Source organism: Babylonia areolata, chromosome 12 (assembly GCF_041734735.1).
Source record: "Babylonia areolata isolate BAREFJ2019XMU chromosome 12, ASM4173473v1, whole genome shotgun sequence".
NCBI lineage: Eukaryota > Metazoa > Mollusca > Gastropoda > Neogastropoda > Buccinidae > Babylonia > Babylonia areolata.
In genome coordinates, this window is record NC_134887.1 from 13,120,705 (window position 1) to 13,252,197 (window position 131,493).

Consider the following 131,493-nt stretch of genomic DNA (forward strand, 5'->3'; position numbering starts at 1 on the left):
GAAAAAAGAAATCTTGCTTAATTACCTTATTTATAAAATGATATGAGACGTTACATGACAAAAAGATAAGGTGCGATGCATCAGTAAAGTTACGAAATTGCTCTCAGCGTGTATACTGATTAGCAAACAATGCTTTTGCATCGTGCTAAACTGCATGTGAAGTGGAGAAATCAAAGGATTATGTCGTTATGGAAAAAAAAAAAAAATTACTGCCCTTGGCCTAACAGAGGGAACATCCACCTTCACTCCCCTTACTGCCAATATTCGACGACTGACTGAGTAATATCCGTCCCTCTCCACACCACCCTCCTGTCTCTGTCTAATTCTTCATCACGATCAAAGTGTGATGTGTTCAGTCTTAAGGATAAAGTCCTGTCATGCACTGGATTGAATAATAAGTGACTTCAACACACACACACACACACACACACACACACACACACACACACACACACACACACACACACACACACACACACACACACACACGTGCGCGCACGCGCGTGCACCAAATAAATACATAGATATCTCTCTCCATTCCTCCCTCTCTCTCTCTCTCCACACACACACACACACACACACACTCACTCACTCACTCACACACACACACACCAAGAGAGGGGTGAGGGAGGCATGGAGATAGATTTATATTTGTTTATTTATGTGTGTGTGTCTTTTTAAGCCACTGATGATTAGATATGTTCAATTCCGTGCAGGATAAGACTCTATCCTAAAGACTGAGCAGATTATATTTTGATCTTGATGATTAATAAGACAGAGAAAGACAGGAAGGTGGGGTGGTGAGGGACAGATATGACTCAGTCGATTGTTGAATATTGGCACAAAGGGTAGTGAAGGTGGATGTTCCCTCTGTTAATCAAAGGGCAGTAATTTCCAACTAAACCCATTGGCTTTTTTACCCAAACGACATAATCCTTTGATTTCTCCACTTCACATGCAGCTTGACACGATGGTAAAGCATTGTTTGCTAATGAGTATACACGCTGAGAGCAGCTGAGAAACTTTAGTGATGTATCACACCTTATCTTTTTGTCATGTAACGTCTTGTGTTTGTAAGATAATTATGTAAGATTTGCTTTTGTAAAAGGGTGAAAAACCAAGAAAATATGGTAATCATGCCCTATCAAATTATGCAAGAACATTGTATGAAATGAATATAGGGCTTTAGTATCATTGGTAAGGCAGTAAAAACTCGGGAAATGTAAAGAATTGAAATATGAAATACGCTAAAATTTGCTAAAGTGGATACACCAGGACATTATGGGTATTTTAGTTTGGTTGGGTGGCATTGTAGCGGGTAAATGTTGGCAAAATTTAGTTCTGAGTTAGGGCGATCTCTGCGGGGATCACACCCTATAATTCTACTCCTCTGCTCTTTGGAGGAAAATGTGTGGTCTTTCTTCCTTCTTTTTTTTAAATTTTTTTATGTATGTCTGTGGGTGAATAGGTCAGATGGAAGATAAGCTAGGGGAGGTAGAGGACAGGGAGGATATAGAGATGGTGAAAGTAGGATGGGGTGGTGGGGGAGGGAGAGTGGTACAGTGTGGATGGAAGGAGGTAAAGTGGCAGTTGGAGAGTAGGGGAGTGTGTGTACAGATCTGTGAGTTTACCTGGAGCTTGTTCTCTAATTAGGGTTATACACACACTGATTTTTAGAAATAATAATAATAAATCGAAAGGAAATTGGTGTTAAACCTTCCTTCTCGCATGTGCCAACATGGGAGATGAATAAAGTTTAAACAAAGCTTCGACTTGGACCACACAGACTTGACAAAAAACGACTCGCCTCAAAATTGCAAGTTCAGTGTGCTCTCACATTGACGGTTAGTATTCAAATTATCTAAAACTTAACAAGGATGACCCTGTCCTTGATAACTTTAATGCAGGAGCACCATTTGAAATACCAGCTTGGAAAACAGAGAAACGGTATTATACATGGTATGTTTCCATCTTTACTGCAGAACTGGTCGCAGTATTGATGGCACTTGTATTTGTGTTTGTATTTCTCTTTTTTGTCACAACAAAGAAATCTGTTGTGATAAAAAGAAATACAAATACAAATTTCTCTGTGTGAAATTCAGGCTGCTCTCCCCAGGCAGAGCGTGTTGCTACAATGAGAGTGCCACCCAATTTTTTGTATTTTTTCCTGCGTGCAGTTTTATTTGTTTTTCTTATCGAAGTGGATTTTTCTACTGAATTTTGCCAGGGATAACCCTTTTGTTGCCGTGGGTTCTTTTACGTGCGCTAAGTGCATGCTGCCCACAGGACCTCGGTTTATCGTCTCATCCAAATGACTAGCGTCCAGACCACAACTCAAGGTCTAGTGGAGGGGGAGAAAATATTGATGACTGATCCGTGATTTGAATCAGCGCGCTCATATTCTCTCGCTTTCTAAGCGGGCGCGTTATCTCCAGGCCATCACTCCACTTAATCACATCATTTTCCTAGAAGTATATTCTAGGTCTTACTGTGGATTGATTCAAAGTCATTTTTATAAGCACTAAAATCTAAATTCAACAACAACAACAAAAAACTGAATGGAGATGATACTTGAAATCCACCACATTGTTCATTATTTGTCAGTGAAAGGAAAGAGTGTTAACCTCTGCTGGGTATCTTCTCATCGTGGGATAGCTTCAAATGAGTGCGTTGACCAGACTGTGAGAAGAGGGACATGTAAAAAGTACTACAAGTACAATACAATGCAATCAATACACAGCCAAAAATGGGAAAGGTGGACTTTCTGGAAACACTGTCACAACTGTCATGCACTCATGGCATACACCCAGATGACAAGTGTACACTTACACAGTCAACAAGTGGTAGAGGTATGCCACACAGCATTAGTTAATCTTGTAGATAACTGGTTCACCAATGTCAATAACAACAGATATTGTGTTGTTTTGTTTGCTGGTTTTATAAAAAGCATTTGATGTAATAAACTGATGAAAACCTCTTACCCAGAGAACTTTGACTAGATGGTCTGTCAGCCAGTAGTCTTAGTTTGCTTAATTAAATAATGTAACACAAACTGTCAACAAAGCATGACAATGAGTACATCAATCTCCGCATTAACAGTACTTGGCATTCTTCAGGGGTCTGTTTTAAGCCCTTTACCTTTCTCAATATACATGTATATTATAAGTATGCATCGCCCGCCTCTCCATGTAAAATCCGTGTACGAACCTAGTCTTTGCGGTTGACACAACAGTCCACACATATACTGACACTGGTGCTCTTGCAAAGTATGTACAAGAAAGCACTAGTGAATTTGCTAAGCCTGAATAGATCTACCTTAACCACGTCTCTTCACCCACAAAAAGATAAACCAAAATGCATGTTGATTACAACCTGACAAAAGATGAAAGAAACACTTTAGAAGAGTCGATTTCCTTCCTAGCCATCCAACCTGTAAGTGAACCTAATGAACATGGCAGAGATAATAAAGTTCTGGGAGTTGTAACTTGTTGACAACAATCTCACTTGGAATCCTCATGTAAATTCCCTGTTCAAAAAGACAGCCCAGAAATTAACTTCATCTGTCCAAAATCAAGCATTTCATTGACCTCCACTCACAAAAATTGTTTTTTTCAAGAACATATCTAGTCCTCAATAGATTATGTGTCAACACTGGGATTCTGCCAAGGAGACTGAATAAGCAAATATTACCCTATTAATCTGTAGGTTACATTATAACAACAGAATCAATTAATGCAGAAAAAATATGGCAGGCCAGAAATGCACCACCAACATAAATAGGCAAACATTCTGTTGATTCACCAAGGAACTCCCCAAAAGTCCATATTCTTGTCCCAAGGATTGACCTGTTTTTTTAATTTTTTTTATTATCAAATCTAGTTTGGTTTACTCAGGCACCACCCTATGGAAACAATTAATTAAACAAAACCATTGTCCAACCACCTTCAAAAAACAAGACCTATCCACCTTATGTCATAAAACATATAATCTTTGACGTATCGCTCATCTTGCTGATGCTGCTGTTACTTATTTTGTTCAGTTGCTGCCTATGAACCCCCTCAACCCCCCCCCCCCCCCCCCCCCCCCCCGGCGTATGTGTGTGTGTGTGTGTGTGTGTGTGTGTCTGTGTGTCTGTCTGTCTGTGTGCTTAATTTACTTCTTTTATACTTTGTTTTCTTTCTCTTTTTTTGTTGACAAACAATATATTAGTGCATCAGCTGTTGTTCGCTTTCTTGTATTTAAGACGTCTCTTTCTCAGTTATCACAGCAGAGCATGTACATGTATGTATGTGTATCAGTATGCGTGTAGAACCTACCCACCCCTGCCCTTCCTGAAAACAAGCAAACAAATAACGAAATTTGTTTAATCTTTCAGTTCTCATTGTATCAGTTTCTGTCTGCCTCCTCCTCGATCCTCTCCTCTTGCCCTCTCCCTCTCAGTCTAGCCTGCTAGTGACAGTTATTTCATTATATCTTTGTAATCATGCTTTCAACGGAAAAGTGCATTTGTTTTTCTTCCTGTGTTATCATGTGTATCTCTATCAGTATATTTGATAACATACAGTATACCTGTTTCATACATTTTTTTATGGCACGTGTTGATCAGCTGATATATCCATGCCCCTCATGCGTAAACAAACTTGACAAGCTTGACAAGGCCGAGCTAAACTACCCTTGCAACAGCGGTAGATACGCTATAGAAGATCTCCACATGACTTGGCATGTCCCTCTCCCCATCCCATCTTTTTACCTTTCTTCCCACCCTCTTCCCCTCCCTTCTGAGTCTGGCTGGTTTAAGGGTGTGGATGTTTGTTTCCAGTGATGTATTTTCGGTTTTGTTTTATGTGTTAAAGATCCCATATTGGAAGTTCAGTTTCGGGGAGACTGACTGGATGAAACTGGCTACACACAGTTGCCGCATATCTGTTAACCTCAAAATTGAAGAATTTTGTCTAGTCTAGTCTAGTCTAGTCTAGTCTAGTCTAGTCTAGTCTCTCTCTCTCTCTCTCTCTCTCTCTCTCTCTCTCTCTCTCTCTCTCTCTCTCGTTAGCAGTTATTAGCCATATTTGGGTAGTGCACGGCTGAAAGACACTTCCTGTACTTCCAAGATGGCAGCGTGATTTGCGAAGCTGTTGTTTGCATGTTAGCAAGTCAAACTACCTTTGGCGAACAAGAAAAACCAATGTTTTAAACAATGCAGTCGTCTCCACGCTCCAGCCCTCGCGAGAGGGGATCTCGATCACCAGCGTATGTCCCGAGGCAGGATTCTACGGGTACATTGAAAGCCACGATCAGTTTAATTCCGGGAAAAAATCCGTCTGTCACGCAGACAGGGACCTTTTACCTCATCAAAGATACCCCAGGTTTGTGTGTGTGTTTATTTTTGTTATGTTAATTTGGTTTACTGTTGATTTGTTTGATGTGTATGTGTGTGTGACAGAGAAAGCGTAATTAGTTCCGCCCCACTCTGCATGTTTCTCTTTCGATGTTTCGTTTGTTTGGTGTTGTGTACCGGTATTTGGTTTAGAATTCGTAAAAAAAAAATTCTTCAAATTAAACAGTTAATGAGTTATGCCAGGTTTTTACATGAATATGAAATCATAATGATAAAATAGATGTATTTGACAGGAAAAAAAACTACTGCCACAGCGTTTTCAACTGTCCAAATAATGAAAGGCCAGATTGTAATATGTCCAGTGTTGATGGAACCAACTCTTGTGCCAAACAGTATGTATCTTTTAGTTTTAGATCCGGCTGTGAGTCAATTCCTAGTCGTTTTGATTAAATCTAGAATGCTTTGAATTGAATACAACAAGCAAATAAACACACTTTGGATTAAAGACAACTGAACAACAACAAACAAGCAAGCAAAATGATTCACTCCTGTTCCCAGGAGTGTAGCAATATTCCTGGCCCAATGTGTGGATATTGTCTTTTTGATACGAAACACACACACACACACACACACACACACTGGTATACGCACATATACAGACATTTCCAACCCATACAGACATACCTACAGCAGCAGACGCACATACACAGGAATGCAAATGCACACACACACACAACCTGCGTGAAACAGCTATAGCAGCAGACACCTTGGACACCTTTAAGTCTAGGGTGCCCCCCAATCAGTAGTTAATTAGATAACAGGTCCCCTACCCCCCCACCCCCCTTCCTCCTCCCCACCCCCTCTCTTACCCTAGTATTTTTGGGTTTTTTTAATTTATTTTTGGGGCCCTGCTGTCTTAGATCAGCAAGGGACCGGCTAGCTCGGAAGGGCGAAAAGTGAAGTGATAGTAGCCTGCCGGAGAACCCACTTAGAGTAGGACTAAGTTTTCATCCTCACTAATAGGTCTGTCACTTTCTGTAGCTTGTTTTTCTTTCATCACAACCCAACAAAAACGGCGTAAAAATCAAATTGATGATTGTGGCCGTCAACACAGTGAAAGTGAAAGTGAACATACATATGCAAACACACACATGCACATACACACAAACACATGTACAATTGTACTTTCATTTGTATTTCTCTTTTTTTCACAACAGATTTCTCTTTTTGAAATTCGGTCTGCTCTCCCCGGGGAGAGCACGTTGCTATGCTGACACCACCACCCATTTTTTTGGTATTTTTTTCTGCCTGCAATTTTATTTGTTTTCCTGTTGAAGTAAATTTTACTACAGAATTTTGCCAGGGACAAACCATTTTTGGTGCCGCGGGTTCTTTTATGTGCGCTTAATGCATGAATGACTAATCACACACACACACACACACACACACACACACACACACACACACACACACACACATGCACAATCTCTCTGTCTGGCCACTTCTTAATCATCACTTTATGCAACAAAAACCTCAACTTTTTTTTTAGCTGAAATTGTGTGAACAGTTGATGCAACTTTTTGTGTGCTGAAACTGTGTCAACCAATCAGGGATCAGGTTGGGTTCAATAGACAATAGGTCATATGACCGGAAGAACATAAAATCAATAGGTCATTTTGAAAATCAATAGGTCAAATATCACCCGTCCCGGGCTTTTTCAAACTTTAATAATGCACAAATGAAAGGAAAATGTAATACATTGGCCATTCTGGTCATTCATTGACTAGAAAAAAAAAGAAGTTAAGAATGTCATTGATTTCTGACAAGAAAATGCAATGTTCTGGTCTTCTGAAGCTCGCGAAAGGCAGCGATAAAGATTCGTTTCGGATTTCGTTTCGTCACGGATCTGTATTTTAATAAACCAGTTTATAGTCATTTCCTGTAGGAGCAGACGACAAAGCGATCGCGATCGTTAAAGAGAGAGAGAGAGAGATGGTTACTTTGGTTGACCGACTGGTCATAAAAACAATGTCACATGACCTGGCAACTTGAAAAACAATAGGTCATTTCAAAATTAAATGCATCAATGACCGATGTCGAACCTGATCCCTGTTGGACCAATGATGCAGTAACAATACACTTGGTGGCTGCAGCTGGTATAAAGTTCTACAAGTGTTTTAGATCTGTGATCTATAGCCAAAGTATTAAACTCCATTACGAGCAGAAAATTATATTTTGTCTTATGCTAGATTTTACTACTTAAGGCTGTTCTTTCTTTTGGTGTATTTATGCAATATGTGCCATTAAAGAAAAAAAAGAAGTAAATATTGACCCCTAATATTATAATAATATTATCAATCTTACTAAAGTATGAAAGATTTGTGATTCTTGCACTGTTGTGTTATTGAGGTTTGTAAACATTTTTCGTCAGCTTCAGGAGGGCTTTGCCCCCCACCCCACCCCTCACCCCCTTTCCCCCAGTGAGCTGTCACCTTTCTATCACACCAGGGTTTTTGTAGCAGCCCCACCCTTCAGCTAAAGTATGTTTTTTTTTTTATTCAGTCCCTATTACATCCCTGTTATTAAAATGTTAATAAAAATTGATGTATGATATTCTAACCAAAAAAAACAACAACAAAAAACCTAACCAAATGAACATCTTTTTTGTGTTGCCAGAGGCCACAGATATTTCTGCCAGTATCAACTTGTTGGCACATTATGGTCTGGAGCACTCCTACAACAAATATTTTGGGAAGAAAGTGAAAGAGGAGCTGAGTTCGTTTCTTCCACATTTGCCAGGAAACATCGATACAGCAGGCATTCAGGATAATAGGTAATGTGTGACAAAATTAATTATCTTTGTGTTCATTTTTGTGTTATGAAAATAGAATTTACACCAAGCATGGTGGAAGAAATTCAGGATGTACATATACGTATACAGTTGTAACTTGTATACACTTCTACCTTCCATTACTGAGTAAAATCATGTCATGCAGTGCAACGTATGCATGTATTTGCACAGCTGCACATAAGTATTTATATGCTGTATTATCATCTACTTATATGTATAAAAAGTGAATGAAGCATTATTTCTGTGTAGCCGCATTTGTACTAGAGTACATCATTTATAAACTGTGTTATACTTCAAGTTCAGACTCATTGATTAATGATCATTTGCCACACTGTCCAAAATGTCAACAGCTTTTAAAATTTTTTATATTTATAATTAAAGGTTGGATTTTCCTTTTCCTTCTTTTTTTTTTTCTTTTTTCCCTTTTTTATTGTTTCATCTTCAGTTTATCTAGTCTGAATGAAATTAAATTCAATGAATATCACATGTGTGTACAAATTTATTAGCAAACAATGTCCTATTTATTGCTATCATTAACAAGTTAAGCTGTTATTTGCAGTTCTATGTAATCTCTCTCAGTCTCTCTGTTTCTCTGTCTGTCTGTCTGTCTGTCTCTGTGATGATGTACACATTTATGTGTGTGTGTGTGTGGTGTGAGTGTATGTGTGTGTGTGTGTGTGTATGAAATACCAGTGCAAAATTTTATAATCAGACAACAGTTGATACTGATAAACAATCAAATAAACTTTAATCAGTATGAGCTGTAATATAAATTTTAAAAGAATTTTTTTGTATATAAGTTTCAGTTTTAAGCCTAACATTTTTTTTTATAATAAATTATAATTGAGAACTATGTACTTCCCAGAACATGAGTGATATTGTCTTAACTTTTCCACTCTTTGTACACAGTTCACTGCGATCACTGATTGAGAAGGCGCCCATTACAGGCAAAGAGTTGACTCCCTTGTCAGGTTCTGCACTGTCTGGTTTCCGGCTTCATCCTGGACCTGTAAGTGTGTGTGTGTGTATGTGTGTCACTGTGTGTGTGTGTGTGTGTGTGTGTCACTGTGTGTGTGTGTGTGTGTGTATGTGTGTCACTGTGTGTGTGTGTGTGTGTGTATGTGTGTCACTGTGTGTGTGTGTGTGTGTGTACGCCACACAGGTATGTAGGTGTGTGTACTGTTTTAGAGGCTGCAGCCAAATGGTGAGTGGGAGAGAGACCATTTTGTTTGATACTTTGTCATGTGTGTGTCTGTATGTGAATGGATTCATGTAATATAATCAAATCAGTTAAATGTCCCTTTTTATGTGATGTAAACATGTACTGAGAGAGTGTACCAGTGCTTGAGTTATGATTGAATAGGTAATGATTTTGTCCAATGTGTACTAATTGAAGTTTTTCTTAAATACTATAGTGTGATCTTTTCATGAAACTGTCTATCTTGATTGGATTGAGGTTTCCATTCTTTTGTGTTAAGTTTATCATTGCAGATTGAAACACAAGGATTTTGGCTGCCTTTTTTATCATAACTGTTCTGTCAAAATGTGTGATACGATAAAAAGTGTTTTAAATGCTTGTGGCTAATGCTAGAAATATTATTAGTAAAATAGTGCCTTTAGTGTGTGTATTGTGATGCTGACAAGTGACATGCATGATGATGAATTGAGTCCATTTATATGTGTCTGCGTGTGTGTCTGCGTGTGCAGTTACCAGAACAGTACCAGATGATGGCACAGATGCCCCACAAGAAGAAGAAACACAAGAAGCGCTCACGAGAGCTGGATACCACCAAAGGCAACGCTCTCCAAGTCACGCAAGGTAACGCACTTCAAACATGTGGGTTGTGATAAGTCCTCCAAGCTAAACAGAGCTCTTTATGTTATGAGCTGTCATCATGCTATACAGGGGCACCTTCAAGACCCATTCTTGTATGTTTTTTGCACAAAGTTTTGTTACAGTGCACTGCATCTGCACTAGCTGAAGACACGCAGTTTCCAAGCCAATAAAACAGTGACCAACCTTTGCCACCAGACCAAGTTTGAAGTGAACAAGTGACGGGCACATTAGCCGAATGGTTAAAGTGTTGGACTTTCAATCTGAGGGTCCTGGGTGCAAATTTCAGTCACGGCGCCTAGTGAGTAAAGGGTGGATATTTTTACAATCTCCCAGGTCAATATGTGTGCAGACCTGCTTGTGCCTGAACCCCCTTTGTGTGTATATGCAAGCAGATCAGATACGCACATTAAAGATCCTGTAATCCATGTCAGAGTTCGGTGGGTTATGGAAACAAGAACATACCCAGCATGCACCCCCCCCGAAAAACGGAGTATGGCTGCCTACATGGTGGGATAAAAAACGGTCATACACGTAAAAGCCTACTCATGTACTTACAAGTGAACGTGGGAGTTGCAGCCCACGAACACAGAAGAAGAAGTGAACAAGTCCACTGTGCTGTTTTGACATGAACCTAATGGTGTGACTGAGAGTGTAGAGTCTTAAATATTTGGCGCTGGGGGTGTTTTTTCTGCACGGAAACCGTTAGTGAAAGAGTTTAAAGCTTTTGTGATTACAAATCTGTACGAACCCTTCAGTGAGCTGCTCACATGATTATTTGTGTTGTTGGATCAGCAGACATTTATTGTATATTTATTGGATTGTATTTTATTTCATTTTGTCACAACCGATATCCCTGTGTGAAATTGGGCTGTTCTCCTCAAAGAAAGAGCATCAGTACAGTGCCTGCAAATATATTTGTGTTTTCTTATCTGATTGGATTTTTTTATACCAACATTTTGCCAGGGACAACCTTTTGTTGCCGTTGGTTCTTTTTTCATGCACTAAGTGTGTACTACACTCCAGACGTGTTTTTATTGTTTCATTTGAATGAGTAGGTTTTGGAATGAAACACAGTCTGTGCACCATACCATACTAGGTAAGCAGAGATGGCAACTGTTACAATTTCGCTATATTTTGTTACACTCATTCGCAGTTTTTTCCAACGTTACGCCAAAGTGAATATTGTTCTGACAAGTTCATTTCCGACTACATAGCAGGGTGACACGCTTTGCTGTTGTAACTTTACCCAGATGCTCTAGACCTGTTGATCACCAGGCCAGGGCAGTCACTACTAACCTTGGTCTCATGTGATGATGCTCAGCTAATCACATGCATGTTTATATTGAAACAGCATTGAGTGAACCAATCAGCTTAATCGATTGCCCAAACAAGACAGAACGTGGCTAAATCAAGTTGTGTCTTGATTAACGGCATCTGTGCCCAGTGGAGTGCAAGGGAGCAGCTCGAAACAGAGAAGTCAGCCGTGGATTCCAGTTGTTAGAAACAAGATGAACAAAGACCAGGGAAGCGACGCAGTGCCACAGAGTGTCAGCTGTAAAGAAGCAATGGCAGGGACAGAATTTCGCCAAACGTACACTGAAAAATATCCGTGCATCATGCCCTCCATTTTGGGGAACTTGCATGTTTGTTGTGCTGTGTGTGAGTTGGACATTTCTATCAGGCCCAAGTGTTTGCATTCCTTGTAGATAAAATGTCCAACACTCGGCTTATATCACAGATTGACATAAGTTTACAGTTTACATTTGGGCCAACAGCAAAGTGAGAGCTGTATTATCAATGGCTTCTCCAGTCAATGGGAAACCATTTACAGCTTAGTCTTTTGTGAAGGACTATGACTCTCAAACTAGGAGGCAAAATTGCACTGGCTCTTTGTGCTGCAGCCTTGTGGGCTAGTTGGCCTTTGAGAACCATCCCAACACTGACTGTCCTAAAACCCTCTTGGCTGAGAGAGTGGGGATGTACTTGGACAAGACATTTTCCACTATAATCAAATTCTAGCCCAAATAGTCGGAACAGCAGTTGCCATCTCTGCTGTTCTGATGGTCATAGTTCGACACGACTGACTATCATAGATAAAATGTAAGTTTGCTGATGTGGCTTGGAGTCCAAGTGTTCCTACGAAATTCAAAATGTTCCTTCCAAATTTCCTGATTGTTCCTACAAACACTTGACCGGGGTTGGCATCGCTGGATAAGTGTCGATGAGCCTTTTGTTGCTTTTTTCAGCTCCAGACAGTGCCACTGACACTGAGTCCAAGAAGACAAAGAAGGTGAAGAAGGAGGAAGACACCACCAAGGAAAAGCGGAAGAAAAAGAAAGAGAAAAAGAAGAAAAAGGTAAGTGGTAGTGGCACTTTGTGTGATCCTAGCTCTAAGCATGTTTGAATTATTTTTCCTACATAGTTTGTTGTTTGTTCATGCATTGATATAGCTGGGTTTTTGTTGTTGTTGTTTTTTGTTTTTTTTTGTTCATGCATTGACGTATCTGTACCGAACCTGGAAAATGCAAGAGCACAAGTACGTGTATGCGCATATTTCTAGGTGGAGTTATTGCCTCCTTTAATGTCGTTTTCTCTTGTAGAGTTATTGGAACTTCTTGGGTAAGTTTATGGACCACAGAAATCTTGACCTTCCACTAGGTTGTTGGTGATCTTCTACTATTTCATATTTATTACACTTTTCTACATTTCACTTTTCATATAGCTGTTGATAAAAGTGATTTACCTCTTGTATAATGTCCTTGTTAGTGTTTCTTTAAGATGATGCCTTGTTTCTTTTTTTTCTTTTTTTTTTTTTTTAGGATTGATTTTGTTCTTTTGACTTGAAGCAGTACTTGAGGAACTTAATCATGCACATTTAAAAAAAAAAGAATAAGAAAAAGAAACAACAAACAAAATTTAAAGTAGAAACAAAAGCAAACAAAAAAGACGGTCACCTAAAACATCCTGACACAAATGTACAGTATTGTATCGAAGGATGATACAAATAAATCATTTGAATAGATTATGACATTCGCCTGTTTCAAAATAAGAGAAGCCTCCTTCAAGCTCAAAATGTGTCAGAATAGAAAATGCATCTTTTGCACTATTGTTTGCATTTGATAGTAATTCAACAACTCAGTTATGGTATTTATTGTTAAAGGAAAGTTAGGTAACCATATTCATTTTCTCTTAAACTTGTAAAGCTGTCTGTTGTTGTGCTATCGTTGCATTGTGCTGTTCTGTGTATTCAGTATTTTGTCTTGTGGTCAGGTTCCTTTCATAGGATGTTACATTTGGAAGGTGTCTATCTAACTGACAGTTGTATACACATACATCTTTCTTAGGAGGATTAGCAAATCAAGGACTGGGTCTGTGAGTATTTCATTATCAAATCCAAAATTGATTGTACATTTTTCATTAATAATTCGAGTTCACACAACTTGTACATTATCATTTTAGCAATTCTTATGAGATTGTCTAGAATTTTTTTTTTTTTTTTTTTTTAGTAATCACATCACCAGATTATATGATCGGTACAGTCTTTCATTTCCAAATAAGATATCACAGTCATTATCATTGGATATTCCCATTTCTTTCAAAACTACATTTGTTTCCACTGGTTCAGAGAAACTGTAATCACTTTTAATGTTGTGTCTTCTATTTTATTGATTTTTTAAATATTTTTATTTTATTTTGTTTTTTTTTTAATTTCCCAACACCTATTAGTTCATTGTTTCACAAACCAATTCTTGCAAGAGTTGGGAAGTTTATCATCTGATTTCGAACCATCATAGCATTGTTGTGAATCCTTAAATACTGTATATATATATATATATATATATATATATATATATTACTTTAATTGCCCTGGGTATGTCATGTACACTCTAACATGTTTGTGTGTTAAGATCCGCCTGTATATATCTGTTTCTTGATAGTATGAAAGCAACCACTGTACATTTGTTGGCCCGAAGAAGTGTACGCGTAGATCTGTTTCATACCTTCTGGTGAAATCATTTTGGGTGTTAAGACCTCTATAGTGACAGAAAAATGTGTAAGCTGAAGTTAATCCACTGTTATTTATTGTACAATTTCCATTCTTGAATTTGTTACTGTTGAATAGTGGTTTTGAATAACACTGTGCTCACTCACCTTGCACTTTGATAGCCTGCATGCTGATGTACTTCTGAAAGAGGGAAACATTCAGTGATCTTTTCGTTCTCATCTTGGGAATTCTTCTCACTTCTAAAACTTTGAAACCACACCTTCTATCTTCTTCTTTTCTATTATAGTTTGTACATTTTTGTTCATCACTTTTGCGCCTTTTTTTCTATGAAAATGTAGTGTATATTTTTCTATCATGAGTGTGGTTTCCTGTTTGTTCTTCTTGATTTCTTTTTCAGTGCAGAATATGCTGTGGTCTTGGAGTAAATTTTCATTGAAAAAAAAAATGTAAAGAAATTATGGTAATGTTGTGAGATCTATGTATATTCAGTGTATGTTCTGTCAAATTCCAATTGCATATTCTTATAATGAATTGTTGTGTATCTTGTGCTGTTATCTTTGATAACATTTTGAATTTCAGCGACATTTTTTTTAACCTTTTTGCGGTGAACAGTTCAAAAAGTAGATGGTTTTATTTTCTGTGTAGCTTTCTTGAACTTTGTAGTTGTACATGTGTGAGTGCATGCTCATGTGGATGCAGGCATATGTGTGTGTGTGTGTGTTTGTTTGTGCGCGTGCGTGCGTGTATGTGTGTGTGTGCACATTCCTGTCATCAGCAACTCTCCCCCACCCTCCCTCTTTTTCCGTTCCCACCTCAGCTTCTTCCTTCCTCTTCCTTCTCTGTTTCTTCCCTTCCTTTCTGAGTAATACAGTAAACACACATGAACAACAAGAGCAAAAATGAAAAATACAATAAACACACTCAACATACCAACAACAAATACAATAAATGTGCATTAAGAACAACAACAACAACAACACAATACAATAAACGTACATGATCAGCAACAACGACACAAGAAAAAAGGAAAGAAAAAAAAAAAGAAGAAAACTAGGACGTAACAAGCACACAATAGTGAAACAGGGGTGGAGAGAAAACTGTTCACATTAATAATGACCATCATCTTTCCAGACCTGTGCAGCCCCCATATTTTTCCGTATTTGTCCTGGGGGGTGGGGGGGAGAAATACAGAAATCTGATTACATAAACCAAAATCCAATTTCTCAGCAGTCTAAAATATGAAGAAGAAAAAAATCCAACAAGAAAATGGTTACGACATATTGCAAGTAAGCATTTTTTTCTTTTATAAGAGAGTGGGAGGGAGGAGGAGGGAGAGAGAGAGAGAGAGCAATGATCAATATTGATCAGATGTGATAAAATACTGAAAGTCCATAAAAAAAAAATACTGAAGACTGTCATGACAGTACTGAAAAGGGTAGTTGAGGGGTGCACAAGTACTGAAAAGCGTAGTTGAGGGGTGCACAGGGTAGTTGAGGGGTGCACAAGTACTGAAAAGGGTAGTTGAGGGGTGCACAAGTACTGAAAACCGTAGTTGAGGTGTGCACAGGGTAGTTCAGGGGTGCAGGGTAGTTGAGGGGTGCACAAGTACTGAAAAACATAGTTGAGGGGTGCACAGGATAGTTGAGGGGTGCACAAGTACTGGAAAGGGTAGTTGAGGGGTGCACAGGGTAGTTGAGGGGTGCACAAGTACTGAAAAGCGTAGTTGAGGGGTGCACAGGGTAGTTGAGGGGTGCACAAGTACTGGAAAGGGTAGTTGAGGGGTGCACAAGTACTGGAAAGGGTAGTTGAGGGGTGCACAGGGTAGTTGAGGGGTGCACAAGTACTGAAAAGCGTAGTTGAGGGGTGCACAAGTACTGGAAAGGGTAGCTGAGGGGTGCACAGGGTAGTTGAGGGATGCACAGGGTAGTTGAGGGGTGCACAAGTACTGAAAAGGGTAGCTGAGGGGTGCACAGGGTAGTTGAGGGGTGCACAAGTACTGAAAAGGGTAGTTGAGGGGTGCACAAGTACTGGAAAGGGTAGTTGAGGGGTGCACAGGTCTGCCTTTCTCTGGTGGGGTGGGATGCAGTGGACGGTACAGGGGGTTCTACATGATCTGTTCCTACATGATGCTGGTGGTGTATTGCATTTACTTATCGGTTGTTGTTGTTTTGTTTTTTGGTGTGTTTTTTTTATGCAGATGTTTTACACAAACATAGGATTAGCTCTCAAAACCCTGTTGGGTTTATGTGAAGATCAGGCATTTGCTGCTGGTTTGTTTGCTGTTGTTTTTTTTGCTTAAAAAAACAAACAAACAGAACAGCAGATGTGGTGTAGCATATATATATATATATATATATCTGTCCACTGATGTAATATCTATACTTGTTGTTTCTCTCATTCTCTGTCTCTCCTCGACTACTACAACTCTATTATCTGGTTTGTCTACGTCATCCCTCCAGTCCCTCCAGTGCATACAAAACTCTGCTGCCCGACTTGTCCTCAGAAAGAAAAGATCTGAGCACATCACTCATCTTTTACATCTCCATTGGCTCCCTGTCTCACACAGAATAAAGTACAAGATCTGTACTCTTTGTTATGAATGTATTCACAAATCTGCCCCTTCCTATCTCTGTGGCTGCCTTCGCATCTACACCCCATCTCGCTCTCTACGTTCGGCTTTGGATCCACTCTGTTTATGCCTACCCAGATTCAAACAATCCACTGTCGGCCGCCGCTCTTTCTCTGTCTCTGGACCTTGCATTTGGAATGAGTACCCCCCTTCGCTTCGTCAGGTTTCCGCACTCAGCTCTTTCTAGTCTGGCCTTAAAACCCACTTCTTCCCAAGATAGCCTCCCTTACCTGCCCCTTCGGGGTTTTTTTCAGGTTTTTTTTTTCAGTCTAGAGTTGTGCGTGTGACTGACTGGTGTGAAAGCGCTGTGATTTGTCTCCACACAAGATTTGGCGCTACATAAATACTAATTATTCTTATTATTATATAGATCAGTTCACACACTCTTGCTACCTCCTTGAAACTGAAATACTGAAATTTGTGTTGCAGCAAAAGCACAGCCCGGAACAGTCGAGCCAAGCACACACGGGAGGAGAGACCGCATCTTGAGAGAGGAGAAATTTTGCCTGCAGAGAAAGAGAGACAATGTGAATATATATGTTTTTGCATGGAGATACACAGTTATTGTGTGTGGATGTGCAGGGCAGAACAAAACAAGCCAGTTGTGCTCTGTTCGGAGTGAATAGCTAAAACAAATTCCTGTTTCATCTGTGAAAGGAGAGCACACGCGTCACTGATCAGTCACATGTCAAAAACAAGACTTTAAAAAAGACCCTGTGACAGTCAGTGGGTTTTTCCCAGTTTGGAGGAGTTTGGATTTGGACGTAGCCAGTTCTGGAGACTACTGGTTTTCTCTCAAATGTTTCCATTTTTAGCTGTTCTCAACGAGAAAATCAAACACTCAGAGAAAGATTGTTTTTATGGTCATTTGTGTGGTTGTCTTCATTGTTCGGACGATCTTTTATTGCAAAAAAGAGAGGGAGTGTGTATGTTTGTGTGTGCGTGTGTGCGTGTGTGTGTGTGTGTGTGATGACAGTGTAGAATGCATGCTGGTGTCTTAAAAAAAGCCTACAAGAATACCTCAACGTTCAGGTTTTACTTGTGGTGTTCTGCACGACAGTATTGGTAAAAGTGGCGTGCTGTTTGCCCAAGTTTTCCGCAGAGCTCTGTTTGTAGTGAGTGTGTCATGTCACCACGTTCGATGAGTGCCCTTCTTAATTTATGGTTGGTTTCAGGGTCTGTGCCTGTCCACTTGTCAAATATTATTGATATTGCGTCTCCATTTTCATCCCTTTTTTGATATTTGTGGTTGTGTGAATAGATTTTAGGAATGAAACACCGTGGAAAGGAAAAGAGATAGTGGGGAGACAACAGAGCAGTTAGTTTTATGAGAGGTTTTTTCTTTTTTTCTTTTTTCTCTTTTTTTCTGTTGTTGTTGTTGTTTACATCACTGTAAAGATCTTATTGATGAGCTTGTGTTTTCTGAAACCTGCTATTCTTACCTTGAAGGGGGGGGGGGGGGGGGAACTCTACTAAAGGAAGGAAGGAAGAAAAGAGAGAATGAAAAAGAATGAAGGAGAAACGGGTCTATGATCAGCCTCCAGAAGTGTACCCGGAAGAACTGGAATTCCTTGGTACTGTATTGATTCGTATTACTTTTTGTCACAATAGATTTCTCTGTGTCCAGTAGATTTGGCTGCTGTCCCCAAAGTGTGCTGCACCACAGAGCAACGCCACCCCCAACCCCTCACCCCACCCCTTTTTCCTGCTGTCAAGTGAATCAGTTTCACTATCAGAGGTAGTTTTTTTTTTTGCCAGGGACAACCTTTTTGGTGCCATGGGTTCTTTTACCTGCGCTGTGTACATGCTGCGCAAGGGACCTCAGTTTATCGTTTCGTCCAAATGACTTAGCGTCCAGAAGGCCACTCAAGGTCTAGTGGAAGGGGAGAAAATTCTGGCAAGTGTGGGATTCTATTCCCTACTGTCAGATTCAGATTCTCTTGCATCCTAGGCGGATGCGTAACCACTAGGCCACCCTTATGATAATGATAATTATGTACATTTATGTAGCGCCCTTTCTATCTAAGGGCTCAGGACTCTTTTCTCGAAAGCAAAAAATATACAAATTGCACGAATCATTCATGACCACTCTTTCTCAAAACCCCTCCCTCCCCCACCCCCCCTCCACTCTCCCTCTCTCATTCATCATGCATCCGAAGTGACCTGGTTTTGGATAAGGAAGCTGAGAGTGCTTAGAGGTAGATTTTAACCCTTTCACCGCCAGTCAATTTAGAGTGCAAAATTCCCTTGTGCTACAAACACAGAAAATATAGTGTCTAATAATAGCTGGGGATTCCCCCTGCGATGTGTAGAAAATATGGCCTGTCCTACCACAGAACATTAAGAGCAGTAGGTTCATGGATAACAGACCCATAATCTGATCACCCTTCAGTGACATGGGTCCTCTACCTAGCTGCTGCATAAATGCGACCTTGGCAGTGAAAGGGTTAAAAAGATGAGTTTTTAGTGAAGAGCGAAAGGCAGAGATAAGAATCAGATGTCTAACAGAAGTGGGTTGGATTGGGAAATGGTGCTTGCCTGGACTATGGTGGTGTGCCCAGTTCATTCAGAACCCTGTGTCCACTGATAAACTAAAAGTTTGAATATGTTTACCTGACTGAAATCGTTTCGAAGAGGTTTGAGGTTGGCTGCATTTTTAGTGTGTCACGTTTGTGAGGTTTTTGGTAAGTGTAATTCAAAAGTGTAGTGTGTGTGTGAGTGTGTGTGTGCGTGTGTGTGTGTGATTAAACAGAATCAGATGTTAACGTATATTTACTGCCTCTGAAGCAAGCATTCAGAATCTTAGCATGAAGCCACCGGAAAATTTTAATATGCTTCTTTTTCTGCGTTTGTTCAGTTATCTGCTTTTCATTAAGTTTCATGTCTCAGTCAGTTGTACCTGTCCCAAAATTTCTCTTTTTGTCTTGAAGTTAAATATCAAGTGGGTTACAGGCCACAAAGGATAAACTTCAAGTAAAAAAAAAAAAAAAATGATTGAAATGAATATCCTGCCATTTTGGTATGGAAGACTTGTAGTCATATCATTTTTCAACAGATATAGCTATCTGCAACCTTGCTCATCTTCTGAATGGTTGTACACATAAAAAAGATGGTTCAGACACCATCACCTTGACATCAGTGAATTTAATCAGTTGTTTCGATACAAAGTGATTGTCTCCCATCCCCCACCCCCCAACTTCTTACAGTTCATAGAGCACTAAATCAGCTTTCAGCTGTTGTGACTTGGAATTCACTCACTCACTCACTCATTCCCTCGACCGCTGGGATCGTTGGGGGGACATGAGGAAGATGTCATAGTCCGCCACGCCGTTCTGTTGGCAGCTGTCGTGAGGAGATCTGGCATCGTCATTTTGGTCCATTCCTTGACGTTGTCGGACCAGCTCTTTCTCTGCCGCCCCTGTCTGCGCCCTCCCTCTACAGTCCCTTGCAGGATGGTTTTGGAGAGGGTGTTAGGTTGTATGACGTGACCAAACCATGCCATCTTCCGTCGTTTGACAGTTGCCAGCAGTGGTTCTTGGGGCCCAACAAGGTTGCTGACCAGGTTCCGCACATAGTCATTGGTCTTGTGCTCCTTGTAGGAGATGGAATTACAGACACCCAAATATAAAAGAACTGGCAGGCAATTCACTTTTCAGTTAATTGCCTCCACCATGTACGCCCCTACGAGCTATCCTGTGTATGTATGCCTGTGGCCAAAACACATTAAACCATTTTGTCTTCTCTTGTCGTATCTTGTCTCCACTATGCTATTGTTGCAGGAGTGTCAGTGTAGTGTTAGATGGAGCCCTTCTGCAATGATTGTCCTTGTCAGCCGTATGTATCACCAAGGTGGGTGTGGATGTTAACTATCCACCCAACCCCCACCAATGTCTCAGTTTCACCTTCCCAGAAAACCCATTCCCCTTCCCCCAACATCCCCTATACACACATTCACATACCTTTTAACTCTTTCACCGCCATAGTCGCATTTCGGCACCAGCTAGGTAAAGCACCCATGTCATTGAAATGCAACCAGATGATGGGCCTTTTGTGCATTAACCTAATGCTCTTAATTTTCAGTGGTAGGATTGGCCATTTTTTCTACACATCACAGGGGAATCCCCAGCTATTCTTAGACACCATATTTTCTGTGGTTCCTGCACAAGGTTAATTTGCACTCTAAACTGACTGGCGGTGAAAGGGTTAAATGATAACATTCAGTTTCAAATGGGAAAATTAATACTTTAACAAAATGTCTACTATCACCAGTGTGCGAGTGTGATGGGACATGAAACAAAATTCCTCCTCTGCGCACATTCACACTGTGCACATTTAGTCATGTTTTTTGTGTGAATGTCTTAGTTTATTCAAGTGAAACCGTTGAAAAAGTATTGGTGTACATCTTAATGCGTATACTTGTTTGTTGGGAGGCTGGATGGTGTATCTTTGTAGTATGAGTATTTAGCAACCGGATGAATCCTGTGTTGTTATAATCTTATAGCATATTATTTTATAGCACTCTGTTTAAAGTTAGTGTAAGGCTTCTGATACATCGACCCCCACCCCCTGCCCCCTGTCTCACTATCCCTCTCTGTCTGTCCACTCTATCTCTCTGTCCATTGTAGAATGAAGAGAAGGGAGACCAACACTGCTCCCAAAGATGTACATACAAAGATGTATATATATATATATATATATATGATTGATGATTGCAGACACTAGTGGGCATATTTTGATCTGTGCCTGTTCAGCCCTCTCAGCTGTTTCGTCTCCCCCGTGGGGATGCCGGGGGTCTTTCAGTATAAAAAGCATCCCCACCTTCTGGAAATTCTGTGCTAGAAATTTCCTCTTTTCTGTCACTCTCTTTGTTTCTGCCTTTTTTTTTCCATCTTCACTGTTGTCTCCTTTTCCTGCCTTCCCAGTCCATTCCCCCTTTCTTTTTTCAAGCAAGCCTCGACACTTTTTTCATTTTTCCGCAGTCTATGATGTACTTATCTGTGCTGTTTTGCTCTGGCGATTAGGTAGTGAGATGTAAACACTGGGATGGGCACTAGCTTCCCATTCTGCAGTGTTATTTGCATATATGGCCTTTTTTATGTATTTTTTTGTTTGGATTTGAAGTATTGTTGTTTTTTTTTAGGGGAGGGTGGGGGGGGTTACGATCTTTGGTAATCTGGGGATGATAAATTAAGCGGAATGGCTGGCATCCTCAGTATGGCCTAGTCTTACTTGCCAGAAGGAGCTAAATGGTTGGGATACTGTGTCATGAACTGTGTTTTGTGGGTTTGTCTTAGTGGGTTTTTTTTGGGTTTTTTTTGTTGTAAATGTGAGTTTTGTGTTGACGCGGTTGAGCATTTGTATGGTTTGACAGTCCTGATATGGCCCTGTGCGGTCGGCTGGACTATAAGCACCAAGAATAAGAATAAGCTGTCTTGTCTCTGTGTAACGGTCCATCACCCATTGTTTTCACCTGTCTTTCCATTCCCCCACTTTCTTGGTTGCCTTTCTTTCCGTTTCTTCTTTCACCATTGTCATGAAAAAAAAAAGGGGACATAATAATACCACCTGTAGCAGTGATCGTTATGAAGAAGAGAACATAATCTCCCAAAATGAATCAAGCAACTCTTGACCGAGAGAAAGGCAGCACACACAAACAAAAAAGATGATGTTCTACGGTTATGGTTGATACTTGTAGAGTGAACTTGGATGCAGAGCTGAATGCGTTACAAGGATGCAAGTTTTGATGAGCATAAAAATTTTGTAAGTAGAATCTTGAGGACGTGTGTATGTGATCTGTGTGTTTCCGATTGTGTGTTCAAGAGGAAGAGAGAGAGAGAGCAGTGTAAGATTCATGTCTGTAGATACCGTTTCCATGAAGTGGTTGAATAAAGTTGATGTGCTGATACAGCAGAAAGGGTTTTAGAAATGGTTTTGTTCTGGAGAACATTTACTTTTCTTGCCGTCATTTTTCATTCCTGTGTTACAGTGTGTTTCCCACTGTGCCTATGCAGACTTGTTTTGTCCACAAATGTGTATTTGTGTTGATAAGTGTGTGTGTTGTCATCTTTGTGTGTGTGTGTGTGTTTATGTGTTTGTGTACATATACGTATGGTTAACTGAGCATTGATCAGGGATTTTGAAACACACACCCAACCTTACCCCCTACCCGCAGCACAAATCTGTTTTTCGGGTTGAATGTTAAACCAAGACTTCTTAAATTCCTCATCCTTAGGGAAAACAGTGACATCACTTTCTCTTTGTCTGTCTCTTTCTAATATATATATATATATAGAGAGAGAGAGAGAGAGAGACTCTCAGAGAAAGATATGATGATATGGATACCTATACAGCGCTTATCCCCAGGCAGAGACCATACTCCCAAGTGCTTTACAAATGAAGTCATTTGCATCAAAGGGCTGTCTGCTTCTGTAGAGCTTAGTGACAGCTGGCATTCGGCACTCATCATTCATTCCCTGTGACATTCAATCAGATTTCAGTCACGCACACATACGCACTCATACAGACATGTAACGTTTCATGCGTGTGACCGTTTTGTTTTATTTGCTCCGCCATGTAGGCAGCAATACTCTGCTCTCGGGGGGTGAGCATATACACTCATGCTCATGCGCACACAAAAAGTTGAACATTGATGTTGAAAACTTGAAATAACATTCAACAGAGCTGAATGTTTTACAACACATCCAGTCAGAATCCATTCTTGAACACCACCGTTGTAAGTCAGCATGCGTTATCACATCATAATTATGGTCACAAGAGAAAGGATTGTTTAGTTGTTACCTTCACTTTGTTTTCCTTCTCTATCATGTTGTACAAACTGCAAACAAATAAATCTGTATATATATATATACATACATACACTATCAAAGTTACTCAACAACAGTGCAGGGTCCACTCTGATGTGTGTCCTCCTGGCAATCTGACAGCAACAGTTCCCTTAGAACTGCCAGTGCTGAGACTCTGTAAGATGAACTCATATGTGGCTGTGTATGGGGCACTCAGAATCAGTGGTGTGGGAGTATTGTCACTGAAACAGGTCAGCTGATGGGACAGCAAACACACACACACACACACACACACACACACACACTCACTCACTCACTCACTCACACATACCTACACTGCAAAATAACAAACATTCAAAAACAAACACATCACAAGTTAACAGACACTCGACAAATCACACTCCCAGATTAGACATTCGACAAATCAACAAACGCACCAAGATTATAAAATAAAGCTTTTTTTAATGGATCATATGAAATGAACAATAAGTATCTTGACAAAATGAGTGTTTTTCAAACACAGATCGCCCATAGTAAAATTTTGTTTTCACAAACAGAGACAAATACATAATTCATGCATGTAATCATAAACACTGTTTGATACAAATCTTCTGAGAATACAAATTACAAACCAATGATGTTAATTTGCTGGATATTCACAGATGTATTGGCACATGTATTTCATTCTAAATCACGCATATAGTATGCAGAATTAAGTTATATACAGTCATGAAATACATGATTATCCTAGTTCTTGGCTATAAAGTATATGGCAATTATGGTAAGAAGTATGTGAAAACAAAGAATGTACTGTCTGTGAAAAACAGATGTTTGCCTTCAAGCATAATAACTAAACGGCAAAGGAATGTTTGGAATGCTAAATAAAAATTTAAAAAAAAAAAAAAACCACCAAAAAACCACAACTTGAGATAGGTGACGGGCATGGTGGCTGAATGGTTAGAACACTGGATTCTCACCCGAGTTACCTGAGTTCGATCACCGGTGCACCTGGTGGGTTAAGGGTGGAGATCCTTCCCATCTCCCAGGACAACATGATGTGCAGACCTGCGAGTGCCTGAACCCTTTTTGTGTGTACGTGCATCACTCATTCACTCACTCATTCCCTCGACCGCTGGGGTCGTTGGGGGGACATGAGGAAGATGTCATAGCTCGCCACGCTGTTCTGTTGGCAGCTGTCGTGAAGAGATCTGGCATCGTCATTTTGGTCCATTCCTTGACGTTGTCGGACCAGCTCTTTCTCTGCCGCCCCCGTCTGCGCCCTCCCTCTACAGTCCCTTGCAGGATGGTTTTGGAGAGGGTGTTATGTCGTATGACGTGACCAAACCATGCCATCTTCCGTCGTTTGACAGTCGCCAGCAGTGGTTCTTGGGGCCCAACAAGGTTGCTGACCAGGTTCCGCACATAGTCATTGGTCTTGTGCTCCTTGTAGGAGATGTGTAGTAGTCTCCTCAAGCACTTGGTTTCGAATGCTTGGATTCTTCTTTCTGTTTCTGCCATCAGTGTCCATGTTTCACATCCATATAAGAGGATGGAGACCACCAGTGACTTGTAGAGCAGGAATTTTGTGTGGAATCTGATGTTGCTCTTCCATACCCTGTTCAGTCTGGCCATCGCTGCCATTGCAGAATTAATCCTATTTCGGATTTCTGTGTACACGCATGCAGAAGATCAAACACTGGATTTTAAGATCCTGTAATCCATGTAGGTGTCTGGTGGTTTGTGGAAACAAAAAAACATACCCAGCATGCACACCCCCAAAACCAGAGTATGGCTGCCTAAATGGCAGAACAAAAAATCAGCAAATGTTAACACATACATGGTTTCGTGTGTGTGTGTGTGTGTGTGTGTGTGTGTGACTGAAACCTGACTGAATGACACAGGAAACGATTGATAAGCGACCAAAGGCAGCTCTCATTTGGCTGTACCTTCTTTCTTCTTCTGCGTTCATGGGCTGCAACTCCCACGTTCACTCGTATGCACACGAGTGGGATTTTATGTGTATGACCGTTTTTACCCCGCCATGTAGGCAGCCATACTCCGCTTTCGGAGGTGTGCATGCTGGGTATGTTCCTGTTTCCATAACCCACCGAACGCTGACATGGATCTTTAACATGCGTATTTGATCTTTTGCTTGCATATACACACGAAGGGGGTTCAGGCACTGGCAGGTCTGCACATATGTTGACCTGGGAGATCGTAAAAATCTCCACCCTTAACCCACCAGGCGCCGTCACCGTGATTCGAACCCGGGACCCTCAGACTGAAAGTCCAACGCTTTAACCACTCGGCTATTGTGCCCGTCATTTGGCTGTACCCAGGTAGGTTGTTATGCAAATGACTCTTTGGTCTCTGACTGAGGATAGGAGGAATATGAGTATCCATATCATCATTATCATTAATCATCACATTTTTGGCAAATTGCCTTTTTTATTTCAAGCCACCAAAGAAGCACTTCACAAAGACAAATTTACACTGTAAAAAAAATATTAATCTTTTTAAACTTGGAAAAAAAAAAAAAAAGACTTGCAGGAGTGTTCAGATCTGGCAAGTCATTACACAGTATGCTCCCACTCCCCCTATCACCTCCCCCTCCCCCCTATCACCTCCCCCTCCACCCCATCACCTCCCACTCCCCCCATCACCCCCCACTCCCCCTATCACCTCCCACTCCCCCTATCACCTCCCAATCCCCCTATCACCTCGCCCCACTCCCCCTATCACCTCCCCCCCCTCCCCTATCACCTCTCCACTCCCCCCTATCAACTCCCCTCCCCCCTATCACCTCCACTCCCCCCTATCACCTCCCACCTCCCCCTATCACCTCCCCCTCCCCCTATCACCTCCCACTCCCCCCCTACACCTCCCACATCCCCCTATCAACCTCCCCACCCCCTCCTATCACCTCCCCTCCCCCCTATCACCTCCCCCTCCCCCTATCACCTCCCACTCCCCCCTATCACCTCCCCCTCCACCTATCACCTCCCACTCCCCCCCTATCTCCTCCCCCTCCCCCCTATCACCTCCCACTCAGCCTCTCCACTCCCCTCCCCCCATATCACCTCCCTCCCCTCACCTATCATCCTCCCCCTCCCCCCTATCACCTCCCCCTCCCCCCTATCACCTCTCTCCTATCTCCCCCCTATCACCTCCCACCCCCTCCCTATCACCTCCCCCTCCCCCCTATCACCTCCCACTCCCCCCTATCACCTCCCACTCCCCCTATCACCTCCCCCTCCCCCTTCACCCAACCCAAAAGGGGCCAAGACATACAAAAATATGTTCACGACATAAAAATGACCATTTCCACTCATGAATGGCATGCATTCCTTCAATCACACCCACTCATTAAAAATCACATTAGAATGAAATCTGCTTGGAACACACACACACACACACACACACACACACACACACACACATACATATATATATATATATATATATATATATCGCATAGCTGACATGATTCAAGATACACTGGTGACAAGAATCAAAATCATGTCTCTAATGAACTGCTTGAAGCATGTATCACATAGGTGATGAGATTCGAAACACACACACACACACATACACAGCTGACAAGACTCAAAATACATAGCTGACGAGATTCTAAATACATATATGTGTATAGCTGACAAGATTCAAAATACATTGCTGAAAAGGTTCAAAAATACATAGCTGACAAGATTAAAAAATACATAGCTGTCAAGATTCAAGATACATTGCTGACAAGATTAAAAAAAAATACATTGCTGACAAGATTAAAAAATACATAGCTGACAAGATTAAAAAATACATAGCTGACAAGATTCAAGATACATTGCTGACAAGATTAAAAAAAATACATTCCTGACAAGATTAAAAAAAATACATAGCTGATAAGATTCAAGACATATCCTTGACAAGATTCAAAATCAAGTCCCTTCTTCATACTTTGTAATTTTCATTTTACCCCATCATGACGCCCGATGTGAAGGTGGTGTGGCTTGCCTTAGATGAGAATTAAGGCAACCACTGCAACATAATGCAGCAAAACTGATGCCAGAAACTTGCGCTGATATCGCAAAGCGGGGGTCAAGATCATCATTTGTTTGGGGCTGAACTGAAGCTGGCAAAACAATGTGTTCCGTGAAACATGACTTGTTTCAAAAGAGTTAAGCCATTGAAAATACGTTTAACATGTAATCCTTTTTTCAACAATATGTTCTATTTCTATTTGTATTTGTATTTCTTTTTATCACAACAGATTTCTCTGTGTGAAATTCGGGCTACACTACAGCACCACCCATTTTTTGTATTTTTTCCTGCGTGCAGTTTTATTTGTTTTTCCTATCGCAGTAGATTTTTCTACAGAATTTTGCCAGAAATAACCCTTTTATTGCCGTGGGTTCTTTTACGTGTGCTAAGTGCATGCTGCACACGGGACCTCAGTTTATCGTCTCATCTGAATGACTAGTGTCCAGACCACCACTCAAGGTCTAGTGGAAGGGGAGAAAATATCGGCGGCTGAGCCGTGATTTGAGCCAGCACGCTTAGATTCTCTCGCTTCCTAGGCGGACACGTTACCTCTAGGCCATCACTCTACAAGAACCTGTTTGCTTATGCAGATGAACTAAATCACTTACTGTCTTGTGATTTCTTACTGTTTGGAAACTGCAGCTGGCACACAAGAACTGAAGAAGACAGGCCCAATTAAGAATCTGAACACTGGAGATTACTTTACTGAATTCTGACTGACTTTGGAAGGTGACAACATGCTGTGGAACATACAGCGAGCAGTCTCCAGACGCAGTCTCCGCTCCAGTCTGCATGCTATGCAGTCAGCTATACACCAGCTCTCATGCACTGTTCATACAACCTCATTTAGCTGTGGGTATTTTGTCAAGCCCAATCCTTGGGCCCTGCCTTCCTATACAGAGGTAACGTGTCCGCCTAGGAAGCGAGAGAATTTGAGCGCGCTGGTTCGAATCACGGCTCAGCCGCCGATATTTTCTCCCCCTCCACTAGACCTTGAGTGGTGGTCTGGACGCTAGTCATTCGGATGACACGATAAACCGAGGTCCCGTGTGCAGCATGCACTTAGCGCACGTAAAAGAACCCATGGCAACAAAAGGGTTGTTCCTGGCAAAATTCTGTAGAAAAATCCACTGCGATAGGAAAAACAAATAAAACTGCACGCAGGAAAAAATACAAAAAAAAAAGAAAAAAAGGAGTGGCGCTGTAGTGTAGCGATGCGCTCTCCCTGGGGAGAGCAGCCCGAATTTCACACAGAGAAATCTGTTGTGATAAAAAGAAATACAAATACAAATACACTGTGGATGTGATTTCACTGCCCAGATGGCCGAAAAAGGCTTTGAGACCTTCCCAGTTAACTTGTCAACTTTTATTATCTCCAAAGAAAAATTCACATGTGGTCTTGTTTCTCATGCTCACGACACAAACATAAAAACATGCGTTTGAAGGACATTGTATGCATGTACATCCATGTACTTATACACTTCCACAACATATCAAACAGATAATGATGAAGTCAATTCAGAAATACCAAGCTTTGTAAAACAACACAACAAAAGTTGAGCAATTAAGGCAGAAAAAATATCAAATTACAGCAATATGAAATTAACATTCTTTTAAACCTACTTTGTCAAGTGACATGTTCAACAAAATGAAATATCTGGCGGTTCCAAAGAAGAGAAGGTGTAATACTTTTGTAGTGTGGTGATTGTGCAAAAATGATGGCATGACAGGGGCCTTAGAGTTCAGTTTTCAGTTTTCAGTAGCTCGAAGAGGCATCACTGCGTTCGGACAAATCCATATACGCTACACCACATCTGCCAAGCAGATGCCTGACCAGCAGCGTAACCCAACACGCTCAGTCAGGCCTTGAGATTCAATACAATACAATACAAACCAGCACATTACAGTACAATACAACACAGTGCATGTAACACACACTACACAAAAACAGCACAGTACAACGCACGGCAAAATAAAGCAGTAAAACACATTAACACAATACAACACAACAATACTGTACATTACAAAAGAATACAATACTATGCAATACATTGCATTCTGCAATGAAAGTCACAAGAACCTCAGAATATTTAAAAGACCACAATATATTTTCAACATCAATGTGTTTGGCAAGGAAAATGTAGTTTTTTTTAAAACTGAAGCTTACCAAACAACATTCAGCATCAACACCATGCATGGTGACACATATATTTGCAAAAGATAGTTAATTAAATTACATTGTAAAATGACTAGTATCAAACAATTTGGAATATTGTTTTTCTACCTCCTCCAAAAACTCATGCTCTTAAAAGCCTGCATCAAAATGAAGTATTTTCTTGATCAAAACCATCTTTTTCTAAATCATGTTACGATTGTCAGGTGTGTAAAAATGATTCAAGACAGGGTTGATCATGCAGCAGCCCACAGACACCAATGCTGGAACTGAAAAACATTAAGAGGATCCCCCACCCCCAGAATCGAAGTATGGCTGTCTGTGTGGCAGGGTTAAAAATGGCCATACATGTAAAAACCCATTCACAGATCTATATACGGGAACTGGAAGTTGCAGCCAATGAACACAGAAAGAAAGAAAGAAAGAAAAAAAAGAGTCCCAACAAGTCATTGTGAACAACAGCTGCACTCAATATCAAGGCCAGCGAATTGGTAACACTCCAAATAAAAATGGGGTGTTCCTGCAAGTGATCACTATTTTAGCATGGATTAATCTGAAAAGGTCCCCCCCCGAAAAAAAAAGCTAGGAGAAGTTACTTGTCCTTGTTGTCTAAGATGACAGACTATGTCCACAACCTGAAAGAGATTATAACTGACTGTGTCACACTTCTCTCAAGTTTGATTGATTGATTGATGTGGATACTTATATAGCGCCTATCCTCGGTCAGAGACCAAGCTCATACATGGGGACATTTGCACCACAGGCTGCCTACCTGGGTAGAGCCGACTGATGGCTGCCACTGGGCGCTCATCATTCGTTTCCTGTGTCGTTCAATCAGATTTCAGACACACACACATACACACTCAGACAGACATGTAACATTTTACGTGTATGACCGTTTTTTTTTAATTTATTTACCCCGCCATGTAGGCAGCCATACTCCGTTTTTCGGGGGTGTGCATGCTGGGTATATTCTTGTTTCCATAACCCACCGAACGCTGACATGGATTACAGGATCTTTAACGTGCGTATTTGATCTCCTGCGTGCGCATACACACGAAGGGGGTTCAGGCACTAGCAGGTCTGCACATATGTTGACCTGGGAGATCGGAAAAATCTCCACCCTTTACCCACCAGGTGCACCGAGATTCGAACCCAGGACCCTCAGATTGAAAGTCCAGCGCTTTAACCATTCGGCTATTGCGCCGGTCGTTCATGCATCTTGGGACCCTGCTCATATGTCTGTGGTGGGATTTCTTTTTCCCTGTTCGTAAATCAAGTAGGATTGGTGACGTGTGTATGTGTGGAGCCTTGCGGGAATGCGCTGTAAGGATAAGAAGGGAAAAAAAAATCCCTCCCTATGGAATATCACAAGCCCTGACAGTGTTCATATGCTTTCACAGTTTTCCATTAAACAAAGCGTGGAGAAAGAGAGTGAGCGAGAGAGAGAGAGAGAGAGAGAGAGTACCATGAAGAGAGAATATGGCTCTACCCAGGTAGGCAGCTTGCTATGCAAATTACCCATCAAATTTGTTACACGAAGTGCTTAGAGCTTGGTCTCCAACCGAGGATAGGCGCTATATATGTATCCATATCAAATCAAATCAGAGAGAGTATCATGAAGAGAGAATATAATGTGGAGAGAACAATAATCTTTAGCATGTTCATTAAGAATTTTTTTCTCTCGGAGGCACTGATTCCATTAATAGTAGAGTGTGTATCCATGCTTGCATGTACGGCTTGTGTGTGTGTGTGTGTGTGTGTGTGTGTGTGTGTGTACAAGCGTGAGTATGTATGCATGTGTGTGTGTGTGTGTGTGTGTGTGTGTGTGTGTGTGTGTGTGTGCATATATATGTGTGAGAGAGTAGTTCATAACTCATCTGTTCAGTTCTATCACACTCTGCACAAAGCTTCTCCCATCATACTCTTCATCCACAAAATCAGCCATGTAGATGACACGTCGACGAGCCCCCTTCCTCTTCACATCCTCCTCCATCCACGCGGGCAGCCCCGGGTTGATCCTGTCGGCGCACTCCGTTTTCACCCCCCTCTCGCAGCAACAGCAGAAGAAGGAGCAACAACACGTCTTGCTGATGTAGTTCACATCTGGCGTCAGCACCCCTTGACACACGTAAAACGTGTTTCCGGAATGGCGATCGTCAGACTCCGCCTCCTGTTTCCTCCGCCAGCGGTCCAGCTCCATTGTGTTGGCCCAGCTGCTTTGGGAGTCCATCGCCCAGGCAGGCCAAAAGACCGCGCACTCTTCGGGAAGCCACTCCGAGTTCTGGTGGTAGAAGACGATGACACGCGTGTCACTCGTCCATAGGTTGCTCAACGTTAAGTCGTCCAGTGGAGTGTCGGGGGAATAAGGACACAGCAAAGGGCCGAAAACATCTTTCAATAGGTGAGCCAGATCCCTGTGGTTGTCTGCGTCCATATCATAGAAATGGTTGAAATCTAACAAAACTACCTCTCTCCTGTGTTCCGTGAGGAACTGTTTGATTTCCTCCATGTAATTCCGGATCTTCCCGCCGTACAAAATGTGGAGAGTGTGTAAATCTTCACCAGGTTTACAACCGCTACCTTTGTCCAGCAAAGCTTGCCTGCTCTCTGTTTCTCCTGAGTGCTTGGCACAGGGTGACCTCCTCTTTGCCTTGCCTTTCTTGAAGAGCTTTGGTGCGTAGCGTGTTACCCTCATGTCAAAAAAGCGCACACCAACACACAGCTGCTGATAGAAATTCAGCCTCTGGCATTTGTTCCAACTTTTCAGGAAGCTTGTGAAGAAGCAGCAACACAAGCACATGAGTCCTGTCATGATACATCTCAGCTCACGAGATTTATCCGAGCCAACCCCTTTCCAGCTGGACAGATCGGAGGTTCCAGAATCATGCGTACCTACCGAAACACAGAAACATTGCAAAGACAAAATGATTACACCCCAAACACGAGACTCTAAGTGTGAAGTTTACTCGTTATTCTTTCTGTCAAAATATTTGTTCGAACCATAATTATTTGACTATAACATTGCAATGGAAAAGAGAAGGTGGCTCTGGCCAGTAAGTTATTGATTACAGGAATGCTGCTGGCCATGAAAGTACTAATTAAGAGAATAAGCTATTTTTAGTCAATATCTGGACCATGCCATACAATCTGTATCTGCAAGAGGTGGTTTAACAGTCACTTCAATTTAAGAGCTTGATGCCCCATTTGAGTGGAGACAGGGTTTTTTTAAAATTTTTTATGTGCTTGTTTATTTGTTAGTTATTGTCTTTATTTACATATATCTTTTGATTAAGACTCTCTTCCTTCAGCTAAATAGATGGTTGATATATATGTATATTTTTTCTGCATTTCTGCAATCCCTTCCATCCACTTCAGGACTGTGGAAACTGAAAACAGCATACATCAGACACTGAAAGCTCTTAAAGTCTGGTTTCTGACTCAAGACAGACAATATACAGCCTTACAGGTATCAATAATGACAATAATAATAATGATAATGATGATAATGATAATCATGTTAATGTTAATGATAATATTCATAATAAGGCGATTAGTTTTATATGATATATATATATATATATATATATATATATATATATATATATATATATACATGTGTGTGTGTGTGTGTGTGTGTGTGTGTGTATGTATGTATGTATGTATGTATGTATGCATGCATGCATGTATGTATGTTATATATCAGAACAGCAATAGTTTATGCTAAAAAAACCCACATAAATCCATTGATTTTAGAGCACACAGATCAAGCTGCAGCCTACAAACACAGGGAAATGATGCTAGTCACCTGGAATGGCTATGTCATACAGAGGCACATCGTGCAGATGTGCAGGCAGATTCCCCATCCAGTCTGATGCTCCGCCTCTACCGAAGGACACCTCATGATTACTTTTCGCTGTCTGCGAAGGCTGCTCCGGCTCAGAGCATGACTTCCCCTTGTTCCATCTCCTTCCTGAAGAGGATGGGCAAAAATGAAACAACTTTTCAAAGCTTTTTTCATGATATTGAAGCAACTTTCTTTCCTTTATTACTCATATATTGTAAGGAGACTTCGGCAATAACAGATCAAGGTTCTATGTTCTAATAATAATAATAATAATAGTAATAATGGCATTTATATAGCACTGAATCTTGTGCATAGACAAATCTAAGCGCTTTCGCACCAGTCATTCTCACACACGCATAACTCTAAAACTGGAGAAACTGAAGACAAGGAGGAGGCAGGGAAGGGAGGCTATTTTGGGAAGAGGTGGGTTTTAAGGCCAGACTTGAAAGAGCTGAGTGTGGAGACTTGACGAAGCGAAAGAGGAAGTTCATTCCAACTGCAAGGTCCAGAGACAGAGAAAGAACGGTAACCAACAGTTGAGAGTTTGAATCTGGGTATGCGTAAATGGAGTGGATCCGAAGCTGATCATAGTGAGCGAGATGGAGTGTAGAGGTCAAGGCAGCCACAGAGATAGGAAGGGGCTGATGTTCTATCATGACTGAGAAATTTTCAGCAAAATAACTTCTTGTGGAAAGTAATCATTCACAGTAATAACAATACACTGTATTGCCTATTTTATATTTCTTGATCCCGTACTGAATGGATTTCTGTCTCCCCTTTTCTTGGCCAATATATATATAGTATAATGAATAATACTGAGTATACACACTTATTTTTTAAGCAATTCAAAGGAAAACATAAACTCTGTGTGTGTGTGTGTGTGTGTGTGTGTGTGTGTGTGTGTGTGTGTCTCTGTGTGTCTGTGTCTGTGTGTGTGTGTGTGTGATTCTGATTTTGTAAATAAAAAGCTTATTAATATCTGATTGAACAGATCATACACGCTTTTGAAAAAAAAAAATTAATACTAGTTTCACTTTTGATTCATGTATACATAAACTTACTTCTATGTTGGTAATGATGATATGTAAAAAAAAATGATAAAATGGCTGTCAGTTCACAGTTATGTTTAAAATCAAACAAAACTTGAGCAAAGGTCAGGCACAGGGTGTCAGTATATCAAAGCTGAAAATTTAATGATGTTTTGTTGTTCTCTGTTGCTTCCTCCCCCTCCCCCCATCTTCTCTTGAAAGAAATTAATAAAATCTTTTAAAAAAAAAAAAGTGTAGTGATTGCCCTGATTAAATTATGCTCTCGCTTGATATATTATATTTCTTCGGCTGAGCCGAAAATGTGTGATATCGACTGTTCTTGTTCTGCGTTTGTCAGTTTAATAATAATAATAATAATAAAACAAAAACGTTTAACTGCTTCAAGTAATTAGGCGGTAACCCTTGGGGATCAAACCGACAAAGGTTTTGGATTGTAGGCTACACATGAAAATCTGGCGGAAGGCAGTTGTGACGTTATCAAGATTTCTGGGGAGATATTATATTCATTATTTGGTCTACTGATCATTACTAATTGATGTTGATGGGGAAAACAAAGCAGCCGATGTTTTCTATTCAGGGGAAATAACTCTACAACCTACAGCTGTGACACTGCCAGGCACCTCGCCCTCTCTCTCTCTCTCTCTTAAAGGAGGTGCAGCGTATAATTATGAATCAACCCGCACCCTTTGACACCTCCTAGAAACTGAAACAGACACCTTCTGCCAAACACATAATCAAGACAATCCAAGAATCAAGAAAACAAATTACCCAAAATACTCGATCAAGACTACAGAAAACTCGTGTTTCCGACCTGAAAAACACTGTGATTTTACACCCCTCTTCAAGGATTTAACTGCCATCTCATCTGATCTGATATACTGTCATTGTCATTTGTACTCACTGACATCACGAGGTCGCTCCATTGTCAAAGAACAGCGGTCCGTCGCAGTACTCAATGAAGTGCGAGCGAACGAAGAGTCACTTAGCCGGCCAGGCCGGTCACTGAAAATTATACCGATGCGCCACCATGAGTCGGAAATGATGACAAAGACTAATTTTCTTAGAAACGTCTGCACGACGAAAAATTACGTCAGCCGCGGCTTCTTAGCAACAGGATGGGCAAAGTGCATGTGGCTCCGAGTTCGCTGTGTGTGAAATGCCTTTTCCGATCTGAAACTGCCTCAACTTGACGGTGCACACATTCACCGACAGCAGAGCAACACTAAGAAGCGGCGAACAGTTTATTCCACTTCGTGCTGTCTCTTTCGCCGTTCGAATGGAGAGAGTTAAATAAAGCCAATAAATCAAGCCAGTGAATTATTCTTGCTGGAACTGCATGAGAACCCAGGAGAGTAGTGGGTGTGCCGTTTTGGTGAACGAGGACCTCGTGGAATCAGTCGAACTCTGCATGACTGGCACAGTGTTGGGCGGATTCTGTTTTTGTTTGTTTGTTTTTGTTTTTGTTTGTTTGTTTGTTTTTGTGCGCATAGAGTTGACTTCATCAAGATTTTGCGCCTTATAATCATTATTATTATCAGTAGTAGTATTTTTATGTATTTATCTTCTTCTTTTTCCCCCTCAAGGCCTGACTAAGCGCGTTGGGTTACCCTGCTGGTCAGACATCTGCTTGGCAGATGTGGGGTAGCGTATATGGATTTGACTGAACGCAGTGACGCCTCCTTGAGCTACTAATACTGATACTGGGCGGATTCTCTCTCTCTCTCTCTCTGCGCGCGAGCGTGCGCGCGAGTGTGTGTATGTGTGTGTGTGTGTGTGTGATTGCGTGCGTGCGTACAGTATACCCCACTCCCACCCCCAAAAATAAATGATTTTTTTTTTTTTTTTTTTTTAAATAATAGAAATCTTTAAACTGAGAAGAAGAAAAAACCCAGAAAAGAGTTTCCTGGTTAGGCCGGGTTTTGCTTACTTTTAAATGTATACACACGTACGGAAACGTACTCTTTCTGCTTTACGTGAAGGGCGTGTGCAAAAGACGTGACGTGATGTATCAAAATCGTTTCTGACATATTTTCTTCTTTTTACGTCATCACGACATACCGTTGACCCAGGAAAATCGACGTGACACTGACGACATTACGGTGGAAAATGGTCATGCCTGAAAAAACGAACGCTCAAATATTGTCCTTTTTTGACTCACTTGTGTAAACAAAGTGAGTCTATGTTTTAACCTGGTGTTCGGTTGTCTGTGTGTGTGTGTGTGTGTGTGTGTCCGTGGAAAACTTTAACATTGACATTTTCTCTGCAACTACTTTGTCAGTTGACACCAAATTTGGCATAAAAATAGGAAAAATCCAGTTCTTTCCAGTCATCTTGTTTAAAACAATATTGCGCTTCTGGGATTGGCACAAAAAAAATAAAGAATGAAGCCTAATTATATGCAAACTGCATTTACTGTTATATTTATATTTTTTGTATTCTCTAAACTTGGCACTTTGATCCGATATTCGACCCAACAGCTAGAGCAGTCATTATTATCATTTTTTGTTCAAACAGGAACTTCTTTTGCAAAGCATGGAATTTTATTTATTTTGCAAACGTTTTGGTTCAGATAGTAAAAAGGGGAAATTACTCTGTAATGCTAGTGGAGTTAATTTGCTTTAAACTGATCTTTCTCATCTTAAACATTACATTTTGAAACAAGAGAGGCAAGGCCTTCAAGACTCACTTGTGATGCACTTTTAAAAAAAAAATCCAAGCTTTTTATGTATTGAGTATAATTTCAAAATGTAATGTTTAAGATGAGAAAGATCAGTTTAAAGCAAACTGTTCCCCAGCAGAGTAATTTCCCTTGTTCTACTACCTAGAAGAAGTTCCTGTTTGAACAAAAAATGATAATAATGACAGATCCTTTGTTGGGTCGAATATCAGATCAAAGTGCTAAGTTTAGAGAATACAAAAAATATAAATATAACAGTAAATGCATTATACCCAATACATAAAAACTTGGATTTTTTAAAATGTATATCACAAGTGAGTTTTGAAGGCCTTGCCATTCTTGTATATCGATTTTTTCCCCAGTCGCATACAAGTCAAGGTGCATTTAAAAGAATTAGTGGGTTGTTTTTTTGGGTTTTTTTTAATTAATTATTTGTGTGTGTGTGTGTGTGTGTGTGCTTAACCAGTGGTTTTCTTCACTGGCCGAAAAAAGCGAAAAAAATTCAAAGGAAAAAAGATCACATATGAACACAAAGAAAAGGAACACGAGGACAGATCGATTCATGCGTGAGTGTGTGTGTGTGTGTTTTCTTCAGTTTAACTCTCTCCATACGAACGGCGAAAGAGACGACGTTAACAGCGTTTCACCCCAATTACCACCATCAAAATATTGCAAGCGGAAGGCTCTTATACTGAAGAGGTGAATGTTGACAAAGATACCACAATTCTGACGACGGAAGCTAAAGGTTGGGTCATTCAGACACCCACTGGACATCCGAGGGGTCTGTGTGGAGGAGAAGAGAGGACTGGCCGTACTGAGTGAGTTAACGTCTATTCACTATAAGTGTTTTTAGACGGAAAGGAGTAAAGTAGTGGATAAAGGAAAGGGAATGCATGTGAATATTAGTGTAAAAAAAGAAGAAAAAAAAAGAAAAGAAAAAAAGTTCATGTTATGTATCAGAGGAAAAGTATATTATAAGAAAAAGTCTAAAGAGATTGTGGTGTGTATTGAATGAGATGTCATGGGAAGGAGAATATGTTTATGTATATCAACAAGTATTAACCTACAACAATGTAAATATAAATAACAGCATTAATTATAATACATCAAAGGAGGATACCAACTGGACTGGAGTTTAAAATTTCTGAAAACATTCTAAGTAATGAATAATCATTCAAAATCTTTTCAGTGGCTAATGAAATATTGGAAGAAAAGTCATCAACTACATCTTTTGGAAGTAACTGTCTTATTCTCGGACAATGAATGAGTATATGGATTACAGTTATTTGCTTACCGCATATACATTTTATATTTTTAGAAAATTTTGTACGAAAGGCATTTAAACGAAGTCTATACATTAGACTTGTAATTTGTCTTGAATGTGCTGCTGGTGTCGAATTTAGAAAATGTTTGGGGTAAGCTGCATTCTTTGTGTTTACACAACATTGGTAATATTGATTATTTGAATCTATACGTAATTTCTTAAATCGATTTCTAGATACATTTTCAATACAACTAATAATATGTGTGTGTGTGTGTGTGTGTGTGTGTGTGTGCGCGCGCGCGCGCGCACTTATGGGCGTTTGTTGAGTTCTTTATTGTTCTGCAATTATATACTTACTTATGTCTTTTTTTTTATATATAGATAATTATTTTGTGGCTGTGTGTCACACAGACTATTCATTTTCTCATTTTGAATGTCATCATTTGTCAAAAATGATATACAGAACTGTAACATCTCCCTGTGACATCACTTAAACAAGCGCACTCGGTAATGGTATCTTCTTCTTCTTCTGCGTTCCCCGTGATCATGGTCTCAAACTTGCAGTCCTATGCTGGAAATGAAGGTGGTGGTCTTGATGAGGTCTTCTTTGGTGCCCCAGAGCTTTTCTGCCAGTGTGGCTCCATAGGGCCACTGCTGCGTCCGTGCATCTTGATACAGGGGGCAAGACTGCAGGATGTGCTCCGGGGTTTGTGGGCCTGTCTTACACGGGCAGTCAGGAGTGTGTGACAGCTTTATTCGGTACATGTGGACTCGCAGGCGGCAGTGCCCCGTGCGTAGTCGGAATATGATTGTCTGCTGGAATCGCTGCAGGTGAGGCATCTGGTCATCAGGTGGATGGCTATGTTGTTGCTGGAATGTGTTTTTGAATTTTCGTTTGACCAGAGTAATAGTATCATGATGACATCTAGTTCGTCACGAACCGTCCAAAAATTTTAACTTAAAACGCGTCTGCGAATCGGATCAAAAAGTCTTAGAGAGTCCACTAAGTCTTAGAGAGACCACTGACTAACGATCTAGTAGAATTAAAGCCGTCGTTGTTTACATCTTTTTGCATACATCATTCTGACTTTTGTCTGTGTATTGTCGACAGGAAGGTGGGAGGGGGAGGGGGACCGTGGCACCATGTTGGGACATTTAGTATCAGTTTCAGTATCAGTATCAGTAGCTCAGTCAAGGAGGCGTCACTGCGTTCGGTCAAATCCATATACGCTACACCACCTCTGCCAAGCAGATGCCTGACCAGCTTCGTCAGGCCTTGAGAAAAAAAAGAATAAAATAAATAAATGTTTTTTTTAATAAAAAAAAATAAAAAAAATTGAAAAACAAACAAACGTGGTAACTCTCTCCATTCACAAGGTTCACAACTTCAAGTCAGTGCTGCCTACGCTACCGATTCAGCTAGCACACAGGTAAATAAAAGGTACACTGGAACAAACCCAGACACTTCCTCAAAGAAGCGCCGGGCCTGTCCTTACACCGATCATTTGACATGTGCACACAGCAGCAAAGACAGAAGAAATGTGCAAACACAAATTAGTTTTCATTCAAGACTGGCATTAACAAATGCGATTGATATTTACGTGGTATCAATCTGTTTTGAATTACAATATTTTAAGGACACTATGAAATTCATCACCAGTTCAGTTCCCATTGATTATTATTACACTCCTTGCAAATCCTGTTGTATTTTTCACCTTCTCTTCTTCCTGTTTCAATCTGCAATGAAATTGGAAGTTGAGAGATATATTTTTTCTTGACAAGAGTTAAGTTTGATGCTCCTGAAAATGTGTGTGTGTGTGTGTGTGTGTGTGTGTGTGTGTGTGTGTGTGTGTGTGTGTGTGTGTGTGTGTGTGTGTGACAAGAGTTAAGCTTGATGCTCCTAAAAATGTGTGTGTGTATCACGGTGTGTGTGTGTGTGTGTGCGTGCGCGCGCGCGCGTGTGTCACGGTGTGTGTGTGTGTTGAGTGAATGATAAATCCAAGTCCATTTTCCATAAAGAAGTGGAAGAAGCATTAAAAAAAAAATCTGTTTGGGTTTAACATTTTAACCTTTGAAACTGATTTGTGCTTGGGGTTGGGTGGTGGTTTTAAAAAAAACAACTCACTGGGACTAATGCTCATGCTGGTGATAGCATTCCTCCAAAATGGGAGGTTACTGTGCAAAGCAGCAAACGACAGCTGTTTCATTGCTCTTTCTTTTTCATTCATCATTCAATGAGCCCATGGTACGGTGTGTGTGTCCAGTTTTCTGTCTTGGGATTTACTGTCGAGAGTTATATGTGTGTATATATCATGTGTGTGTGTGTGTGTGTGTGTGTGTGTGTGTGTGTGTGTGTACATGATTATATGTAGTTACATGTTTATATATACAATCTATCTATCTATATACATGTACATATATGTATATTTTCTTTTGAAACAGAGAGAGAGACATACCCCCTCAGCCCCTTCCTGCATTTCCATTTCGTTCGTGAAGATTTCAGGTCTCAGCGGGAATCACTGACGGGCGCACTGAACAGCCGATAAGTTCAATTAAAGCACTGGACTTTCAATCTGAGGGTCCTGTGTTTGAATCCTGGTCAGTCGCCACTGATGTCATGGCGCCTGGTGAATAAAGGGTGGAGATTTTTCTGATTTCTCAGGTCACTAACAGATGTGCAGACCTGTTAGTGTTTGAACCCCCTCATTTATTTGCTTATTTATCATCATTGTTGTCTTATTTATTTATTATTATTATTTTTTAATTATTATTATTACTACTACTACTACCTTTTTCTATATTATAATTATTATTTATTTATTTATGTAAGCTTATCTATTATTTATTCACCTTTTTTTTCAAGGCCTGACTAAGCGCGTTGGGTTACGCTGCTGGTCAGACATCTGCTTGGCAGATGTGGTGTAGCGTATATGGATTTGTCCGAACGCAGTGACGCCTCCTTGAGCTACTGATACTGAAACTGAAACTGCATGCAGGAGATCAAATACACACATTAAAAGACAATTCAAGACAAGACAAGACAAGACAAAACAAGATCCCGTAATCCATGTCAGCGTTCGTTGCCGGGTCATGGAAACAAGAACATACCCAGCATGCACCCCACCCCATCAATAGCAGGAGTCAGTAGATTCTAAGACAGAAAGGGGAGAGTGAAGCTGGCTCATCTCAGAGAGAGACAGAAGCAGACAGGCAGAGACAGACTGGAGAGGTGCGAGCAGGACAGGTCAGAGGTTATGTTGAAAGGAGAGTAGATGATATCCTGTTTGAAGTGATAAAGATTTCCTGCATGCGTGCGAGCGCTCGCACACACACACACACACACACACACACACACACACACACACACACACACACACACACACACACACACACACACACACACACACGCATACACGCACACACACACGCACACACACACACACGCACACACACACACACACACACACACACACACACAAACTCTCTCTCTCTCTCTCTCACACACACACACACACACACACACACACACACACACACACACACCGTCCCTCACACCCACCCACCGCGCACACAAGGTTCCAGAAAAACTGAAAAAAACAACAACAACAACAACAAAAAACCCTCCCCCTACTCTCTCCAAACTGAGTCACGATAGATGGTATTTAGTTTTTGTACTCTCCACTCTCCACTAAATATTGAGTGGGTGTTCTGGATGCTGGTCATTTTGGGGGACATGATAAACTTAGGTTCTGCGTGTGCGGTATGCGCTTAGCGCATGTAAAGGAACCCACAAAAGGAACAACAGGGTTTCTCTGGCAACTGAATAATCTGTATGAAATTCACTTTGATAGTAAAACAAATACACTTGAAGATACAAAAAAAAGAAAAAAAAAAAGAAAGAAAAAGTATTCATGACCACCACCACCACCACCCACCACCACCCACATTAACATTTACATTTGGATAAAACTATGGATAATTAACACTTTTATGACCCCCACCCACCCCCCTCCACCTCCCTCCCCCTCAATAAAAGAAAAAGAAAAAGAAAGTTTTTTTTTCTGTACACGGGTAATGTATCAATTCAAAATATAGATATGTTATAAATAAATATATCATTTAGTTTCCAGCCGGAAGATTGTTGTAAGCTGTGGTTCATTTTGTGCAGTTTATGTTGGTTTCCGTAGTTTTTGTCAGATTTTGATCGGTTCCGGTATGTCGAAATACCACCCGGCTTGTGGTGCAGACGAAATCCGTAGGCAAGGAAACATGGCATCTGCCTTGATTAAACCGTCAAATGCAGGACAAATTTGGGAGTAGTAAGTATCGTTTGAATATAATTTTACTTTCCTTGTCTTTATTGTCTTGATTTTCCCATAGAAGTGGAAGTGAATGTGAAAAGTTCAGATCGGTGATATTCAACAGATTGATACTTCTCATCGACTCATCGTCATCCATTTCTTCACATCATAGTCGTCTTGCTGTGCTGGCTTAAAAAACAACTCAGGATCTTGTCATTTATTTTCCCGAGACATTACATCATCGTCAGATCTTTATTGAATGGAGACCTTTTTTTGACAAATGATAAATTATGGAATAATCATAGGCATGTACACGTCCTTGGCCAGTCACGTTCAATACGATTGATCCCCACAAAATCAATAGCCAAGCACGTTTGAACCATGGAACTGAAACCAGTCTTATTATGTTTTTGTCTTGTTTTTGTTTTTTTGTTTTTTTTAATCGAAAATAAGTAAAGAATAATAGCAGCCAACTTTGTCTTCTTTGTTAATTGAGTGGGACAGTTGCATAATTATTAGGATGGATTGAATTACAACTGTTATTGTTCCTAATAATTCTTTCCAGAGTCTGTGTAAGTGCTTGTGCATATATGATTTGTGTGTGTGTGTGTGTGTGTGTGTGTGTGTGTGTGTGTGTGTGTGTGCTTTTTAGTTAAAATGAAGTAATTGATTTTTGAAACTTTTTGATAAAACTAAAAGCAAACATTTACAGTTATTACACAGAACAGAAAGTAAATTGTCTGTTCTTATATATATATTTTTTTCATCCCCAGTTTTAAAGGTCTATAGATTTCACAAACTCAGAAAGGATCAGAACAAATGAAAGAAAAACTGAAATGTAACGCTGGAGTTATAATTGTAAAGAAACAATGACTGTGTTGTGTGTAACAATGACTGTGTTGTGTGTTCATTTCTGTTCAGTATAGAGATCAGTGGCACAAACTTCTCATAGAGTTGAAAAGATTTTCTTCTAGTTCTACCATTATGATGATGGGCTTTGGTACTTGATCACTGAACACATTTATATATATATATATATATATATATATATATATATATATATATATATAAGACTTTGTTTCGGCTCTGTGTTATGAAAGTAGAATTTTATTTATATAGCTTGGCTAAGGAGAACTCTCTTACCATACATGTGCAAAGTGCACACTGCATATAGGATCAGGATCACTGATCTCAGATCTCAAGAAAAGCACCAAAACTACCACTCAAGGTCAAGTGAAGGAAAGCGTCAAATAGAAATACATATATAAGTTCACGAAAAATCCAGACCCATTAAAAAAAAATCAAACCCAAGACTGTCACTTCATAGTTCATTATTAGATTATGATTTATAAAGTCAGATTTCTTGTCTCTTTTTTTTTTTTTTTTTTTTTGTCAGAGTTAGTGCTGAATAATGGTCAGTGTGCGATGGGTTTAAATGGGGAGACTGGGACCACACGGCCAAGTGTTATCTATCGTGGAAGTGTCTTTGGGTGTGTTGCTCAAATTTCCTGACCAACACTGTTAATGTCTACATCTCTTGGGCATGGTTCATGCTGGGATATGAGTGTGAAAGGAAGCATGGAGTACAGCCTTGTCAAGTAGTCCCAAACCTAATGGACCTCTGTTAGTCTACAGCAACATTGTCATCATAACTCTCCTACTTCCTCATCATTAATAATGAATAAAGTCTCAAATTCTGTGGCTTTCCATGCCCTGCAGTTTGGACCCCCTGCACTTCCACACTAGGATGAGTCCTGTCAAGGTCTTCATTGTCTGCAGATTCATGGGGGAGTGTCATTGTGGGGATGTGGTGGCAGTCTTCACACTCTGGGGAGAATGCACCTCCCTCATGACTAAGGTGTCAATGTCAGTAGGAGTGCTTAGTAGGTGGTGTCGTACGTATGTTCAATCAGAACAGGACACTAAATGAACACTGCTGAAATGACTCAGCAGCATTGCAGGGTCTCCTGTGGTGTGTGGCCTTCTGGCAACCAAATATTGATAATTCCCTGGTGGATGGCTGATGCTGTGAGACTGTGACAGATGAATGTGGGTGTGGCTGTGTGTATGGGACTGGGAAAGAGCAGTATGGGGAGTGATGCCACTAAAATGGTGCAAATGATGGGACAGCAAAAAAAAAAAAAAAAAAAAAAAAAAAAAAAAAAAAAAAAAAGAGAGAGAGAAAGAGAAATAAATAAGTTCCCTTGATTATGGCATGTATTGGTCATTGGGGGCAGCTGCCTTTTAACTATGAAAGAAGATCTGCAGACATGTCCCAAACCTTCTTGTCTTGTATGCTTGACATTTAATATTTACTTGAAGAAATGACTGGTGACAGGGTGGAGTGTATGAAAGACTCTTGTTACTTTAAAACTGGGAAAGAAGGGGTCTGAAATTCCTCGGCTTACACATGCCAGACACATCTTCATAGTTATTCCAGTCAGTTAATAGATTTGTGATGAAGATGTTCCTGCAACAGTACAAGAGTTGGTTGGCTTTTTTTTTCTTTCAACTTATGTAACAGCTTATTGCACCTTGACCTTATTAACTGCAATGTTGGCTGTTGTTTGTTTGTTTGTTTGTTTTTAAAATAGATATGTGTCTCTAGTCAATACATTAGTCTCTAGATCACAAGTTCATGGAAAAAGGTCGGTTTTAAACTCTAGGCATCAGACATGGTCCAAATGAAAAATGCCAGAATCATGCCATGATAAATTTCAGTTACATACATACAGATACTAGGCATCTTTCTTAAAGTTTGTCTTGAAAGAATGATGGATCCATTTCTTTGAGCATCTTAGATTGATAACTGGAATCTTGTGATCTGATATTCTGCAGGTTGAAACAGGCAACATGGTGCTAAACTGTTTTTATAATTTCTTGCTGTCGGTACAAATCATGAAAGAACACTGCAGTTAAGCGCAGGGTAATTTAATGTGAGATACATGCTGTTGTTTTATTCAGTTGAGTTAATGTCTATCCCTCTCTCATTTCACACTTTATTATTTTGTATGATTATTAGTGGACCTGGAACAATTTTTTTTTTAGTGGTTTCTGCTCCTCGGTAAAGTGACAAAAACCGTGAACAGATCACATAAAGTGTTGATACAGAGATTTTGAAAAACTGGTTGTAGTGTTAGAAGTTGAGGTGTATTGAAGAATATGGATTATATAGCTTAGGAGGGGAGGAGGCGGCGGCAGCAGCAGCTGTGATGCGTGGACAGATGAAGGTCTCCCGTGTTGTCCTTCTATAGTCACAAGTGTGACAGCTGGGGTGGCCAACTGTGTGCATGAGTCACAGAACACACACACACACACACACCATACACACACATACAGAGAAGCATGCAGTCACACACACACACACACACACACACACACACACACACACACACACACACACACACACAGTCCCCACACACTCCTTTTCTCACACACACACACACACACAGACACCCACACCAACCCCCCCCCCCCCCACCCCACCCCCCCACACACACACGTTTTTTTAGTTAACATCAGGTTGACACCGGCCACAGTTTCCATTGATTACTTAATCAATAGTGTCCAAGGTATCCTGATATTAACAGGTTTCTGTCTGATATTTAACTTGTCACCAGCCGTTCAGGTGATGAACGTTACTTGTCAGTAATGCCACAAGTGCTGGTACAAAAATTTCACATAGGGATTTTGACTCACACACGTGAACAAAATTTGCCAGTAATCACCGCATCTCAGTTGTCTGTATGTCTTGTTGTCTGTCGATCATTATGTCTGTCACAGTGTATGAATATTTGAATTAATAATAATAATGGATACTTATATAGCACACTATCCAGAAATCTTCTGTAGGTGCTTTACAAAAACGCTTTCGTTAACATAAAACATTATATCTATGTTACATACACACACCAAAATGTGACCACACACACACACACACACACACACACACACACACACACACACACTGCATACACACATTTTAACATACATGTGTATCTAACAGCTACCCTAACACATACGCACACATAGGCAGGCACAAAATGACATAAACACACGCACACACAATACACATTCATATACATGCATGTAGTTATGTACACATACATATGTATACACACATAGTCAAGCACAGCTAATAAAAAGGAAGTGGACCTGCCACAATTGAACTTATTGCTGAGGGAGAAGGTGAGTTTTGAGACGAGATTTAAAAGATGCGAGGGAATCAGAATGATGGAGGTTATCAGGGAGCTTGTTCCACGTCTTTGGCGATTGAAAAGAAAACGATCTGTATCATTGTCATTGTGTTTGTCTCAGTACACACTCACATCCATGGTAAACTTCACCGTTGGCATGTTCTGGTCAATTGCAAGTGGTATAGAAACCAACTTTAGTATGAATAAGACCATTCCATTCATTGCTTTTTGTGATGATGTGGTAAGCAGGTGAGGTCGAAGGTCAAGTTCTTTATTTGGCAAAAGTTCAGTATCTGCATCCAGCTTTCATCAAAATTTGAAACGTGTATATGCGCTCAAACACATGTATGCATGCATGCACGCACCCACCCACATACATTGTACACACGCATCTATACACGTCGGGATGCATGCACGCTCATACGCTCACTGATTGATTGATGAGTTTTAATTTTGTTTATGTTGCAGTCGCATCTGCTTGCCTATGAGTGTGGAGGAGGTGAGATTTGTGCTTTTCTTTTTCTTTAATCTTTTTTCCCCCGTCCTTTGTCTTTTTGTCATCTGTTTTCTGCCATTCGATCCAGTCAGCTGTCTATGTCGATGAGTTTACATATATGACAATTCTGTATGCAGTGCAATATTTTTTTTTGTGTAAAACTTTTCGCGGTGAATTAAGAGCGAACACTTAGCGCATGATTTCCTGGGCTTCGTTTGTCTTGTTCAGCATTTGCACGTGGAGATCAACCATTGAGATCTTCTTCTTCTTCATTTGTGGGCTGCAATTCCCACATGCACTTGTATGCACACAAGTGGGTTTTATGTGTATGATGGTTTTTACCCTGCCATGTAGGCAGTCATACTCTGTTTTCAGGGCAGTGCATGCTGGTCATGTTCTTGTTTCCATAACCCACAGAATGCTAACATAGATTGCAGGATCTTTAATGTGCGTATTTGATCTGCTTGCGAATATGTACGAAGCGGGTTCAGGCACAAGCAGGTCTGCACATCATTATGTCGACCATGGAGATTGTAAAAAATCTCCACCCTTTACCCACCAGGCGCTGTTACAGAGATTTGAACCCAGTACCCTTTAGTCATCTGTTGTGCCTGTCAACCCTTGAGATGAAATGGGTCGTGACTGGTCTTCTGGGGGGGATTTCAACAGGCCCATGAAGGTTTGTCTTGTTGGGTGGTGGGTGTCATTGTCAGCCACATAGCACATCCCTCAGACCCCTGAGGTCCCTGCGCTGAGTCGTGGAGAACACGTTCCTTCCTGTGTGGTGTTGCTCTGCTTCTCCACATGGGCACGGAGGGGGGATGACGTGGAATGCAGCGCAGAAGGGGCAGTGCATGATGTGAGCTGTTTGGGTTTGTTGTGTCCTGTCCGGTCCGCAGGGAAGGCGCCACGGCAGAATAAGTTTGGCGTTGGGACTTCTGGTCCAGTGTTCACCGGTGATCAGGGTTCGAGGCCCACCTTTCAGCATGGTGTTTGTGTCCATTTATTTATTCCCTTGATGTTTGTATTTATGTATTGTTGTACAATACCTTATGGTCTTAATGTGTGTGTGTGTGTGTGTGTGTGTGTGTGTGTGTGTGTGTGTGTGTGTGTGTGTGTGTGTGTGTTTGTGTGTGTGTGTGTGCGCGTGCGTTTTTAGTAATCTATACCCTTTTTTTGTTGGATGTTTTCATTTGTTAATATTGTTGTGCAATACCCTATTGTCTTAACTGTTAACATGACTATGTGTGTGGGGAGGTTAGTATATCGTCAGCTATTGGGAATTCTTATTTGACTAGTTTTAATCTCTTCTTATGTTGCGCATGATTTTATGCTAGTGTTTACAATGAGCCTGTGATTGCACAACTTAATTTCCATGTGGATTAATAAAGTGTTTCTGATTTGATTTGATTTGATTTGAAGGCGGAAGTTGCAGCCCTTAACAGAATCGTAAAAACTGCCACCAAGATCACCAGGGCTGATCCACCTTCTCTAGAAGACATATATTATAAGCGGCAACTCAAAAAAGCAAAATCAGTCAGCCAGGACGAATCACATCCAGCTTTTGAGATTTTCGAGATGCTCCCCTCTGGTCGATGGTATAGAAGTATAAGGACGAGAACCAATCGCTTCGCCAATAGCTTTTTCCCCAAAGCAGTCAATGCCCTTTCTCTCGAACAAATCCAGTGTGATAAATAGAATTGTGCAATCAACAACCATCCACATGTAATATGCTGCTTCTGTTCAAACGTGTGTGTGTGTGTGTGTGTGTGTGAGTGCATGCGTGTGTGTGTGTGTGTGTGTGTGTGTGTGTGTGTGTGTGCGCAGTGCGTGCATGTGTGAGTATGCACAAGTTTTTATATTGATGATATGCACTTCTATGTATCTTAATTTCTACTGTATCTGTGTTTGTGTATGATTTTCGTTTTATGTTCGTACCTTGTTATGTACTATCCCCCTCCCCCCCACCCCCACCCCCCCATCCCAATATTCCTTGTGACCCTGGTACACTTGGTAAGAAAGGCGTATTCTGTTCTATTCTATTCTATTCTTGGGGGGAGAAAGGCAATGTACTCTGATTTTCCTCACTCCACCCAAGTTACGAATGGGTATATGACTTTGGATAGGGAAGGTAATGAAAGGCAGAAGGAGAGGATCAGGTCCCGCGCCTTCCCATGCCGAGCTGTGGGCACGACACAGTGGGTATGAGTTCAAATCCTCGATAGCTGTAAAAGGCTGTGGGACTGTTAACTCTCTCCATACGAACGGCGAAAGAGACGACGTTAACAGCGTTTCACCCCAACTACCATCATCAAAATATTCGTATGGAGAGAGTTAACTGTTCTGCCACCTTTCTCATGCAACAAAGCAATTGGTAAAAACATGGACAGCAGCAAAAAAAACAAAACAACAACAACAACAACAAAAACAAAAAATCAAAAAGAAAAAAAAGAAGAAAAACAAGAACAGTGACAAGAAAAAATGGCGATATTGCTTTTTTTTTTCTTTTTCTTTTCTTTTTTTTTTTTTTTTTTAATAATTAACATGAATACAATAAGGGCATTATAAATTAAATTACACATATTATGAAATGAAAAGTGGTAATACATCAAAATAAAGAAGCTGGTCTTTCACATTTCGCTTTGCGAAACAAGGCACCAAATACAAAAACAGGAAAGTGCATTCAATAAGAACACACATTTTTGCAACCCCCCCGCACCCCCCCCCCCCCCAAAAAAACAAAAAACCCCACAACTATTCTTCAACCCTTTACTGGCACACTTTACATGTCAGTCGCTATTATTTATTAGGGCGGAGGGGGTGCAGGGAAAGAGAATCTGTTCTTGTGTATTATTTAAAGCATAAACACACACACACACACACACACACACACACACACACACACACACACACACACAAAAAAACCCCAAAAAACCACTTACACATACAATATTTCGCATATTTGATGCAAGAAAGAAAAGTTTGGATATTGCTATTTGTTATTGCTCATCTTTTGTTTATTCATTTATTCATGTGTTTTTTGTTTTTTCTTTCTTTCTTTCTTGAACATGACCCCATGTATTTTCTGATGACGACTCGGCAGTACCATGTAGGACAGCTGTGGTCTGTGGCGGAGGCCAGCAAGAACGAAACAGGAGGGGGGGAAGGGCTGGAGGTGCTGAAGAACGAGCCTTTCGACGAAGAGAACAACCCGCCCGTGACGCCGCTGGAGGCCAGCGGCAAGGTGTACACAGAGGGCCAGTACACCAAGAAGATCTACCATTTAAAAAGGTAAGAAAAGGTGACGGAAGATTTTTTTTTTTTTTTTTATTTTTTTTTTTACCATTTAAAAAGGTGATGGAAGATTTGGCATTTCAAAAGGTGATGTAACATATACCTTTTTTTTTTTTTAAAGTGATGGAAAATTTACCATTAAAATGCTATCTATATATCTATCTATCTGTGTACCTAGGTACCTATCTTTCTATCTACTTATCTAGATATATATAAGATTTCAGTATATCTCTCTCTGTCTGTGTGTGTTGTGTGTGTGTGTGTGTGTGTGTGTGTGTGTGCATGTACATAAAAGATTTCAAGGTATTATAGTTTTCTTTTTATTATTTGCTGACAAATTTTGAAGTTTGTGTGATAACATGGTGCAGCAAGCATTTATGCAACTTGTTGCTGTACTGAAAACGCAAAATGACTTTCTGAGACAAACTGACTATGACAAGCGATATAAAGATACTTTTCAAATATGTGCCGGTACATTTAATTGTAATGAACTAAATGACATCCTCAAAAAGAGAGACGCTTTCAGTTTTCTTCGTCACAAACATTTTGACACACACTTCTCACAAGAAACACACCCAAAGGAATCTTCTGAAGACTTTATTAGAGCCAGTTGGGGGAATAACCTCTGGTTAACAGGTTCTGATACAAACAAGAATGGTGTCAACATGTTATTCAATAACAGCTGTGAGTATAAATTATACACATTATATAGAGACCCTGGTAGAAGCTTTATCATGGTGGACATTGAATTTTTGCATAAATGTTTTACACTGGTCAGTTCATATTGTCCAAGAAGTGGCGACTGCCCCATTTCTTTGAAAGAGTATTAGAAAAAGCTAATGAAACCTGTAATTATAGGTGCTGGTGATTGGAACTGTGTACTTAACATGTAAAAGATGTAAAAAAATTATTCCAGTATTGTTAGCAGGCCAAGAACTAGGAAGTAAATATTTGATGTAATAATGCTTAACACTGACTTAGTTTATGTGTTCTGGGAGTTAGATGCAGGTCTGGCTGGGCATAGAGAAGGGTGGTGGGTTCCGCTGCTTGCCAGACGTTCGGCTGAGTGGTAAGGCTGTGTAAGCCTGCAGCTTTTGCCCCTTTACTACGAAGTGTGGTTCCTGGTAGAGCTTTCCTGGTGCGAGCTGGTACATAGCTTAAGTCTTTTTGGTGCCGATTGTGAGACCAGTTTTGTCGCAGGCTTGTGAGAAGCAGTCCATTTCTTGCTTGCATTTCCTGTTCTGTGCTGGCATTGAGGGTGCAGTCATCAGCGAAGAAGAAGTCTCCTTTTATCATTGTTAACAGCCTGCAGGCGCCATAGGTTGAATGGCTCACTGTCAGTCCTGTGTCTGATGTGTACATGTAAGAATGTGGATTGGAGCAGTGTGCGCGTGTGTGTGTGTGTGTGTGTGTGTGTGTGTTACACATAGAAAATAACTGATTTAACTCACTCAGTATGGCCAGTCCTCTCTTCTCCTCTACACAGACCCCTCGGATGTCCAGTGGGTGTCTGAATGACCCAACCTTTAGCTTCCGTCATCAGAATTGTGGTATTCTTTGTCAACATTCACGTCTTCAGTATAAGAGCCTTCCGCTTGGAATATTTTGATGATGGTAATTGGGGTGAAACGCTGTTAATGTTGTCTCTTTCGCCATTCGTATGGAGACAGTTAAGTTTTGTTAAAAAAAAGAAAAAAAAAGAAAATAAAAATGATAAATAAAAAGCATAACAATATAACATCTTTCTGATCAAAAACTAACAACCATAACAGCAAACCAACTGTACCATTCAACAAGGATTTGAAAAAGTCATGCATTAGCAATGGACTGCTGAATATTGGAGGTGATTTCAGTTCAGGGATGTGAGACTTTAACATATAGCAAGTTAGTGTGCATGTGTGTATGTGCGCAAGTGTGTGGATATGTGTGTGTGTGTGTATGTGGGCATGCATGTGTTTGTGGATTTGTTTATGTGAGTGTGTGAATTTCACTGTGTGTGTGTTTGTGTGTGTGTGTGTGTGTGTGTGTGTGTCTGAGTGTGTGAATTTTTCAGCAGGACAGAGCTAATTATTCTGTGAGCAACTGTGCCTTTAGGAATGGCCCAATAATTGTACAACTTGGCATCTGTTTTTCAGCAAAGTTCCTACCTTTATAAGACTGCTGGCTCCAAAAGGATCACTAGAAGTTATTGAAGAGGCCTGGAACGCTTACCCTTATTGTCGGACAGTTATTACAGTAAGTACTGTGCAGAGTGTGTTGAGATGTTCAAATTATGTTGAAATTTGATAGCTAGTTTCACTTTTTTGCATTGTTTAAAAAAATCTTCTTTTTTTTCCGATTTATCTTAGAGTGATCGTAGTGTTTTGTCAAAAAACAGCAGTGTCTGAAATCAATTAAAAAAACCAAACAAAAAAACTATGCATGTATTAAGAATGGGGAAAAAGGTAAACTGGTCTAAGACTATTCACGCTTCCACCTGAATCATGACCATTGTCTGGAAGCATTTTTGAGAAGAATGCAGGGTTACAACCGTACAGGAAAAGGTCTTCCATACCAGATTCACCCATTATTATCATTATTGATGTTATTGATACTTTATATGGTGCCTGTCTTAACTCACTCCAGATGAACAGTATTCTCCCTTGCTTTCCCCTGCAGACGACCCATTTGTTAAGGTTAGGAAAAAAATCACAAACAATACAAATCACAAAGTAACTGAATGAAACTCACTGTACTCGACTCACTGACCAGCCCTCAGAAGCTGAGTCACTGTCAGTACCTTCTTGCTGGTAGCTTTCTTCACTGCAGATACTTCATTCAACGTCTTCATCATCCTCGTCAGTGTCGAAACCTTCAGTTTGAAGTATTTCAATCACTTCAGGAGCAGTAAAAAGCGGCTGTCGTGATCTAGTTTGCTCCAAAAATTTCCACTTGTATCGCCTGCGATGCCGTTTTCGATACACATGCAGATTAGCTTGTCATGTGGGGTACCAAGGTCAACGGCTGGCATGTATATTTATGGAACCTCACGAAGAAACTTTCCATTCGACCCATGACACGTTCACAGTGCCTGGTGTATCTGCGATTTTTATGCTACCCCATGAGGAAAATGTGGGAAAAAAATTTAAATTGCTGAAACCTCTATAGCGTTCCATCGTCTGGAGTGAGTTAAGTCAGAGACCAAACTCTAAGTATTTTACAGAGTCATTTGTACGACTGGTTGCCTACCTGGGTAGAGCTGACTCAGAACTGCCTTTGGTGTGTCATCCAGTCTGACTTCAGTAAAATACACACAGACAAATGTATATTACAGTAGATTTTTTTTTTTTTTTTTAACAGAATTTTGCCAGGGACAACCTCTTTGTTGCTGTGGGTTCTTTTACATGCACAAAGTGCATGCTGTACATGAGACCTCAGTTTACAGTCTCATCCAAGTGACTAGCATCCAGACCACTACTCAAGGTCCAATATGGCAGGGGAGAAAATTCTTGCAACTGTGGGATTTGATCCTGCACCCACGGATTCTCAGATTCTCTTGCTTTCTAGGTGGACGCATTACCACTAGAGCACCACACCACGCTCAAGGCCTGCTCAGCACGTTAGGTTTACACAATGGTTAGACATCTGCTGTTTAATTTTTTTTATAAATTTTTTTACAGCAGATGTGGTATAACGATATATGGATATTTCTACATGCTCTGACACCACCTAGAAACTGAAACTGAAACCATGGTTTGGGATACTGTCATCATTCAATACCGCAGGATGCCCTGGCGCCATGTACAGGGCATCCTCAGTTCTCTTACTACACAGACAAAATCCTCGTTCACTTCTTACAGTGCAGCAGGCTTAACGGTGTTAAAACATCGGACTTTCAGTCCGAGAGTCCTGGGTTTCAATACCAGGCCGTGGCACCTGGTTACCGATGAAAGATGGAGTTTTTCTTTCCACCTCTCAGGTCAACCAATGCTCAGAGCTGCCAGTGCCTGAAACCCCTTTGCAGAAGTTCAAACAGCGTGTTGAAGATCCTGTAATCCATGTCAGCATTCGGTGGGTTATGGGAACAAACATACCCAGCATGCACACCTCTCTGAAAACGCAGTATGGTTGCCCAGGATAAAAATGGTCATTCAAGTAAAATCACATTTGTGCGTATACAAGTGAACGTGGGTGGGAGTTGCAGCCCACGAAAGCAGAATGATGATAATTAGGAAAAGAAGTGGTGTGGTGGCCTAGAGGTAACGCGTCCGCCTTGGAAGCGAGAGAGAATCTGAGCGCACTGGTTCGAATCACGGCTCAGCCACCAATATTTTCTCCCCCTCCACTAGACCTTGAGTGGTGGTCTGGACGCTAGTCATTCAGATAAGACGATAAACCGAGGTCCTGTGTGCAGCATGCACTTAGCGCACATAAAAGAACCCACGGCAACAAAAAGGTTGTTCCTGGCAAAATTCTGTAGAAAAATCCACTTCGATAGGAAAAACAAATAAAACTGCATGCAGGAAAAAATACAAAAAAAAAAAAAAAGGTGACGCTGTAGTATAGCGACGTGCTCTCCCTGTGGAGACCAGCCTGAATTTCACACAGAGAAATCTGTTGTGATAAAAAGAAATACAAATACAAAGAAGAGTGCACTTAAATCAAGAGGAACGGTTTTGTGGAGTGTTTGGGCTGACCATGATGGATTTTACTCTTGACTGAATTGACACCAGTTCTGACTTCTGTGGAATGACTGTGTGTCTGTGTCTGTGTGCAGAATCACCATTCTTCCATTGTTCTGTCGTCGTTCAGTACAATATCCCTCTTTTTTTTTTTCTCTCACTGTCTCATTATCTTTCTGTCTGTCTTGTATATGAATATGTGTGTATGTGTTCTCTCTCTCTCTCTTCACACACACACACACACACACACACACACACACCAGGGTTCGTCATTAACATTTTTTCACATGAGCGCCTGCGCTCTAGTTTCAGAATTTTGATGAGCGCAAACTGAAAACTAAGAGCGCACACTAAAAACATAGAGCAACAAGTCTCAAACATAAATTCATTTTCTCACCTTTAATTCTTGTTTACATCAATTCCTCTTCGATACTTGAGTCACTTAATCCATTCTCCTCACTCTCACTCTCGTGTGCTCCACTTTTCTACTCTTCAAGTCTGAAGAGCGCTCTTTTGCATAGCCTCCCCTGATTCACTAGGCCTACTTCCGGTTGAACTAACAAAACGTAAACAGACGGCTTTCAAACTTCGGTAAATGCAAAACGATCGCGCGTTTGACTCTTGTTTGTGATGGACAATGGAATAACAATTTAGATACAGTAGTGTATGCTTATGTCTTTTCAAAATCAAGAGCGCAAGCGCTCTGAGTCAAGGAATTTTCCAGAGCGTAATTTGTTTTTTCAGAGCGTTCCGCTCAGCGCTCCCATTAGTGACGAACCCTGCACACACACACACACACACACACACACACACACACACACACACACACCTTCAAACAGTTAAAGCCTCAAAGTGAAAGTCATGAACTATTGTTTCAGAATCCTGACTACATGAAAGAGAACTTCTTCATCATCATCGAGTCCTTCCATGCCCCAGACAGGGGCGAAACGCCTAACATCCACCACTTAAACGACCAAGAACTCAAGAAGAGGGAGGTGGTTCAAATCGACATAGCATACAACAATGAGGACTACAAACATGTGAGTGCATGATGAACCCTCTGTGTGTGTGTGTTTGAGTGTTTGAGTGTGTGTGTGCAGGGGTGGGGGGGGGGGGGGGGGTGGGGCATGTGTGTGTGTGTGATTTTATGAATCTTAGTTTGAGAAAGAAAAGATCAGTGACAGATGGAGATGAGATATTTAGGTGTGTACTTGTGTGTGTGTGTGTGTGTGTGTGTCTGTGTGTTCATGTGTCTGTGTGTACAGATATGTCTGTCTGTCTGTGTCTGTGTGTTTATATGTCACACATACACAAAGAGAAAGACCTGGTGCATTAGCATGTACATATATGGATAGATGAATACGGAGACAGATCAATAGACAGACAGACACAGACAGATGGACAGATATAGATTTATTTAGCTTAGAATAGTAATGTAGGAGAGGGTGTGGGTTTTTTTTAAAAAAAATTTATTTGTTTGTTTAACTTTGTACACTCCTTGACAAAACAGTCTTCAATATGGATATATCCCCATCCTACTCATAGTATACCAAAGGAAATATGGCCAGAACTAAAGAGTGTCTTTGGGTTTCTCCAGATTTCCCCTCTTTTCTGGTCCAGTTGAGAAGTACAGTCTCACTTAAAAAGATTGTATGAGAGTGCAAAAGCTATTTTGTTGTCTGCAGTTTCCAAGATGTTGACCTTTGACCGACAAGCAGTATGCACTGGGATACACCTGATCACTTATGTAGGGAGTATTGTCAGTTGGTGTGTCAGATAAGTGTCCGAGAAACTGCTGAAATTGCTTCTGAAAAGAGGGACGTTCAGGACAGAGGGAAGCGTAACTGGAGATAGGGGGAGGAATACTTCATAGCATTATTTTATCCTTATGCTCAGTTTACATGTTCATCTGTGAGTGTGTGTGTGTGTATGGAAGGGGGTGCTCGTGTGTGTGTGTGCATGTTTGTGTAATGGTGGGTATATATGTATATGCATGGGTGTCCTTGTATGTGTGAATGTGCATTTGCGTGTGAGTGCATGAATATACATGTGTATTTGATGGGTATATGTGTGTATGTGTGAAGGAGAGGGTTCATGTGTGAGTGTGTGTTTGCAAGCTTATGTGCAGCACGCGAGTGCATGCTGGTGTCAAATGTAGGGCTACGATTATAGATTGTGAGACGTAGGGCTATGATCACAGACTGTCAAAGGTAGGGCTACAATCACAGAGTGTCAAACGTAGGGCACAGAGTGCCAAACATAGGGCTACGATTATGGAGTGTCAAATGTAGGGCTACGATGACGGAGTGTCAAATGTAGGGATACAGTCATAGAGTGTCAAATGTAGGGCTACAATCACAGTGTCAAACATAGGTCTACATTTATGGAGTGTCAAATGTAGGGCTACGATGACAGAGTGTCAAATGTAGGGATACGATCATTGAGTGTCAAACGTAGGGCTACAATCACAGTGTCAAACATAGGGCTACAATCACAGAGTGTTAAAGGTAGGGCTACAATCACAGAGTGTCAAAGGTAGGGCTATGACCACAGAGTGTCAAACATAGGGCTAAGATCACAGTGTCAAAGGTAGGGCTAAGATTACAGAGTTTCAAACGTAGGGCTATGATTACAGAGTGTCAAAGGTAGGGCTATGATCACAGAGCATCAAAGGTAGGGCTACAATTACAGAGTGTCAAATGTAGGGCTACAATCACAGAGTGTCAAACGTAGGGCTAAGATTACAGAGTGTCAAATGTAGGGCTATGATCACAGAGTATCAAAGGTAGGGCTACAAATACAGTGTCAAATGTAGGGCTACAATCACAGAGTGTCAAAGTTAGGGCAGCGATCACAGAGTGTCAAAGGTAGGGATACGATCATTGAGTGTCAAACATAGGGCTACAATCACAGAGTGTTAAAGGTAGGGCTATGATCACGTGTCAAATGTAGGGCTACGGTCACAGAGTGTCAAACATAGGACTACGATCACAGAGTGTCAAAGGTAGGGCTACAATCACAGAGTGTCAAACGTAGGGCTACGATCACAGAGTGTCAAATGTAGGGCTACAATCACAGAGTGTCAAACGTAGGGCTATGATCACAGAGTGTCAAATGTAGGGCTACAATCACAGAGTGTCAAACGTAGGGCTACAATCACAGAGTGTCAAACGTAGGGCTATAATCACAGAGTGTCAAATGTAGGGCTACAATCACAGAGTGTCAAACGTAGGGCTACAATCACAGAGTGTCAAACGTAGGGCTATGATCAAAGGTAGGGTTTTGATCATAGAGTGTCAAAGGTAGGGCTACGATTATAGAGTGTCAAACATAGGGCTACGATCATAGAGTGTCAAACGTAGGGCTACGATCATGACCAGAACCAGCACTGGGACTGGGAGAAAGGTAACCAAGCACTGTGTTCCCTCTCTCTCTCTCTGTCTGTGGGCAGGACTACAAACCAGAGTGGGACCCGACCCTGGTGAAGTCAGAGAAGACTGGCCGCGGACCTCTCCCCAAAGGTCAAGCCCAGTCCAAAGGGCAGCAAACGCCGGGGGCCTGGGCGGTCAGTACAGCCGCCTGATTGGTTGATTGTTTGATACGGATACTTATTTTTGTATCGCGTATATCCATTTAGAGACTGAGCTTGAAGTGCTTTATAAACCCTACCTGGGTATTGAGAGCTGCCATTTTTAGGCACTCATCATTTGCTTCCTGTGTCATTCAGTCAGGGTTTAGTCATGCATGTGTGTGTGTGTGTGCGCTCACACACACGCACGTGCATGTGCGCACACACACACACACACGCACGCACGCACGCACGCATGCACGCACGCACATATGTATCCAATGGGGATACTGAGGGCACTTTCGGTTGTCAACAGTGTCCCCACATTGTGGAAAATGTGTATATATTAGAAGAAATTTCATCTTTTCTGTCGCTGTTTTTGTCTTTTGGCTTTTCCCTTGTGCTTTCTTTAATCTCTTCCTTTCCAGTTTTCTGCATTGCTGGCCCAGTCATCTGTATTTCTTCCTCGAAGGTCTTGAAAATTTTTTGATACTTTTTTTTTGTTTTTTTGACTTGATAATTAGGCTTTCTTATAATGTTGTATTCTATTTTGCAGCTAAGAGGTGTGGGTTGTCCCCGCTGGCATCTTTTGCTTTGTGTGTGCCTGTTCTTGTATGTTATTTTGTGTGTCATGTATAGTTATGTTTGTGATTGTAATTATCTTATTTTGTCGTATGTCTTGATGATGCAAAGATATAAAATGACTCAACAACTGCTGCTTCCGTTGCAGCACATGCACACCCACACACAGGCGTACCCGCTCACTCACTCACACACTGACATCAAGATAGTTGTTATAGTTGAATCACGGCTCAGCCGCCGATATTTTCTCTCTTCACTGGACCTTGAGTGGTGGTCTGCACGCTAGTCATTCGGATGAGACGATAAACAGAGTTTCCATGTGCAGCATGCACTTAGCACACGTAAAAGAACCCACGGCAACAAAAGGGTTGTTCCTGGCAAAATTCTGTAGAAAAATCCACTTCGTTAGGAAAAACAAATAAAACTGCACACAGGAAAAAATACATAAAAAAGGGTGGCGCTGTAGTATAGCGATGTGCTCTCCCTGGGGAGAGCAGCCCGAATTTCACACAGAAAAATCTGTTGTGATAAAAGAAATACAAAATACAAAAAAAACAAAAAAAACAAATAAAAAATGTTTTCTTTTTAAATGTATCATGCTTTTCATTGTTTCTTTGGTTGCAGAAAACATGCGAACCAGTGATGTGCTGCTATAAACTGGTGCGCGCTTACTTCAAGTTCTTTGGACTTCAGAACAAAGTGGAAAAATTCATCATGAAGGTATGCTCTGTCCTGCTGTAATATTGTATTGTGATGTAAGAGCCATCGTCAAAAACAGAACCCGCATCCTATGGCTAGGAGATTGGATAGCCGGCTGCGCCTAACAAAAAACTTGTTCAAACTCCCCCCGTGTGGAGTGGTGGCCTAGTGGTAAAGCGTCTGCATAGGAAGATAATCCAAGCGCACGGGTTCTAATCCCACGCTCACCAGTATTTTCCCTCCTCCGCTGGGCCTTCATTGTAGGTCAGAATGCTAGTCAGTCAGATGAGATGATAAATCGAGGTCTCATGTGTGGCATGCACTTTGTGCATGTAAAAGAACCCATGGCAACGAAAGGGTTGTCCCTGGCTAAACTCTGTTAAAAAAAAAAAAAAAAAAAAAAAAAATCCACTTTGATAGGAAAACAAATACACTTGCAGGCAAAAAGAAAGAAAAAAAAAGAAGGAAAAAAAGGTGGAGTTGCACTGTAGCAGGGGAGAGCAGCCTCATTTTCACCTGAGAAATCTGTTCTTACAGTATCAGCATCAGTAGCTCAAGGAGGTGTCACTGCGTTTGGTCAAATTCATATACGCTACACCACATCTGCCAAGCAGATGCCTGACCAGCAGCGTAACCCAACGCGCTTAGTCAGGCCTTGAGAAAAACAAAAACAAAAAAACAATGCTTACAAAAAAAAAAGTTCTTACAAAGTATGATAACCTACAGTACCAATAGCTACTTTCCGTGGGACTGCCACAAGGATCTTTGCTCTCCCATGTGTTTTACAATGTTATAGGAAAGGATCTGCAGAACTGAACAACAATGGACTGGCTCACAGACGGGCTCAATAGCTGAGTGGTTAAAGCGTTGGACTGTCAATCTGAGGGTCCCGGGTTCGAATCACGGTGACGGCGTCTGGTGGGTGAAGGGTGGAGATTTTTACGATCTCCCAGGTCAACATATGTGCAGACCTGCTAGTGCCTGAACCCCCTTCATGTGTATATGCAAGCAGAAGATCAAATACGCACGTTAAAGATCCTGTAATCCATGTCAGCGTTCGGTGGATTATAGAAACAAGAACATACCCAGCATGCACACCCCCGAAAATGGAGTATGGCTGCCTACATGGCAGGGTAAAAAAAAAAAACCGGTCATACACGTAAAAGCCCACTCATGTGCATACGAGTGAACGTGGGAGTTGCAGCCCATGAACGCAGAAGAAGAAGAAGAAGAAGGACTGGCTCATGTGCTTTCCCTGTAAGACAGTAGCCCAGTCTTCAAAACTTTGAAAGATGCTCAAAAAAGAGCTGCAGCTGTCCAGAAACAGTTGAGCAATATCACCCAATAGTGCCAGGACACAGAATCTTCCATCAATCCAGTGAAAACCCAGACAGTGCAGTCCACTCTCAACATTCATCATTCATTCATTTTGCCCAACACTCCTGGTGGAGCATAGGCCATCGACGACCCCTCGCCATCGCACTCTGTTCTGGGCTGTTCTGGCCATTCCAGTCCAGTTGGTCCCTTGCTGCTTCAGCTCTGCCTCGGTATCTCGCCTCCAGCTGTTGCGAGGCCGGCCTCTCTTCCTCTTTCCCTGCAGGTTCCAGGTCAGGGCTTGGCGTGTGATGCTGGACGCTGGCTTCCTGAGGGTGCGTCCGATCCAGCCCCACTTCCTCCGCAGTATCTGCTTGGCCACTGGTTCCTGTCCCGCTCGCTCCCACAGATCTTCGTTTCGGATCTTCTCCTGCCATCGGATCTTGTAGATGCGCCTCAGACAGGTTCCACTCTCAACAACAAAAGGATATGAGCAAGTCATCACCAGGAGTCTTATTCGACAGCATTCCCATCAAGAAAACTGATATAGTCTGTGCTACTTTGGAATACAGTTTGACATGATGCTGAGCTTCAGAAAACATGCTGAAAGCACTGTTCTGAAATGCAAAAAAAAAATGCAGTAAGCGCATGTCAAATTAGCCATTGGCAACAAAAGCTTTGTTTGTCCTTGGTAAATTTCTGAAGAAAAACCCACTCTGATGGTAACAGCAAAAAGCATTAGCAGACAGAAAAAAAAAAGAAAGAAAGAAAATGACTTAGGTGGTGTTGCGTGATCTTATAAATACAAACACGGGAGAGCAGTCCAAAATATCACACACGAATCTGTTATCACGAAAAGTAATACAATGCAATGCAATACTATACAGTGCAATACAATTTAGCACAACACAGAACAATATAGTACATTACAATACAGAACTGAACACTACAATACAATACAATACAATATAGTACAGTGCAATACGACACCACACAACACCACACAAAACAACACAACACAACACAACACTAAAGCTGTCAACCAATGATCTTGCTTTCAAGTCAGCAAAACTGTAAACTGTTCACTGTGTTCAACATAAGCCCCACAGAGGTTCAAGAGAACATGCGCAAAAGCAAGATACCTTCATAGATAAACACCACACCACACCACACCACACCACAAACACAACATAATACAAGACCACATAGCACCAGACCACACCACACACCACATCACACCACACCACACCACACCACACAACACCGCACCGCACCACACAACGCCACACCTCACCACACCACACCACACCACACCACACCACACCACACAACACACTACACACCACCACACAACACCACACAACACACTGCACCACACCGCACCACACACCACACCACACCACACCTTATCGCACCACACCACACCACACCGCACCGCACCAGACCACACACCACCTCACCGCACCACACCACCACCACACCACACCAACACCACACCACACACCACACCACACCACACCACACCACACCACACCATACCACACATTACACACCACCACACCACGCCACACAACACCACACCACACACCGCACTGCACCACACACCACACCTCACCACACCTCACCGCACCACACCACACCACACCGCACCACACCAAACCACACGCCATGCCACGCAGCACCAGACCACACCACATCACACCACAAACAAACCACACCACACCACACCACACCACACAACACAACACACCACAGGCCACAGAATCGAACTCAAAGGCCCATTGTTCCCGTGTGTCTTCTGTGCAGCAAGAAAAACGGCTGTTCACCAACTTTCACCGCCAGGTGTACTGCTGGATGGACCAGTGGCACGGACTGACCATGGAAGACATCAGGCGAATCGAGACTGAAACTAAAAAAGAACTGGATGAGGTGAGAAAAGGATCAGCTGTTTCGATCCCGGATTCAGACTTGATAAAAAGATAATCATGATGAATGATAAAAACAAACAAACAAAAAAAATAATGATAATAATATATTGTAATTATATGGCAACAACTCCCCCCATACAATGGGCTCTAAGCACCTCATATGAAACAACTGAGTCAGACTAATAAAGATGATTATGATTAATAATGGTGACAATAGTAATGATAATGGTAATAATGTATTGCATTTTATATGGCACCAACTCCCCATATAAAAGGCTCTAATCGCCTCAAATGAAACATGTTTTACAATAGTGTATAACAGCATTCAGCAAGCTCATGAAGACATGCAAGAAAGAAAAAAATAACAAAAAACATATATATATATATATTTTTTTTTTAAAGAAATAAACACCAAGCAAACTGCAAATATGAATGCTCACACATACAGAGACGTGCGTGCGCACGTGCACACACACACACACACATGCTCACACACACACACACTCACACACACACACACACACACCACACACACACACACACACACCACACACACACACACAGAGTGCAAACTGTTCTAGAGCCCTCCTGGCCGAGAGAATGGGGATGTAATTTTTTTTTTTTTTTTAAATAAATATTTTATTCGAGTTTAACATTTAATACACACAGATGGACATACAAAACCAAAATCTGAAATCAACAATATTTGCCACCGTGCACCACCTAAACTGCAAATCAGGAAAACGACACAACGCTGTCTTCATACAGAGAAAAAACAAACAAAAAAGTCACATGCACTGTTAAAAACAAGTAAGTAAATGAAAGGAAAAAGAAAATAAATAAAAGAACAAACGTTACATTCGTGGTTGTCTCTACTCCTCCTCGTTGCCTTCAATCATTTTTATGTATGGGTACCATTTTCTAGAAAATGCTATGGACATCATTTCCATCGAGTGTATTTATTTTTGGGGATGTAATTTAGGCAAGACGCTCTCCACTGCACCCAAATTCTAGCCCAAGTAGTCAGGACAGCAGTTGCCTCCTCTGCTGTTCTGATGGTCCTCGTGGGCCACAACTGACTGACTGACTGACTACCACACACCTAATAATGCACACTACCTCCTTAGCAAAGGGGCTGACAGTGCTAACAATTTACTCCAATATGGGGTAAAAAAAAAAAAAATAAAAAATAAAGAATGAGATTACGAAAATGAACACAGTATTGATCAGAGAGGATGGTTACATTTCGTGTGCATTACAAAAAAAAAGAACACAGTATTGATGAGAGAGGATGGTTAGATTTCGTGTGTATTACAAAAAAATAAACACAGTATTGATCAGAGAGGATGGTTACATTTTGTATTACAAAAAATGAACACAGTATTGATCAGAGAGGATGGTTACATTTTGTGTGTATTACAAAAAAAATGAACACAGTATTGATCAGAGAGGATGGTTACATTTCGTGTGTATTACAAAAAATGAACACAGTATTGATCAGAGAGGATGGTTACATTTCGTGTGTATTACAAAAAATGAACACAGTATTGATCAGAGAGGATGGTTGCATTTTGTATTACAAAAAATGATGGTTACATTTCGTGTGTATTACACAAAAAAAATGAACACAGTATTGATCAGAGAGGATGGTTACATTTCGTGTGTATTACAAAAAAAAATGAACACAGTATTGATCAGTAAGGATGGTTACATTTCATTTTCCACCACTTTTTCAGAAACGGGAGCACGGAGAGGTGTGTGGTACCAAAGCCCCAGACAGTTAATTAGTGCCCCCCCCCCCCTCGCCCCCCCCCCCCCCCTCCCCCCCCTGTTGTCGCCATGCATCGCTCTGCCGTGTGTGTGCCTGTGTCGTCGCTGCTGCGGCAAGCTTCATTCAGTGGGAACTGTGCGCACCGATGTTGTCCGCCGCTGACCCCAACAGAGACCTGCTGCATTGTTGGTGTTGTGTTCGCTGCCTTGTGGATGGGGGTGTGGTGATGCTTTGGTTTGGTTTGGAAGCGGCGGTTGTGGGTATAGATAGATTTAGGTTCACAGACTTGCGGTATAAATGCTTATTTGCTGATAACCTTTTCCCCCAATGATTTTTTTTTTTTTTTTTACTTTTTGAAATTTTCTTCAAACAGTCATTCCGAATGCATTTATGCTGTGTGTTGACGGGTTAAAGGATGTGGAGAAAACGATTTGTTTTCCCCCTGTCCATGGGGTTGTAGTGTTGGTGGAGGGGTGTTTCTTTCTGCAGAATTGTCACCGGTTGAGGGGTAAATCACTGCTGTGGGAATTCATTCTTGATGTGCTTTAGGTGTATATGTAGACATATATGTATGTCACAGTCTTGTCACTGGGGTTGTAATGGGTGATGTGTGTTGAAATTCCTTATGCATTGATTTTGCTGCTGAAGTGTGGGTGTGTATCTCGGAACAAGTTTTGCGTGTGTTTGTGTGAGTGATAAAAAATCTGTTTTTTTTTTATTATTGTTTTTTTTTTTCTCACAATGATTTATCATCAACTTACATAAAACAGAAGTGGGCCCATCCCCTAATCTTCAATACAAAGTCTCCTATTTTTTATACACTTTTTAAACTCAGCCCAGGAGTTCATCAGAACCATTTGATGCGTTTGACAGTATGTATAATTATTTGTATTTGTATTTCTTTTTATCAAAACAGATTTCTCTGTGTGAAATTCAGGCTACTCTCCCCAGGGAGAGCGCATCATCATACTACAGCGCCACCCATTTAAAAAATTTTTTTTCCTGCGTGCAGTTTTTTATTTGTTTTTCCTATTTAAGTGGATTTTTTCTACAGAATTTTGCCAGGAACAGCCCTTTTGTTGCCGTGGGTTCTTTTATGTGCTCTAAGTGCATACTGCACACGGGACCTCAGTTTATCGTCTCATCCGAATGACTAGCGTCCAGACCACCACTCAAGATCTAGTGGAGGGGGAGAAAATATCAGCGGCTGAGCCATGATTCGAACCAGTGCGCTCAGATGCTCTCGCTTCCTGAGCGGACGCGTTACCTCTAGGCCATCACTCTATTATTATCTATCATATCAAACTTTACATAAGGTGGTGCCATGGCAGGGTCAGTTAGGAGTTGGGGTAAAAACTAAAAGCCCACTCACATATATACGAGTGAACATGGGAGTTGCAGCCCACGAACGCAGAAGAAGAAGAAAAAGAAGAAGGACTATTGTTCCTGTGTTCACCAGATGTCAGGGTTCTTCTTCTTCTGCGTTCACTCGTATGCACACGAGTGGGCTTTTACGTGTATGACCATTTTTACCCTGCCATGTAGGCAGCATACTCCGTTTTCGGGGGTGTGCATGCTGGGTATGTTCTTGTTTCCATAACCCACCGAACGCTGACATGGATTACAGGATCTTTAACGTGCATATTTGATCTTCTGCTTGCATATACACACGAAGAGGGTTCAGGCACTAGCAGGTCTGCACATATGTTGACCTAGGAGATCGTAAAAATCTCCACCCTTTACCCACCAGGCGCCGTCACCGTGATTCGAACCCGGGACCCTCAGATTGATAGTCCAACGCTTTAACCACTCGGCTATTGCGCCCGTCTTGTCAGGGTTCAAGGTCTGACAACTGCATGGAGTTGTGTCCTTGGGAAAGGCACTTTACTCTCATTTCCCTTAATCCACCCAGTAGTCAGTGGGTATCCTGACTTCGGTTGAGGAAGGTTAAAACAGTGGAAGGAGAGGATTTTGCCCAGCCTGCTTATGCGGAGCCCCGGACACAGTGGATGTGAACTCACTATTCTGTTGGCCATAAAAGGTTATGGGACCTTTAAACATTTTTTTTTTTTAACCTTTTAACTTTATATTGAATTATTTATACGTACAAATTATGCAACACAACAACCTCATCGCATATCTTTTCTTAAGCTCAAAGCCAGATTTTCAACTGCTGATTTCTGTTGTTGTTTTTTGTGTGTGATATACCTTGAGTTTGAATTCTGCATTACTCAAAGAGTTAACAAATTCCATTTGGAAATCTGGAAAATTCCCTGTTGAAATTCAATAATTGTTCTTTTGAAAATCCCTGTGTCAGCACATAGTTAATCGAACTTATTGGTTGCATGTTTTATTTTGTGCACACAGTGCACCTTTTGTGTGCTTGAATTCTCATGAGCTTGTAAAATATATTTTTTTAAAGATTAAATGTAAATCCACTTGCTCTCATCCAGATATCTGGAATGTTTGTTTATGAAGACTTGTTCATTTCTTTTGTTTTGGCTTGGATTTTGGATAACTGTTTTAATGACGGTTTATTTATATGATTACTATACTTTTGAAAATGGAGCATGGCCATCAGAAGAGAAACTTAAAAAGAAATGGTGATAATACTTACAAACTCCCTCTTAATGAAACACTGGAATTACAGCCCGTGCATGTGCAAGAGGAGAAAGAACAGAAAGCCAAGAGAAATTCTTTATGATTGAGGGTAATATATATACAGTAAACATGCTTTTTTGACATCCAGCTCTCATCCCATAGAGGGACCAAAGTGAAATAAAAGGCAAAGTAGAGACTGTGTGTGGAGTTGTGGTCCTTGCAGTCTGCTGTGCCTTTGACACATTGTGAAACTGATTTACTGTAATTCCAGCCTGACTTTTACCACCACTGTATCATACAGCAGTCGATGAGCAACAGGAATTCTTCCTTGCCTGTGGGGCCAGGTCATCTTTGTTGATATTGTAAGATATTCACCAAATCATCTTTTATTGTGAACAACGTGCAATGCTCAAATATGGTTCTTTCAGTGTATAGTCATCTGTTGAGTATCGAATTAACCCTACAACTTGCAAACTTTTTTTTTTTTTTCAACCTATCTCTGTTGAATATTGAAATTAACCCTATAACTTGTAAACTTTTATTTTAAACCTGTGACAACAAAAAAATCATTATCTTAACTACTTATGCAGCTGTTTGAATGAATGCAATGATATTTTTGTAATAGAATGTACATTGTTTTCATGATTTGCCTATCATGTTTTGAATTTAACATATACAGCTTTGTGAACTCCCTTGCAGTGAGTGCCGAACTGGTCTTTGTTGCTTTTATTACTAATTAGTTGAATATTCATGTCCAGTTACAAAAAAAAAAAGAAAGAAAGAAAAACAAACAAACAAACAAACAAAACAGTGTTGTTGGACTAAAAATGCTACTTAAATTACTTGTAAATGACAGTGCGAGAGTGAGACCTGAATTGACCAGCTGTTGTATTTGTGCGGGAGAATGGTGTGTATAGCTGGCATCCAGTAACTTGAAATTTTCAACAATATTGCATTTTGAAGGTATTTTCATGTGTGAGTGTGTTTTTGTTTGTTACATGGAACATTCAGGTAACTCAGGTATTAGGTCTGTTGAAAGAAATTGAACGGATAATCTTTAAAAGATGCTGAGTGCTAAACATTCAAATTAGAACAAAAGCAGGACAAACTGTGAAACGGTGTCATAAAGAACTTTGATATCTTTTAAACACACTTGACTACTTAATCTTTTTTTTTTCTTTTAATTTAAAAAAAAAGAAAGAAAAAAGATGGCAAGCTGAGAAACGTGGGTACCAAACTGAAATGTGAGTGGAAGAATATAATGAAGTAACTGATAGCCAAGTCAGGCTCTTTTATCAATGATATTAATTTTAGGAATTGAATGACAACCATCCATCAGCCCAGCTTGGAAGGGATGGGTAGGTGATTATTCATTGACTCACTTGTGTAAACAAAGTCAGTCTATGTTTTAACCGGGTGTTCGGTTGTCTGTGTGTGTGTGTGTGTGTATGTCCGTGTGTGAGTGTGTCCGTGTGTCTGTGTGTCCGTGGTAAACTTTAACATTGCTATTTTCTAAGCAATTACTTTGTCAGTTGACACCAAATTAGGCATAAAAATAGGAAAAATTCAGTTCTTTCCAGTCATCTTGTTTAAAACAATATTGCACCTCTGGGATGGGCACAAAAAAAAAAAAAAAAGAAGCCTAATTATATGCAAACTGCATTTACTGTTATATTGATATTTTTATGTATTCTCTAAACTTGGCACTTTGATCTCATATTCTGACACAACAACAAGAGCAGTCATTATTATCGTTTTTTGTTCAAACAGGAACTTCTTTTGCTAAGCATGGAAATTTTTTTTATTTTGCAAACGTTTTGGTGCAGATAGTAAAAAAGGGAAATTACTCTGTAATTAATGCTAGGGGACTTAATTTATCACGAGTGAGTCTTGAAGGCCTTGCCTCTCTTGCTTTTATTGGGTGTCAAGAGATGGCAGTATTTGAGTGGGAGGCAGTGGGAGGGACCGAAGATTTCACGAAGGTTTTAGCTCAGGGCAAGTTGACATGGGGTGTTGTGTCAGTATGGCTGATACGATGCCAAGATAGAACTGATGTCGAACTGGCAGTCTGGGAGTACATTATTTCTTGTTGTTCTGAAGCATGACAGTGTTTTGTGGACGTGTATGCGCACACGCACACACACACACAAACAAAAAAACGGCAACATGCACACACCTACACAAACACATAAACACACGCATGCATACATGCACATGCACATGTGCATGCGCACACACACACACACACACACACCTATTCAGGATTGTTTTATGTGCCAAGAATGTTTTATGGGCCAAGAGTGTGACAATCTTTTTTTGTGAAAAGGTGTCTTTTTTTTTTCTTTTATCAAGACGATTTTTGTTGTTTTTTCTTGGTATCTTGTCTCCATTCATGATCTCGAGTTTTTGTTCTTTTTCTGGTATCATTTGTGTCTGTTTTTGATATCTAGTCAATGGATATGATATCAGAGTGATCAGTTTTCAGTATTTCTTGTCATGATTGTTTCACAAAGTATACAACACCTTTATGAACTTAAAGGAAGCAATGATACCATATCAAAGCACTACCATAGTTTGTGGCTACTCAGTAAAAGCCAAATGCCAGAGAACTATCATGCATTCCAAATATACAGTGAGCTTCAGGAATACACTGTCGATATCCAGAGTGGCTCAGAAGAATATTATTTGATAAAATCTGAGCTAGAGGCACCTTTGTTCCTCTTTGGATTTTTAAGGAATGTACATGTTCTATCTGAACCCACAGGACAGAAAATTCTTCTGTTTTCAATGCCAGTCACTGACAGAGTTTTGGAACTTTTGATTTCCATTCAAGTAAAAAAAAAAAAAAAAAAATCTGGTTGTCTTGTCAGAACTATCTCAGTTTGGACCAAAATACTTGTGATAATTACTGGTTGTGTTTTCCAGTTTGAACCATGATTTTAGTGGTGGTGGGATTTTCTCAGACTTTGCAGTTTCAGGGACTCATATCAATTTGGCTATGAGGAATCTCTTAACTCGTTTTTTTTTTTTTTTTTTTGCTTGATTGTTTTTTAATGGATTTATGCTCGTTTTGTCTAACTGTATGACGTCTTTTTCCCAAATCCAGGTTTATTTGCATTTTGTTTGTTGTTGTTATGTATTCAAACTTTTGTTTTATTTATTCAAATTTGTTTTGTTTTGTTTTTATTGTGGTGTGCCACATGTTTTTGTTTTTTTTAACATTACAATTTTTTGTTGATTCTTTTTTGTTTTTAGCTGATGCAAATGTCCTTTTGCTTGCAATACTGTCAGAAAATTTCATTTGAAAATAGCTGTGGTTTGTTCACAGGCTTTTGTGGAAACAAAAAGAACAAAAAGTTTCTTTGTTTTTGTTTTGAGCTGTGAAACAAGTGCACCGTTGTTGGGTGTGGTTGACTTTTATCGTGCAATGTCAGAGGGTTTGTTTTTTTTTAATTGTGTCTGATGATTCCTGATTAAAACATTAGAGCCGTTTGTTCAGCTTTCCATTTTTGTTTTTCAGTTTGTTTTTTGTGTTTCTTTGTTTTTGTTTTTAGTTGTTGTTTTTTTTATTGCCTGACATATATACACTGTCACATATGACACTTTGTCTGTCTTTCTGTATAAAGTTCAAACAGGTTTTATAAAGTTTTTAACAATATGTAGGTAATAAGAAAAACAAAAAAGTGACAGGCCTTATCTTAAGTCCTTATCAGTCTGGGTTTTTTTATGATCCAAGTTTGTAACAAATTTTAATGTTGGGTCTCTGTATTACTTGCACAAATAATTATACATCATTTTTGTCAATGATAAAGCCCAGCAACAAGAAAAGAAATCGAAGGAAAAGACTCATCTTGAAAGGATTTTTGTGACCATAATCATTGTCTTCATCATCTATATAAGGGATGATTCATGCCAGAACTCAAAAGACTATGCTATTCCAGGTCTAGTGCATGTTTTACTTTTTTTTTTTAACAATTGAAACAAGTTGCATGAACCCTGTTGTAGCTCAAGGATGGCCTTTGTGGTCAACTGGACAGTAACCATCATGACAGTGTCTGCTTCTTTCATGGGGTTGTCCGTTTCCCAACATAGGATGGAGTCTCCCGTCGGACAGACGGATGAGTAGGCAGGCAGACCTATCTGTCGGTGTGTGTCCTCATTTGGGAGAAGAAGCTGATTCTTGATGTGCAGCACTTCCCACAGGTGTTGCAAGGGAAAACGTCTCCAGAAGTTGAGCCCTGCTTCCTTCGCTCACGCTTCTCCTTAATGGCCAGCATTCTCTTATTTTCAAACGTCTTTATGCCACTAGAGCACAGCATCCTCCAGCGAGAGTGGTCAAGGGCATCAGTTTCCCAGGAAGTGATGTCTATGTTTCCCAACATAAGTACACTTACAAAATATGTACGTCAGTTCACCATTTTGTCCAAGCATTCAGAGCAAGAATTTCAGGGTTCAAGGTATGGATTGGAGACCTTGAAAGCACACAAGAACATCCCACCCACTTCTCAAAGCCTTTCGTCTCACTGCTGACTGTCAATCAATCAATCAATCAAAAGTGCATTATTAATCCACATGGAAATTAATTTGTGCTATCACAGGCTCGTTCTAAACACCAACATAAAATGATCATGCACAACATAACAAGAGATTAAAAACTAGTCAAGTAAGAATTCCCAATAGCTGACGATAGACTAAAACAACCCCCCACCACCCCCACACACACATACGTTAAGACAATTAGGTACTGCACAACAATATTTACAAGTAAAAAACATCCAACAAATAAATTGCATATATATCTAAAATGAAATGCACACACACACACACATATGCACACATGCATGCACATGCACACACACACACACACACACACACACACACAGATAGATGCAGACACAGACACATGTAAAGGTATTGTACAGCAATACATATATAAAAACATCCAGGAGATAAATCGTATATAAGTAAAATGCATGCACACACTGACACTCACACATGCATATGTCAGATTTTTATCCACACAACACCCTTAAATACAGTTCAAGACCCTTAAACAGTTCAAGCGGATGGGTGAAGTTAGAGAAGAGCAAGCAGGTAAGTAGGTAGGTACACTACCAAACATTGCTGGCTGTGATCTTGAGTTAACTCTCTCCATACAAACGGCGAAAGAGACGACGTTAACAGCGTTTGACCCCTACTACCATCATCAAAATATTGCAAGCGGAAGGCTCTTATACTGAAGAGGTGAATGTTGACAAAGAATACCACAACTCTGACGACGGAAGCTAAAGGTTGGGTCACTCAGACACCCACAGGACATCCGAGGGGTATGTGTAGAGGAGAAGAGAGGACTGGCCGTACTGAGTGAGTTAAGGTCGTTTACAATGGTAAAAGTTTTTAGAAGTTATAACATTGTATCTGAGCATCAGACCCCTATACTACCTGTTGACCAGACGGGGAAAAGTTGTCAGTGTTCAAACTCCGGACACGCCACAACCGCCTAACCACCATTATATAAACTAAATTTCGCATTGGTCACTCAGCACAGTACCCCTGTGGGGCCGACAACCAGACAACAGAACATCTGCTGCAGTCCTGCCCCCTCCATGAGGTGCTCAGGAAGAGGTACTGGCCCGACCCAACTCCAGTGATCTGGAAGCTTTACGGCTGTGTAGAGGACCTGTGGCGTTCAGCTGCCTTCATTGCGGAAACTGGGGTGTTCTATCTGGCGAACGAGAAAAAGAGGAAGTATCTGAGTGTCATGCTTCATTCAAGTCACCAGCCGCTGTGGGGATGCTGTTATGCATGTGTGGGTTCGTTCGTTCGTTCTTTTGTTTAGCGTCTTTTCACTATCAGTGATATTTTAAAGGGGTGGGGTGGGGTGGGGGTGGGGGCATGGGGTATAACTAACATGCTATTACATTTAACAGTAACAATTCAATAATAATAATTATAATAATCAGAAACCATTAACACAATTCTGAAGTGCATTAAAGGAATGTAGAAATAGGGCTATGAACTAATGCCTGTGAAAGTTCGACCATAAGAACCTCGTCAGAAATAACTTTACAAAAATCATCTGCAGAATTATTATTTTCTTTGAAATACTTGGGCAAGAAGGTACGTAACTGCTGGCAGTGAAACAAACAATGATGCAAGCTGAACTGCTTACCACAGATGCATGTAACATTTTTACTATACTTTATCTTCAGCGCATCAAGTTTTATACGGAAGAAAGTAGAGGTTATTAATCTTGTATAGCAAGCTGATGGATTCGGTATCTTTTCTTTAATAATATTCTCGGGGAATAATGTTCCTTTATGGTTTAAAAACTTTAACTTCCATCGGTTATGAAATCGACCCCATGTTGATTTTTCTAACATGTGTGGGTGTATGTGTGAATGTGTGTCTTCATGTTTTACATTTATTTGCTTATTTATCATCATTGTTGTCTTATTTATTTATTTATTATTATTTTATTATTATTATCATTATTACTACTACTACCCTTTTTTCATATTATAATTATTATTTATGTATTTATTCATTTATTTGTGTAAGCTTATCTATTATTTATTCACCTTTTTTTTTCCTGGCCTGACTAAGCGCGTTGGGTTACGCTGCTGGTCAGGCATCTGCTTGCCAGATGTGGTGTAGCGTATATGGATTTGTCCGAACGCAGTGACGCCTCCGCCTGAAACTGAAACTGTGGGGATGTGGTCAGCCGGCATAGCGAACTGACTTGGGAGGGCTGCCTGGTTCCAGCTCCGTCAGAGGTGGAATTTTTCAGCCCATGGACCGCTCCTAATAATAATAATGGACATTTGCTGAGCGCTTTCCTCCCTAAAAGAGAGCTCAAAGCGCTTTATAATAAACATCAAACACACACACGCCGGCACGGGCGCGCGCGCGCAATAATTCACAAAAGAAAGAAGAAGAAAAATAATGATTCATCGCACAATTATATAAAACAGATTCAGAGACTACGCGTATTACATAATTACACACACACACACACACACACACACACACACACACACAACGAAAGAGAGAGAGAGAGAGAGAGAGAGAGAGAGTTTGTATGGCTTATAACTGAAATAGTATGAAAGGTCTGCGAACAGCCGTTCTCAAAAAGATGTGTTTTCAGACCAGTTTTGAAATATTGAAATGAATTAAGGAGAGTGGCGAAGATCGTGAGGTAAACTGTTCCAGACACATGGAGCTGAATAAGAATAGGGAGAATCACCGAAAGATCGGGTTTTAACACGGGGAGCAAGACTTAGTAGCCGCCGTGAATCGGAAGAAGATCTGAGTTGTCGACGGGGTGTGTATATTATAGGTTTGAATCAATTCTCTCAGATACTGAGGAGCAGCACCCAAAGCTGAGTCTGCTGGGGCCTCAAATGGAAAGACTGGAACCACGTACACGATCGAGGGTCACCCACTTCATGGGTGTGTCCTTCACGGTGTGTTGCTCAAATTTCCTGACCAGGACAGAAAGCGCCTGTATCTCCTAGGCCTGGTTGACACTGGGATATCAGTATCAGTATATCAGTTTCAGTAGCTCAAGGAGGCGTCACTGCGTTCGGTCATCCATATACGCTACACCACATCTACCAAGCAGATGCCTGACCAGCAGCGTAACCCAACGCGCTTAGTCAGGCCTTGAGAAAAAAAATTCAAAATCAAAAAATCAAAATAAATAAATAAATATATAAATAAAACAAAATAAAACCGGACAAACAAAAATTAACACACACACACACACACACACACACACACACACACACACATAACAGGTATGCAACAAACATGCAGTTTCACAGATGTGAAAGCACGATCAAATACACATAAACGTACATGAGCACCAACACACACACACACACACACACACACACACTACCCTGCACCCCCGCACCCCATCCACATACTTATTTCTAGGCTACACATCGCAGCTTCCACGGCACACACACACCCCTACACACAATGGGATATAAATCAAAAGGAAGCAAAGAGTACAAGCCTTGTCATCAAGTCCAAACCTAACTGCAGCAAAATCCTCACCATCCTCGTCATCAGATAATTATCACTGACTGAAATGACACATGACAGGGCAGCTTTATATATATATATATATAAAATTTTTTTTTTTTTACATGTGGATAATGAAGGTGGATGATGATGATTATCATCAAATAATTATAGGAAACGACAGTCCCAGGCCCATTGGTGAGTTCCTGTGAAGGTCTCAAGTATTGGCAGGTTCGTGGGGGACTATCATTGGAGGGACAACTTCCACATGAGGGAGGGGTTTTCACTCAATCTCTCTCTCTCTCTCTCTCTATATATATATATATATATATTTTTTTTTTTATCACAACAGATTTCTCTGTGTGAAATTCGGGCTGCTCTCCTCAGGGAGAGCGCGTTGCTATACTACAGCGCCACCCATTTTTTTTTTTTTTTTCCTGCGTGCAGTTCTGTTTGCCGAGTTTTCCTATCGAAGTGGATTTTTCTTCAGAATTTTGCCAGGAACAACCCTTTTGTTGCCGTGGGTTCTTTTACGTGCGCTATGTGCATGCTGCATACGGGACCTCGGTTTATCGTCTCATCCGAATGACTAGCGTCCAGACAACCACTCAAGGTCTAGTCAGTGGAGGGGAAGAAAATATCGGCGGCTGAGCCGTGATTCGAACCAGCGCGCTCAGATTTTCTTGCTTCCTAGGCGGATGCGTTACCTCTAGGCCATCACTCCACTATATGGCTCTGCAAGTAAATAATCACTGACATTAAGGCACTGAACTAGAGAAGGTGGTGTCGTGTATGTTGAATGGGAACAGAAACTACTGAACACCACAGCAGTGCAGAGTCTCCTCTGCCGGGTGTGTGGTTTCTGCATGGTGGCCTAACATTTACAGATCCCTGTATACTGGGGCTGTGGCAGGTGAACATGGTGTGGCTTTGTTTTGGGGGACTGGGGGGAGGGGGGGGGGATAAACAGCATGGGGGCAATGAAACTGAAATGGTGCAAATGATGCGACAGAAGAAGAAAAAAAAAAAAAAGATTGATAGCAGTCTGTTCTCAGTACTAAGGAGCACAAAATGCACAATCTATTGACCTTGGGGAACACAGTACATGCTCCCAGTGTCCCTCTTCCAGGAGCACACGTCTCCCGCCAGCAAAACTCTCAAGGTCACTGTGGCACACATCACTCTCAAGGTCACTGAGGCACACATCACTCTGAAGGTCACTCTGGCACACATCACTGAGGCACACATCACTCTCAAGGTCACTGAGGCACATATCACTCTCAAGGTCACTGAGGCACACATCACTCTGAAGGTCACTCTGGCACATGTCAATTTCAAGGTCACTGAAGCACAGACCCCTAGCTTCCCCTCTCACCAACCACATCAAGATGGTTGTTATCTGGGAAATGATTCACCACTTACAAAATGGCAAGTTAAAAAAAAATAAAATCTCTCTCTCTCTCTTTTGGGGGTGTGGAGGTGTAGGTAGGGTAGTTGAATTTGCAGGTGCATTGTCATCCGAGGATTGGGATGGTGGTTGCTGTGCCATGAATGGAATTTTGGAGCAGTGATCGTCTTCTTCTTCTTCTTCGTTCGCCGGCTGCAACTCCCACGATTCACTGGTATGTACACGAGTAGGCTTTTACGTCCATGACCGTTTTTACCCCGCCATGTAGGCAGCCATACTCCGTTTTCGGGGGTGCGCATGCTGGGTATGTTCTTGTTCCCATAGCCCATCAAACGCTGACATCGCTTACACTGACTCGAGGATCTCAGTTTCATCTTCAGCTTGTGCGATACACACGAAGGGGGTTCAGGCACTAGCTGGCAGGTCTGCACATATGCTGACCTGGGAGATCGGAAAAATCTCCACCCCGGCTTTACCCACCAGGTGCCGTTACCGAGATTCGAACCCCAGATCCTCAGATTGAAAGTTCAACGCTTTAATCACTTGGCAGCGCCCGTCGGAGCAGTGACCTGAGTGTTAGGGAGACCACTGAGAGCAGCTCGGGACAGGTTTATATATATATATATATATATATATATATATATATATATATATATATATATTATTATTATAAAAAAAATATAGTCTTGATCACTCACTGCGGAGTAAGAGGTAGAGCACAAAACAACAAGAACGATTTGAAACAACTATTCATTCATTCAGTAATAACCGGCAGACCGAGAAAATGTGGAAAGTAACTGCCGGAGTGTCCTATGTCTAATAAGCGGCGGTTCAGTAAAGAGTCGGACCCACCCAAAGTGTCTTAAACGTGCCCCGATACCAGGACAAGGTTGACTCGGACACATATCGGGGTGTGACACAAAAAGTTTGTCACCGGCTGAAAAGAAAAAAAAAAAAAAGAAAAGAAAAAAAAAAAAAAAAGAAAAAAGAAAAAAAGAAGAAAAAATGTGTTATTACTTTTTAGAAACTGAATAGTATAATATACAAACAGACGGACAACTAATCAATGAAAAAAGTGAGAAAGTAAAGATACTGCGTTATCTCAGTGGCATTTTACTTTCAGCACGATAGTGTTTCTCAGTTGGGCCACTTGCTAGTGCGACCGAAAGCTCTCAGTCTAGTCAGTGTTCAAACAGGCTGTTTTTTGTTGTTGTTTTTAGCCGTTTACTGAATGCATGAGCTGCCGCTGCCCAGCTGACGAAGCTGGCCTCTTTGGCAGCAAATCCGTCTTTTTCTGGTTTTCCCGATTGAGACACCTGTTTTTTGTCAAGTTTTTGTTTTTTGTTGTTGTTTTTTCCCCGCTACGGCGCTATCAGTATGGTAGTGGGGAACCTTTGGATCAGTGGTCACAATCCCCGGAACTCGGACACTGTCATTTTCCTTTGTCAAGTTCTACAAGTTGTACTGTTCCACATCAGTTTTGCCTTCTCTTGATTTTGCATCTGCACCGACACAGTGTCTCTTTTGGAACAAACGTGAATGTAGACCTTCAAGATATGTATTTTCGGTGTGTGTGTGTGTGTGTGTGTGTGTGTGTGTGTCTGCTAATTTTTCATTATTTCTTTAGTCAGTAGCCCGGCCGGCGGAGAACTCACTCGACCCTCCGGCCATTTGAAGTAGTAGCCTTTTGTCATCACATCGATACATCAGTGTTCTCCTCCTGGCTCGTTCCAACCATAAAAAAAGTAAATTCCTCTTGCTTCTTCTGCCCTGCCGGCTTATTTCATCCCATCTTCTTCAGCTGCACCGGCACAAACATGTAAAATGAGAGAGAGAGAGAGAGAGAGAGAGAGAGAGAGATAGAGAGAGAGAGAGAGAGATTGAGATTGAGATGGTTTATTCATATAGGCCACAGCCCCTTTGAAGGGGGATATACAGTAAAATGCTAAAGTCATACATTCAAAAGTCTTCATGATGTAACATATACATTTCTCCTTTTGAGTGCTTTATACAGATATAGAGCGAACTCCTTGACAGTCTTTTCATTTGTTGATGACATTAACATGATAAGTCTAAACAAGCAAGGGTGTTGACAGTATTTAAGTGGAATCAATTGTTCTCTAAGATCTCTTAATACTGGGCAACACAGCACAAAGTGAACTTCATCTTCTTTAGATTCTTGACACATTGGACAAAACAAATTTTGGGCACATGATTTTCGATATCGATAATAATGCGTACATATTTCAGTAACACCTAATCTAAACCTTGCCAAAGTATATTTCAGATGTCTATCAAGTCTCATTGACAAATAAACTGGCATATTATAAGGTATATGACAAAACATTCGATACAAATCAAATCTGTCGCTATTCTGAATATGAGAGTTCCAATTTTGCCATCTACAATCAATTAATGTTCTACGAAATACATGAATAAAATTGCTGATATCTCCGACACTTTGGTTCAACCATACGAAACCAAAACCATACTCACAAAGTTTCATTCTCACATTAGACACCCAATTTCTCTTGCCTCTATTATCTAAATCTAATAGCATTCTATAAGCTTTATGGGGTAATCTGTGCTCTTCCATCTGAGTTATTTTCAGCCAATATTGAATACATTTAACAGTGGAAGTCAAAACTATGGGATATCTGGCTGTTTCTCCATACACTAAATCATTAGGTGTTTGTAATGACAATCCGAGCAATTTCTTTAAAGCATATAGGTGTATTTTTTCACAGTATACAGCAGCAGAATCGAGACCTTATATTTCAGCTCCATATAGTACCATAGGTTGAATTTGTGAATCAAATAACTTTAAAAATAGAGTTGCAGAATCGTTGTTTAACAATGATAATTTCTTCATTATACACAATAATGCATTTTTAGCTCTGCTAACGAGATCTTTACAAGCAAAGGCAAAACTTAAACGTGTCGAGAAATATAAACCTAAGTATTTATATATATTGACAACAGGCATTACATCTCCATTGTAAGTCCATCTTTCTCTTGATGCAAGGTACCCTCCCTTTCTAAATACAATTATATTGCTTTTTGCCATATTAACCTTTAATTGTAAAGAAAATGCAGCTCTTTGTAAACTGTTTAGTTGAGTCTGTTATCCAATTACCGTTTCCGATATTAAAACAATATCATCAGCTAACAAAAGAATAAAGATTTCAAGAAAATTATCTGTAAACTTTGCACCATGCCTTCCACAACGTATAACCTCAAGAGCCAGCTCATTAATAAATAAAGAGAACAAAACGGGACTACAAACATCACCTTGCTTTACACCAGAAGTGCAATTAATATATTCTGTCAGAGCAGCGCCAGATCTCACTCTTGCCTTAACACACTCATACATACTCACAACACATTTATAAAGTTTTCCATGGATACCATTTTTAAGCAAAATAGGCCACAGCAACGTTCTATTGACGGAATCAAACGCTTTCTCGAAATCAATAAATGCTACATATAATTTCCGATTTAGACAAAACTGTTTTTGAACAAATGCCATTAATGTGAACATGTGATCTATAGTGGAATAGTTTTTCTTGAACCCTGCTTGGAATTCACCTGTAATGTTATTATCACTCACCCATTCTTGCAGTCTCCTGTTAATCACAGCACTGTATAACTTACTACATACATTACACAATGAAATGCCTCTGTAGTTATTTGGGTTGTTTGCGTCACCTTTCTTATACAATGGAAGGACAATAGATTCTGACCAACTTTCGGGATAGATCCCTTTGTCAAATAAAGAATTGAAAAAGTTAACAAGAAAATCTAAAACTACATTAACCTGGCAGGCATTTTTAATCAACTCACCTATAATTCCATCTGGGCCAGAAGCCTTGCGAGATTTTACCTTTCTTAAAGCAAACAGAATCTCTTCTCTTGAAATAGGACGATTTAAATTTTCTTCACCATACTCACCTATACTCTCATGTTCACTGTCCCTATTTTCCAGCTGACTATAAGAGTCAACGTTTCGTTCAAGCAACTCCCTAAAGTGCCGAAACCAAGTTTCTAAGCTAATGTTATTCACAGGTTGAGTTCTTTTCCTTGAAATTTTGTGCACATAATCCCAGAATTCTTTTTGAATTTTTATAGACTGAAGTAATCCACTTAATAGGCCATCATTGTATTCCTTCTTTTTTCTTTTCAAAAGACGTTTGTATTCTTTCCTAGCTTTACAAAAGGACTCACGTGTTGGTTTGGACAGAGTACGACGGAATCTATTCAATAAATTTCTAACATTCCTTTTAGCAACTTTGCATTCCATGTCATACCAATCGCCTTCTTTTTCTTTCCTACCAATACTCACCTGTTTCTTCATACATGTTGCTGCTTCTTTCAGGCTACAGTTAAATTCATGCAGTGCTTCATTAATATCTACATCAATTAAATTAATCGCCTTTTGCATACGGTCCTGCATTACATCAGAAAAAATCGCAGCACTAAATATATCAACATACACATCATTCCAAACAATTTTCTCAATCACACGACAGGCATTCATCACATGTGCGCTGTTTGGGTTGTTATTCGGGAAACTAATAAATAATACTAAAGGCATATGGTCTGATTCGATTCTCTCATATACACATAATTCACAGTTATCAGAAAGACTCAAAAATAAATCACATGACATTAAAAAATAATCATTAACGCTGCTTCCGCTATCAGATATGAACCTTGACGATCACCCTGACACATACCATTTATAATGCACAAATTCAGAGCAGTACACATATTAAGCAATAACTTTCCATAATTTTTCAAAACATTATCTTCCGAATATCTGTTTACATTCAGTGGACCACTTTTATGTTGAACATCAAATGAAGACATATTTTCCTCCAAATCACAAGAAATATTCGAAACTCTGCTGTTGAAATCACCACTAAGTAACACAAACACATCATCTTTTACATGAAGCAAACAATCACATAGAAAATTTTCTAATAAAGAAATTCCATTTTCCACATCAAAATAACTATAATAAGGTGAGCTTTCAGGCGGTATGTACACACACACATGCATTACATCTCTCACTGTGCCCAACAATGATCTACTGATTATGAAAGCAATGAAAAGATCAGATTCAACATCAACTGTTTTAACGAACGAACAAATTTCATTCTTTACAAGGCAAACAAGGCCACCTGACCGCCTCCCGTGTAACGACAACTTGACTGCAGGTTTACAGAAAACAGTATATTCAGTAAACATAGGCGATTGAAAATATTCAGCAAAAGTTTCCACAAAACATACAAAATCAAAACCAGAAACAAAAGAGATAAATTCATTGTCAGATATCTTCGAAATCAATCCATGTACGTTCCAATGAAGAAAAGAAAAAGGCTTCATTTTATTTTCAAAGTTATCAAGATTATCACACAAATCATTTACAGTGGATAAAGTGTTTTCATGCTCATTTCCACTTGACCCAACAACCCCTGTGACATTTCTATTTTCAAACACTTCATACACAACTGAGTTTTCCTCCCAGCCCACGGACTTACGGTTTGTTTCACGTGCTGTCAACGCGAGGCACTGGGTCAACACAACCGGTGAAACCGGTGTCAAAACAGCGTCAGCGCCCTCCACTGCTACGGACACATTTTCATGTGAATTTTTGGACCGGCCGAGTTCCTATCTCAGTTCCACCAGCGTGTCGTCATCACCTACAGGGAAGCGCTTGCCGTCGACCAGCAGGTAGTTGTACACTAAGGTAGCACGCTTGCCGTCACTCTTTGCTTTCTTGAGGTGGGGAGTTAACTTCTTTCTCATGTCTCTAACTCTGGCTGAAAAATCCTCACCCACGAAGATGTTGGTCCCCTGTAATTTGCTCTTGGCTTTAAGAACGTCCAGTTTCTGCTTGTAGAAGACACACCGTGCAATTATAGGAGAGTCTGGCTTGGCGCTCAACCTATGCACCCTGTCAAACTCGACATCCTGAGGTAGTTCTAGCTGGTCTGTCAGAAGGTCCTGCAACCTGTTTGCACAGTCCGTAGGAGTCTCATTTTCCCTTCGCGACAGGCCGTAGAAGATGAGGTTGTTCCGTTTCGATCTTCCCTCCAGGTCGTTGGTCTTCTTCTCCAGGTCCTCCAGCCTCTGCGTCAGGTCTTGGTTCTGTTGCCGCAGTCTTCCGACCTCCTCCCGTAGACCTTTCATCTCTCCCTGCATGGCGGCGTACTCCTCTCGTAGGACCTGTATGTCCTGCTTCACCTCACCGAACCCCGCGTCCATCCGTGTGGTCAAGAAGTCCATCTTACTCATGAGGTCTGACAAGGTCGGTTCTTTCTCGGGCTGACTGGAGGCGGCGTCACGGGCGTGGCCTGGTCTCTCCATACTAGACCAGGAGCTGGCTGATCCTGAGCTGGCCAGTCGGGTCTGCCTCATGTTGTCTCTGCTCTGAGAAGGGTTGGGCCCAGGGTTGCTCTCCACGTCCCCACACTGGAGAAGTAAACTGCCCCAAAACAAATAGGAGAGGAGCAGTCCTAACACAGCACCGTCTGCTCTGCACTTCAACTTCAGAATGGCGACACGCATTGCAACCGTTTGCCTAACTCGTTTCAACATGAAACGTTGGAATATTGGGTTAAAACAGCCACATGCTGCTCTGAAGTCTGTACATCCAGAAGGCATTGCACTTCAGTCGAGAGAGAGAGAGAGAGAGAGAGAGAGAGAGAGTTGACTGTCTTTCAGTTTACGGGAAAACATGAAGAACTCGGCAAGTTCACCGAATCACTGAGATATATGCACAATATTTATGATCCCCGCACCTCTTCCTTCAGTTGTCAGTTCACCTTGGCTAAATTTGTTAAGACTTGAGGGTACAACTTTAAACTTAACAAGACAAACTTTGTCACTAACCAGTTCCACAATTTTTTTTTATTTTTATAACGTATCATTAATCTGTGGAATAACCTTTCCTCTGACACCATCAATGCACCATCAGTAAACGCCTTCAAAAACCAAATTGACAAAACTTTTATGAACCATGTATTTTCCATCGATTTAAATCTTTATTGAGTCAGAAATAAATGTAGTAAACACAATGCCTGATTAAACCTTGGAACAGTTCACTATATAGTGATCCAAAAGAACATTAATGGACATTATTACGAGGGCAAAAGGCTTCTAGCATGTAGTCGACATGTGATTTATGTCTGTGGACCAAATCCGTTCGTCGCTGCTGTACTGTGGTTTCTCGCCCTGAACGAGAAATCTGATTTCCGCTGCTGCGCGAAAGGAAATAAGCAGACGGCCTCAGACAGACAGGAGTGGTGTGCCTGTGTGATTTTATTTCCAGAAAGGGGCCTCCGATCGTGTTATTATAACACAGATTATTCTGACAGGTGAGTTTGGTATTCTGCTACATAACTGTAATCATTCTGTTCTTTGTCGTTGTTCTGAAACGAACCTGGATGTGACGGCTTTCTGTTTCGTCTTGAGCTTTTCGCATGGCAGTCGTGTCATGCAAAAATTATCATTGGTAATTTGAGGGTTAACATCATGTTGATGCTGAGGCTTACGTAATGGAAACGGCATTTCTGGTTCTGGCTTGATGGTTCCGTTGAACTGTTTTCGGTATTCTTCCAATGAAATATTGCTGTAGATCTCTGGTCGCAACTCGTGATGCTGTTGTTCTCGTTCTGTTTATTGATCGAGTCTGAGACTATCGATACTTACTGTACTCATCGGTTAAAATTTATGTCTGGACAGGGTGGAGTCATGGAGAGATGGACTGGCACTGTAGTGACAAAGAGTTAGTGAATCACTACGGCATGCATATCTGTCTTATATGAGAAGATTGAACTCTTCTAGTTTGACTGTGGAGAATTAACCCTTGTCTGAATTTGCTTTCATGAATAATTTGGTTACCAAATTCCCTGCTAAATCGATGGTGGCAAGTGGCGGTTCCAGATGACCATGGCGGGCGGGCGGGGGTGGGGGTGGGGGGGGGGGGGGGGAATTTCCCAAGTACACATGTGTGTGTCTGTGTCATTTTATTTATTTATTTATTATTTTTTAGGAAGCATTGTGACTGACGAACTTGCAGACCAAGCCTTCCTATGTTATTTTTGTGTGACTGTTACTACTCTGCTTCTCCTTTTTTTATTTTTTTTTTATTTTTTTTTAGTTAATATTAGACTTGTTTGTCCATGTTTGAATTTGAATTCATTACAAAGTGATCAATAGTTTAGTTGTTAATCATATTATCAGACTTCCTTGATGGTTTAATCAAGTGTTCAGAGTTAAAATTTGTCCAGCGTCCAGGTTCACTACATACATGTTCAAATCTATTGATGCCTTACTCCCCTGTGTTAATACGTGAAACACATTGGAGGCAAACATACACACACACACACACACACACACACACACACACACAGAGTACTTCACACACACACACACACACACACACACACACACACACATGCACAAAACACATGCACAAAACACATGCACACACACACACACACACACACACACACACACACACACAGTGCTGCACATACATAATATGAATTAGTTTTTCTGAAACAAACATTCTTACACACACACACACTCACACACACACACACACACACACACACACACACACACACACATTCAGTGCTGCACATATACATGGATTCATGATACTCCAAAACTGATAACTGATTTGCACCAACACACACTTGCATACACACTAAGTCCTCCAGAGTTCATACACTACATGTTTAGAAAGAAATACATGTCAGTCCAATGCTGAAAATGTTGTATAAATTTATACTGACAATTAAGCCAGTGTGGAAAATGGTGATTTCCTCTGTGCATGGGTGCAAAACAGTGTGTGCATATCTGTGTGTATGTGTGTCTGTGTCTGTGTGTGTTTATATTATAATGGTATGTTTTTACATTAATAGCAAGGCCAGAGGTGTTTAATTTTGCTTGCAACTTTAGTATATGCAAAATGAAATAAAATATTTCACTTCAGTTTTCATTCCTTTATAATTTGTACATGAATTCATGATTGAAGAAACAGTCCATGTGTAACAAGAAGAAACAACAACAAATGTAAAGAACAGAGAAATGGTAATAATTTTAATGGTACTGGTAGAAAATCCATTTTTACTTCATTCTTCTTTTATGACAATACTTGTATGACAATTTGTGAGTTTGATTTTCATTCACATTATGGACATTATTATATCTTTTGTTTTTCTGTCACAGGTTGAAGATGGCATCATTGTGACTGACTTTCTGAAGAACACAATTATCGTACAAAGTATTCTTGTTTCCATCACAACTAGTGAACTGCAACTAGTTGTTTCCTCAGCATTTTGCTTTCCATCAGACTACGTTGGTATCAAACAGCATGGTACTCTCACAGCGACAGAAAGAAGAACTGTGAGTTGTTGGGTTTTTTTAAGATACTTTTTTTTCCCTTAAAAAAAAAATCTTTTGCTAATTTGCTTTTTTATTTTTTATATGTTAGCAAAATGACCAAAATTAATGTATTATATTTAATGTCATTAGTTAAGTCAATAATTAGACTGTTATGTACACATCATTACATTTAGTTGTATGCTATCATTGATTCTGACATTCCTGCATTTCTCAGTTTGTGTTTGTGATTTTTTTAAGTTCTAAAGTTAACAATCCAATGGTTGCAAAATGACCAAAATTAATGTGTGTATTATATTTAATGTCATTAGTTAAGTCAATAATTAGACTGTTATGTACACATCATTTCATTCAGATGTATGCTATCATTGATTCTGACATTCCTGCATTTCTCAGTTTGTGTTTGTGATTTTTTTTTAAGTTCTAAAGTTAACAATCCAATGGTTTGCAAGCAAAATATCCAAGCACCCTTATGCTAAAACTCAAGTTTTGGCATGAAGTAACATTGTTTACATTCTCTGAATATCATTTGTTGTATCATTAAAAGGAAACCTACTGCATGCAGTGGATACTGTCTATATTGATATGTTTTTGAGCACTTATGATCCTCATCTTCTTTTGAGAACCCTTTGTTGTTGCTTTGAAAGCATAAGTGATATTTGTTGCACTACTGATACAGTGATTGATCTGTGTCTTTCCTTGTTGTAGATAAAACTTGTAAAATAGAAGTGTGTAACACACAAAATGTCAGTGAGTAACAATTTTTTTATCTTCAAAAAAGGACCTTTAGGTAACAAAGGCAATATTTACACCCCATTTTTGTCTCTTGAACAGGGCATCTTCATACTGTCCACATCCAATCATCCCCAGTGCTTAGAAATTTATCGTAATATTGAGTACTGTGTTTAAATTTTAAAACTTACCAAATTCAGGACCAGTCACCTTGAAAACCAAGTATATGGTGGGATAAAAAACAGTCATCAGTATAAAAGCCCACCAGTTTGTATTTTATATAAGTATGATTGAATAAACATGGGAACTACAGCCCACAAATGCAGTTCTAAAGAAAGAAATGAAAACAACAACAACAACAACACAAAACAACAACAAAAAATAAACCCAAGAACAACAACAACAAAAATCAAAACAAAAGAAAACGCTGTTGTACTTTGGGAAGTGTGTGCAGAGACGATAGAGGGAACTGCAGTCGTGATCTGATGGGGGAAATAGCGGTTCATGGAGTTATGGTTATTGATTTTCTGTCTATTGTGTTAGAAGCACAGGTGTTTGTTTTCTTCCACTTCGGTTAGTGTGTGATGACAGATGCAGTTACTGAGTTAATGTATGCATGAATGGCTGTTAGAAAAACAGCCTTTGGGTTGTGTGACACTGGTAATGCGGTAGTTTCATCTTTCTTTGTGGAATAAGCTGATGACTCACTTGGTCCTTTCACCAAAACACTGAATAGGGTGGATCGTACACTTTATTCTACGGGTTTGTTACCTGTTGACAGTTTGTGGAGGATTTAATTATTTTTAGGGGGAAAAGTGATGTACATATTTATATACATTGATGAAAGTACAATTGGACAAAAGCATGAGCTGTTCTGTTGGCTGAAATGCGGGAATAATGTTTTCAGACTCTCTCTCTCTGTGTGTGTGTGTGTGTGTGTGACGCTCACAGATGTCCTGGTGGATATATCATAAAAAATTATGTCTAATCAAAAACATTGGGAAAGTATTTGATAGCATCGACTTGCTTAACACACTGTAACTAAGAGAGTAATTCAGCATGATATGATATCATGGCATTTTAATTTCAAAATGATATGATTGCATTTTAATTTCAAAATACTGTTATTAACATAATGATTTTTGTTAATTAATATTTTTTCCTGAACCATTTGTTGACTTATGAAAATGCTGTGAGCTGTAGTTTATATATAATTTCTATGCTTTCCTTTTTTTCATTATTTTGTCAATGTTATAGTATCTCTCATTTGTTGTTGTCTGTCTACCACTTTTGATTTTTGCCATCATATTAACCCATTCACCACCAATGTCGCATTTCTACTCTAACCAGGTAGAGCACTGGTGTTAATGAAATGTGATCAGATCATGAGTTGGTTATCCTTGAACCTACTGGTTTCATTTTCAGCGGTAGGAATCTAGGATAGGCCATGTTTTGTACACGTTACAGGGGAATCCCCAACTATTCTTAGACACCATCTTTTCAGGGCTTCTGTTGCCAGGGAGTGTTGCACTCTAAATTGACTGGCGGTTAACTTAAAGGGTTAAAAAGGATGAATTCAGTTCACATTGTGGTAGTTCAGAAAGAAGGGGCAGGGTGGGAAGAAATCCTCAGCATGGTAACGAGTGTGAATATAGATGTGGAGTGGTGGCCAAGTGGTAATGCATCCACCTGAAAAGCAATAGAATCTGAGGCCAGGGGATTGAATCCCACACCTGCTAGTTTTTTTTTTCTCTCTTCCTCCACTAGACCTTCAGTGGTGGTCTGGATGCTAGTCATTTTGATGAGATGATGAACATGAGATCCTGTGTGTACATGCACTTAGCGCATGTAAAAGAACCCATGGCAATAAAAAGGTTGTCCCTGGCAAAATTCTGCAGAAAAAACTACTTTTGATAGGAAAACAAATACACCAGCAGGTATCTAAAAAGAAAAGAAAAAGAAAAAATGGGGCTGGTTGTTGCGTGGGAGGCGTTGGGGTATGTGATGGCACTGCACTGTAGTGGCACACTCTCCCTGGGTAGAGCAACCAGAATTTCACACTTGTAGAGTAATCTGTTGTGACAATACAATACAATACTATACGTTACGATACGATACGGTATGATGCAATACAATATGTTATGACACAGTACAATACAGTACAATGACAATGCAATGCAGTACAATACAATACAATACAATACTGATGTGAACTGATATGTGTGTTTTCAGAAACAAGGCAATCGCTGATTACCTTGGCGCTAATGGCTTCCTCACAGCTCTTGAACACTTTCAGAAGGAAGCAGCCTTGGTAAGAGGGAGCCTTCATCAGCAACAGTATCAGCTTCACAAGATAAAGACACACAAGACTCAGAATGCACACACATCTCATACAAAACACACACGTACCAATGCTTCAAGAGACAGGGGATCAGGTGTTGAAAGAAAAATTAACTTTGAAGAAATTGTTAATGAAATATGCCATCTTTGAATAGATTGTGAGTATGACATGCCATCTTTGAAGAAATTGTTAATATGATATGCCATTTTCAAGTTTACTGAGAGAGAAAGTGTGTATGCATGCCTATATCTGCAGTTGATTTTAGATGCTAGCAAACATGTCTGTTGCATAGATCTGTGTTTGTACATTATATGGAATGAGTGTGCAGTTACACATGTTATTGTGCTTGCATGCATGATTTAATTTCTGTCTCTAAAAATGCCAGTTATGTGTCTTGCAACAGTGGCAATAATTAACAGTCTCAAAGAGCGATACATTTAGGAAAGAGTTATAGAAAATTTTGTTTAGCTTACAGTGATAATTGTAGATTTATTTCTGTTGCTGTTTCAGTCAGATGAGGTGGAGAAGAAATACAGTGGCCTGCTGGAAAAGAAATGGACATCAGTCATACGTCTTCAGAAGAGGGTAAAATGAAACATTGAAATTGGCTTCGCTTGTACAGATCTGTTAGATTGAAGGAGTTGTGCTTTTGCTATGTTCTTCGGTTGAAAACTTCGTTATGATACCATTGCAGATACTTTTATAATGTTACTGGGACTTTATTTTTTATATAATTATATCTTAAATATTATTATTAAAGCATTTGTATACTTCTTAGTGCATGTTATAGATTTTGTAAAGGTTAGCATGTATTTTAGAAAAAAAAAAGGAGTTAAGATTCATGATACTAAATACTCAGTAACAAAATAGTAATTTAGAAGTATGAATACTTTTGATATAGATAAAGATATACAAACATAGAGTAGATACATCTTGGTATGGAATGAAATAGGATGTCTGTGTGGTGGGAATGGCAGAGAAAGAGACAGACTGAGGGACAAAGGAGAAAGGTGGCTTTTTTTTTTGTATGATAACTCCCCCCCTCGCCCCCCCCCCCCCCCCCCCCCCCAAACATACGTTTAAAATAATAACAAACAAACAAACAAAAAGAAAAAGAAAAAAAAAAAAGAATTATCCCATGAGATAACTTTCATGGACGACATTCATCATTCATATTATAAGATGATAAAAACCTGGATCCTGTGTTCAGCATGGGTGGATGTAAAAGAACCCAGGGTTTTCTGTTGAAAAATCCACTGTGATAGTGAAACAAATGCGCCATCAGACAGAAAGAAAGAAAATAATTTGGGTGGTGCTTGGAGAGCAGCCTGAATTTACCACAGAGAAATGACGCCTCCTTGAGAAACTGCAATACTATTTGATATGATATGATATAGGATGAAAGACATGATAACACAATACAGTGCTACAGAATACAAAACAGCACGGCACAACACATCACAGTACAACATGATACAACACAACACAGTACAACATAATACAACACAACACAGCACAACACAGCACAGTACAACAAGTACAACACAACACATCACAGTACAACATGATACAACACAACACAGCACAACACAGCACAGTACAACAAGTACAACACAACACATCACAGTACAACATGATACAACACAACACAGCACAACACAGCACAGTACAACAAGTACAACACAACACATCACAGTACAACATGATACAACACAACACAGTACAACATAATACAACACAACACAGCACAACTTAACACAGTACATCATAATACAACGCAACACAGTACATCTCAACAGTATTTTTATAACATAGTACAACACAACACAATACAACACAGTTCAGATTAATCCAACACAACACAGTATAACATAATACAACACAACAGAGTACAACACAGTATAATGCAACATAATACAACACAACATAACACAGTACATCATAATACAGCATAACACAGTGTAACACAACACAATACAATATTATACAACACAACACAATACAGCACAGCACAACACAATACAGCATAATACACCATGCCGCAACACAGTACAACACAGTACAAAGCAACACAGTACAACAACACATCACAACACAAGCCAGTACAGCACAACACAATACAGTACAACAACACAACACAATGCAACCCAGCACAGTGTAACACAACACAGTTCAGCACAACACAGTACAGCACAACACAACACAGTATAACAACAAACCCAGTAAAACACAACACAGCACAGTACAGACACAATACAACAACAGCAACTCTAACGTCTGTGGGGATCGCTCAGGTGATGGACCTGGAGGCCAAGCTGACGGAGGCGGAGAAGGAGGTGAACTCTGGGGCCCCCACACGCGACCGCCGCGCCCCCTCGGAGTGGATCCCCAGGCCCCCTGAGCGTTACTCGCTGAGCGGCCACCGCATGCCCATCACCCGCGTCCTCCTGCACCCAGTGTTCTCCCTCATGGTGTCCTGCAGCGAGGATGCCACCATCAAGGTCAGGGTCATGAAGGGGTCAAGGGGTCATGCCGGGAGGAGGGGGGTCAAGGGGTCATGTCCTTGAGGGGTCAGGCATTGGGGGGGGGGGTCAGTGTCATGCCCTTGAGGGGTCAGGGGTCATACCTTGTGGGGGGGTCATTGGTCATGCATGGATGTCAGGATGTCAGTAGTTTGTCTTGTCATTTGTGGGTTTTGTTTTCGTATGGAAATTGTGTTTCCCTTGTCTCTTTTAGTTTTAGGTGAAAAGGGTTTCTCAGTCATGGCGTTTGTTTGCAGTTTTTTTGTTTTCTGCCTCTTCCATGTGAAAAGGGTTTTTTCTGTGTTGTTTTTTTCTTTCAGTATGGTTTGCATTTTCATTTACAGGGCATGAGTTTCTTCAGACTGTAGCCTGAAATGAGACTGGACTGAAGGAAAGATTTGGAAAGAGGCAAATTTTAAAGTTTTATATGTAATGGTGGAGGTGACACAGTGATTTCAGACTGAAACAGTTAGTCTCAGTCTCACCCCGAGTGAAAGTTATATATTTCCTTACAGGAAGTGTAAGAATTGCATGCCCTCAAACACAACAACATTTTCAGAATAGATGTGTGTACACACACACACACACACATGTATGCACACAGGCAGTCACACACACGCACACAGAGATGTGTACATGCACATGCACAAACGCACATAAACACACATGCACACACACGTGTGTTTAAAAATTTCAAAGATTATCTGCTGCTTCTATCAAGTGTTCGTTTCCTCTATTTAGAATTGTCTTTTTTCATCTTTGGGGAGCTATCGGTGATGTTAATAGTGGTATCTGTATGATATTGAGAGACTTGACGCATTAGCTTTTCTGAGCTAATCGTTTGAATGGTTTCTGTATGAAACATAATAAAGCATGAACTTGTAAGAACTGATCACAGGATTGGTTTCTGTGTGAGACATAATCATGCATGATCTTTTATGAACTGATGACTGGATTGGTTTCTGTGTGAGACATAATCATGCATGATCTTTTATAAACTGATCACAGGATTGGTTTCTGTGTGAGACATAATCATGCATGATCTTTTATGAACTGATCACAGGATTGGTTTCTGTGTGAGACATAATCGTGCATGATCTTTTATAAACTGATCACAGGATTGGTTTCTGTGTGAGACATAATCATGCATGATCTTTTATGAACTGATCACAGGATTGGTTTCTGTGTGAGACATAATCATGCATGATCTTTTATGAACTGATCACTGGATTGGTTTCTGTGTGAGACATAATCAGGCATGAAATTTTATGAACTGATTACAGGATTGGTATCCCTTTGAACTCTTCATGAATCTGTCAGTTTCAGTTTCAGTTTCAGTAGCTCAAGGAGGCGTCACTGCGTTCGGACAAATCCATATACGCTACACCACATCTGCCAAGCAGATGCCTCAACAACTGACAAGACATGTCAATCAGCTTGCCTGAAAAATGTCTTGGTGCTTTAGAAAAAAGCTTAAACATTGGGAAAAAAAAGTGTCATGAATGTGTTAAATGTAGCCTCTGTAAAATGCAGTTTAGCTGTCTGCTTAAACCTGAGTCTGGTTCTTCATTCATTTGCATTCTTTAATGTTCACAGACTTTGAAATATTGCACTTACACAGTGGCAGAACAAATTTTCACTATATTTCAACCTTTTCTTTTTTTTTCTTCTTTTTATGTCTTAAGATTTTATTTCCCTAGCTGATTAAAGACAGAACTCTGAATGCCAACTTGTTCGGTTTGATGGTTTTTGTTTGTGTTTTTAATCTTGTGTGTGTGTGTGTTTGTTGTTGTTGTTGTTGTTGTTTTTGTTTTGTTTGTTGTCCTCACAAGCGGTTGGACTGTTTAACTGTTGCATGCAGGTGTGGGATTACGAGACTGGGGATTACGAGAGGACGTTGAAAGGTCACACAGACTCTGTGCAGGATGTGGCCTTTGACACCAATGGCAAGCTGTTAGGTAGGTCTGGTCTGTTTGTGGACACTGTTGTCAAAAAAAAAAAGAGAAAAAGTTATTAAAAATTAGATAAAAAGCCAGAATATTAGTCATTTGGATGAGACGATAAACCAAGGTCACATGTGCAGCATGCATTTAGCGCACGTCAAAGAACCCACAGCAACAAAAGGGTTGTCCTTGGCAAAATTATGTAGAAAAATCCACTTTGACAGGAAAACAAATAAATCTGCAGGGAGAAAAAAGGGTGGAGTTCTCAGTGTAGCGAAGCGCTCTCTTTGGGGGAAGAGTAGCCCGAATTTCACACAGAGAAATCTGTTGTGACAAAGAGAGTAGTACAAAAACAGAAAAGAGAATATTTTTAGTGAATACAGCTCTGTGTAAGAATGTGGTGGTTTTGCGTAGTTGAGGAATTTAATGCCAGTTAATTTAAGGTACCATTCAGTTTTTAGGGGGTTTGGGGTGGGGGGTGGGTGGGAGGGGGGGTTGGAATTGTGATGAATGGGGGGATGTGGAGGTTGATGAGATAGAAATGGGGGGAGACAGAACTGGGGCGGTAAACTGATGGCTGCCTTCCCTGAGTTTCAGTTTCAGTTTCAGTAGCTCAAGGAGGCGTCACTGCGTTTGGACAAATCCATATACGCTACACCACATCTGCCAAGCAGATGCCTGACCAGCGGCATAGCCCAATGCGCTTAGTCAGGCCTTGAAGAAAAAAAAAAGGTGAATAAATAATAGATAAGCGTACATAAATAAGTAAATAAATACATAAATAGATAAGTAAATAAATAATAATTATAATATGAAAAGAAAAAAAAGTTAGTGATGATAATAAATGATAATAATAATAATAAATAAATAAATAAATAAATGCCTTCCCTGAATTAAACTAGAGCTTGGGAATACCCATCATCAAGAACTTTACACTCTTGTTTTGATCCATGTCCTTTCAACTCCACTGTTTAGTTAATTATGTAACACCTGACTTTTACTGTATTTTATTCTAAGTTTTTTTGTTTTTTTAAGATTTGGTTATGTTTCATAACTTAAGAAATTGAAAATTATATGAACTTAGCTTTGATTGACTTTTGATTTCTAAATCTTTGGGTTTTTTTAGTTGACATTTATTTCTTGTGACGTCTGACATGTGCTTTCAAAAATCATTGGTTTGTATTTTCCTTTTAACCCCCCTTTTCTTCTCATTTTTCAGCCTCCTGCTCAGCAGACATGACCATCAAACTGTGGGACTTCCAAGGCTTCGAGTGTCTGAAGACAATGTATGGTGAGTGCCTGTCCTACCAAAGTAAAAAAAACAGTTGTTTTTTTTTTTAAACCTGCTATAACAGAAACTATATATTATATTCATAACAGTGTTTGTCAAACTTGCCTATATGAAACATAACATTAGTCAAATTTGCTACATTTCCGACTAAGCCATTATTGTCATCAGTAGGGGGCTTAGTAGATGGTGTTCTAAGTATGTTACTACTGAACACCACCGAAGTGACTCAGCAACAGTGCAGGGTCTCGTCTGGTGTGTGGCCCCCTGGCAACCTAATATCGATGGTACCCTGTCGACACTAGGACTGCGACAGATGAACTTGGGTGTGGCTGTGTATGGGGGGGACTTGAAATGAGCGGCGTGGAAGTAATGCCACTGAAACAGTGCAGATGATGGGGCAGCAAGAAAAAAAAAAAGCAAAAAAAAAAAGCCTATATTGGAGATAACCTGTTGAGAAGTGTTTTACGATGTTCAGCAAGTGGAAGGTGACATGTACATACTGCAGTATTTCTCACACTTGCATGTGTTTGTGCGTGTGCGTATGTGAGGAAGAGGAGTGGGAGGTGGGAGAGGTATGTGTGTGGTGGGTTTAAAATTTTATTTTTTTTTATAGAAATGCTACACCATTTCAAAAAAGTATTTCCAGCAAATTTGTTTCTTAACCCATTCAACCCTGGGGAGTTTACAGCCCGTGCAGGCTTCATTCATTGCTGTGTTGACGGGGGGAAAGAAACTAAGAAAATATACTGTTACATCTGGAAAAAAAAAACTGTGGAAGTTAGTTCCCTTTTCACTACACATACTTTACCGTGACCCACTAGTGCAGACTCCGGCAGGGAGTCCGATTCCTGTCCTGTGCAAACTACTATCCGCCTATGCGGAGAAAACGAAAGTAGCTACGGCCGATAATCTCCCGGAAGTAGGTTACCTCCCCTCTGTATCCCTGACTAGCTTCCTCTTTTTCCGGTAGCCATCTTGACTCCTGATCCTGCGCTCTTCATACGGCTAAGTTTTTTTCATATTTCTGTCTCTCTATCAATTCTTTGACACTCATGTTTTGTATCTGATGAAGACTTGTATCAGGTCACAAATTTACTTAGCTCTTTTGGCCAATCGAGCTAAAATTATGGTGCAGTCGCAATCGTAAGCCCTTTTTTTGCCGTTTATGCGTATGTATACAGGAACATGAAAACTGTTCTAATGAGACAAATTTTGACTCCAGAGTAATGCTTCGGCACAAGGCTCAATTAAGTTAAGTGTTTTTCATGCTCCTTTACCTTGTTCATGCCACATGAATGAAAGAATGATATGGATACTTTTTAGTGCCTATCCTCTGTCAGAGACCAAGCTCTAAGCGCTTTACAAACAAGGGGTTATTTACACAACAGGCTACCTACCTGGGTAGAGCCAACTGATGGCTGCCATTGGGTGCTCATTGTTTGTTTCCTGTGTCATGCAATCACATTTCAGGCATGCACATATACACACTCATACAGATATGTAACATTTTACATGTATGACAGTTTTGTTTATTTAGCTGCCATGTAGGCAGCCATACTCCATTTTAGGGGGTGTGCATGCTGGGTATACTCATGTTTACATAACCCACCGAACGCTGACATGGATTAATAGGGTCTTTAACAAGCAAATTTGATCTTTGTGTGTATACACACGAAGGGGGTTCAGGCATAAGCAGGTCTGCACATATGTTGACCAGGGAGATCGGAAAAATCTCCACCCTTTACCAACCGAGATTCGAACCCAGGATTCTCAGATTGAAAGTCCAACGCTTTAACCGCTCGGCTATTGCTGTGTTAAAACATGCTTAGAGCCACAGGGCAAGCACTGTATAAATGCACAATATTATTGACATTGTTATTACTAGAACTGTTATCATTATTGCTATGTTAATGTGTGTGTTGATACAGGCCATGACCACAACGTGTCCAGTATTGCCTTCATGCCCAATGGAGACTTTGTGGTGTCGGCGTCAAGAGACAAAACCATCAAGATGTGGGAGGTGGCCACAGGGTATGTTCCTTCAGTGCAGGGGTTGTATGTCCTTCCTTCGTTGGGCTTGTGGCTGGTCCAGAGTTGTCATTCAACAAAACTTTTGATTGATGTGGATATTTACTTATATAGCGCCAATCCTTGTTGGTCATTCAGCAAAGCTTTTGATTGATAATGATGTTTAGTAAAATAGCGCCTATCCTTGTTGGTTTTGTGTCTGATCCAGAGTCGTCATTCAACAAAACTTTTGACTGATGTGGATATTTACTTAAATTAGCGCCCATCCTTGTTGGCTTTGCGTCTGATCCAGAGTCGTCATTCAGCAAAACTTTTGACCGATGTGGATATTTACTGAAATAGCGCCCATCCTTGTTGGTTTTGCGTCTGATCCATAGTTGTCATTCAACAAAACTTTTGACCGATGTGGATATTGTATAGCGCCAATCCTTGTTGGTTTTGCGTCTGATGCAGAGTCGTCATTCAGCAAAGCTTTTGATTGATGTGGATATTAGTTTAATTACTTATTAAAATCAGAAACAATGACCGCCCCCATCCCCCCCAAAAAAAAAGTAATTATTAATTTTTATATATATATAAATAAAATTTAAAAAAATATATATATAAATACAAAAACAACAACAACAACAACAACAATAATAATAATAATAATAATACAATAATAAAAATACCAAAAAAAAAAAAATATATATATATATATATATGATATCTTGCTACATTTATACACATTTCTATTTACACTATAAAACACCTGTGTTCAGAGACCAAGCTCTAGGCTTTACATACATAGAGTCATTTGCCCAACAAGCTGCCTACCTGGGTAGAGTTGACTTGAGAGTTGCCTTTTAAGTGCTCATCATTCGTTTCCTGTTTCTATCAGTCAGGCTTTCAGTTTTGCGTGTGCACACACACATACACACATACACATGCAGGCAGGCTTGTATGCGATGAGAGTAGGAACCAAATGAAAATATGGTGATAACCAAATACATTCAAGAAAAATGAAATGCGAGGAAATCTGATGTCTCACACCTTCAACAAAGATATTTGTCCAGTGAAAAGCACACTTAAAAAAAAAAAAAATTTAATTACTTTTTACTTCAGAATATGACAAATTGGGATATAGGCTAGAAAATTTATGTTTGTGCGGCAGTGTGCTTCTTTTCTGTTTTTCAGTTCACACTATAATTTAGTCTTAATTCAGGGGAAAGAACAAACATGGAAAACTTATTTCAAAGCGAGTGGTGCATTTCCTTGCAAGTGTTTTGTGGAAGATGTGTGAATCAAGAGAATTTTTGTATTTGTATTTGTATTTCTTTTTATCACAACAGATTTCTCTGTGTGAAATTTGGGCTGCTCTCCCCAGGGAGAGCGCTTCGCTATACTACAGTGCCACCCATTTTTTTGTAATTTTTCCTGCGTGCAGTTTTATTTGTTTTTCCTATCGAAGTGGATTTTTCTACAGAATTTTGCCAGGAACAGCCTTTTTGTTGCCGTGGGTTCTTTTACGTGCGCTAAGTGCATGCTGCACACGGGACCGCGGTTTATCGTCTCATCCGAATGACTAACGTCCAGACCACCACTCAAGGTCTAGTGGAGGGGGAGAAAATATCGGCGGCTGAACTGTGATTCGAACCAGCACGCTCAGATTCTCTTGCTTCCCAGGCGGACGCACTACCTCTAGGCCATAACTCAAAAGTTTTTTTGAAGATCATTCTATTATTATTATTATCATACATATATCTTTTGATTGACTGTGCTGGTGCTTTTCCTTGCAGTTGTCTTCATGAAAAAATGTGTGAATCAAGAGAATGTGAAAGGAAGGGAAAGGTTATGTTTGGGTGTTTTTCTGTTTTCAGTTACTGTGTGAAGACATTCTCCGGTCACAGAGAGTGGGTGCGGATGGTGAGGGTGAATCAGGATGGCTCTTTACTGGCTACCTGCTCCAACGATCAGGTACCTGGACATAGTATTATGATAATGATAAGATAATAATAATAATAATAATGATAATAATCCGTTTACATGATGCTTTGGAACATCACATGGCAGTCTGAAATAACAAGTCAGTCAGGCATAAACCGCTGAAGAACCCTTCCCACATTCAAGCACTCACAACGGACTGCACAAACTCTGTTGTGTGTATGCGTGCGCGCTTACACACACACACACACACATGCGCGCGCGCGCACACAACACACATGTGCGCGCGCGCACACACACACACACACACACACACACACACACAGGCTCTGAAGACAAAAAGCATTACTGGTATTAAACGCACACTGTGAACAGCAGATACTTTTTGCGGTGTTCTTTCACGGTGATAATGACAGCAGGATAGGTTCAAATCCTGGTCATGGTACGTGATGGGTTAAGGGTGGAGATTTTTTCAAGGCAACAGATGTGCAAACCTGCCACTGCCTGATCCCTCTTTGTGTGTAGACGCATGCAAAGATAATATTTTCACATTAACCCCTTGACTGCCGTAGGATGCAGTACTTATTTACACTGAAATAACCCTGGGAGGTTGAAAATTTACACATTTGATCTGCAGTGGTATGACTGTTTTTTTTTTTTTCAGCTGATTGGTTTGGGTATTGATTTATGGCTACTTTCTGCTCCTTTTTTTCTCTCTCTCTCCTGGCAGTCAAGGGGTTAAAGATTCCATCCATCTCTTTGTTCAGTGGATTATGGAAACAATAAAACATGCCCAGCCTGTACAGCCCCCTGAAAACGGAGTATGGTTGCCTACATGGTGGGGTGAAAGTGGTCATGCTCGTAAAAAGCCACTCATACATGTATTCGAGCGAATGTGGGAACTGCATCCCTTGAAAGCAGAAAAAGGTGGACAGCTAATAATAAAAAAGATTTTTATGAAATGTGTGGAATTGCGCTTGCTCGTGACACGCTCTGCCAGGGGAGAGCAGCCTTCTTCTTCTTCTGCGTTCACTCGTATACACATGAGTGGGCTTTTACGTGTATGACCGTTTTTACCCTGCCATGTAGGCAGCCATACTCCGTTTTCGGGGGTGTGCATGCTGGGTATGTTCTTGTTTCCATAACCCACCGAACGCTGACATGGATTACAGGATCTTTAACATGCGTATTTGATCTTCTGCTTGCATATACACACGAAGAGGGTTCAGGCACTAGCAGGTCTGCACATATGTTGACCTGGGAGATTGTAAAAATCTCCACCTTTTACCCACCAGGCGCCGTCACCGTGATTCGAACCCGGGACCCTCAGATTGAAAGTCCAACGCTTTAACCACTCAGCTATTGCGCCCATCATGGTGGGATAAAAACAGTCATCAGTATAAAAGCCCACCAGTTTGTATTTTATATAAGTATGATTGAATGAACATGGGAACTACAGCCCACAAATGCAGTTCTAAAGAACAGCCAAAATTTCACACAGTGAAGAAGTCTTTTGTGACAGTTTTGGTTTTTCAGTTTCAGCTTCTCATGGAGGCATCACTGCATTCGGACGACAAATCCATATTCGCCACCCATTTGCTGGACAGATGCCTGACCAGCAGCATAGCCCAGTGCACTTAGTCAGGCCTTGAAATTGATTACATATATATGTGTACCCATCAGAGTAGATTTCTTCAACAGAATTTTGTGATAGGACAACACGTTTGCGATTTTTAAAAAAAAAATTTTTTTTTTACAGTGCGCCAAGTGTGTGCTGCACACAGGGACCTTGGATTATCGTCTCATGAGTATGACCAGATGCTCAGTTTGATTTCCCAGTCAGACTTGGGAAAATTTGCAAGACTGGGATTCGAGCCCAGATCCTTGGGAACACTATATTGGCAGATTAGGGTCTTAACCATTCTGCCATCTTCCTCCAAAGAGGCAAAGCGACTTAGGGTAATAGAATAGACTGGAAAATCAAACTAAGTGTCAAGTCATTCGAATGAGACTATAAACTGAGGTCCCGTGTGCAGCACTCTTTTGGTGTACTGAAAAAAAACAAACAAAAAAAAACAAAACAAACCCACGGCAACAAAAGTGTCTTCTGGCAAAATTCTGTGGAAATAATCCGCTCTGACAGGTACACAAACACACATGCATGCACTCCAGGCCTGAATTGCTACTTTGGGTTACGCTGCTGTCCGGCAATGCATTCACTCCAGGCCTGAATTGCCACTTTGGGTTACGCTGCTGTCCGGCAATGAATGCACTCCAGACCTGAATTGCTACTTTGGGTTACGCTGCTGTCCGGCAATGAATGCACTCCAGACCTGAATTGCTACTTTGGGTTACGCTGCTGTCCGGCAATGAATGCACTCCAGACCTGAATTGTTACTTTGGGTTACGCTGCTGTCCGGCAATGCATTCACTCCAGGCCTGAATTGTTACTTTGGGTTACGCTGCTGTCCGGCAATGCATTAACTCCAGGCCTGAATTGTTACTTAGTGTTACGCTGCTGTCCGGCAATGCACGCACTCCAGGCCTGAATTGTAACTTTGGGTTACGCTGCTGTCCGGCAATGCATTCACTCCAGGCCTGAATTGCTACTTTGGGTTACGCTGCTGTCCGGCAGTGCATTCACTCAAGGCCTGAACTGTTATTTAGTGTTACGCTGCTGTCCGGCAATGCATGCACGCCAGGCCTGAAGTATTACTTTGGGTTACGCTGCTGTCCGGCAATGAATGCACTCCAGGCCTGAATCTTTACTTTGGGTTACGCTGCTGTCCGGCAACGCATTCACTCCAGGCCTGAGCTGTTACTTTGGGTTACGCTGCTGTCCGGCAGTGCATTCACTCCAGGCCTGAACTGTTACTTTGGGTTACGCTGCTTTCAGGCGATGCATGCACTCAAGGCCTGAATTGTTACTTAGTGTTACGCTGCTGTCAGGCGATGCATTCACTCAAGGCCTGAATTGTTACCTAGTATTATGCTGCTGTCCAGCAATGCATTCACTCCAGGCCTGAATTGTTACTTAGTGTTACGCTGCTGTCCGGCAATGAATGCACTCCAGGCCTGAATTGCTATTTTGGGTTACGCTGCTGTCCGTCAGTGCATTCACTCCAGGCCTGAATCTTTACTTTGGGTAACGCTGCAGGTCAGACATCTGCGTAGCAGAGATGTGGCGTAATGTAAGGTACACAGATTTGTCTAAACGCAATGATGCCTCCTTGAGAAACAGGAACTGAAACTGAACAAAAAAACTGTCTCCTTTTCGCCTGTGGCCACAGACTGTGCGGGTGTGGGTGGTGTCGACCAAGGAGTGCAAGATGGAGCTGCGTGAACACGAACACGTGGTGGAGTGCGTGGCCTGGGCCCCGGAGGCGTCCGTACCTGCCATCGCTGAGGCTGCTGGCATGGAGGTCCGTCTTTGTTGGGGAAGGGGGGTGGTCTGGTAGTTTTTTCTGTTTGTGTGTCCGGGGGTGTGAGTGTGGTTGGGGGGGGGGGGGGGGGGGGCATGTAACTTTGATTGTTCATAGAATGGAAGCAAACAATAATCTGATCATAGTAGATGGAAATTTGAATAGTTATTGTTATTGTTTAAGGGGGGAAAAAAAAAGCAAGTATTTGTGTACCTGGAAAACGAATGTGTGTTTGTTTGCAGGTTAAAAGCGTATGTGTCAGGTTTAAAAGATAGTATGTTTGTGGGCAGGTAAAAAGCGTGGGTTTTTTTGGGCATGTTTAAAGTGTATGTTTGTATACAGGTTTAAAAACAAAAAAAAAGCGAATGTGTGTATACATGTGGAAGACAGGTATGTTTGTGTGCATATGAAAGGCAAATGTGTTTGTGTGCATTTGAAAGACATGTGTTTGTGTGCACATAAAAGACAAATATGTTTGTGCGCATATGAAAGACAGGTATGTTTGTGTGCATATGAAAGACAGGTGTGTTTCTGTGCACATGAAAGACAAATGTATTTGTGTGCATGTGAAGACAGGTGTGTGTGTGTGTGTGTGTGTGTGTGTGCATATGAAAGATGCCTGTTTATATGCATGTGACCATGAAAGACCTGGATGTGTGTGCAGTTGAAGAACAAGAAACAGCCAGGTCCTTTCCTGGCATCAGGGTCGCGTGACAAGACCATCAAGTTTTGGGACGTCGGCAACGGGCTGTGCCTCTTCACCCTGGTCTGTTTCTTCCTTCCTTACCCTGTGATTCTTTTACGTACGCTAAGTGCATGCTGCACACAGGGACCTCGGTTTATCGTCTTCATCCGAATGACTAGCGTCCAGACCACCACTCAAGGTCTAGTGGAGGCGGCTGAGCCGTGATTCCAACCAGCGCGCTCAGATTCTTTCGCTTCCTAGGCGGACGCGTTACCTCTAGGCCATCACTCCACGTGCTGACACTCTCACAACACTCACTTTCTAATTTGCTTTAAACGAAAAACAAAAGGACGAGAAGGAAAAACAAAAAAACCCCCTGTAGAATGTGTAGCAGGCTAGTACATTTTTTTGGTGTGTGAAATAAGTCTATCTTTGCTTGTGGTATGTGATAAAAACAAATTAAAAAAAAGAATTAAGGGGGTTAGTATAGACACTCTCATAACATTCACTTTCTAACTTGCTTCTCTAGGAAAAGAAAAAAGGCAATGACAAACAAAAAAACGTAGCATGTTTATACATTTTTTTGGTGTGTGTGTGTAATAAGTTTATCTTCACTAGTGGTAATGTAATACAGAAAATTAAAAAAAAATGAAGGGTGGTTAGTATTGACACTGTTAATACATTCACTTTCTAACTTGCTTTTAAAAGAAAAGAAAGAAAAGACAATGAAAAACAAAGAGAAAGTAGAATATGTAGTGGGTTATTACATTTTTTGGGTGTGTGTAATAAGTATATCTTCACTAGAGGCATGTAATTAAACTTTTTTTTTTTTAATGAAAAATGAGGGTTAGAGCTATTTTTAAAAACGAGACAGTGTTTAATTAGTCATTAACTTTTATGCAGGTTTAAAGCAGGGTTTAAACGTGACCAGCTTTTTGGATTATTTTGCTTTACTTGATTTATTGACAAAAAAATAAAAAAACAACAACTGCACTTCAAAATGTACAAGTTTATGTGATACTGATGAAGAAAAATAACTGTGTATCATGCATATACACATATACACCAAATGTGCAAGTGTGTGTTGACACACAAGTGTTGACACACACACTTGTACATTTTGTGTATGCATGATACTCACACACTTGCACATTTTGAGTATGCATGAAACACGGTGAAGAAAAAATTCTGCATTTCTACCATTGAAGAAAGATTTCTGCATTTCAAAATGTACATATGTGTGTGATACTGATGAACACAAATTACTGCGTATCTTGCAGACACAAAATGTACAAGTGTGTGTGCCATACAATTAAATAACAAGAGAGGCAAGGCCTTCAAGACTCACTTGTGATACACTGAAAAAAAAATCTAATCGTTAAAATGTGTTCTGTATAATCTCAAAATGTAATGTATAAGATGAGAAAGATGAGTTTAAAGCGAATTAAGTCCCCTAGCATAATTACAGAGTAATTTCCCTTTTTTTTACACCTCTGCACCAAAACGTATGCAAAAATAAATAAAACTTTCATGCTTAGCAAAAGAAGTTCCTGTTTGAACAAAAAATGATAATAATGACTGCTCTTGTTGTTGGGTCAGAATATCAGATCAAAGTGCCAAGTTTAGAGAATACAAAAAATAAAAATATAACAGTAAATGCAGTTTGCATATAATTAGGCTTCATTACCGCATTTCAAAACGCACGTGTGTGTGTAATAGTACTGATGAAGAAAAAGTGGTGCTGTATTTAATAAACAAAACAAAACAAGTGTGTGTAGTCAAGCATTCAGTTTCATAACAGAGCTTTGTGGTGAAAGATCCTTGTGTTCCCAAAATATTGCACATTCTGCAGAGCAGCAAGTTTGGACTTGACATTTCTTTGTTTCTTTCATAATCATAGATTTGAATGTTCTTTCTCTCCTTTATTTTCTTTCTATTGTTTGTTTGTCTGTTTTTTTTTCTTTGTCTTAAAAAAAAAATCATTTTTAATGATGCTCAGGTTCTTTCTTTCTTTTCTTTAAAAAAGGTGAAAATTTGGCATTATTTTCTACATAATCGCAAAACTGTAAAAATAAGATGAGAAATTTGATTTTGTATATGTAATAGCCCAACACATCATAAACCAGTTCTGAAAGTTTCATTTTCTTACTCTGTATTTTGTATTTTTTGTAATTTTTTTCCAAACCCATACAAATAGGCTGTCTGTGGGGAAAAGCAAAGGAGAAAATTTGCCGTCCTGAGTGAGTTAAGACCAGACTTGGCAGCTATTTTTATTATAAATTCTGATTATTGTTATAGGTGGGTATTGTTAGGTATCATCCAGGATTCACAAAAATGCAAAAAAAAATTACACTCTTCATGCACTGGTTGCCATGGAAACAGTTCAGCAATTTTTAGAAAGAAATGACACTTTCTGTTCTTGAATTTGTGAAATAAACAGCTGTGACAAAAGAACTTTCACTTTGACTCGGCTATCCTAATGTAGAAAGTGAGTTCAGGTAATAATGAGTCAAAAACAAAAAGAAAAACTGAAAACTGAAGTATCTGTAATAGTTTTATAGTTATAGAGCTTTAATTTTGTTTGTGTGTTGGCCATTTTGAATCGTTTCCATGGTAACCTGTGCATGAAGAGTGTATTCTTTTTACATTTTTGTGGATCCTGGTTGATACCTAACAATATCCACCTATACTAATAATCAGAATTCAGAATAAACTGTTTTTGAAAATAGCTGCCAAGTCTGGCCTTAAATTCGACTTACTGTTTTCTGAAAGAAACAAAACAATATTGTGAAAACTTTACAGCATTTGTCTCTGCTATTCATATTTCTTTTCATTCAAACTTTGTACATTGATAGGGAATCTAATTCTGTTCTGTTGTGATGGAAAATGATTGTTAATGTGTGTCTTTTACCTGCTTGCTAGTGTGGGCCTTTTGTATTCGTTTACTTTGTGAATTGACTCTTTTTGTTTACATGGTGTGTGTCGAGGTGTTGATGAATAATGTTTCTGTGGCCACAGGGGCTACATGAAATAAACTTCTTGCCTTGCCTAGCCTTACCTTGCCTTGCCTTGCCTTGCCTTGCCTTGCCTTGCCTTGCCTAGCCTTGCCTTGCCTAGCCTTGCCTTGCCTTGCCTAGCCTTGCCTTGCCTTGCTTAGCCTTGCCTTGCCTTGCCTTGCCTTGCCTTGCCTAGCCTTGCTTAGCCTTGCCTTGCCTTGCTTAGCCTTGCCTTGCTTAGCCTTGCCTTGCCTAGCCTTGCCTGGCCTTGCTTTGCCTTGCCTAGCCTTGCTTTGCCTTACTTAGCCTTGCCTTGCCTTGCCTTGCCTGGCCTTGCCAGGCCTTGCCTTGCCTAGCCTTGCCTTGCTTAGCCTTGCCTTGCTTAGCCTTGCCTAGCCTTACCTTGCCTTGCCTTGCCTTGCCTTGCTTAGCCTTGCCTTGCCTTGCCTTGCCTTGCTTAGCCTTGCCTAGCCTTGCCTTGCCTTGCCTTGCCTTGCTTAGCCTTGCCTTGCCTTGCCTTGCCTTGCTTAGCCTTGCCTTGCCTTGCCTTGCCTTGCCTTGCTTAGCCTTGCCTTGCCTTGCTTAGCCTTGCCTTACCTTGCCTTGCCTTGCCTTGCCTAGCCTTGCCTTGCCTTGCCTAGCCTTGCCTTGCTTAGCCTTGCCTTGCCTTGCCTTGCCTAGCCTAGCCTTGCCTTGCCTAGCCTTGCCTTGCCTTGCCTAGCCTTGCCTAGCCTTGCCTAGCCTTGCCTTGCTTAGCCTTGCCTTGCCTTGCCTTGCCTTGCCTTGCTTAGCCTTGCCTTGCTTAGCCTTGCCTTGCCTTGCCTTGCCTTGCCTTGCTTAGCCTTGCCTTGCCTTGCCTTGCCTTGCCTTGCCTTGCCTTGCCTTGCCTTGCCTTGCCTTGCCTGGCCTTGCCTTGCCTTGCCTTGTAACATCAACGGGTGGTGTGTGTTTCCCAGATCGGTCATGACAACTGGATACGAGGCCTGAAGTTCCATGTTGGGGGCCGATACCTGCTGTCGGCCTGTGACGACAAGACGCTGCGTGTCTGGGACCTGCCCAACAAACGGAACCACAAGACCCTGCAGGCACACAGCCACTTCGTGACCTCCCTGGGTGAGTGGGGGGAGGGGCTGGTGGGGGGGGTGGGGGGGGGACAGAGGGGGGATGGGGTGGGGGGGGACAGGGGGGATGGGGTGGGATGCTCGCATGTCTGGGAGGAAGGTGGCAGGATAGTTAAGACGCTTATTTGCATTTGCATTTGCATTTCTTTTTATCACAACAGATTTCTCTGTGTGAAATTCGGGCTGCTCTCCACAGGGAGAGCGCGTCTCTACACTACAACGCCACCCATTTTTTTGTATTTTTTCCTGCGTGCAGTTTTATTTGTTTTTCCTATCGCAGTGGATTTTTCTACAGAATTTTGCCAGGAACAACCCTTTTGCTGCCGTGGGTTCTTTTACGTGCGCTAAGTGCATGCTGCACACGGGACCTTGGTTTATAGTCTTTTCCGAATGACTAGTGTCCAGACCACCACTCAAGGTCTAGTGGAGGTGGAGAAAATATCGGAGGCTGAGCCGTGATTCAAACCAGCGCGCTCAGATTCCTAGGCGGACGCGTTACCTCCAGGCCATCACTCCACGTATCTTATCTCCCGTTACAGTGTCTGTGAGGGTCTGGGTTAGAGTCCCGTTCTCACCCTTTCTCCTAAGTTTGACTGGAAAACCAGACTGAGCGTTGAGTTATTCCGATGAGACTATGAACTGAGGGCCTGTTTGCAGCACACTGAAAAAGAACCCATGGCAAGGAGAATGTTCTCCTCTGGCAAAATTCTGTAGAAGGAATCGGAACTGATAGATGAACAAACATGTGCATGCACTCAAGGCCTGACTAGCACATGGGGTTATGCTGCTCTCAGGGATCTGCCTTGCAGATGTGTAGTGTATGAGGCTTTGTCTGAGGGCAGTGACACCTTGAGAAACTGACACTGATCAAACAATTCAATTCAATTCAAATTCAATTCAAAAACATTTTATTAATCCACATGGAAATTAACGCGTGCAATCACAGGCTTGTTGTAGACACCAACATAAAAATGAACATATGTACCATACAATACACTAAAACAAGTCAGTTATTAACTCTCAGTAGCTGACTGAAACAGCCCCACACCCGCACACCCCCACACATGCGCACACATTAAGACAATAAAGACAATAAAAATAACTGGGGGTAAGTGGGGGAGGGGAGAGGAGGGGGCGGGTGGGGTTGGGGGGGAGGTGTGGATGTAGGAGGGCCTCCTATGTCTGGGTGGTCATCACCTTTTTTGCATGGTAGAGGATGGAAAGCGTGCGTGTGCACACAATGTTATAGATGAGCTGAATTTAGCCGGATGATGATGATGATAATAATAATAATGGATACTTATATAGCACACTATCCAGAAATCTGCTCAAGGTGCTTTACAAAAACGCTTTTGTTAACATAAAACATTATCTATGTTACATACACACACCAAAATGTGACCACACACACACACACACACACACACACACACACACTGCACACACACACACACACTGCATACATACATTTTAACATACATGTGTATCTAACAGCTACTCTTAACACATACGCACACATAGGCAGGCACAAACTTACATAAACACACGCACACACGATGATGTGACTTTTAGTTTTTCCAGGTGTGTGTGTGGTGTTAGGGGATTGGTGGGGGGGATGATGGGTTAAGTCATTCCAGTCTTGCAGTTTGAGTGGATGCACAGACACACATGTGCATGCACACACGTGCATGCATGTACACATGCACACACGCGCAAACACACATGCGTGCATGCACACACACACATGCACATTCTCTCTCTCTCTCTCTCTCTCTCTCTCTCTCTCTCCCACTCCCACTCTGTATACATGGGAGCAAGTCTTATGGATTAAACCAGATTTCTGTAACAATAAAATTTCATCTGCTTCAGGATTGGCAAAAATTCATTAGGTTGTTACACAATCGTTCAGGATTTGACAAATTGCATTTAGCAGGTTTGGTTTCGTTAAGTTGTGGTTATAATACAGCATGACACAATTTCTTACATGCAATGAAAAGAAAAGAAAATTCTTGACTGACTAACCTACCTGCGGTGTTAATCATTGTATGCTGATGTTAAAACGTTTGAATTAACAAATCTTCCTTAAAAGTGGTTGAGTTAACAACATGATTTATCGTTTTGTCCCATTTTACCTCCAGGTTGGTTTCTAGGGGAAGTGTGTGGCAAACGATCATTGTACTTTTGTTAAGAAGTGTCCCAGCTGGAAATGTATGGTGTGAAGACAGTTATATTGGTGGAAAGTTCAGGGGGGGGGGGATGGGGAAATGTAATTTACACTATTTATTTTTTGATTGTATTACAGTTGTTTTTCTTTATTTTTTTCTCCTTTTAAAAAATTTTTTTTTAATTAAGTCGTGATTTTTGTTTTTTGGGGGGTGGGGCAGGTTGAGTTAATTTTCAAAGTTTTTGCCACACCACTTCTTGTACCTCTGCACAAAAATAAAAGGTACAATGCTAGTATCTTGTGACAACACCTCCTTTTCATGGCTTGAATTCTTTTTTTTTTTTTTTTTTTTTTTTCCAAATCCATGGTGAGGGTCCATGTCTTGCATGCATGCAGGAAGATGGAATCTGCCAGTACTTGTAGGAGTCTGATCTTGTGTGTCGAGGGGATGTTACTGTCCTCCTACACAGGTTTCAGTCTGGACTGGTGCTGATGCTGTCTTTGCTAGTAAATGCTGCCCATGAGATTTCTAGTTTCGGATCCTTCATAGGTGCTTATGATGGATCCCAGGTAGACGAACTGTTGAACAGTTCTTAGCTTCTGCACCTGGACAGTTGCATCAGCAGTGAATACTGCAGGCATAAAAAACAAACAAGAAACAAACAAATAATAATGATGGTATTTATATAGCGCTGAATCTTGTGCAGAGACAAATCTAAGCGCTTTCACACCAGTCATTCACACGCAAACCCACCAACAACAAAAACAAATGATGACATCTCCCTAGTCTTCACCCATAACAAGCTTCTGTCCCTGGACAGTTGCATCAGCAGTGAATACTGCAGGTGCAAAAACAAACAAACAAGAAACAAACAAACCCGCCAACAACGAAAACAAACGATGACATCTCCCCAGTCATCACCCACAACAAGCTGCTGGACATCCTGAGGGTAGTATTCAGTGTGCACATACATATTATTGTACTTAGGTGTAGAGCTTGTGGAGAGGGAGGGGATTGAGTGAGTAAAGGAGACACAGAGAGAGAGTGAGAGGGTGTGTGTGTGTATGTATACCATGCTTCTCTTTCAGGGAGTATGATTTTGTGTGAAGCCATCATGTATGTGTAATATATGTTGCATGGTCTTGTAAGTGTTTGAACATGCCATTGGGAAGAAGACAGATTAAAAACATGAGGAAAAAAAAAGAAAAAAAAGAAGAAAAGACAACAGAAAGGAGAAAAATGATGATGGAAGAAAAAAAAAAGAAAGACAAAAAAAACAACAACAAAAAAACAAGCTGCTGAACGTGGTTGTTACAGACATGCACAAGAGCAGTCCCTACGTGGTGACGGGAAGTGTGGACCAGACTGTGAAGGTGTGGGAATGCCGCTAACCGTCCTCATTGCCAGGGGACGGACCACCCAACAAACAACCTCGCTGACCGCCTCCTCTGGAGACACCTGGCTGTCAAAAACAGGACTACACAGACTAGCCATACCCCATCACCCTGGACATGATACATTCAGAAATGATTTTAAAAACAAACAAACCGAGAGATGGGAACTGCAGAAAAATAAGACCATTAACAGAAAACAGTAAACAATTTAGTTCTTTGTTTTGTTTTGTTTACAAAAGATCATTAACTCGAAAGAACAAACAAGTTTTTTTTTCTGTTTTGGTCTTGTATTGTCAGTGTTTTTTTTGGTTTTTTTTTGTATGAAATGTGATACCTGTTAGCCCCAGAGAGAGAGAGTTGATGCAGTAGATTGTAGTATGAACGGATTTGATCTGTGAGTACTTTGCGATTCCGACGCAAGGTGGCGAGGCGCTGAAGTTTGGGATCAGTTTGTGAAGAGAAATGAGGAGAAAAAACCAACACAGGATGTTTCCGCATGCTGCAGACAGTTTTCGTTTCTCTTGTCCGTTGCATGCCGTGTTGTTGCTTGGACTACACTGTTTGGGGGCAGGAGGAGGTAACCCACACATCCACTCTTGTCCGTTGCATGCCGATGTTGTTGCTTGGACTACACTGTTTGAGGGCAGGAGGAGGTAACCCACACATCCTCGCAAACCCTGGCTTTCACGTTATCCCACACTTTCCCGCAAAGTAAGAGAAAGCGTGGGATTGTAAGAAAGCGTAGTCTGACAGGAAGCGTGGTTTTTCTGTTTGTTTGTTGTTTTTTTTCAACAAGATCTGTGGAAAAGGAAAAAGTATGCCGTGGATGTTGTCGCGCGTGATGTTGTCGTGTAGGTTTCAGTTTGTTCGTATGAAGCAGTATGCACCTTATCCTGATTCATCCTTTCACTTTTGATTCTTGTCAATCTTAGCCCACCCTCTTTTTCTTGTTAATTTTTTTCTCTCCATACTTTTGACTCCTTTCGTTGTTTTTTTATGTGCTGGGTGTCAAGGAGAATGTGTTGCTTAAGAAATTTGGCGTTGTTATTTTTTTTTTAATGACACAAAGAAACTTTGCCCCATCTGAACCTCAGCTTTCCTCTTTGTGTAATTTTTTTTTTCTGGATTATTTGTGTTCATTATATTGTTGTGTTCCAAGATCAGTGCTCTTGTCCACTGTGCTAAGGAGGTAGAGCATATTAAAAATATTCATGATTATTATTACTGCAACTTTTTTAATTAATTTTTTTTTTATTTTTTTTTTGTACAGATACTGTCCTGGCTGTTCTGTTCAGACAGAAAAAGAGAGGAGTGAATATTTAGTGCACTCCTTCAAAAAAAAACAAAACTTTAGTCAGTATGTTTAAAAGTGCAAACCGCTCATTCATATTACCAATACTACACAAGTTTCTAATCTGTTAATATGGATATCTATTTGACTTAGATATTTGGAGAAAAGTTTGCCAAATTGTTTCAGATGTTTGGATTTCACTCTTTTTTTCCCCATTAATTAAAAGCATTCAGCAATGGAAACTAATGGTAATCTTTGTTTAATATTTTTTTCTTTTGTTTTGGTTAAGAGATTTTCACAACAGTATTACAGTGTGAAATTATAAAGAACGAAAATCAAAACCCCAAATTAGTTTACTCCCTTGAAATGATAAGTTTTAGCACAAAAAAATGTAACCACACGCATGGTGGGTGATTGTGGTGTGATTCATGTGCTGGGGTCAAAGTTTGCACCCTCACTAATGAGTCCATGAGAGCGCTGTTGGTGAACAAGTGAGTGTGTGTGTAACTATATATGGATTAGTGCATTTGCATACAGATGAGCGCATTTTGTATACAGATTTGCACGATTGTGTCAAATTTGTGCTTTTGTTCCCAAATAGGTGCATTTGAATACAAATTAGCACATTTGAGAGACATGTTTTCATTTGTTCAGAGATCAGTGCATTTGTAAACGAACGAGCACATCTGTGGACAAATTGACATGTTTGTGTACAAATAAGCATGTTTTAGTTTGTTTATTCACGAATAGTAAGCACATTTATATACAAATTAGTATGCTTATGTAAAATCGGTGTTGTTTTTTTTTCTTCACAAATTAATACGTTCGGATTATAAATCCGCACATTTGTGAAAAAATTTTGCACACATTTTTTTATTTTCACAAATCAGTGCATTTGTAAGCAGATCGGCATATTTCTGTCAGATTTGTGCGCATTTTTTTTCCCCCGCAGATCAGCGCATTTGTAAACAGATGTATGTTAGTGTCAAATGTCAGCACATTTGCTCACAGAAAAAAGTGTGTAGTTGCAGCCAGCCATTGTCGGGCAGCGGTTAGCGTCTGAACTGGGAGGGGCTAGGTTCGGTCCTCATCTGCAGCCAGAATATTGGTGCTGTGGGACTTTACCGCTCAGACCAGTTCCTACCCGCTCTGACACTGCTGAGGACTGATAGGGAAAGGAAGACTTGGACTACAAGGGAAGGAAGGTTTGGACCAGGACTGACAGAGGAAGGAAGACTTGGACCAGGGGGAGGAAAAATTGGACTACAAGGGAAGGAAGATTTGGACCAGGGTGAGGAAGACTTGGACCAGGGGTGAGTTGCATGGGGTGATCTTTGCACCACTAAGTTCACTTTGAGTTAAGAATGCTCCTTAGTGTATGGTATTGACTGTGGAGTCAGGAGCATTCTTTTCGATCAGCAAACTTAACACTGCTAAGTTCACTTTGAGTTAAGAATGTTCCTTAGTGTACGGTCTTTACTGTGGAGTCAGGAGCATTCTTAACGATGAGCAAACTTTCGCGCTGCTAAGTTCACTTTGAGTTAAGAATGCTCCTTAGTGTACAGTATTTACTGTGGAGTCAGGAGCATTCTTTTCGATGAGCAAACTTAACACTGCTAAGTTCACTTTGAGTTAAGAATGCTCCTTAGTGTATGGTATTTACTGTGGAGTCAGGAGCATTCTTAACGATGAGCAAACTTTCGCGCTGCTAAGTTCACTCATGTAACCCACCCCAGGACTTACAGAGTAAGGAAGACTTAGACCACGAGTTCTTCGCATACAAATTTTTCACGTTTTTTTTTGGGGGGGGGGGGGGGGGGGGGGGGTGCGGGGGGTCTGTGGAATTTCACCTAAAGCTTAGGGTTTTTTCCCTGGCACTGAGAGCAAGGTTTTCTTGGTCTGACTCAGGTTATTCAACCTGTGTTCAGTTTCCAACCAGCAAGAATGAAGGGGTTAATTTTGTTTTTAAAAATAAGATGTCATCCTAAGTGTAGTTCCATTTCTGAAGATAAGATTTCATATCATCCAATGATTATCCCGTTTCCTTGAAACATCATTAATTTATTGTATATTTTATTTATTTGCTTGAAGCCATTTCACCATGGTTGGCTGGTGTATGTAAACAAAATGATATCAGTGAGTTAATTGCCAAAGTGTTTTGCTTTGCATCAGTTCTTTTTATTATGTTTATTTCCTTTTTTTTTTCAAAGGGTGTATGAAGCTGTGATGATTTTTATTAAAAGGAACGGCATTGTGTTTTTATAATGTAAAAAATAAGATGAGGATAAAAAGTTGGTTGAATTAAGGCACAGTCAGGAATCAATTTCAAATTAATGAGACTGGATTTACTCAACTTTTTTATAACACACATGTGATGTTATGTTTTTTTTAACACGTGTGATCTTCCTGACTGCAATTAAGTGTGATCATAAGTTTACTGATGCCTGTCTTTTAACGATTTTGATTTGAGCATGATGGATTCTTTATCAAAAAGAGGGCAAGGGATGCAAAATGTAGACCATGAGTTCCTTTCGAAGTTAGTAACTGAACAGCCGAAAAAAAGCGTAAGACGAGACAGAGCGTAAACCTGACAAGATGGCGTGGAGAGCCTTGGCCAAAGGAATGATTAAGCGCTTATAGTTTTTAGAGGCGTTTGATTGGCTGAGAGCGGGTGGGCCCGTCTTTTCACTGTCAGCCGCGCGAAATTTGGCCAAGCAGAGCAAACCAATAGGCCTAGTTTGCATGAGTTTGACATGGTAAGTATATTTAACACCAAACATGGAGTATAATACAAACTCCTCCTGTTGGTGGTCTTGAAAGAACTCACTTTGCCTATGTGCACGCACATTTCTGTGAAATTGCGATATTGATTTAAAAGAAAACAACAGGTTTATTCGCATGAAAACTTTCAACATGTTTTTATTTCAAAATAATTATTAAGAAGACTACAGTAGTGAATTTGATCAAGGTTGGTTTGGTAGCATATGTAGATCAGCTTTCAGGTGTCTATTTACATTAACTTTTAAATGCAGTTTCTAAATAAGGAATATATATATACTGAATTTTATTAAGCTTATATTTATTTGTTTTTGAGATATATAATTTATTGAAAACATCTAATCTGTTAAGAATTTAGTGACTTGAATTTGTCTCTTAATCATATCTGTTTATTACTTTTTCTCATTTAAAACCTCTTTAACTATAAAAGTAAAACAGTTTTAAATTGAAAATATGTTGGATTTGATCTAGAGTGATAGGTAGTATATATTAGTTTCTTGGATTTGATCTAGAGTGATAGGTAGTATATATTAGTTTCTCAAACTATGTTCATCTTATCTTTAAATCTTATGTGATTGGATCAGAAAAAAAAAATTTCTGTTATAGTTCAGTCTTAATGAATATCGATATATAGTGAGAAAATATGTGAGAATGTTATGTAGAATATATATACTGTCTGCAGTGTTGCACTTCTTTCAAGTTGTCATCTCTAATTATTTGTAATTGATGATTGTTTTTTTTATCAGTATGATCATTGAGTTGATCTGATTATAGATGGTTCTTATTTGCAGAATATGATTTTCAGCATATGTTACAGACACTCCTTTTTATTTATGAATTTGTTGCTCTTGTTATCTAGTCATATTAGATAAGAAGCAGGGATTTCCTGACTTTGTGTTCAATCAAAATATGGTGCAGTTTCAGTATGGACTGTAAATAAGATCATCAGCTAGCATTGCTGCCCTTGTCTTTTATTTCATTTATGACTTGTTTCCTGAAAAAGCACTGTCTGTATGCTTCATGTTGGATTGGATTTGTTGTTTAGCTGCCAAAGATTTCCTGCTTGTTTTCGTGTGTGTGTTTTATTTATTTATTTTTTTTCTTGTTTGTGGTGAGCCGTGTAAAACAATCACATAGTCATTTGCTGTTTGAAGATACAGAAATTTTTCTGTATCCTCTAAGGTAATTGGATTATGCATGTAAGTGTATTTGTGAGCATGCGTGCATGTACATGTCTGCACACCCACACACACATGCACAGACAGACACACAGCCACACACACAGGCATGCGCATGAGCATGCATTGCACGTACAGCCAGCCTTGCACACAAAAACACACATACATGCACACGCACACAAACACAAAACACGAGTACGCATGTTTTGAACAGCTGGAGCTTTGCTTTCAAACATCTAGCTTTCTGATATTGTATATATTTTCAAGTCTTTGTCAGAAACATGCGTTGCTAACCTTTCCCCCAAAGTGACAAGAATCATTTCCCAGATATCTGCACTGTTTTTTCATGGTTTGTTTTGATTCTTTTAGTGGTGGATACATCCGTTAAAAGCGTTGCACAATGAAATGCGTAACGTTAACAGTGGACTGTGTCTGCAATAGTCTCTGCTAGGCTGGAGTTTGGAGGGAAAGAGGGAATACGACGGTGAGTGGTCTGATGTTTCTCACCATTACTGCTCAGTGATGACTCAGCAGTCTGTGTGTACTTGCTCAGTGATTTAGTCTGACATGTGATGTGAGTTTTGAGCTCTTAGATTGTGACTTGGAGGGTTGGTAAAGGGTGGATAGATTGGAGAGAGAGAGAGAGAACATCTATATAATTCTGTGTACAATAGAGAGGAAGTGTGTGTGTGTGTGATTGTATGTGCCGATGTGACAAATGTGCTGTGGAGAAATAAGTTTTTTTTGTTTTTTTTTTGCTGCCCCATCATCTGCACCGTTTCAGTGGCATTACTCCCATGCCGCTCATTTAGATTCCCCCATAGACAGCCACACCCAGGTTCGTCCGTCACAGTTCCAGCGTCGGCAGTCCACAGGGAACCATCGATGTTAGGTCGCCAGGAGGCCACACACCAGAGGAGACCCTGCACTGCTGCTGAGTCACTTCGGTGGTGTTCAGTGGTGCCTGTTGTGGAGAAATAAGTTTATTAAGTTTTGTCATTTCTGTTCTGAACAGCCGTTGGCCGAATCAGAATGATCATCTGTCTTGGTGACAGTTTGTGACTGATTCACTTTTTTTTCTTTTCTTTTTTTTTCTCTGTCCTGCGGTTGTTGTTTTTTTCTTTTCTGCATTTTTGTTTTGTTTTGCTCTGCATTTGTACTTAAGTTTGACAATGTTGCTATTCTCTGCTCTTCTTCCTTGTTCTTTTTCTCCTTTTCTCTTTTTAGAGTAAAAAAAAAAAAAAAAATCATGAAAGGAATTTTATTGATTTTATCAGGGTCTGATATGTGTGTATATGATTTGGTGAATATGTGTTTTGTATGTTTGTGCGCGAAGTGAAGGTGTTTGTGTGTGTGTGTGTGTGTGTGTGTGTGTGTGTGTGTGTGTCTGTGCATATGGTGAGTGTATTTGTGTGTGTGTGTTTGCATTTGCTGAGTGCGTGTGTGTGTGTGTGTGTGTGTGTGTGTGTGTGTGTGTGTGTGTGTGTGTGTGTGCACTGATTGCAATTGTGATATGAATATGTAGGTTCAGGACGCTTTGCGGCCCAGCACCAGCGGCAAAACATGGAACGTTCTGTCCGTGCCACAGCAGGTTTTTTTCCTGCCACATACTTCACTTACACTGCGATTTCTGCTCACCTGTGATTGAAAAAGAATTGCTCTGATATTTCATGAAAAGACCTGATATTTTGCGAAAAGAATTGCTTTGAGTTTTCATGAAAAGACCTGATATTTCGCGCAAAGAATTGCTCTGATATTTCGTGAAAAGACCTGCTATTTTGCGAAAAGAATTGCTCTGATATTTCGTGAGAAGACCTGATATTTCACGAAAAGAATTGCTCTGATATTTTGCCATTCAAATTTCTCCTTCTCTCAAGTGATTGCTTTTGTTGTGTTTAGCTTTACATGTCTTTGCCACCATCTTGCACTAAGCACTTGAGCTTTAAATTATTATCTGTTTGTTTGAGGAGAAACTGTGTGATGCTGTAAATAGTTTTCGGCAAGAAAAATGTTTGGTATTTTCATGTGACTGGATCAACATTATCACAATTCTTGTATTTCTTCTTCATTTTTTTAAAATGTCTGCTTTGGTATGAATTTACCATTATTGTATATTCTGACAATTAAATCCTAGAGGAAAACGAGAATTGGAAATGAATTGTTCGGTCCATGGGAACTCGACAAAGTTTTGGGGCTTTTTTGTGTTGTTTTTTCAAGAAAAAAAAAGATTCTTTAACCCAAGAATAGAGGAAAGAAAGATATCAGTGAAGGAAAGACATCGGTTTTAAGATCTTTTTGGACAGTCTGTGTGGAACGTCAAGTTTTCTTGGGATCCAAAATGTTTGTTTCAATTCCATGTTTTTTTGCTTCATGTTGATCAATTGTTGCATCCTTTGTTAAAAGAAGGATGGTTTTGACTGCCATTGTGTATTTTCACAAACAAAATTGTGTTGTTATTTTGTTTTATTTGATCTTTTTTTTCCCTTTTTTTTTTGGTGGAGATACACTGTTATGACACAATTGTAATATTATATGATATTATTAAGATATATCTTTTTTATTTTATTTATTTTATATAATTTCTTTGTTTGGGGAAGGGGATTCAGGAGAAGACTGCAAGTTTTGCTTTAAAAGTTAGAAAAAAAGAACTTTGTTTTTGTTTTGACCAGCTAGTTCAAGTTCATAATCGAACAGTCACATTTGATGTATGCTTTTTCTGGTTCCATGCTTTCAGTCTGTGCTAACTGATCCATGTTGCATTCAACACTGTGTGATATTGTAGTTCCAGGGTTGAATGACAAAGAGGCCTACACTGGAGTTGGCCTAAATCTCTGCAGGGTGCAAGCCACAACATTGTGCATCAGTAGAATCATAATTCAAAATTTTAGTTGTCTGAAGAGGTGTTAAATGAGGAAGCCTGCAGCATTGTGCATCAGTAGAATCATAATTCAAAATTTTAGAGTCTCAAGAGGTGTTAAATGAGGAAGCCAAGCTGGACTTGTCTGTAGTACAGAAAAACAAATCCTTGTTTTGTAGACTCTGAGAACATTGTAAAGAATGCCAGAGCATTTTCTCATTTGAATGATAAAATTCCACTCACCATAGATATATGTATATACATAATGTGTATGTGTATGTATGTATGTATGTATGTGTATATATATATATATATATATATATATATATATATATATATATGACACCATACATATGTCATGGTGGACATGGACATCCTACGTACTTCCATAACTCAAAGGCCAGATGAGCATGCGTCACTGGCTGTATTTCATTCTTTAGTGTTCAAGTCTGTCTTTGGATGTAGCTAATTTTGTCGCGATTTAGTGTTTACGTGATAAAGATTTTTAAAAAATTAATGGTTAGCATCCTTTCTTTCTGCATTTTTTATATTCTGAAAAGAAAATAATACTCTTTGTTTGAAGTGAGGAATAGCATGTTGTGTGGATTCCATCACTGTGAACAGTCATGCATTGACTTGGGATGCTTTTCTGCCTATGATTTTTTTGTTTTTTGTTAACAACAGCTGTTTGACAGTCCTGAAATAGCCCTGTGCAGTCGGATGGACTATAAGCAACAATGAACAACAACACAGTTGGTAATCCGTTCAGCTGTTGAGTCAGTGTAATCCTGTTCTTATTTAGCTGTTGTTGGACATGACAGAGCAGACCAAAAAAAAAAAAAAGATTTCAACTTAGTGAGTTTTGACTTGTACATTGGGACGAACAGAATGGATTCGTTGTGAAATGATGTCTGTTTTGTACATTTTTCTTGTTCAGTAGTTGAGTAGATGGTAGTCAATCATTGTGAGTTATTGATTCGATAGAGTGGACTTCACTGTAAACCGCTGTGATATTGTAAAGTTCTGAAGTATTCTGGAAGAGATACCTTTTCATTGAGATTTCAATTTTCGTTTTTTGTTGGTGCTTGTGATTGTCTTTTATTGTTTGTTTTAAATGCATGCATTTTGGGGATGCGAATTGCCCTGACTAGAAATATGTAGCATAGTGAAAAAAAAAAAAAAAGGAGAAGTGACACTGTTATTTTACATTTGCCAAGATGTATTCTATGCTTATCGTTATCTGTGATGATGAACAAAAGTTGCATTTTGTGTTCTGGTATACCGCTTTACTTGATCTTTGTTGTCCTTGATTCGTTGATGTTGTTGTTGTTGTTGTTCCTAGTAGAGTTGGGTGCTTGTGGCAGATGTACCCCTCAGGAACAATTGTCACTGGTCAGAATCACTGGACATGATTCCCCCCCTGCCCCCCCCCCCCCCCCCCCCCCCCCCCCCCCCCCTCAGCTCCCCCCCTCTCCCCAACCCCACCACCCTCTTTACGTTAGACCTTGAACAGAAATTAGGGAGCAAGCATAAGGATTCTCAGAATAATTTCTGTTCTTTAAAAAAAAAAAATATATATATTTCTATTTTTTAAGTGTGTGTTGTGATGTGCATCCAGCTGACTTCAACACTACCTATCACTATTACACTGCACTTATGCACGTGTGTGTTTAGAAAAAAAAAAAAAGACATTAACTCTTTGATATTTGTGTGTGTGTGTTTTGGTTGATTGATTTGTTTTTGAAACAGTACTTCTGTTTTCAGGCTGCCATAAATCTGAATTCCTTGCCATGATTTTCACTTAAAAAGCAGCTTTTATATGGATTTCTTCTTCTTTTTTTTTTTTTTTTTTTTTAGCAATGTGTTTATTTATTCTTATTTTATTTTTCTGCATTTAAAGACTTGAATCAGGAGTGATTAAAAGGAAAAAAAAAAAAAAGATAATGGGATGTCAGCTGCTATGATGAGGTGTCAAGAGATGTGAAACTGAAAGCCAACCTGTCTTTGTTCTTGGGGTTTATAGAAGTTGTTATAGGATTTTTTTTTCTCTCTTTACTGTCAGTGATATTTCTCTCCCTCTTCTTTTGTTGTTGTTTGTTTGTTTTTATTTTTTCATTTTCTCCTTTGGCTTCTTCTTTTTTTTTCTTTTTTTCGTCTCAAATCTCAGTCAGATTTTTTTTTAGTGGTTCTTGTTATTCCCCTTTGAACCATGTTGGTGAAGGCGTTATGCAGGAAATGTGTGTTCTTTAGGGTGGGAAATGATCAACTGGAAATGGAGGAGAGGGGGAATGGGCCACCCATGACCCTACCTCTCTCCTGCTTTTATAATGATACCCTTTCGTATGCAGAAAAAAGAAAAAAGCCTGTGCATGGAGCATATTTTCCTTACATTCCAAGAGCACAGAACTTCTGGTAATTCCACGCAGAAATAACCAAAGAGTTCATGTGATGATTAACCTGATTGATGATTCCACATAGAAACAACTGAGAATTCCATTATCACTTCTGGTGAAGTTGTCACAGTTGTGGTAAAGCCCTCACAGTTGTGGTAAAGCCCTCACAGTTGTGGTAAAGCCCTCACAGTTTGTGGTAAAGCTGTCCAGCAGAATGATAGCTGAAAGGACTTGGTAGTGGATATGGGGGCAGGAATGTTCAGAATAAGTGTTTTTCTTTTCTTTTTTTTTTTTTCTTTCTTTTTTTTCATGAAAAGTTTAATTTTTTCATCTTCACTGGAAATTTAAACCACCATCTGAAGTACAGGATAGAGGAAACCTGTATCCCTGTTTTTATTTAATACTTTTGTGGTGTTATTGTTTTTCCTTTCCCGCCCAGGAACGAAGATATTACTTTTTTTTCCCGTTTTTTCTTCCATATGACTGTGGTACACTTGGTGATAAAGACATAACTGTATTATACATTTTCTCTTCTTCTTTTTTTCTTTTTTTGTAGAGAAATCATATATACATTACTTTTGAGTTGCCGTGAAATCCAGGTTACACTGTCACCTACCAAAAAAAAAAAAAGCATAATAGTGATGCATGTTGTTTACAAGTACACGTTATTAGTACTCGGGTCAGCTGGATTACCTATTGCACATACGATTCCGATAATCAGTAGACCAGTGTAACTATTGTGTGCGTCATTCAAACGAGCATAAGCTGTCTCTTTCAGTGATGATGTCTTGGAGTCTTGTAGTTTGTGATCAGTATTTATCTGTCCAATCTCAACGCTCATTCTATAATCATGTTTTTATTTATTTAATTTCAGTCGTTCGTCCATTCCTGATGCTTCTTCCGCTCAGGGCAGTTAAGACAAAAGTAATTTCCATACCCCATACAGAGGGGAAGTAACCTACTTTTGGGAGGTTATCGGCCGTAGCTACTTTCGTTTTCTCCGAAAAGGCGGATAGTAGTTTGCACAGGACAGGAATCAGACTCCCTGCCGGAGTCTGCACTAGTGGGTCACGGTAAGTATGTTAGATAAACGTAATTTTAGGGGAAAAAAAAATTCCCCTTTCGATTCACCCCTGCCCAAGAACTATTACATTTGGTTTCCTTATGTTTAAAAAAAAAGTTTTCCTCCCATGTAGTTTCCAGGAGCAAAACTTTACTCATTTCTGACAAAATGTATCACATTCTTTTACATGGAGGAGGAAAAAAAAAACAAAAACAACATCATCAAGGTTGATTTGCTTGATGTTTGAATAATGATTGATAATGGACAAATATAAATGTGTAATATGTTTCTTTCAGAATTTTTTTTGCATTGAATGTCTGCACTGGTGGTGAAATTGATTCAGAACAGATTGGCACTCGGAACTGACGATTACACACACACACACACACACAGAGTTTTGTTCAAGGGAACTTACTGGAAAAAAAAAGGAAATTAAAAATTGAAGTTAAGTAAAAACATTTTTTTTTAAAAGCAATAACAAAAAACACAGTGCATAATAAATTACAACGTTGAAAGATATATATAGTGAAGCTAAACAAATATCTTGATCTCTTTAATACTGGTTGCGAAGACAAATGATTTACTGGGACATGTGGTAGAGTCACCATATCACCTCAGGCCATGACAAGTTTTACACAGTGACTGTGACAGAAGAACTCTCTACGTCTGGTTTAAACATAACTATGATCGATGTCTGTCGCCTGCAACGCCGTTAGTCATTTGGTGATTAAAATACCATAACACATCTTCGTTTTGTGTTTCTGTGTGCAGTGTGTGTGTGTGTGTGTGTGTGTGTGTGTTCGTCTTCAGTTTAACGTCTTTCCACTTGAAGTGATATTAGTGTGTGTGTGTGACTACATGTATTTGTGTCTCTGTGTTTGTCTCTTAAACAATGTCAACCCCCCCCCTCTCTCTCGCTCTCTCTCTCCTCCCTCTCTCTCGCTCTCTCTCTCCTTCCCCCCCTCTCTCTCCCTCTTTCACCCTTCTCCCTCTCTCTGCCCGTGTGTAACTATAATGAAAAGAAACCCCGTCTGGTTTCGGCTGAGACGACATACCTGCTGTTACCCAAACACTTCACCAGTATACAATGTGCTGCAGAACTGATTCTGTCTCCTGGTTCCTGTCCTGCTACTGTCATAGTTCTCTCTATGGAATCTGGAACGATACTGCAACGATACTGCAACTCTGGAATCTGGAACGATACTGCAACTCTGGAATCTGGAACGATACTGCAACTGGAACGATACTGCAACTCTGGAATCTGGAACGATACTGCAACTCTGGAATCTGGAACGATATTTCAATTCTGGAATCTGGAACGATACTGCAATTCTGGAATCTGGAACGATACTGCAACTCTGGAATCTGGAACGATATTTCAATTCTGGAATCTGGAACCATACTGCAACTCTGGAATCTGGAACGATACTGCGAATCTGGAACGATACTGCAATTCTGGAATCTGGAACGATACTTCAAGTCTGGAATCTGGAACGACACTGCAACTCTTTAATCTGGAACGATACTGCGAATCTGGAACGATACTGCAACTCTTTAATCTGGAACGATACTGCAACTCTTTAATCTGGAACGATACTGCAACTCTGGAATTTGGAACGATACTGCAACTCTGGAATCTGGAACGATACTTCAAGTCTGGAATCTGGAACGATACTGCAAGTCTGGAATCTGGAACGATACTGCAACTCTGGAATTTGGAACGATACTTCAAGTCTGGAATCTGGAACGATACTGCAAGTCTGGAATCTGGAACGATACTTCAACTCTGGAATTTGGAACGATACTTCAAGTCTGGAATCTGGAACGATACTGCAAGTCTGGAATCTGGAACGATACTGCAACTCTGGAATCTGGAACGATACTGCAACTCTTTAATCTGGAACGATACTTCAAGTCTGGAATCTGGAACGATACTGCAACTCTTTAATCTGGAACGATACTGCGAATCTGGAATCTGGAACGATGCTGCAACTCTGGAATCTGGAACGATACTGCAACTGTTTAATCTGGAACGATACTGCAACTCTGGAATCTGGAACGATACTGGAATTTGGAACGATATTTCAAGTCTGGGATCTGGAACGATACTGCGAATCTGGAATCTGGAATGATGCTGCAACTCTGGAATCTGGAACGATACTGCAACTCTGGAATCTGGAACGATACTGCAACTCTGGAATCTGGAACGATACTGCAACTCTGGAATCTGGAATGATACTTGCACCTTCTAAACTATCCATGGGACTGCCACAACGATACGTTGCAAGAACCTTTGCAGATTATCTCTATTTTTCTTTCTGTTTATTTTTCTTTTAATCTTTATCTGCGACACTTCTCGGGCACACATGTATGAACGCACATACGTTTACACACGCACGCGCACACTCACACACACATGCGCGTACACACACATACACGCATGCACACATGCACTCAATAACCTCTGGTCCATTATCATGAAGTAGTTTCATAGTGGTTTCGATTTGTGTAATCACATCACTTGTCAGACGTGCTGGTCATTATTCTTGTATCGTCCGCTGTAGGGCACGAACATATTCTGAATATTTCATTCCTCCCTTCATTGAATGATTAACTTTGTTAAACAGATAGATTCATGAGCATCCCCCCCCCCACCACCACCACCCTCCCCCCATCCCCCAGCTGGATGACAACGATGGTCATCATCTATCTCGATGGGCACACACCACTACCACCACCAACTTTGTTAACTTGAACAGCATCAACAATTAACATGCAGTTTAGGAAATGAAGGTTTCTTTGAACATTTAGAAAAGAAAAGTTTGTAAGAGCGATAAAGAAAATAAATCATGTACTGTTCAGGTGAAAATTCAAGTTCATCATTCCACTTATCACTGGTTCCTGATAACTTTGTAACCAAGGTTTTTCCTCACATTAGCAAGATGATGTAGTGATGGCCTAGAGGTAACGCGTCCGCTCAGGAAGCGAGAGAATCTGAGCGCGCTGGTTCGAATCACGTCTCAGCCGCCGATAATTTCTCCCCCTCCACTAGACCTTGAGTGGTGGTCTGGACGCTTAGTCATTCGGATGAGACGATAAACCGAGGTCCCGTGTGCAGCATTCACTTAGCGCACGTAAAAGAATGCACGGCAACAAAAGGGTTGTTCCTGGCAAAATTCTGTAGAAAAATCCACTTCGATAGGAAAAAAACCAAAAAAACCCCCCCAAAACAACAACTGCACGCAGGAAAAAAAAGAAAGAAAAAAAAGTGGCGTTGTAGTGTAGCGACGCGCTCTCCCAAGGGAGAGCAGCCCGAATTTCACACAGAGAAATCTGTTGTGATAAAAAGAAATACAAATACAAGATTAGGATATGTTGAGGATAAATTGATAAACAGGGATCAGGCTGGATATAGAAGATACAGAAGGGTAGAAGCACATCCACAGTTATAAGAACAAACGATGATGTCACAGAATATGTAAAGAAACAGATAAAACTGGCTTTTAAGTTATCCGAAGGCAACCGAGACTCTTTAAAAAAAGAAAAAAAAGATTTATGATAGAAACATTAAATGCATTTTGGTTTGGTAAAGAGTTTATACACTGAGTTACAATTACGTTCAAAGATACATTTAGTGGTATCAGCCGTGTGTGTGTGGGGGGGGGGGGGGGGGGGGGGGGGGGGGGGAGGGGGGGTATCAGCACCTTTTATGTTGGACTGCGGAATATGACAGAGTTGTCCCTTCTCATCCTTAGACTTTATCTTGGGTGCAGAATTGTTAGCAATAAGACGGGCGCAATAGCCGAGTGATTAAAGCGTTGGACTTTCAATCTGATGGTGCCGGGTTCGAATCTCGGTAACGACGGCTGGTAAGGTAAAGGGTGGAGATTTTTTCGATCTCCCGGGTCAACATATAAGTGCAGACCTGCCACTGCCTGAACCCCCTTCGTGTGTATACACTTGCAGCAGATCAAATACGCACGTTAAAGATCCTGTAATCCATGTCAGCATTCGGTGGGTTATAGAAACAAGAACATACCCAGCATGCACACCCCCCGAAAACAGAGTGTGGCTGCCCACATGGCGGGTTAAAAACGGTCATACACGTAAAAGTCCACCCTATACATACGAGTGAATGTGGGAATTACAGCCCACGAACGAAGAAGAAGAAGTTAGCAATAAAAATCAGGAATAGCAACATCACCGAGATTACACTTCCTTCACAAAACAATTCCCGTCTGTCACGAAAGGCATTGTAGACTTAAACAAAACTTCGAAAGATGCTAAAGAAAAAGAAAAAAATTACAGCCTTCCAGAAACAACTGAACAATATCACCCAGTGGTGCAAGGACAAAGGATCTTCCATTAATCCAGAGACAGCCCCCTCACCCTCTCACCCTATCAATAGCGGTGCTCCAGGTTCGTACTCCCCCCGACAATTATGATGAAGTTGTGCTCTTCCTGACAGCAATCCTTAAGCCAGGTACTCATCACTTCCACCAGTACTCAAAATGGAATATACGAGTCGTACCTGCAAGCACATGAAACACACAAGCCATCATTTACTTTTGCCACAATTACACAGCCATTGCACACCTATGGAGCTGCTACTAAGGTATGGAGTAAGTTTGACACTGACAAGATGGATATCAGCAGCGCTTCAGGAAAGAACCGTCGTCCTAAGCCTCGGAGATTGGATGTTTGCACCTTCTAAACTATCCATGGGACTGCCACAAGGGTCTCCGCTCTCTCCTGTCCTCTACAACGTCTATCACGAAAGGCATTGCAGACTTAAACAAAACTTCGAAAGATGCTCAAGAAAAAAAATTACAGCCTTCCAGAAACAACTGAACAATATCACCCAATGGTGCAAGGACAAAGGATCTTCCATTAATCCAGAGAAAGCCCCCTCACCCCCTCACCCCCTCACCCTCTCACCTCCTCACCCTCTCACCCTCTCACCCTATCAATAGTGGTGCTCCAGGTTCGTACTCCCCCCCCCCCCCCACACACACATTTATGATGAAGTTATGCTCCTCTTGACAGCAATCCTTAACTCACTCAGTACGGCCAGTCCTCTCTTCTCCTCTACACAGACCCCTCGGATGTCCAGTGGGTGTCTGAATGACCCAACCTTTAGCTTCCGTCGACAGAATTGTGGTATTCTTTGTCAACATTCACGTCTTCAGTATAAGAGCCTTCGCTTGCAATATTTTGATGATGGTAATTGGGGTGAAACTCTGTTAACGTCGTCTCGCCGTTCGTATGGAGAGAGTTAAGCCAGGTACTCATCAGTTTCACCAGTACTCAAGTGGAACATACCTGCAAGCACATGAAACACACAAGCCACGAATTTCTATTACCACAATTACATAGCCATTTTCTTAATATTTTTTCTCCTTTTCACCCGCCGCTGGTTCGAACTCACAAATTTCAGATTTGCAGCTCGTCGCTTCATCCCTCCCACCAAACCAGTTACCTGTTGGATACAGCCAAAAAATATAACAAGAAAAATACTAATAATAATGGTATTTATATAGCGCTGAATCTTGTGCAGAGACAAATCAAAGCGCTTTCGCACCAGTCATTCACACGCATGCATAACTCTAAAACTGGAGAAACTGAAGACAAGGAAGAGGCAGGGAAGGGTGGCTAATTTGGGAAGAGGTGGGTTTTAACTCACTCAGTACGGCCAGTCCTCTCTTCTCCTCTACACAGACCCCTCGGATGTCCAGTGGGTGTCTGAATGACCCAACCTTTAGCTTCCGTTGTCAGAATTGTGGTATTCTTTGTCAACATTCACGTCTTCAGTATAAGAGCCTTCCGCTTGTAATATTTTGATGATGGTAATTGGGGTGAAACGCTGTTAACGTCGTCTCTTTCGCCGTTCGTATGGAGAGAGTTAAGACCAGATTTGAAAGAGCAGAGTGTGGAGACCGGACGAAGCGGAAGAGGAACTAACAAACTTCAGACTTCCAGCTCGTCGCTTTATCCCTCCCACCAACCAGTTACCTATTGGATACAGGCAAAAATTACATAATGAACTCGCTTCAGACTGCATGTTCGGAAACCGTGACCCTCTCTCCCTCTCACCTTCTCGCATATTCGGAAACACTACGAAAGGTCGTAGTTCGGAAGAACTACGAGAGACTGAACTAACTGAGAGCAATGTATGACTATTTCAAACATTCCTGTAACAGGATCAAGCGTAATTATTATAACAGAAACATAATCAATCAAAAGTACATACCAACTGGACTTTTATTCAAATATCATAAATGTGTGTGTGTGTGTGTGTGTGTGTGTGTGTGTGTGTGTGTGTGTGTGCGTGCGCGCGCGCGCGTGTGCGTGTTGAGTGTGTGTCAGTGTGATTACCTGTCTGTCTGTGACTGACTGCATGCATTCTCTCTCTTCCCCTCTCTTTCTCACACACTCTCTCTCTCTTTGTCTCTCTCTCTCTATCTATCTATCTACTCTCTTTTCAGGAACATAAGCATGAACACACAGGAAAACTGGCTTACTGAAGCAAATAATCAAGATAGCTCGCGTTTCCACCATCATTCAGAAATTCAAACGCTTACAGGGCATTTAGTAGAGATTTCTTTCTCTTCTCTGAGTCGTGCCAAAGTAGAAAGTGTGTGTGTGTGTGTGTGTGTGTGTGTGTGTGTGTGCTCGTGCGTTTGTGTGTGTGTGTGTGTGTGTGTGTGTGTGTGTGTGTGTGTGTGTGTGTGTGTGTGTGTATGTGCTCGTGCGTTTGTGTGTGTGTGCATCTGCTGAGTGTATGTGTTTGTGTTAAGGAGAGAGCGATTGTATTGATTCCAAACGAGTGGCAAGGTCCATAGGGGAGGTTATCGAAAAAAAAAAGCCTCCGTCTACTTTTGTAACTTCCCTTCTTTGCTCTCTTTTAGGGGAACAGTGGGAAATCCGCATCCCCATAATATATAGTCTTCTTCTTCTTCTTTCTGTTACACGACCAACATCGACTTGCCGATGACTCTGTCGTGGTTCATGCATGCTGGGTATTTTCGTGTCTTCTTAACCCACCGAACACTGACATAGGTTACATGATCTTTAACGTGCGTATTTGATCTTCTGCGTGCGTATACACACGAAGGGGGTTCAGGCACTAAGCAGGTCTGCACATATGTTGACCTGGGAGATCGGAAAAATCTCCACCCTTTACCCACCAGGCACCGTCACCGTGATTCGAACCCGGGGCCCTCAGATTGAAAGTCCAACGCCTAAACCATTCGGCTATTGCGCCCGTCTAGTCCTGAGTGCGGATATGTTCATTTTACATCATTGTAGATTTGCAAATGAAGGTGTACACTCGGTGCTCTTGCACCATCCACAGAACCTTTCTCCAGCAGTTCCAGAACAGAACGCAGTCGTGTTCAGTTGCACACACAGACGGGCGCAATAGCCGAGTGGTTAAAGCGTTGGATTTTCAATTTTCAATTTTCAATCTGAGGGTCCCGGGTTCGAATCTCAGTGAAGGCGCCTGGTGGGTAAAAGGTGGAGATTTTTCCGATCTCCCAGGTCAACATATGTGCAGACCTGCTCGTGCCTGAACCCCCTTGAAGTGTGTACGCAAGCAGAAGATCAAATACGCACGTTAAAGATCCTGTAATCCATGTCAGCGGTCCGGTGGGTTATGGAAACAAGAACATACCCAGCATGCACACCCCCGAAAGCGGAGTATGGCTGCCTACATGGCGGGGGTAAAAACGGTCATACACGTAAAAGCCCACTCGTGTACATACGAGTGAACGTGGGAGTTACAGCCCACGAACGAAGAAGAGGAAGAGGTAGAAGAGTTGCACGCATACCGTTAACTCACTCAGTACGGCCAGTCCTCTCTTCTCCTCTACACAGACCTCTCGGAAGTCCAGTGGGTGTCTGAATGACCCAAACTTTAGCTTCCGTCGTCAGAATTGTGGTATTCTTTGTCAACATTCACGTCTTCAGTATAAGAGCCTTCCGCTTGCAATATTTTGATGATGGTAATTGGGGTGAAACGCTGTTTACGTCGTCTCTTTCGCCGTTCGTATGGAGAGAGTTAAACACGTCCACGACATCTATCTATTTCTCTTATTTCTTTTTTTTCCGTTCTTTTTTTTCAAACTTTTTTGGTGTTTATTCATTGTGTTTGATTATTTGTTATTCTTTCTATATATATTAGTGCTCCTATCATTAAAAACACTCTAGATTACCCGACCTACTTGTGTATCTGTCTCACTTTTAGGTTATCTATCCTTCTCCAAAATCGTTCGCCGTTATATTCTTTGTGTCTGTCATTCTAGCGCTTTTCTGTTCTCTCAATAATTGTTTGTCGTCGTCTTCTTTTCCACTGTAGTCAGTGTTTCCGAACATGCGAGAAAGTGAGAGGGAGAGAGGGTTTTTGGTTTTTTTTCCCCGAACATGCAGTCTGAAGAGTTCATCATACATTGTGTGTGTGTGTGTGTGTGTGTGTGTGTGTGTGTGTGTGTGTGTGTGTGTGTGTGTGTGTGTGTGTGTGTGTGTGTGTGTGTGTGTGTGTAACAGGTAACATGTTGGTGGGAGCGGGGATAAAGCGACGAGCTGGAAATTGTAGT

General features: G+C 40.6%; 4 protein-coding genes across 5 annotated transcripts; 3 read left to right on the top strand and 1 right to left on the bottom strand.

Annotated features, from left to right (window-relative positions):
• The first annotated feature begins 5,098 nt into the window (after window positions 1-5,098).
• On the top strand, window positions 5,099-18,792 carry LOC143288396 (mediator of RNA polymerase II transcription subunit 19-like). Its single transcript, XM_076596816.1, has 6 exons — window positions 5,099-5,363; window positions 8,012-8,168; window positions 9,096-9,195; window positions 9,894-10,005; window positions 12,270-12,379; window positions 17,088-18,792. The coding sequence occupies exons 1-6, from the start codon at window positions 5,195-5,197 to the stop codon at window positions 17,145-17,147; spliced, it is 708 nt and encodes a 235-aa protein (XP_076452931.1). The 5' UTR covers window positions 5,099-5,194; the 3' UTR covers window positions 17,148-18,792.
• A 9,683-nt stretch (window positions 18,793-28,475) lies between these two features.
• Window positions 28,476-35,583, bottom strand: LOC143288067 (PI-PLC X domain-containing protein 2-like). Of its 2 annotated transcripts, none has more exons than XM_076596336.1 (3): window positions 35,474-35,583; window positions 33,481-33,645; window positions 28,476-32,567 (listed from the first exon to the last, which is right to left on the bottom strand). In XM_076596336.1, the coding sequence occupies exons 2-3, from the start codon at window positions 33,536-33,538 to the stop codon at window positions 31,549-31,551; spliced, it is 1,077 nt and encodes a 358-aa protein (XP_076452451.1). In that variant the 5' UTR covers window positions 33,539-33,645; window positions 35,474-35,583; the 3' UTR covers window positions 28,476-31,548. The 2 variants fall into 2 exon arrangements, with proteins under 2 accessions (XP_076452451.1, XP_076452450.1); XM_076596335.1 differs by having other exon boundaries at window positions 35,470-35,572.
• A 7,185-nt stretch (window positions 35,584-42,768) lies between these two features.
• On the top strand, window positions 42,769-65,357 carry LOC143288397 (phosphatidylinositol transfer protein alpha isoform-like). The gene is made up of 9 exons (XM_076596817.1): window positions 42,769-42,828; window positions 47,475-47,505; window positions 50,606-50,793; window positions 52,932-53,031; window positions 56,336-56,497; window positions 58,909-59,022; window positions 60,232-60,327; window positions 63,427-63,549; window positions 65,285-65,357. The coding sequence occupies exons 1-9, from the start codon at window positions 42,779-42,781 to the stop codon at window positions 65,330-65,332; spliced, it is 912 nt and encodes a 303-aa protein (XP_076452932.1). The 5' UTR covers window positions 42,769-42,778; the 3' UTR covers window positions 65,333-65,357.
• A 19,283-nt stretch (window positions 65,358-84,640) lies between these two features.
• On the top strand, window positions 84,641-112,582 carry LOC143288068 (lissencephaly-1 homolog B-like). The gene is made up of 13 exons (XM_076596338.1): window positions 84,641-84,741; window positions 86,603-86,779; window positions 89,741-89,819; window positions 90,360-90,434; window positions 92,144-92,350; window positions 94,233-94,329; window positions 95,534-95,605; window positions 97,534-97,636; window positions 99,493-99,589; window positions 102,847-102,978; window positions 103,643-103,744; window positions 107,616-107,772; window positions 111,263-112,582. Exons 2-13 carry the CDS (start codon window positions 86,748-86,750, stop codon window positions 111,334-111,336), a joined length of 1,227 nt encoding a protein of 408 aa, XP_076452453.1. The 5' UTR covers window positions 84,641-84,741; window positions 86,603-86,747; the 3' UTR covers window positions 111,337-112,582.
• The last annotated feature ends 18,911 nt before the right edge of the window (window positions 112,583-131,493 follow it).

What these genes read in the sequence shown, in the direction of transcription:
- LOC143288396 (XM_076596816.1), top strand. Translation starts at nt 5,195, where the DNA reads ATGCAGTCGTCTCCACGCTCCAGCCCTCGCGAGAGGGGATCTCGATCA. An exon ending in CCTCATCAAAGATACCCCAG is followed by an intron (nt 5,364 to 8,011) that starts GTTTGTGTGTGT and finishes TTGTGTTGCCAG; the next exon opens with AGGCCACAGATATTTCTGCC. An exon ending in AAGAGAAAAAGAAGAAAAAG is followed by an intron (nt 12,380 to 17,087) that starts GTAAGTGGTAGT and finishes TTTGTGTTGCAG; the next exon opens with CAAAAGCACAGCCCGGAACA.
- LOC143288067 (XM_076596335.1), bottom strand. Translation starts at nt 35,491, where the DNA reads ATGGAGCGACCTCGTGATGTCA. An exon ending in GGAGCGACCTCGTGATGTCA is followed by an intron (nt 33,646 to 35,469) that starts GTGAGTACAAAT and finishes CATCCTCTTCAG; the next exon opens with GAAGGAGATGGAACAAGGGG. An exon ending in GTATGACATAGCCATTCCAG is followed by an intron (nt 32,568 to 33,480) that starts GTGACTAGCATC and finishes GTGTTTCGGTAG; the next exon opens with GTACGCATGATTCTGGAACC.
- LOC143288397 (XM_076596817.1), top strand. Translation starts at nt 42,779, where the DNA reads ATGGCATCTGCCTTGATTAAACCGTCAAATGCAGGACAAATTTGGGAG. An exon ending in TGCCTATGAGTGTGGAGGAG is followed by an intron (nt 47,506 to 50,605) that starts GTGAGATTTGTG and finishes ACGACTCGGCAG; the next exon opens with TACCATGTAGGACAGCTGTG. An exon ending in CTAAAAAAGAACTGGATGAG is followed by an intron (nt 63,550 to 65,284) that starts GTGAGAAAAGGA and finishes CCACTTTTTCAG; the next exon opens with AAACGGGAGCACGGAGAGGT.
- LOC143288068 (XM_076596338.1), top strand. Translation starts at nt 86,748, where the DNA reads ATGGTACTCTCACAGCGACAGAAAGAAGAACT. An exon ending in CACCAATGGCAAGCTGTTAG is followed by an intron (nt 94,330 to 95,533) that starts GTAGGTCTGGTC and finishes CTCATTTTTCAG; the next exon opens with CCTCCTGCTCAGCAGACATG. An exon ending in CTGAGGCTGCTGGCATGGAG is followed by an intron (nt 102,979 to 103,642) that starts GTCCGTCTTTGT and finishes ATGTGTGTGCAG; the next exon opens with TTGAAGAACAAGAAACAGCC.